Source organism: Lissotriton helveticus, chromosome 1_2 (genome assembly GCF_964261635.1).
Source record: "Lissotriton helveticus chromosome 1_2, aLisHel1.1, whole genome shotgun sequence".
Classification (NCBI taxonomy): domain Eukaryota; kingdom Metazoa; phylum Chordata; class Amphibia; order Caudata; family Salamandridae; genus Lissotriton; species Lissotriton helveticus.
In genome coordinates this window covers 43,185,371-43,329,549 of record NC_136058.1, presented here as the reverse complement: position 1 = coordinate 43,329,549, position 144,179 = coordinate 43,185,371, and positions in this window count along the sequence as shown.

Here is a 144,179-nt window from a genome sequence, read left to right as displayed (position 1 = left end):
TTCTAGCTTTCAATCCTTCTTTCTATCAGTTTATTCTTATGTTGCTCCTAACATTCTTTCTGCCATTCTTTGCAGCTTTTCTTTTTGTATTTCTTACAACTGCTAATTCTTTGTTTCTCGTCATTCCTTCAATCTTACATCTTACATTTCTTCATATTTTTCTACTTTCCTTCTTTCTATCCTTTCCTTTTTATTTTTTCTATGAATTTTCCTTTTCTTCTTTCCATTCTTTATTTTTTCATTTCTATCTTTATACCTTTTCTCTCTATTTCCTGTGTTCATTTTTTACTCTTGTTGCTTCATGCTTCCTTTTCCTTTCTTCATTATTTGCATTTTATGCACTTTCCTTTGTGCTGTGTGACTTGCAGTGACTTGCGAGCCAAAGCTAAATGTTAAGAAGGACCATAAAACAATGTATTCTGCCTCAGTGGTACCCCCGCTTAAGATGGTATAGCGGGAGGCTCACTACTCCTTTGTTATCCAGCATAACCCTAAAGGAAGTTTGTTTCAATACATTGTCTGCATTCCCAGACAAATTTTAGATAGGTGGCTCAGTCTCCATATATAATATGAAGCAGAGCCTAATATTTGCCAGCTTCTATATCTCACCAAAAAGACCCACTATTTATAACTAAATAAAGGATGCCCAAGTTAGTATAATTACCCATGGGTCACTAGGATTTATTTCCAAAATGCTTTTAGGTCAAAATTACTATATTAAAATCAGTCTGTCTGAATAATATGATTTTGAGATTTTTCTTATTCTGAATTTAACAATTTGTTAGAAATGGATTATTTTGCAGAACTTGTTTGGCTAAAGCGGAACAGGATAGAGAAACATAAGGTAAGGGAAGGGGTGAGACTGTGCAGTAAATACATTTGTTATTGCAGTCAACGAACCCACAGTAAAATAGTAAGAAGTACTGTAAACACTTGTTTGGCATAATGGATGAATGAGTGAGTACAAGTGAGCTGAGTTTGGATTCAATATAGTTTGCATCACTGGAGGTTAGGACTAAATTACCAAGGTGGAGCGTACAGGGGATCATGTTGTTTGGGCCTTAACTGGAGGATCATCTCCAGGAGGTGATTTGAATGATAAAGTAGCAGCATCAAGTGAAACTCACATAGGTCTGTTGGGTGGACACCTGGGTGTAAGTTGCAGTAAGGTATTATCCGCTTCTCTGAGGAACGAACTCCATTCCTGCCACATATGAAAGGATCCAACACTGGAGTTCTTCCAAATGGTGAGAACTCATTTGCAAGCCAGAGTCAGCAGTAAGTTTACAACAAATTCATCTGCTTCTTTTTTATTTGTAGATAAAATGTTCCTACCAAAATGTAGGGGAATTCATGAAAGGGGTTGATGCACAAGTGAACTTAAAAATGTTCTCCCAGGATTTTTTCAATATGGGACAATAAAAGAGAACAGTTCCAACAGGTAGGTTCTTGTCTGTGGTTAAGTTTATGTAATTTTTCAGGGGTCCAGTAAAATCAGTGACTACCCATGTATTTAGTTTGGGACAGCATTTGTGATATCTTATTTGTGAAAGGGGATTTCCAAATACATTTCCAAATAAATGTTACATTACTTTTTCATGGTTGTGCATCCCATTTTTGTTCATTCGGGGAGTGAGATCTAGTAGATTTTGGTAGCTTGTATACTCTGGATATTACATGGCTAGCCTTGCACAAGTTTTTGTGCCGAACATGTTCTGTGATACAATTGTAATATGGATTTTATGGTAGACAGATACTGTTTCTTATTTATTTTCTTTACCATGATATCTTTATGTTTGTTCAAACTTTTGCAAAAACCAATAAAAACTATTTGAACATAAAATAAATGGAAAGGCGTGAAGCAGTGGTATTTAACTGAAATAAAGACAGGTCTAATATGTATGTAGTACCATATGACTGGTAGTTCCTTGTTTTATCACTTTTATTCATCCCTACTTGAAGATTGCACAGTGATTCTGCCTCCCCCACTGTTTTTTTCTTTCATCTATCCAAGCTCTCTCTATGTAGAGAGCTTCTTACTACTATCTACCTAATGCTCCCCCACTCACTAAGCATTCTTCTCCCAACTCAAACTGTATATAGGTTCTAAACTCTTACTGTTTCCATTACTTATCTCAATTCATTGTCTGCACATTATGCACATTAATCACATTAACACCACTCACTAGTACTTATCTCTTTCCCAACTAATCTACGTCTGTACAATTCTTCTGCCTTAGTCGCCCATGATTTACTGTCTGCAATGCTTTTCCATCACCCTCGCCTTTCTCTGTAAGAATACGTTTTCTCCAGTACTGTCTGTCTGTCTGTACAGGGCTCATCTCTCATTTTGTCTCTGTATAGAGCTCCTTCCTCCCTCATCCTAATTTTGTTGAATGGTTATTTAATGATTAAGTCATGTCGCAGGGATTCCGTTCTCCTACAGAACTGTGCATAGAGATTTGGAACCTCAGTGAATTAGGGTGACCCAAAACTCACCTCAGTACCCAAAATCCCCTTACCGAGCTAGCTACAGTGTCTCATTGGTCATAACAAACTCCCAATGTTTAGACAAACCAGAACATGAACTTACGATACCTCAGGTCACGTGGAACACATGAGCACTCTTTCGTTATACAATCATTTCAAACCAGAACTTGGAGTAAATGAGGACACGTGCACATTTGAAATGTTTATTTACTAATGCCGTTTTCTCAAACGCAGTATCTTAGATAATACAAGGAAACCTATTATCAGAAGCAAAGTTATCAGCATAGTCACTAGTCCATAAAAAGCAAATGGTGACAGCATGCTAAGATGCTGTAATGAATAAGGGTTAACAACACCTATTTCTCACCCTCCCTAACTAGCATATTATATTAATATCTAAGAAGGTCTCTTTTGGTTTTAGCAGGGCGGGCCCATAACTCAAGATCCTTATATGAAGAGATCACATCAGCTTCCACCAGCTCTCTCTGCATGCGAACCGCATCAAGTGTGTGTCTGTGTTCTAAGCAAAGCAATATAAAACCCGCCTAAAGCCTAAATTTGGCAGAAGCTGCACTTATGTTACGTCTATGAAGGTGCGGAGATCAGACCTCATAACAATTCTGTATCGTGTTATCCTTGAAGCTTCAGCACTCTCTGTACAGACATAGTTTATTAAGCAAAGCTGATATCAGAGCAATAACATATTATTCTCATGTAAATCATAACGAACTTCTAGGTTGAAAGCTAAATCAACAATTAAGTGTCGTGTGCAGAAGCAGCAAAAGGAAAAATGGCGTTTAAACATTTAATAAGCCTATGCTAACTTAACACATTATATAGATAAATAGTAGCTATATGACACCCCCCCCCATGATCCGAGCACGGACAAGATAAGATAAGATAAGATAAGGGCATCTTCATGAAACAGAGTTCAAGAACGATGAGCAATGTTATAATTTTAATAATTGATGGAAAAAAAAATTCCATGAACCAATTCAAAAATAAAAATGTCAATACTGTGTTCATCAGCACTCAAGTCAATAGGTCTGGGAGGTGAAAAAATGCAAAGAAAAAGGTGTCATGATCAGAAACCAAGAAAGTTTTTTTAAGGCAAGACCGAATATGCAAAATATGCAGCAACAGCCTCCAACATGAAATCACCGTCTTCATCTGAAAACAGTTCAGCCATCCAATTCAAAAGTGGGAAAGAACATACGTGCTCTTCTAGTACCGGAGCCTCTATCACCATCAGAGGACAACTCGGTGGGTTTTCAAGAAATCTTGCGCTGCTGCGAGTATGTTCCAACGACCCATTAGTCCATGCATTCACGCCAAGACCATAATCCTATCGCCAGAACAAATCAACTTGTGAGCCACGACGGGACACATCAGCTGATTAAAATCAACGTCAGGGGAAACCGTCTTGCAGAGACACAAATCAATGGCCCAGTCAAAATCACAGCTCAGGCAATGAAATACAGGCTGGACTCAGGTGAAATAGGAAAATCGAAATGATAATCCAAACGCCGTGCTTAAAGTCACAAGCGGCAGTGTGCCATAATATTCAAGCATCCTGTTGCGAAACAGTGCCAGGAGGGGCTGCGCGGCTTCTTGCACATGAAGGGCATCCATATTTAATGAAACAAAAAATCACCAGAACGCCTGCCGCTAGTGCCAGTAAAACCGGGAATCCATCAAACAGACTTGAAAAAATGGAATGAAAGAAAGCAGGAATGACTCCAAATATGTTCTCAAAGGAAGTCACGAGACCGCTGCTAACTATTTTAAAAAAGTGCGCCAGCCCCGTCGTCGAGGATGCGTTAAAGATTGAATGAACCAGTTCACTGAAATGCAACGGTAAATCAGTATTTAAAAGGGCCTGAACGTCTGTACGGGTGTTAGCTATGTGAAGCACGAATGATTCTCGAGCCGAACTCAAGGCCACTTCTTTTTGGGACAATAGAGCTCTTATTCTGCTCATGCCATTGAACTCCGCTTTCAAGGTTGGGATGCACGGCCAGATGGAAACATCCCCGTTCCCATGCGTGGGTGGGTACAGCACATTTTTGCAGAAAACTACACGTTCAGTTACTGTTACCACATAAGCAACACCTTTAATTAACCCGCAACAATCTTCATTATTTTAAAGTAAATAACTTCCGTTCCCCAGTAAGGTAAAAGTCGGGATGATTGCTGGAACTGGAGTCCCTTTTAAAACACAGGCTAAGTTAGGCCGGTCCTGGTTACAAGAACCATGCAATTGTATGTGCCTACACATTAATGAGTGATCTGGTGTTTCTGTACACTCCTCCCCATTCAGATAAACCTCCTGTCCGTCTTTCAAACATCTATAAGTAAAAGGAAGGGCCCAGACTTCATGGAGAAACGCACTACCTAATGGTTCATATCGACCTATGGCAACATATCGCATACAATTCGTAAATTTATACAAAGCAAAAGGTAATGTTATCAAACCGTGGATAAGCCACATTGCAGCGGTGGCCTCTGCCACAGAATAAGGCAAGGACTCTAATCTCTCAATATGTAACATTGAAAAGGAAGCATCTCGCATGGAAAGCAGGCGCTGCTTGTCAGTTAAATTAAAGGGGGCAAAGAGAGAGGAGACATTCATGTAGGTCCATGGCACCTTGCCAGACTTAAGTGTTTGTAGGGTCCACGCAAATTGCATGATAGAACGCAATTGATTCTGACCATGGTACAATACAGACACATCATCCTGCACAATATCCACTACAGAAGATACAATATTATCCAACGTGTAATTGCGGGAAGAAAGCATGTTAATACTATTGTCCACCACAGCAAGCACTTTTTCTAGATTGGCTTGATCTATAGCTCTAAGGCGTGTCGCCGCCTCAATCTGTGATGTCTTCCAGATTTCATTGTAAATAGCATATATCCACCTTTTTGATCTACCACTAGCCGGGCCCTTTGTGAATTCATTTAAATCTACATCATCATTCAGCTTCGCAAGATGTCATTAAACTGCAGACAATTTAGAATGTTTCAGCCAATTTTGACATAATTTGACCACTGAGTAAGTCGTGACAGAATGTTCGATTTCAAAACGTGGATCAGGTCTGACCAGTGTGAAGCCATCAGACAAACCTAGAAAACGGTGCTGGCATGAATCAGCACTTTTGTGCCACATCAGCCAACCTTTTGGATCCAAACTGGAGATGTTAAAGGATGAATTCAGCAACAGGGTCTGTAAGTCCCTAATCGAAAACTGAGTATAATTACTCCAGCCAGAATATTCTTCTAACTCAGGGATGGTTGGAGTATTCAATTTTTTAGAAGTAGCCAATCCAAAGCATGTTGTCTGTGAAATAGAGAAATTCAAAAACAACATTTGATTCGGGATGAGACAAGCACGGTGCAAAGCCTCAGTGCCTTGTACCTGCCAGCTTTTAGAACCCCAAACAGATTTTAGGTCAATAGTTTCCTTCCATAATTCATAGCCACCAACAGCCAGTTGATCAAGAAAGGACTTCGAGTACAATAATTTGGTATCGGTAAGTCTAACCTTGGACATAGGCTTCTGTGTAATTTTGAAATAAAAGGACTCGGGATTAGACTGATTGAAGTCAGTAAAATAAGTGTACTTTTTCAAAAAAGTACTTGAACTGCCTCGTTTAGGAGCGGGGCAATGCTCCCATTGCGTATAATTTACAGTATTCCTTCTGGAAGTCGTTTTATGTAAGAAGTGATTGCCAAAATGTTGAAAGCAAAACAAATCACCATAATTAGCAGATTCTAAGTACAAATCTTCAGCATCAAAGGCAGCATAGTATTTCAAATCAGAAAACAAAGACTCTACGGCCTGAACATCCCAATCATCAGAACGTATGTTTTGTTTCACTACATCCCCCATGTTAACTCTAAGCACATTAGGGACATTAACAACCTCAGTAGGGCCATGAATTCGAAATCTAACGGCATCCCACACTATCCCATCAAGGACAGGCCAAGCAGTGATGTTAACCAAATTCAAGTCTCTTTTCAGTCTGTGTGCAGAATGTGATGAGGAAAGGGGGGGCAAAGTTCCATTGAGATGTCGAATGCATGTTCTTTCCTCGACATAGTGTCCATTTACAATCCGGAAAAAATAAAACACAAACCCAATTGACATAAAAAGGTAAATAGAAAAAAGCACCAGCCAAATATAAGTCCAAAGGGGAATCAAAAAATGTTTTTTAAATAAGCTGGCATAAACTGCAAAACGTGAGGGTTTCTTCGAGGCATTGGAAACAGTGTCAAATGAAAATCTGGATTCTGTGGCCAAACGTGCTTGCAGGTCAGGCATGGATAAGTCAGTGGGGTAAGTGTAGTCTATATCATCATGGTCAGTACCAGGCAAAGTACTTAATAAAGGACTGGCAATTGCAGGCAATTCGATGGCCACTTCAGTTTCAGGATTAGAAGCAGTGGCCAAAACTGAATTTCTCACAATGGAAGGACAGGAGACTGCCGGTGTCATACTAAGAAGAATCGGCCACTCTGTGTATCTTGACATTGTCAATTGAGATAAACCTGTTTTCCTTACGACCAGGAAGCGGTGGTAAAATGACTGTTCTTGTGCCCTTCACTCCAACGACGGGAACCGGAGCTCGATAGGAAGGACCAAATTCTTTCTTGTTATCGATCTTCTCTCGAACCAGTTCTCCAACTTGGGATAGCCAGCTGACTACCGGGATCTGCAACGCAACATCCGATGTGGAGGGCAAATATCCCTTTGCAAGACTGTCTCTGGTCTTTTGTAGATCCTGTAAAACAGTGCAATGTTCATCTACGTCAAAGGTTGTGGCGCGAGCCACGCAGTCTAGACCGTCAAGGTCAGGGACGTACATCTTGATGCCAAAGAGCATTTCGTATGGGGTCCGCCCACCCAGAGACCTTCTAGGGAGATTATTAAGAGCACGCTGCACGCCATTGAGGTGGGCCAGCCAGTTTCTGCCAGTGCCTATAACTCGAGCTGTCGTAGATTGCTTTAAGTCATGGTTCATTCGCTCCACTACACTATTACCCTCAGGTCTGTAGGGAGACGAAAACTTGACTTGGACCCCCATCGAAGTCATGGCATCCTTATACGCCTTAGAGGCGAAAGCCGGACCCTGATCCGAATGGAAAGTACCACAGGCAAAAATCCCTACAAAGACACGCAAATCTCTAATGACAGTCCGTGAATCAGCGCTGCGATGAGGCCATACCCACACAAAGCGTGTGCATGAATCAACTGCTACTAAGATGTACTTATACGCAGTATCAGAGGAAAAAGGACCGCAGTGATCTAAATAAACACAACCTAGTGGTTTATTAGATATGTACAACTGTGTCTGTGGCGGACGCGCAGCAGTCGAAGGTTTAATCTGCTGGCAAATGTCACATTGAAGGACATAATCTCGCGTCTGTTTGTACAGTCCCCGCCACCAGAAACGTTGTTGTAATTGGGCTACAGTGGCCGAGACGCCCGCATGCGCAGACGCCACGCCTTCATGCGCCGCTGTAATCAAGCTAGCCCTGCGATCCGAGTTGGGAATCAAACGTTCTCCAACTTCAGGAATTTTCACAAAAGGAACCTTTTCGGGACTTAAGTGGTATGTGTACTTCGAAGGGAACCCCGTAGGATATTTACCTCCCTTCTCAGTGGCTGCAACTGCCGCCAAGATGTCATCATCAATCTTACTTTTGGACCGTGTAACTGCTGCAATTAAATATGTAGACACCGCTGATTTCGCTGCTTCATCAGCAAGCGAGTTACCGACAGCGTGGACTCCCACACGCTGATGGCCGAGAGTATGAATTACAAAAACGAGTGGCAACGTAGCCTTAAGCTCAGCCACTCGAACCCAGATCATCTTGTGTTTTATTGTGCTACCCTTGGAATCACGAAAATCATTCTGAATCCAAAAGAACAAGTTTTCATTGTAAAACTGTACACAGTAGTAAGAATCACTTACAATAAGAGTAGTCACACTAGGATCAGCACACTCCAACGCTAGTAAGAGAGCACGAAGCTCTGCCAATTGTGCGGTGCAGTCCCCTAGAGTCTGCGTGTGCACTACTCTGGACTTGAACTCATCGTTCACTATGGCACCGACCACAAAGGCGCATGCGGAAACGTAGCCGTGTTTAGAGCCATGCGCAACCTGCGCCGAACCATCAGTGTAAATGATGCAATGGAAGTCCTCCAAAGGTCGCATAGCTAGAGGAGCAGGATGAACAAATTCATACTGCAAGTACTCTTGCGACCGTAATGAGGCGTCAAAAATAAATGTGACATCCGTGGACGTCAAGGAAGCAGCCCATTGAATCCACCGAGGGTGCAAAGCTTTAGAATTTGGTACACTGGCTTTCGTAACTGCCTCCAAATGAGGACAGGGTGTAACAACCAACATGCGTTTTCCCTGTGACAGAGCACGTTCCTTAAGAATCGCCATCTGCACTGCCGTTAAAACTTTCTCCACAGTGGAAAACCGCATTTCAGCCAAAGTGTACAAGTGTGACTTGTAAGCAATAGGTACTGTGTCTCCTTCATTAAAAGTGAGGTACGTGAAACCCACTGTCCCAGGAATAATTCTTATCACCAGGTTGGTGTGGTTATCACGAGTTAGCCGAAATTTAGAAGCAAGCAGATCAGCCTGCAAGGATTGCAGGATGGCTGAATGCTCAGGCAGCCAGCATGATTTGGAAAAAGTTGGTTGTATCAAAGCATACAAAGGCTTGATACGCTGGGCATATTCCGGAATGTATGTCCTCCCGAAATTTAAAAAGCCCAGTAAAGACTGTAATTTTTTCAGTGTTGTAGGAGCGCCCAACTGTGCGCATTTCTCCAAGAAGTGAGGAGCCAAACCTCTACCTTCATTGTTGAGCTCATAGCCCAGGAACAACACTGTGTACTCAGCAATGTGCGATTTTGCAAAGTTAAATTTGTAACCCATTTCTCCAAAGGTACAAATTATGGAGTTCACTCGACACAGATGCTCCCAAATTTCGTCGTCTGTGAGATATATGTCATCCACATACGAGCATGCATCTGGGTCGATCCTCTCCAAAAGAGAGACTATGCGGGCGGTAAATATACCAGGACTATTCTTATAGCCCATTGGGAGACGCCGGAATTGTTTTTGGACCCCAGCACATGTAAAACTGGTCCATTGGGAGCTAAAGCTATCCAATCTGTGGGCAGAAAAACCGTTGGAAATGTCAAGCGTTGTTTTAAAACGCTTACGCACTAGACTATCCACTAGGGCAGAGCCGTGAGTATTCTGTACTGCACAGTTACGGCAATGCGAGTTTAAATGCCGGTAATCCAATACCAAACGATACGATCCGTCAGGCATGGTCACAGTAAAAAGAGGGTTATTCATCGGTGACACACATGTTTCAATAACTCCCTGATATTCCAATTGTTCAAGGATTGCCGCGACGGACGCCTTGGCTTCACGTCGAATGGGATATTGAGGTTGAGGCTGCGGCTGAGACCGCAAAGGAATCTCGTGGCATGGGGACAATTTATCCCAACCACATTGGCGGCGCTAGATCCCTAGCCCACTCTTCTGCAAAATGCTGCGCATGCTCCTTCGAGACAGTGTCCGCGAAACTCGGGAGGATTACCTCCTCCCCTCGCGGCGCTGCGAGCACAAAAGGTGGGGGCCAGTCAGCCTCCGAAAGCAAAATGTCATACGTAGACGAAAGATTTTCCCAAAATACCCCTTTGATGATACGTTGTATGTCACCTTCTATTAACAGGACAATTTCATAAAGTCTATCAGGGGGAGCAACTCTTGTATCGGCTGTTTCTATCACAACGTAAATATCAGTCGCTGTCACCCTCAGTAGTGGACGCAGGGCCTCTCTCACTATGGTAATCTCCGCCGCGCTGTCCAGCAAGGTCAGAGCCCACGTCAGATTCCGAAGCCGCGTTCTCACTATCTGTGGCATATCGATCCGCTGTTAATGCTGCGACTTTCTTTTTGGCAAACTGCGGTCTCTTCGGGGTAGAGCCGTCCTGTTGACCCGAGCCGTCTGTCTTGCGGGGCTGGTCCCGTCCTTGCTGACCACCCCGTCCTCTTCCGCCTCCTCCACCACCGGTCTTCGGAGCCGATGAGTCCTGAAAGGAACGAGGAGAGCGTTGATCAGAAACCTGAAATCGATCAGGTGATTTAATCGTCGCTCGATCGCACAAGTCATAAACACGTTATGTTTGCGCAGGCAACTGAGACGCAGGTTGAGACTCCTGTTTTTGTTGTTGTTGTTGCTTACCCTGTTTCTGTTTTTTGGGCCAATTTTGTTTTTTGACTGGGGCTGAACTTCTGTTTCTGAAGCCTGCCCCTGGGGATGCTTCTTCTCTTTTACAGAAAAAGGCTTTAGACCCTTACTAGTGCGACCCACTGTTTTATAAGCAGCCACAACTATCCTCGCCAACTGACGGGGTTTTTCGGCATCGGGGATCGCCGCCAAAGCATTAGCCACCTGAAAGTTCACTGCATCTCCCTTGACATTAGCAAGAATGAGATCGCAAACTATATCAAAGGAGCCACACAGGCGCATACCCAATTCAACCGCCGTCTCCGGTCCGTGATCGTCCTGAACACGTTTAATGATTGTAGGCAGTACAGCCATAGACGGAGTGCCATAACATCTCGCATAGACAGCCGCAAAAGTTCTGCCCCAGGTCTCACAGTCAGCGAGTTCGGGTGCTAAATCCTTTGGCAAACTAATCGTCAAGATTCTATGTTTATCTGCAGGAGTTGTATTAGGAAATACTGCTTCCAGCTGGTCAAATTCCTCGGCAAGCCAGAAAGGAAAATCATCCTTGTCCTGGGGACGCTTACCAAACACTGCATTAATCATAACCGGACTGAGCTTCAAACTGCCCTGTCCAGCTGGAAGAGCCGGACCCCCCCGGGGGCCCACCCGGGAGATGACGACCTATGTATTGCACTAACGCACGAATCACGGCAATAGGAACTACATGTACTCTACGAACTTCCGCTAAGGTACAATTGCCGTGTTGAGGATGAGGAGTAAATCAAGCCAAAACAGGCCAATTTGCGCCTGGAATGGACAAAGGACCTAACCTCGGAGCGGTTAAAGAGTGGGGTAGGGCACCACCAAACCAAACTCGATGCTGCCAATGATCAATAGGTACTTCCAGTGCCCTGTACGGAGTATATTCATTCGGCACAGGTGAGGGAGTGTAAGTGTGGAACACACCAGAGTTTGCGTCCACAGCCGGAAACGTCACCCACGAATAAAAGAGTTCGTAAGGGTAAGCTGCATCCGCACTCACCACTAAAACCACAGCTAAGCCTTCTAAAGGGACTTGGTAATTCTGCATATGATTGCGCACCGCAATGCGACTATGCTGCGGAATGTCCACAGGCTGGGCCATGACTGCACAGGAAGTTAGAAAAACAAAGGAAACTTTGTAGCACAACTGGGTAGTAATTCAAGGAAACCGTTTTAGAAAGATTCAAGCTTGAAAAGACCTATTTCAAAAATAGGTAGGTTTTTCCGACACCATCGTTTTCCGGAAACGATAGTGAAGGGGTTAAGGTTTGAATGATATACTACTCGAGTGTCATGATATAAGACCACCAACGGTTGGGCGCCATGTCGCAGGGATTCCGGTCTCCTACAGAACTGTGCATAGAGATTTGGAACCTCAGTGAATTAGGGTGACCCAAAACTCACCTCAGTACCCAAAATCCCCTTACCGAGCTAGCTACAGTGTCTCATTGGTCATAACAAACTCCCAATGTTTAGACAAACCAGAACATGAACTTACGATACCTCAGGTCACGTGGAACACATGAGCACTCTTTCGTTATACAATCATTTCAAACCAGAACTTGGAGTAAATGAGGACACATGCACATTTGAAATGCTTATTTACTAATGCCGTTTTCTCAAACGCAGTATCTTAGATAATACAAGGAAACATATTATCAGAAGCAAAGTTATCAGCATAGTTACTAGTCCATAAAAAGCAAATGGTGACAGCATGCTAAGATGCTGTAATGAATAAGGGTTAACAACACCTATTTCTCACCCTCCCTAACTAACATATTATATTAATATCTAAGAAGGTCTCTTTGGGTTTTAGCAGGGCGGGGCCCATACCTCAAGATCCTAGTATGAAGAGATCACATCAGCTTCCACCAGCTCTCTCTGCATGCGAACCGCATCAAGTGTGTGTCTGTGTTCTAAGCAAAGCAATATAAAACCCGCCTAAAGCCTAAATTTGGCAGAAGCTGCACTTATGTTATGTCTATGAAGGTGCGGAGATCAGACCTCATAACAATTCTGTATCGTGTTATCCTTGAAGCTTCAGCACTCTCTGTACAGACATAGTTTATTAAGCAAAGCTGATATCAGAGCAATAACATATTATTCTCATGTAAATCATAACGGACTTCTAGGTTGAAAGCTAAATCAACAATTAAGTGTCGTGTGCAGAAGCAGCAAAAGGAAAAATGGCGTTTAAACATTTAATAAGCCTATGCTAACTTAACACATTATAAAGTTAAACAGTAGCTATATGACAGTCAGAGATGACATTGTGATAGAGGTAGTTTGTTTCTACATGCTACAAGCTGCAGAGATTTCTTAGCAAGCTTGTCCCATGTTTAATGCCAAAGAGACCACAAATCAAATTCAAAATGGTATCTTAAAGGATCAAGCTGGTCTTATTTATATACTCAGACGTGTACTAGTCTGGAATAAAAATGAAGGAGTTGATGTCTATTAAAAGTTGATTGCAGTAAAAACAGTGATAAGCAAGCATATATCTCTGAATGTGCTGTCGGGTTGAAGAATAGTATATTACATTGCTTTGCAAAATAGGTTCTGCCCATTTAGTATGCCTATATGTTTTGCTTTTTTGATCACCCCATTTTGGACATTTTACTGTAGTGAGTCTCACTAAAAGTGCTTTACCCACCGTAATCACATGGTAAATAGACTGCTTGTGTTTAACATCAGTGTCTGCGTTTTAGCATAAGGCTGCTGCAATGCAGCTAGGGTTCGGGGTACGTGGCTAGTTACACATGAACACAAATTTACACATGAGTGAACATGTGTTTTGGCTGCACATGTGAGACTACCATTGCGCGCAGCCTGTTAAATGCACACAAGTAGCCTGGAGCAGGGGGGACTCTGCAAGGTTAGGTGGTGATCTGTGATAGGCCTTAGAATAGTAGTGGGCACTCATATATTAAGTCAGTATGATTTACTGTTTTTTCTGAAGTGACACTTTATTATACACATGAGAGAACTATGCCTTAGTGTGCAGCTTTGCTTCCCTTAGTCCTACAAAGTCCCATGAGGTATGAAACTTGGATGGGAATTGTGGACCCAATTCACATAAGCAGCTCCAAAGACCATACTCTGGCTCAGGTCAGGATCAGAGTCCAAGTCTATTGTCACCCTGCTGGGTCAAATTGATTACACTTCTCCCCCGCAGTGGGAACAAAGGCCTCCACAGACAAATAGAGTATTTAACAGTGCTTCCATCAGCTTCTGAGGAGGAAGGGGAGCAAAATTGTCATCTGTTAATTAGCTGTCACACTGTACCAGGACTGGGGACATCACAGTCCAATGAACAAAGGAGGAAGCCCAGACAACTGGAGCTAACAAAGGAGATGGCTCCTCTTTGGAGCTTTGGTGGGAAAGGCCATGGATGTTATGTCATTGAGGACGGAGTGGAGGCTCCAAAAGGAGATGTGACCTGTGAGTTCTGGACGGTGCCATCTTGGACTGTCCCAGCATGCTGGCTAGGAGGGTTTGGACAAGGGTTGAGAAGTGATGTGACACTCTAGGACGGGGTAGTGGTGGCAGGTTTCTAGAACCTTCAACCCACATTGAAAATCTCTTGCACAAGGGAGAGAGATTACTTTTGTGCTCTTTTGCTGTTGGACTATGGCCACTGGGACTGCAACGCAGCAACAACCGTGGACAACTTGAAGGAGAAACCCTCTGATGCACTATAGGACCAACAACTCTTTCCCAGTTGACCCCAGGACTAATTAGTCTCTCCAAAGGCCAATGAGTCTGGCTCCCATACATTTTGTGAGGGCCAGTTGGGGCAAAGATCTGGACTTCTGCACCCAGAAGGGGAGGGGTGCCAGAGACAAAAACAGGAGGAAAGCTGGTACTCCACCTTGAAGGGCTGCTAAAACGGCTCCTTGAGGCTAGTTCCCTCCACCTGGAGTAAAATGAGCCCAGGACCATCGAAAGTGACCAATCAGAGCCCAATTTATGGAGTGTTAAAGATTTTGACCCATGACCTCCTCAAGGGAAGCTGAGCACATGGCACTCTGCCAAATTCCCTCAAATGATCATTGAGGTGGGTAAGGGCATCGCCAAAGGGGCTTTTTCCATATGTATCCAGGGAAGGGCGTGCATACGGCACCCTCCCCAGGTTCATTCCTACCCCTGGAGGACCCCAGCACTCTAGGGGACTACATGGTAAGCAAAGCTATAGTGCTGCCCCCAAGTAGGAGAAGAAGGGACCAGGGCCCCATCTTCAGGCTCCCAACAACAGATAGAAAGGGAGAGCATCACTACTTTCTCTCAAGCTGTTGTGGGTCTTCCCCCTACATCCCATGCCCATCTCTGGGGGAACAGGGCAGCCACCATGAACAAAACCCCTCACCAGTATCAAGTGGGCATGGATGAACCATGCCCCCAACTGCTGCTCAGGCAACAAGGTGCGCTGGCCTGGCAGGAAGCTGACTGGAGCAACCGGGTTTGGCTACCTGAGTTTTCCCATGCTCGGATGGGACGTACCACACCAGAAGACAAAACAAATATACAAAGGAAAAGAGCATGTAGCGCAAGGCTGTAAGCCGGTAAACAAAGCCGCCCGAGCCACTAATTTAAAATTCACATTCTGGTTGGAGGAACACCCCATTATGCCTGCAGGGCTTCCACAGAAAGTGTTTCCTCACATTGTGGAGGCTCCAGGAGGGCAGGCGCCAGCAACAAGGTTATGTGGGTTACAGGAAGCACAGCAGACCCACCCCACTGAAATTCAAAACTGATGCTATGTTTCTTGGGTCAGAAAAATTATGACCCTTTTGGTTTCACCAGTACTTTCAAGCATTCTCAAGGCTGAAGCTTTTGCGCTGAAGCTGGAAGAACAGCATCCTCTAGGGGCTTGTCTTATGACTGCACTTTATGTGGCCCGAAGGTGTATAAAAAAGACGCAGACACGTAATATTTATTGCCCATACTATTTTTACCCTTTATACTCACTGTGATTTTGATCCATGCCAAATTACTTTATTGACAATGTTTTATTAACATTTACAGGTTAATTTACAAGTTATTAATGATGTTGAAAGAGTGATGGTGATTAACGTGGTTAGTCTGCCTTTTAGCATGGTGCACTGTTGATAAAACCAATAGGCTTGCTTTATATGATACCACTCTATATTGTGCTGTGCAATCTGGAATTGGTACTGTGATTTTGGGGGTCATGAACCTTTAAGGGGTTAAATTTGATTTTGCAATACAATCTAAGTTATTTCTATCTGCTTTATGTATATATTTGTAACTTAATGCATAGTATTTAGTAGTGTGTGAGTGATAAATGTACTTCTCCTTTTCTAAAGAAAAAGCACTGTCTGGACAATCATTCATTAAGTGTAGTTAGTGTGTGCCAGCAAACACTGATTACTAGCCTACATCACCTCCCCTGAGTAGGCCATTGACTGCTCTGCTTCACTACCATAAGAGACACAAGTGCTACAACGGGGTGCATGGTGCCCAGTAAAGGGAAATTGTGGACCTACCACATGCTGCACAACTAATTACCCAATGTACTACATACATCATATCTGTGTCTCTAATAGACTAGCAACACTGAAAGAAAATTCCATCACACATGATACCTGTCCCTCTGAAAGGCTAATATGGCTGTGACTGAGGCAGTCATATGTCAGCTTACTGCTTCTGAAAGGCTGCTATGCCTGCAGCAATGCCAGAATTCAGGCCTGTGTCTTTGATTGGCTGGTAGTAATGACTTGTGTCTGCATTTCTCCTCTAAAACATTGGCTGGGTTTGGGCAGAGTCCATGTAACTGAAAAGTCAGTATGCTTGTGGTAGTGTTAATCAAATGCCATGCTTGCGTATGCCACACTCTCTCTCAATTGTTTCATATATTCAGCCTTTCAGTTTGCCACATTCTACCCTTACAATTAGTGTGTATCTGTTACTCCAGTCAATTTTTTGTGAAGGCAAAAATGTAAATGAAGAATTAGTCTTACGTTTGTTATAACCCAAAAAGTCTCATGTGCACTTGAGGGCAGTGATAAAAACATTCACTCCTCTTAAATGAGAAGTAAGTGCTTTTCATGTAGATGTGTGTGATGTTGCACCACAAATTTTGTTTAACTCTGCTATATTCATGAATTGTAAGTTCCTGAAGAGTTTTAAGAAAGGGAGCAGAAACGTGGACCAGCAAGTAAGCTAGAAAGTATTCATTCTGCACTAGCAGACATCCCAGGACAGAACATCTGTCAGTGGGAAATAGGGAGTAATGGCTGTCAAGAATCGTTTTGCTTTCTCGTTGCTATTCAGAGCCAACCTTGAGTAGCAGTGAGACAACCCCCAGCCAGATATTCTGCAGTACATCAAGCTGTAGAGCATATGGTAGTAGTGTCTTGCGAGTTAAGAAGCACAGATGCTTTTGGCTCCTGATGAATTCATAGAGCTATGACGTAATGGATAGAGTGTATTGCATTGAAGGTTGCTTTAGAATGTTGAGTTTGCAGTTACATGCAGATGAACAAAGACGTATGATACCAAGCTCTATGTGTGTCATAGTAATTTACTGGTCCCTAGTATGGGAGGACGCTACAAATGGTGAAAGATTGTGGATAAGTAACCCAAAGATTGGCAGTGCTTTCTCAGAGAGGTTGCTGTAGTCCAGGCAAACTGCTCATGCGTGCCATTTGTGCCATTGTCGAAGTACAGAATTAACATATTAATACATGGGGAGTCAAAGCACAGTTGCAGCCTCTTTGAAATTGTTGAGAATGAAAGCATTTACAGAGAATCTACACAGTGAGAACCTGTTGATTAGGCCATACATAAAGGTACCGCATATAATTAACACTGGGATTACACGTGCTGCTACATAGAGATCAACCAGGTGTCAAGAAAAGTGCAAAGCAATAGCCATATGCACAAGAACGCTGTTGTTGGAAGAAGACAATCACATACTGTCAATGACTTACCAGAGCCTTGAAAAGGAAGAGCCCTACAACCTCAGCAGCCAGCAAAGAGACCCTAGAAGAAGCACAGGGATTGTGCTTACTGAACAGTCCAATACCTGAAGTGGCCCACCATAGAAGCTGTTGAGTGGTGGCTCAGAACAACACCAAAGGCCGCAGAGAAAGTGAAGGTCTCTGATGGAGACCAAGAGAGATCACCATTCCACAGACAGTCCAGGATGACCTGAAGGCCAGCACATCACAGGGCCTGAGAGAAATTCACCCTCAGTGTCAGTCACTCCCACAAATGTTTACAGTGCTACTGCTTTCTTGAAACCACCATCATCATTTGATACCACCATAAAGCTAAATATTTGCAACCAATTGACTATGTGGATATATACATTTGAAGTTTTAATAGATGCGTTTGAAAAGACTGATAACAAAATGATTATCAAATACTTAAAACATATTGCTGGTGATTGCATAAAGGAAGTCATAAAGAAAATGCCACAAATTGACAAAGAAACTTTGAATCTCAAGTTCAATCCAATGTGAAATGCTTTTCAGTCAAGAGTGACAGAAAGTTGACAAACAGTTGATGAATTTGTAGGAAGACTTGACACACTCATCAAACACTGTAAGTTCAATTAATTTAATGATGAAGAAGCCATGTACTTGTTATTATTGATAGAATATATGCCAACATTTAAAATTATACATTCGCACATAAGAAAGAAATCACATCACTATAATTAAATTCGCCCGTCAAGAACTCTCCATCAACCCTGACTAAGAAGTATGTGCGATCTAGGCTGGAGGTTACTGATTGACAGGTCACAGGTGGGGAGGCATATAGCCGGCAGACAAATGCACAAACAAAAAACTCAGGTCCATCCCCCAGATAAGCACAGCTTTACCATAATGGTCCAAAGACTGGACCTAATAAAGCACACCTTGCTAGAATGGTGCCTGTATTCCCTAAACACCATAAAGTCAGATGCCACATGAAGTTAGGAACACACAGCCATTCATGGCACAGCACACATAGTACATGCAATGATCAAGAGCCCCTCATTCCGGACATCTGGGCACGTTGCCTACTGGCGCACATTGTGTCCACGCAAAGTTATGACCCGCCTGCTTTTGTTATCATGGGACTTATCTATGACTCCTCAGACAAGGCCAGCATGTTTTCACCAAACAATGCTACATATATACCAAGTGGCATATTTATGAAATTGTCACACAGTGCAGCGTAGCCCAGCAAGTCACCTTGCTGCTCTGCATTGCATGGCAGGGAAAGGGCAGGAATGCACCATATTTAAGTAATTCGTTCATTTATAACTTTATTCGGTTAATAAGAGGTAACCATAAAAGTGTACACAAAAGATTTCATTACAAGTAGAATACATCATAAAATTACCTTACAAAAAGGGGAAGCAATCACAAATAGATGACAGTAATTAAAAGTGAGATTCCTCACATACAAATTGATTTCTGCAATCTAAAAACATTTTCATAAAATTCAGAAATAGATACCACAGTCAATACAGTGTCTAATTTCTGCATTGCTAAAAAAGCTGGGCGACAGCGGTTGACTTCCATCTCCTTTAGTATGGGAATAATCAGTCTCTTCCGAGGAACTACATAAAATTTACAGAAGAATAAAATATGAATGTCCGATTGTTCGGATAGATCATCACACGGGCATTTAATTAGATCACGAGACCAGATGTTTGTAACAGGGAAACTTAAGACTCTAAACAGCATATTTAACCTAAACCGTGTTAAAACAAACCTCTCATGTTCACTCAGACAGAGGGTTAGATACGGTTGTAATTTACCCTGGGTCATTATCAATTGGTGTGCTAGTACTGCCTTTTTCTTTATTTCCTGGCTAGCTCTTTTATCTTCCAGATATTTCATGCACTGTTTTTTCAGTGTCTTCCTCAGGATATTACACATTGAGAGAGGATCATCATAGTATTTCTGACAACCCATATTTACAGGAAAATCTTTTATGTAAGCCAGCCATCTTATCCTACTCACATGTTCTAAACTTAAAACATCCATCATGATAGTGTGATTCATCACACATTCGTCGGTAGTCCAAACCCTATGCCAGAGAAGTATTGGCTGGGCCTTAATTATGTCTTCGATGTATGGTTGACTGAGTTCCGTGTGGCAAAAGTAACTTGAGGCACTCTCAGGTAGAGCTAGGATGTATCTCAGAAACATATTTTCCTCAAGTTGGATGGATTTTATGTTAGCATATCCCCAAAAGCCTGAGCCATAAGCAGCAATTGATGTACATGTAGCGTTAAAAAAATGTAAGAGTTCGCCAGTTGGCTTTTTTTTGGGGAGAAATTTTTAAGGGCCATGATTGATTTAGAAAACATAAATCTTCTTGCTTTTATGGCACTTGTCCATGTACCAGCTTCATGGAACAAAATACCCAAATATGAAAAGTTGGGGTGAATTCCAAGGGACTGTCGTTAATAAACATAACGATTTTCCATTTATTAGTACCAGGGCCACGATTTATTGAGAATGTTTTAGTGCAGTTGATTTTCAAATCTAAATTTGTCATAAAAGTATTGAAAGATGTTATCAAACCTTGTAGGGCGAGGGGAGTCCGAGACAGTATGACAGCATCATCTGCATATAAAAGCGCAGGGATCGATCTTTTATTTACCATAGGCATATCCCTGCACTCTTGAAGTAAGATTTTCTCAAGTTCATTTATATAGACTAGGAATAAAAAGGGGGCCAAAATGCACCCCTGACGTACCCCGCGTCCTATGCCAAAGGTTCTTGTGCACTCTCCATTCTTCCCATAACGTACTGATGCAGTGGCACCTGAATATAGTTCCCTTAGGAAACAAATGATATTTTCATCCACCCCCAGGTTTTCTAATATCAACCGTAGTTTACTATGTGAAACGCAATCAAACACTGATGTTAAGTCAACAAATGTAAAGTAGATGCGTTCCCCCCCTAGCCCTGGTATATTTTTGTTGTACTATAAATAAATATAATCCCTGATCTACCGTTCCTATCCCTTTCTGGAACCCATACTGCAGGTCGCTAATTACCGTATTATCTTTCGGCCAGCTTTGAAGTCTACTTAAAATAACTCTCCCAAGGATTTTTATCGATGAGTCCAATAAGGAAATAGGTCGATAGCACGTACAATTTTGTCTATCTCCCTTTTTGAATATTGGCACAATAACAGAGGTAAACCACGAGGTATTTAGGCCCCTCTCTGAGGTAGCATTAAATAGTTGTACTAGTATAGGACCCCACAGCTCGATGTTGTTTTTAAAAAGGTCGGCTGGTATGCCATCTGGGCCCACAGCTTTACCACCCCGAGGTGCTTTAAAACTCATTGTAACTTCTTCCAGAGTAACATCTAGTTTCATATCCTTGGCCCTTGTATCTCCAGGAGTTTGAAATAGCGTTTCAGGTACCCCTTGTGGGATACTATACAATTGGGAAAAATGGTTTACCCATTCGTCCTCTGTGATCGCTATTTCAATACGCGCCTTGGTATTATCAGAAAGGAAAGGTGCATTCACCACTTTCCAGAAAGCAGAGGAATCTCTGCTAAACAAGGCCTCACATAATGACTCCCAATTGTCCCTTTTTATAGCTGCCTTCCTTTTTTTCAGCGCCTCATTATAAGTTTTCCATGACTCTCTCACCAGTAGGAGATCGTAGGGGACAACATGTAGAGCATTCTTAAGTTTCGAATGTGCCTTTGTACATGCTGAGTCAAACCAGCTCTTAGTCATTTCTGTATGATTTTTTTAGTATGACCCATAAACTATCCTTGATGGAGGTTGCAATACAATGGAAATGGTTAATAATACTCTGACTATCTGCATTCTCATCCAGACAGATCAGAAAACTCTTTAAACATTTTGTCATCAAGTTGTGTACAAAATCGTCAGGGACCAGCTTACTCCATTTAAGGGAATAACCATTTTGTCTTCCCATGACTATTTTTTTTTTTTATTTGTATTGGTACTCGACAGAGGACCACAAAAAGGTTTTTACATTTTACATGTTTAAAGAATACAATTGTGTCAATACAAAGATAAAAAAGATTTTAAAAATTTATACAGATTGTAACAAACAAATTCGTTCGGAGGTTGACTACACAGAACTAAAAGTTCTCTCCCCATTGTGATTCTACAGGAGCGGAGTATAGGATCAAGGTATCTTGTACGAGCTAGGGTTACTTTATGGTTAGGACAAGCGAGTAATAAATGCTCTATAGTCTGATCACCCCCTGCGCACAGTGTACATAGTGGAGATCCTCCTGGAAGCCATCTTGAGGTATATGCTAATACTGGTAAAATGCCCATTCGAATCATAGTGATCGCTCTCCTCACGCCATGTGTCAAGGTGAACCCAATGTAAGACCGACTTTGCTTGTATTCAAGTACGTCTACGAACGGCTTATAGGTGGCTAGTTTGTTACAGTGTAAGGAGTCCAATTCATAGCTCAGTTTAGGGGTGAAACATTTTAAGAACAATTTTAGTTGTGCCGGTGACCAAGTAAGCAGCAGTTCTGTATTAATATTTGCCATACGAAATGCTACAGTCAAGTTTTCTGAAAAGATTTGTTTTTTTGTATCCACCCCCAAAAGACTCTTTTTGCAACACTGACCTTAAAGTATTCTCTTTCGCATGTAACAGATTGTAGGCCCACCTAATTACATTGGCAATAGCTATGGCATAAGAACTTGTAATTGATAGTTCTAATCTCAGTGCTTGAACAGGTACAGCATCAGAGACTTTCATGATCCTTCTTAAGATTTTTCCTTCTTTTCGATCCATGAAGACCCATTGCTTTATGGGGATATACTCCGTCGCATAGGATAATACAGGTGGTATTTTTACTCTGTATGTGCTTAACAATGAGGAAAAATGTCTGTTCCCTGTTGCACTATAAAATCTCAGGAGGGCCGAGACATGAATGTCAGTTTTCCTTTGTAAATTTGATACCTGCATTATATTTGTTAAATTTTTTGAAAGGATCCTGCCAAGATAGGGATAATTATCTACCTCTTCTATTTTATCTCCTCCTATCTTCCAGATATATTTGGCGCTTTGTTTTCTCCCCGAAAAGGCTATCACTTTAGTTTTCTTTATGTTAGGTACTAAATAGTTTTCCTTAGAGTATTTATACAGAATATCCAATGATACTTGTAATCCGAAAGGAGTAAGATCTAACAGTACTATGTCATCGGCATAGAGTAATGAATGTATGTTTTGCTTAGCTATTTTAGGAGGTAAACTGGAGCCTAATTGCAGGTGGTGAGGCAGGTCGCTTAAATAGAGGGAGAATAGGAGCGGGGCTAAGAGGCACCCTTGTTTTAGTCCGTTCTCTGTTTGAATTCTTTTTGTAAGTCCTTTTTCTCCCCCCATTTGGACTTGACACCAGGTATTGGTATGTAGGCTTATTATTACTTGTAGCAGTTGTTCGTGGATTCCAAGCCTCCTTAATTTTCTCCATAATGTTGGTCGATCTACCCGATCGAATGCCGTAGAATAGTCAATGAATGCAGCATAAACGACCTGGGTTTTTCGAGTAATATATTTATCAAAGATAACCTGGATAACTGCAATATTATCTGTTACCGAATGTTTAGGTCTGAAGCCTGCTTGAAACATGGGTATCAGACCCAACGAAAAGGCCCATTCTTTCAATCGATCTAGTACCTCTGCTGCAAATACTTTTCCCACAGCATCCATGAGTGCAATTTGTCGATAGTTCCCAGCTTGGATTCTGCTTCCCTTCTTATGGATAGGGATAATAATGCTCCCCTGCCAAGATTTTGGTACCTGACCGGTCTCAAAAATGTAATTGAAAAGAGGGCATAACAACTTACTCCAATCCTTCGGTGCGACTTGTAACGCCTTAATCGGAATCTGATCCGGGCCAGAGGCTCCTGTAGTTCTCGCTTTACGTATGTTAAGTTCAACCGAGATGGCTGTAGTTTTTGATAAAGGACTCTTATCTTTTTCTTCATTCATGACCTTGCTACTTTCATATAGTTTTTTTTGAATTTGCTTTGTAGAGATCTGAAAGATAAGATTCCCAGTCATTCGGAGGGACCGGAATTGATTGTAATTTCTTCTTTGATCCAGTAATTTTTTGCGATTAAAAACCAATATTTGCGTTGGTTATATTTACTTGCCGCTATCTGAATATCTACCCAATTGCGATCTTGTAAAGCTTTTTTTTCCCTTTGATTCTCACGTCTCAGTTGGTTTTTCAATCTATTTATTTCCTTCTTTGTAGTTGGCGAAGAATTCATATATTGGGCGCGTATAAGTTTATTTAACTTTTTCTTTACTTCAGAGTTCTTAGAGGTACGTTTATTTTTTCCTCCTTTCTTCTTATTATTACCTCTTGCACCCGTTGATACCATTTTTAGGATGAGGTTTTTGAAATCCTTAATTATAAATTCAAAGTTTTCTATAGGATTTTCAGAGAATCTTTTTGCTAGAAGCTTAGAATGATCGATCTTTGTCGTGATTTTATCCAGGGTCGAGGAATTCCAGAAGATGCGTCTCTGTTCGCTTTTTATCATTATGGTACTTTCGTAATAAATAATGTGGCTGGGTTGGGAGGATTTAGGTATCCAATCTGTTGTTAAATGCATTAATGCGTGATCACTCTCTTGGCAGAACTGGTTGAGCAAATACGAAACTGTATCCAGCAGATCCATACTGCTTATGATGTAATCTATAATGGATAAAGTCCCATTGCCTCGTCTGGTGTAAGTTGCTGGGATGTCCCCCTCAATAGTGCCATTCAGTATTGATCCATTTAGGTTAGTTATCGCTGATATTAACAATTTGCCTCTTTTGTCGGTTAGTATACCCTCGGGGAATTGTGGAATTATAGTTTCCATACCTTCTTCTAAGAATAGTTTTGCCCACCTATTAATCTCGGAATTGGAAATTTTGCTATTAAAATCGCCCATAATTAAAAAAGATGAGTAAGGATAATTTTCCATTATGTGCATGATCTTTTCCATGATATCTAAGAATATGATATCATGTTTTTTTCCTGGGGGAGCATAAACGTTAAAAAGGAGAATTGCCTGTAGTGGAGCAGTACTATGTTTTTTTGCAAAGATTTGTATGCACTGCAAGTTTTCTGATTTCGTATCTACTATTTCCTGTGCCCACAAATGTTCTTCCCTCAATAAAATGGCCAAACCGCCTTTAGCGTGTCCTCGTTTGGTAGGTATTGCTGGAATTTCATATACATAATAGCCTTTAAGAGTGAAAGATACAATTTCCCATGTTTCTTGTAGAAGCAGAATATCTGGCGGATTTCTCGTGACCATGGACAGTTTATTTTTAGTTCTGCCTGCGATGTTCCAAAATATAATTTTTAATCCCGTGCTAAACAGATTGTTGTTTGGTATTAAATTTTTTGTTGCTATTCAGAGTCTCAGAGACCCAAGCCCAAGACTCTATAGTGTTATTATTTTCAGGTTCCTTAGCAGCGTTGTACCAGACTGCCCTGTGACCTTTATCCACCAGAATTTTTAGATTTTCATGCCCTATAGAATGGGTTCCTGGGTACATGGTTTCTCGATCTTCAGTCATGTCATTATTTCGCTGGTATTTTTTGACATGTGAGTCGGAGATAGCTCGTATTTGGGCATTATACCCGTTCAGAGTTTTATGGACCTTTGATTCCGCTATTTCCACTACGTCATATCCATGTTTATGGAGTATCTCTTTCTCGTTGAGTATTATACCCGGAAGAACTGTTGACCAGAATGTTACCGTTACTAGTTTATTATTCTCTTTTTTGGGGAAGATCACTAGATCGATTTCATTACTGGTCATTGTGTGTAAAGACCTTATGTGACGTAGTAAATTTATAATCCTTCCTCTGTTGAGTGGAGCTGAATCAATAGGAAAAAGTTCCTCAAATTGTAGAGTTTTAGAAGGGGGCCCTTCCCCCTTTTCATTGTAACTATTATTTTCTTCCCTAGAATTTTTATTGCTTTGGTCTGATTGTGTAGAATATCTAATTGGAACGTACTCTTTTACTGTGGGATCCAAATAAGACACCATATCTTCAGGATTTTTACTAATTACACACTTTTCAGCATTTTGGGACTCTGTTATGTCGTCGCATTGTTCTTCTTCAGCTTTATATAAAGTAACAGTTTTTTGAAATTTTTGTTTACCGTTTTTCTTTTTTTGGATCCTTCTTTCCGGTTTTTTCCTCCTTCTTTTCCCTACTACTATGTTATTTTCCTGTTTCTTAGTGATTGTCGCTTCTCCATTTCCTTGGCTTAGTATATTACTGGTATTTATTCTTGTTTCCTGAGTTTCGGATACATTTTCATTTATAAGTTTGTTTGTTGCATTAATTTTTGTGAATATTGAAAAGTGTTTTGCTTTTTGTTGGTGTTTTTCTTTAAATAGTTTTTTCAAAGAGTATGTCACTGAATCGTTGAGGTTATCAAATTTATGTTTTTCTTGTATTTGGGTATCTACAGTTTGAGTACCAAAGTCACGTATTCTTTTCTCTTGAGCTTTATTATGGTCTTTTACAATGTCATGTTGCTCGAGATTGGTTTTAAATAACGTATTGATTTTGTCTGCTACAGAGGAATCTTTTTTCTTTTTTTCTTCTACCAAATGCTTTAAGATGCCTATTTGGACGTCCAAAGTTTGGTCAGAATTTTCAAGAATGTTTCCGAGAAATGAAAGAACTGATTCCAATATCTCTTGCAACGAAAATAGGGCTTTAGACACTGGAGGAACCGTGTCAGCAGTATTATTGTTATTTTTGAGATTGAAGGGATCCATGGAAAGATCAAGTAAGGCGATAGGAGAAGAAGTTTTTGACTGAATGCTGTTATTTGTTCCAGGTTCTGTTTCCCGTATCTCTATACTTTGTTTGTTGATATTTGTATTGTCGAGTAACATTGAACTCCCTCTACTTTTTATAGGTGTTAAAATTTTCAGATTGGTCGTTTCGTGATCTGAAAAAAGAAGATCTTTTGGGGTACTTGATAATTTGTTACTTGAGTCTAATTCCAGATGTCCCTCTTTGGATTGTGGACTAGGTATCGTTGGAGTACTTTCAATTTCCCTAACGATGTCTGATGCATTGAAACATATTTCTTTACTTGATGTTTGTAGATCTTGATTCTCTTTGGGCATAAGTGCAGAGAAGTAGGCACTAATTGCTGGCGTATGGATTATGCGACCTTGTTTTATAGCTTTATCAGAGGATTTTCGTACTGCAATTTCAGTGCCCATTCTTTTCATGTATATAGTGCGAGATCGCAATTTTTTAAAACCCATTTATTTTCCGTTAGGCGTTTAAGAATTGGTTTGTATTTCTCTTGTATCGTCACAGGTATTAGTGAAGGTATTACTGTTTTTAAGGAGTTGTTGGTCTTCACCAGTATACTTACGAGAGACGGATGTGGTCACATGCAACTACCAAAATCTCACTAGATGATGGCCAAGGTGAAAAGGGGGGGCCCGTCCCGTCCTCGTTCGTCCACGGACGGCCACAGACGGCCTGCCCTTTGCCCGGGCTTAGCCCGGCGTCCCGCACGCGTCCCGCTATGCGTCAACTGAATGTATTTATGGGAGGAGCAAGGGGCAGGAAGAGACTCCAGGTGCGCTCTGGTGGTCCTGCGCTGCAGCCTGGGTCTCGCAGTCCCGGCCCCTGTTGTAGAGCAGCCTCACACGCAGTTCCAATGTAGTCTTGGTCCCTTGGGTCGGCAAATAAGCAGGGAAGCAGTTGTAGCACCAATGTCACGGAGGAAAAGTAAAGCTACGAGCGGCACCCGCGAAGCGGGGGCCGCGAGCAGTTAGGGAGGCTGGCAGCCAATCACAGGCCACTCACAAACAAGCAGCCAATCAGTGCGAAGCAGGGGCGGGAAGAGACTCCAGGTGCGCTCTGGTGGTCCTGCGCTGCAGCCTGGGTCTCGCAGTCCCGGCCCCTGTTGTAGAGCAGCCTCACACGCAGTTCCAATGTAGTCTTGGTCCCTTGGGTCGGCAAATAAGCAGGGAAGCAGTTGTAGCACCAATGTCACGGAGGAAAAGTAAAGCTACGAGCGGCACCCGCGAAGCGGGGGCCGCGAGCAGTTAGGGAGGCTGGCAGCCAATCACAGGCCACTCACAAACAAGCAGCCAATCAGTGCGAAGCAGGGGCGGGAAGAGACTCCAGGTGCGCTCTGGTGGTCCTGCGCTGCAGCCTGGGTCTCGCAGTCCCGGCCCCTGTTGTAGAGCAGCCTCACACGCAGTTCCAATGTAGTCTTGGTCCCTTGGGTCGGCAAATAAGCAGGGAAGCAGTTGTAGCACCAATGTCACGGAGGAAAAGTAAAGCTACGAGCGGCTCCCGCGAAGCGGGGGCCGTGAGCAGTTAGGGAGGCTGGCAGCCAATCACAGGCCACTCACAAACAAGCAGCCAATCAGTGCGAAGCAGGGGCGGGAAGAGACTCCAGGTGCGCTCTGGTGGTCCTGCGCTGCAGCCTGGGTCTCGCAGTCCCGGCCCCTGTTGTAGAGCAGCCTCACACGCAGTTCCAATGTAGTCTTGGTCCCTTGGGTCGGCAAATAAGCAGGGAAGCAGTTGTAGCCCCAATGTCACGGAGGAAAAGTAAAGCTACGAGCGGCTCCCGCGAAGCGGGGGCCGCGAGCAGTTAGGGAGGCTGGCAGCCAATCACAGGCCACTCACAAACAAGCAGCCAATCAGTGCGAAGCAGGGGCGGGAAGAGACTCCAGGTGCGCTCTGGTGGTCCTGCGCTGCAGCCTGGGTCTCGCAGTCCCGGCCCCTGTTGTAGAGCAGCCTCACACGCAGTTCCAATGTAGTCTTGGTCCCTTGGGTCGGCAAATAAGCAGGGAAGCAGTTGTAGCACCAATGTCACGGAGGAAAAGTAAAGCTACGAGCGGCTCCCGCGAAGCGGGGGCCGCGAGCAGTTAGGGAGGCTGGCAGCCAATCACAGGCCACTCACAAACAAGCAGCCAATCAGTGCGAAGCAGGGGCGGGAAGAGACTCCAGGTGCGCTCTAGTGGTCCTGCGCTGCAGCCTGGGTCTCGCAGTCCCGGCCCCTGTTGTAGAGCAGCCTCACACGCAGTTCCAATGTAGTCTTGGTCCCTTGGGTCGGCAAATAAGCAGGGAAGCAGTTGTAGCACCAATGTCACGGAGGAAAAGTAAAGCTACGAGCGGCTCCCGCGAAGCGGGGGCCGCGAGCAGTTAGGAAGGCTGGCAGCCAATCACAGGCCACTCACAAACAAGCAGCCAATCAGTGCGAAGCAGGGGCGGGAAGAGACTCCAGGTGCGCTCTGGTGGTCCTGCGCTGCAGCCTGGGTCTCGCAGTCCCGGCCCCTGTTGTAGAGCAGCCTCACACGCAGTTCCAATGTAGTCTTGGTCCCTTGGGTCGGCAAATAAGCAGGGAAGCAGTTGTAGCACCAATGTCACGGAGGAAAAGTAAAGCTACGACTACATCTGGGACAAGTTATCTTAACATCTGCTCCCTTTCCAAATCCCGAAATGGATTTACAATCTCCATAATCAGCGGTAAATGGTCACTGAGTACGACGTTAAGGGTTTTACAAGTTTTAATCTGGCGTCCTTACCTGGCAGAAAATAAAATAAAATCAATTGTCGTGGATGCACCCCTGCCAATGAAAGTCGGCACAAAGGGAGACTCTATTTCACTGATTTCATTAGCATAGCCCAGGTCACAGAAGAACAAAATTTCGTTTAGCAAATCCCCACATACAGTGTGTTCAAAATGTGTTAAAGTAGGATCCTGGTCCAACATAATGCCACAGATTCCTTGACATCCCCTTTTGCAAATTGCACAATTAAAATCCCCCCCCCCCCAAATAACCGTACTTCTTTAAAATTTACATCCATTTCATTTTTCAATTCGAAACCCAATTTTTTTATCGTCACTTCAATATCGACATCGGGAATATTATAATAAAAATTGACAATTATGACACACACCACCTTGTTAATACCTATCTTCACCAGCTGATAATGGCTATTATGAGATAGTAATTGTACTTTCTCATATTTAAGTTGGTTCGATAGGTATATGCACAAACCCCCCTTAGCCCTGCCATGTGGTACTCCCACTGCTGATGTAAACAGAGTTCTATATCCGCAAAGATGTAGGGCCTCTGTTATCCATGTCTCCTGTAATCCTAAGATATCATACTTGTTTATGATGTTATCCCATGTGATATTGTTTATTTTGGTTTTTAGACCTGCCACATTCCATAACATCAAATGGCATACTTCCCCATTATCAGAACGACTAATTGGGTTACCGGAATAATTCCTTGCGTAAGGCACCCCAACCAAATCACCCACTGCGCCTACACCCCTGGGTGCTCCAGTTTCCCCAGCGTTATCAATCACATGTACAGGTATGGTAATAGAGGATTCAACCTCCTGTGGGGGCCCTTCTACCTAAGGGTTCCTCCTCAACATCCTGCAACTTTAATGACCCCTCCCAGGGAACCCTCACTTCCGTTTGTGAGCTATCATCATTTTCACTTTCCCATCTACTTTGTTTTTCGGAGTGGTCAGATAGCTCCATGGCAAGTCAATCAACCGCTTCTAGTCCCGAAAACTTGGCAAAATGGTTGAAGGTTGGAATATTAAAGCCATTACGGCTAAAGTCAACTGGTCTACCTGTATAGGGATTTCCTGTTTGATATCTAACCAGTGGCATGGTTGGGGGTCTGGGATAAAAGTAACTTAGGTCCCGCGTGGATATACTTCCATCGCCTCTTTGGAGATGCCAGCTTTGCAAATAAGGGATTACACGCCTATCCTTAAAGTTAACAATGATCAGATCCCCTGATACATCCTTTGGCCTATGTCCCAGCCACCCCACTCTCCTTACATGGAGAATTTCCCCATCAAAGCTTGGTGGAAGTGGTCTGTTTTTACTCAGCCAAAAGACTACTTCATTTTTTAGCTCTTGACATGCCTCTGTTGTCTCATTGGCTAATTCTGGGACCCCAGAAAGGACACTTACATAAGGAGCCGCCTCTGGGGGCAGATCTATACGGAGTTGAGACCTGGTTAATTTTCCCTGGTTGCTGCATTCCTTTTCTAAGTTGGTCACTTTATTTTCATGTCCTACGTTACCTGCTTCTCTCTGTGACGGAGTACTTCTAACATTTTGTAACGGTTCCAAAGTGTTAGGTAATGATATTAACATAAGACCCAGTTCACTTGGTTTATTACTTTTCTCCGACCCAGTTATTTTAATTGACTTGTTATGGGTGGGAACCAGATTTAGTGAGTGGTCAGCCGATGTCTTAATAAGTATGGTATTTGACTTAATCGCTTCCTCTATAGACCCCAGTTTCTCCCCTATTCTCTTGACTCGTTCAACCAAGGGTAAAATCAGAGATTCACAAGTAATTCAATTTTTCCTAATAGGTCTTGGGTTTGGTTTTGATGGGGCATTGATGAGAGTCGGTCTACCACTGTTTTTTTGGGAGCTAAGCTATTTTCCTTAGGGGAACTTGTATGTATTTTAGCTGTTTTCGCTAATCTTCCCCTATGTCTGGCCCCCACGTTTTCTTTTTGAGGTTGAACCCTGTCCTTGCGGGATGGATCGCAGGCTATCTTTAGTTGTCAACTTTGGGGAGCCTAAGAAACTCTCTACAGATATAATTTCTAGGCAGGGCTCAATACTTAAATCCTCACGTGTAGATTCCCTGCTCAAAGCCCTATAGGAACCCGAACCCAACAATTGGGGGGAAGTACTAGGAATATTAATTGGATCCTTATCAATGCTAGGTGGTGGTGGTGTCATAACTAACTGGATTGATCCCAACGAAGACCGTCTATTACATGCGGATTCTAAGGATAAGCGCTGCTCGGTGAGGGCTATTTCACGTTCTAAAGCTGTTGCAGCCCTGGTTATGAAATGATCTAGGATCCCCCTGAGTGACCCCCCCCACTGGGGTCTTCCTTTGTTTACCCACATTTGTAGCCATCCTGCGTATTTTTGTTTTCAAAAGCTACCTGTCGGCCTATACATATGGCGACTACCTGCTAAAACAATCACCTGTCTACATTGAGCTCAGCCTTTACCGATATTAAAGTCTATGATGTAGTCTTACTTTTCGTGTCCTTAGTTCAGAGCTTAGGTGGGTGGCCCAGCCCGGCCTCGTCCGGCCCCGGACGGCCACAGACCGTCCTGCCCTTGTCCCGGGCTTCTCCCGGCGCGCTCCCGCGCACGTCCCACGGGACGAGGTTCCAAGGGGCCCTTTATGTGCCTCCTGGCGCTTCGCGATGACGTGTGCGGCGTCCTTGCCGCTAGCAGGGCTGCTGGGAGATGGAGTCTTGTGTGTGAAGGGGGCTCGGCAGAGCCAAGCCCGGCCAAGAAGAAGAGCGGAGCAAAGCCCGGCCCACAGGTGCTGCCAGACGGGAGAGGAGCTTGGCGGAGCCAAGCCCGGCCAAACGGGAGAGCGGAGCAAAGCCCGGCCCGCAGGAAGCAAGTGCAGTCCAACAAGTAAGGTTCTCACCAAGGACTCGGCCCAAAGGGTCCCTTTATGCGCCTCCTGGCGCTTCGCGATGACGTGTGCGGCGTCCTTGCCGCTAGCGGGGCTGCTGGGAGATAGAGTCTCATGGGTGAAGGGGGCTCGGCGGAGCCAAGCCCGGCCAAGAGGAAGATCGGAGCAAAGCCCGGCCTGCAGGAAGCAAGTGCAGCCCAACAAGTAAGGTAAATATGGTGCATTCCTGCCTTTTCCCCTGTGCTCGTTTGGCAGCCAAGTGCCAACACAGGCACCTTTGTACCATGGTACAAAGATGCATCTGTTGCATTAAAGCTAGTTTTTGCGCAAGAAAGGGCACCTTCCTGCACAATAACAATGCTCTGAGTCACATTCCTCTGTCTATGTGTGATGCGGAATGCAGTACACATAAAAGAGGAAGTAACAAGGAGAAATAAAATATTTCTCCTTGCTAAATCTCCCCTGAGTAGGCATAACATTTTGGAGCATTCCCAGGTTTACCAGCTCTGGTAAATCTAGAAATGCATCAAAATTGATGGGAGCTGCGTGCACACAAGGCCCATGGAATGCCTTACCAGGGCAGAGTAAGACAACACAGCAATTTGCGCTGACTACTTTACTCCAAATTTATGGAGTCTCTCAGGGGCACGCAAAGTGACCTTGCATGGCTTCATAAATCTCACTTAAGGTTTGCATTGTGCATGTACCACGTTGTGTGGTGCAAACATGATGCAAAACAGGTCATAAATATGCCGTAAATTACATAAATATATACATAGATACTAATTCACCGATGTCAAAAATGGACGCTACACCCATGTTCACTTATCTTAAAGAAGGCCCATTTTAATCAAACTTAATGGCTTTACTGAGTTCAAGCAGTAAGGGGCTGATTTAGAGTTTGGCAGAGAGAGTATACTCCATGACAACGGTGAAAGAGTACCCTCTCCGCCAAACTTAAGGTGCAGCCGCCTGATTAACAGTCTGGCAGACCATAATTATATCAGCAACGGAGCCTACGCCATCACCGCCACTGAGATACCCCTCTGACTGCCCAGTGGAGTAATTGCCATTGGAGTTTTGCCCCTTCTGCTGCCCACCTGAATTAGAATGGGCAGTTAAATGGCCAATTTTTGCTCTCACTTTTTAATGTGAAAAACATGGCAATATAGAACAACAAAAACATTGCAATTATCCCATCACTAGATACAAATTCCGTGGTGTGATGGAATTTTTTTTTTTTTTTTTAAGCAGAATCCCGCATTGGGAATGAGTTTTTTCGAAAAAGTTAAAAGTTTGCCAGGCAGCTGTATGTTTCACAGAGCCATCCATCAAAATTTTACAACACTGACAGGAACCAATGGGACCGCAGTTTCTGCCAATGTTAAGAGGTGTCTGCCAGGTCATTATGGGATATGAAGTCTCTTGGAAGCACACAGTGAGGTGGTTGTAGACGATTGGTTGAGGCATTAGAGGTGGGATATTAACACCTGAGTTTAAACATAGTGGAGAAAGGGTGGGACCACCAGTTTACCTTTGGAACTGTTTGAGACAGGATCCACGTACGAAGTAGCAACGTATGTTAACTAAAGCGGTGCAAAACAGGAATTAAGGTTATGGGTAATCAATCTGGAGAGTAGATAGGTATATCTTAGTACCGTGGGTGAGTCACCATAAGGATAAAAAACGGGAGGTTTGAAAGCTGTGTACAGGGGAGCCTTAAGGTTCATGTATTTAGAGGGAAAGCGCAATCATGGGGTGATTCAAATATCTAACGCGGATTCGTTGTTTTAAAAAATTCACAGTGTTAATCAGTGTTTTTTGTAGCCATAGACTAATTGCTTCGTTCTTTTATCTGTAGCAAACCCCTGAAGAAGGGCTTTTCAGAGCCCGAAATGCATTGGGTAATCCATGAGTTTCATCTGAGAATGTTTTACGATTATGCACGTGCCCAGGAAAAGGCTCGGAGGGGCATACCTGAGGCATATGAAGCTGCCATAACTGTAACCGTCTCATGTGTGTGAATCCAACAATGAAGCAAATAAATGCAGATTAAATACACTTTCGAGTAGATGTCATAAGGTTGTTTGAAATTGGGATAACTGAAGGTTAAGAAACAGTAAAAACTGCAACGCAAAGCTGTGCACCTGGCGTCGGAGTAAAACGCTGCTCCGCATTTTATTCGACAGTATCTCCACGTGAAAAGGGCAGATCACGCTTACCAGGTTGCACGCATACTGGCAATCAATGGAAAATGGTGACGAGTCAAGATTACGAAGTTAAAAACGTGTGCACTGTAATTCCTGCTATGTTTATGCCAGGTCAAGGGACATTTCTAAATTTGGAGAATGAATACTTCGTCAGTGTGGGAGAGTATTTTACTCCATCGCTCTGATGGCATACAGCCCATTCTCTGCACTCTAAGTCAGGGCCCAAGTTTCAATTTTGTATGCATACCTGACACAACATAGGATCTGACATTCCCACAAGCTTTTCGAGGTGATACATTGACAATGTATTAAACAGAAATCTGCATGCCTTCCAATATCATTACATCTGTGTGCTGCATACTAAATAAGTCTGTTAATTTGATCTTGATTATCTCTTTTAACATTTGTCTGTGTTTTGACGCCATCCAACTAGGGGTCTTGCTACTAAGATATAGCGCTGTGTTTGTGTCACAAAAGTGACGCAAATCAACTCTAAATCTTTTTTTACTAATTAACTTTCCGGCGCTAAACTTGTTTGGCGCTGGAAAACACTGGGAAGTAGTACAAAGCAGCGCATAACTTAGTATCAAGGGGACATATTATGGGTGGTGCATGGGCTTTCACATGCAGCCACCCAAGGTTTCTGACTCTAAGTCCTATTTACTTGAAAATAGACAGGCTTTAGCACAAGAAAATAGCATCCATTTCAAAAAGGTGCTATGAATGAGAACATCTTTTATTTCTCCTTTCTTTTCTGAATTTTATTTGTGCTGAACTGTACAGCACACATAGAAAATGGGAAAAGGTTTGTAGTAAGTCTAAGCATGGTATTTTGTACTGGAAGAGTTCCTCTCCAGTACAAAATCTATAATAGACTCACAGAGACACCCTTGCACTATGGTGCAAAGGTGTGCCCATGGCACGTGACAGCATATCTCTGTGCCGGCGCTAGGGAGAGGTGAGGACAGTGCCATATTTCTGTAAATATGCCTCTCTTCTGTACTCTCCTTCTCATGCAGCATTTCCAGCTGCTGCTCTGCGTTGCATGAGAATCTAGCAAATCTGCCCCTAAATGCCTAAAGTACCTCTCCCTTAAATCAACATATGTTCCACATCGACAGAAACAACTACATGCCGTGCAGATAGGGAGTGACGAGGATCGACCGAAACCTACGGGGTCTCAGATCCTCGCAGCAATTGAAGCCTCTGGTGCAACCGTCCAGGCAAAAATAGATGCAGTATCAACGGATGTTGGACTGCTGCAGGCTGACCTCCGCACTGTCGCAGACCGCTTATTGGCCACAGAACAAACTGTCAGTGAGTACCAGAACTCAGTCGCTGTGCTAAAGGCAACACTAACTGACCTCTCGCACGAGAAGGCGGCCTTTGAGCGCCGGGCTGAGGATGCCGAAGTGCGCTCCCGCAGATGTAACCTGCACTACATGGGATTCCCAGAGGCTGTGGAGGGGAAAGAACAGGAAATCTTCCTGGAAAAATGGATCAAGGAGGCACTCCTCACAGCTGAACTGGTATTGATCTTTATTGTAGAGCAGGCACACCAGACGCTTGTGGCTTTCCTCCCACATCCCGAGGATGGAGAGCTGACCTGGGATGGACAAAGATACTAACAGGCAGACGACGATGACCCCCTTTCTCTCACTTCTGTTTATCGTCATCTTAGCTTTTCTGGATTTCTGCTTCCTATTTTTGCTTCTCCTCTCCTACTTTCCTAGCTTATTCTCTTAAATGGAATATTCTATTTTGGATGGTAGTGGATATGACTGTGTGAGTATGCTGTGCTGATAGTTGTAAGTGAGGGTGTGAGTGAAGACGGGGGTTGGGAGGGGCACAGATGACGGACACACTAAGTGTCCAGGAAGAGTGCTATCCCTGGCCCAGCAGTTGACACATATCAGATAACTGCATGCGGCAGGAGTGTTAATGGGATGAGAGTCATGAAGTGCATGAGGAGTGTATTATTAGTTTTGTTATCGAGACTCATTGATATATTAGAGGGTGTTTGTCCATTGACAAAGTTTAAGGGGGGATAGGGATGTGGGGATCATATTGAGATGCACTTTTTTTTATTACAGTGTCTACCCAGGGGTGGGTTGTTTTGAAGGTTCAGATACAGTTCTCCCTGGGAACGATGCTGGCAGTGCACAGGCATACACATATTGGATAGGGCAGGCATAGGCTAGATGAAATGGGACAATACAAAATCATGACATGGTATGTGAGGGGGCTTAATTTGTTTGCAAAACGATATAGAGTACAAACATATCTGTGACAACAGGGTGCTCATGTTGCTATGCTACTGGAGACATCTATTAAATGCTGAGATACAGAAACTTCACAAGAAATGGAGAGGACAGCTCTTTGCATCTACCTACTCTCCCAATGCCAGGTGGGTGGCTTTCTTGGTAGCCCCACAGGTCCCATTTAAATTACGTTACTACGAGGTGGATGTAGAGGGTAGATATGTGATAGTGCATGATGAGCTTGATGGTGTAGAGGTATGTCTGGCGAATGTTTATCCCCTAAACACAGATGAGGGTGAGTTATTTGATGTCGTAGAGGGCCTGATCCTCTCACACTTTGGGATCCCTCTAATTAGGGCTGGATGATTTTAACTGCGTACTGGATGGCTTGTTGAATAGACAACCACCAAAACAACACACCAAACCCCACATTTCAACTTCCAAGTGAGGTGATGAGCAGGTTAAGTTGTGTGGACATTTGGCACAAAATGCATGTGGGTGAACAAGGCTATACTTGTTATAATCCGGCCTGCGAGGTATATAGCAGACCCAACCATGTTCTGCTCTCTCAGGAGGCATGTGGTGCGGTAGTGAAGATTGAGATGCTGGGCCATTTTATGTCGGACCACGCTCTGGTATTGTTGGAGAGACGTAGGCCAAGGGTCCCACTGTGGCATTCGCAGCCAGCCATGCAACATTATTTGATATTTAAAGAAGAGCTCAGAGAGGTCATTGCAGGTTATTTCACCTCTAACTGGTTAACTACCAGGACAAGGAGTGTAGGATGGGACACATTCATGGCAGTCACCAGAGGGGACTGTTTGTCCAGGGGGCACCAGAAAGAGACTGGAGTCGGAACTGGTAGTCGTGGAGAATAGACTGGCTAAGCTTCAACGCGGGGAGCGGGTGTCGGGGCGGAACCATGGCTCACTCCTGCAGGCGCAGCGCCAAGTCGGAGAGGTCTAGGATAAGTTGGACTGCCTAGTCCATCGGGAATATCACCACTTCTTACACAGAGAGGGTTACAGAGTCTGGAAGACTGTTGGTGTGGTTATTAAAGCAGGAATGCCCACCCACACTGATACTGATGTTGTGCCGCCTGACGGAGACATGGCCACCACGCAGGCTAGTGTTAATCAGGTGCTATTTCACCACTTAGCTGAAATATAATTAACAGTACTAGAACAGGGGTATAGGGCAAAAAAATTGACTGCACTTTGTCCAATATTTCGTGGTCTAGTGATTTTTGTGGGTGCCAGAAACCTGAAGCCACATACCCCAAGGCTTCCAAGGGCAATGCCGAAGGCGCTTTTGCAATAAAACACAATGGTTCATCACCCCACACAATATACAATAACAATAGTGATCAAATCAATAGTATGAAGGAATCAGTTCAGTAGGCCTTAAGGTTTTCTTTCTTGCTTTTATTCAAAAATCTACATACAAAGCGTAGCCAACGCGTTTCGTCCGAAGGACTTCTTCAGGGCGAAAAATATTGGAAATATGTCACCAGTTTTTCGTTCCAAATCTTTTTTTTTTTAAGGCAGAACTTCGAATATTTTATGGCAATAATAGCCTTATCCTAAAAGAGACTAGTCAGTTCTTCTCAGTAAGTATTCGTTAAGTGGATAAGTCATCGGAATGGTGCCATTATTCACTTCCCATTCCTGTGATGTCTGTAATCACCTTGAATATTTGTGGCGTGTTCGTTCTCCCTCGGTCACGGCCTCGAGTTGGTGGTAACTTAGCTGAAATGTACAGTGATGCCCCGGAGACAAAGTCGCCTGTAGATAGGGGTACCTTTAAGATGTTCACCTCTCAATCCTCACAGAAGAACAGCGGGAGGAGCTAGAGGCAGCGCCTCACCTGGAGGAACTGCAGGAAGTGCTTCGAGCCATGGCTGGCTTTAAATCACCAGGACCGGATGGAATTCCTGTGAATTCTACCAGACATATGCAGACCTTTTGTTTCCATGCTTACTAGAAACCCTACAGGAGGCCAAACAGGCTGGGTACCTACAGGTCCATGAGGGAGGCCCAGATAAATATGCTCCCTAAGCCTGGCCGGAACATAGAAGACCCGGGGGCATATAGACCTTTGTCCATGCTAGGAGTAGATGCTAAATTACTAGCTAGAGTCCTGGGCATAAGACTGGGCAGAGTTGTGACCTCATTTGTTCATGAGGATCTGTGTGGGTTCATACCTGGGAGGGCAACACACATGAATATACGTCAGTCGTTTCACGTCCTCCTCTCAGTGGCCGATAGCAAAATCCGGTCGGTGGTTGTTGCCCTGGATATTGAAAAAGCTTTTGAAAATCTATGGTGGGAATATCTATGGGTTTTGGAAAGGATTATATTGCATGGGTCAAGCTGCTCTTTAACCAACCGGGAGAGCGAGTGCGAAATGGAAGTCAAGTATCAGAGATTACAAAGATTAAACCTGGCACGCAACAGGGGTGCCCGCTATCACCACTACTTTTTGCTTTGGCAGTGGAACCCCTAGCTGGGAGACTGAGCTGGGAGACATGGCACCATGGGGTATAGCAGTAGATGGCCACACACATGTGGTCTCAATGTATGCGAATGACACGCTCCCATACATTAGACAGCCAGAGGAGGTGATCTCGGTACTCCTGGAGACGTTGGCCTCCTTTGGTGCTGCCTCTGATCTCCATATTAATCATCAGAAATCAATACTGTTCCGTATAGCTGCCCTCGCATGGGGGACACCCAGGACCTTCCTGAGGTTGGATTAATTTGGAAACATGACCACTTTAGATATCTGGGCATTTAGGTAGCCCACCAGCCAGATGCACAATTTGAGATAAATATCTGTAGGGTCCTTGCTGGACTAAAAATGTCAGTACAATTTCCGAACGAGCTTCCCTTGTCTGCCATTATTATTATTATTATTAAGTAATTTTATAGAGCGCACAGCGAGTGGAAGTGTCAAAAATGGTGATGGTGCCTTGCTGCCTGTATGTCCTGCAGAATTCCTTGTAGAGTATCCCGAAGTCCACATTTGATGCACTCAATAGCCTTCTAATTTCACTGGTGTGTGCGGGGGGATGGAGCAGAGTCAAACTAGAAACTCTCAAGCTAGATATGGATGCAGAGGGCCTGTGTTTACCTGATTTTAGGTTATACTACATCACGGGATTGTTACAGTATGCAGCGCAGTGGTGCATAGAAGATCGCACAACGGAAAAAAAGCTACTGGGGGACTGGAATGATGGGTCCCGGTTACAAAAGTTTTAAATGATGGGCTTGAGGGTCCCGAAAATACTGCCCCTAAATAGTACGGCATGTGGCTGAAGCTTGGGAACAGGCAGTCACATTGGTTCTTTGCAAGGCACCTCAGGCTGTAGTGCTCCCACTCCGGTGACTTTTTCTTGAAACCGTTTCTTCCAACAGTAAAATCATATATTCAAGACACGACAGATTTCATAAATAAAATAACAAGGATTCAATTTGATAAGGATAAATTCTGGATGGTGACGATGGACATCACGTCCCTCTACACCAAGATCCCGCAGGTAGAAGGATTATATGTACTGGAGTCCATACTTGATGAAAGAGAAAGACCACACAGGATCCCTACCTCTTTCATTGTAAAACGAGCCGCTTTTGCACTTAAAAAAAACTATTTCAGCTTCGATGGAGAATTTTATATACAAATAAGTGGAGTAGCGATGGGCTGTCCATTTGCCCCCGAATTGGCAATTCTGTTCATGTCCAAATATGAAGAAAACTTTGTGTATCTCAACAATCCATACGGACAATGGATAGAAAATTGGAGTCGATATATCGACGATATTTTCTTCGTGTGGACTGGTACCGAAGATGATCTTTTGAAATTCTTCGATTGGATTAATAACAAAACAGCAACCATCAAATACAGTACCAGCTATTCCAAAAGTAAAATGCCATTTTTGGACGTTGACATTTTTCCGCATGAGGACGGTTTAGCCACGACACTGTACAAAAAGCCAACCGATCGCAACAAAGCCCTACACTATAAAAGCAATCACCCGCGCAGCCTTAAGGACAACTTGCCGTACGGGCAGTATCTTAGGATTCGCCGTAACTGTCATGATAAGGAAGAGTATAAAAAACATGCAGAAAATCCCACAATCAATTTAAGACAATGTGGATATCCAAAAAAGCTTTTAAGAAAATCTATGAAAAGAGCGTGGTGGACTCCCCGTGAATGTTTGCTGGAGAGAAGGGATAAAAAAGAATCAGAAAGGATGGTCTTTGTATCCACCTTTTGTCCGAACTCGAACATGTTGAAGAAAGTGGTAAAAAACAACTGGCACTTATTAAAGAATTTAAATGAAACTTTCTTCAAGGAACCACTCTTTGCCTTTAAGAAAAATTCAAGCATTGCCAACTAACTTGTACGGGCAGCACTACCACAGACAAACCCTACTGATTTAAGAACGATGTTGAGATTACCACCTATCCAGGGACACCACAAATGTAGGTCATGCAATTGCTGCAATACCACTGTTGAAGGAACATTTTTTAAGCATAACAACATAGGATGGAAACATGAAGCATTCACCAACTGTAGATCAAGGTACGTTGTATATAGTATCAGATGCACAATGGGATTGATCTATATCGGAAAAACAAATCAGGAAATCCGGACACGCATTCAACAACATAAATCAAGAATCAACAACAATGTACTGACAGCCCCATTGGTCAACCGCTGGCGTTTACACAATCACAAGGAATCAGATCTGATGTGGAGAGTAATCTCTAAAATAGAGAAAGACATAAGAGGAGGAGATTTGGATCTCAAATTATCCAAACGAGAGGCAATGTTAATTTTGAAATTCAATGCAGCCACTCATGGACTCAATGAACTCACTGAAATTTACACACTCAATTGAGTCATAGCACAAATATGCCATCTTAAATGGAGAAGTACTGTCGGGTACATTACCCATTTTGGCAACTAGGAACTAATGCTACCAACACTATGGGCACTAACTGGATAGTTTCATAGCCCAATCCAAAATGGCCGACACCGTTCACAATCGTATCAAATTATCACGAAGTGAGTGAGTAGATTCATGATTTTGCTGCCCCAAGATCTGTCAAATGGAATCCTATGATATTTTTTGTCAAATAGGACAATTTGCAGCTTTTTAATTTTTAATTTTTAATTTTTTAGAACAAATAAGCATGGGCACTGTGCACACTAAATTGGTGCACTCGACAAGTATAACGGAGGTTCATAAGTGGCATAGACCAATCTTGAACATTTGCAATAATACTGTTAACGGGTAGTGCAGATTTAAGGACAACAGGAGCGAAAATCCACAACTCCCAGGAGCCTTTGCAGTCCCGGAAGTGTGTTGGGAACTGAGACGCTGGATCGGCGCTGCAACTCAGCACAGTGCCCGGAGAATCGATGCCCTCCGACCAAAGCGGGTTTACTCAAGAATGCCGTCCGAATAGGTATGACTCGCTTTTTGAAAACTATTGTGATCGTTAGATGTTCGGCGAATAGCACCTCATGGACAGGGAACTAACGTCCAAACATCTCCCCTATTACAGAATCCACCCGCACCTCGTGTATCCCATTACGGACAGCAGCCACAAACTGACAAGTAAGCGTGAGCTTCAGTTGATATGGTCAGAGTCCACATTGGAAAGATAAACGAAATGACAACGTATTCATTCTCCCATAGGGCTGACTGACACGCGTCCACAGTCCACCTCCGTGATTCTGTTCACAAGTAAGTCATGCGTCCAACCCTACACGAAACTGATTTTTAAACACAGTGTATCTGATATTGATTGGTTCCCTTGTCTCACACAGATTTATGTTAGTTGGATTCTCTGTTGCCCCGTCGGGTTGATTTTCAAACCCCAGTCAGCTCAAAAACTTTTGAGGTAAGAGAAGGAAGCGTGAGTAATGGAAGTTGGAGGAAGGTTACCATCATTATTGTTATTTTCCTAAAGAAAGGTTTTACTCTCTTTTTTACAGCCTCTTGTCCTGATGAGAACTCCCCCATTCTCGTGAGTTCGAAACGCGTAGACAATTTATGCCATACCAATTAAAAGGAGTGATCTAAAAACTTTCTTTCAACAAAACTTTATTGATGGAAATTTATTTTTATGGCTTACTGTGAATATTTCAATTCCGGTGTGTTTTGTATATGTATAAAGAAATACATGGCTGTATATGCATGAGGGTATAATTGTTTTTGAATGTAGGAAATCTCTATGTATTGTTGAAAAACTGTATTTGTAAATATTGTGTAAATTTATATATTGTGTATAGGAGGTCGTGCAATGAATTGGTAAATAATAACCAATGTCTGTTTTTGAGAAGCAAATCTAACAATAAAACAAAAGATTTATTCAGACACGTTTGTGTCAAATGACCATAGTGCACAATTCTTATGTTTTTTTTTTATTTAAAGGAAATAGTGATACAGTATTGGCATCTTTGTTGTTCAACAATAATAATGTCAGCATGACTGCAAACCCAGATAACGAGTGCTACTGCTGTTGATCGCTGCCGGGGAGATGGGGTGTGGGGGGTTAATTTTTTCTGTTTATGTATTAAGATGAACATAAAAAAACTAAAGCACATTGCGGTATACAGAAATCCACTAGGTGAGTGGAGCTGATCGTATGTTGGCATGGGAACAACTATCACAAAAGAATGAAGGACATCATGTAAAATATATGACAAATATTTATGATGTGATATGATGCAATGATACCAATAAAAACAAGAAAAAAAGTATTGTACAGTGTTAATTCCATTTCCTTAATGCCTCTTAAAACTCCACTTAACATTTCATTGCGTGCTGCAGTGTTTAAACAAGACAGACCCACCTCTCGGTTGTTCCATAATATGTGCTACGTATTTCATCCACATTCTACAGAAATAGGCCTTAAAAGATTGAAATTGTTACACAAACAGAGCTGTGTAAAGTATTTAGGTTGGTTTCATTTGTCAAAAGGCAGACTCATGTTTTGCTGCTTTCATCGGAGGAGGAACGAGTGCATTGAACAGAAGATTCTCCTCTATATATTTAGATAATTGTAACCTGCAGGAACTGACATACACATAGAGCACACAACATTTCAATTGTGTTAACGATCAAGTTAGTTGCCTTTGAAATGTGGAAGCTGATAATGGGTACATGTTTTGATATACTACTGCTGCCTCACTGATCCCTTGCAACCGATTATAAGGTCTATTGCGCTTTCCTGTGGAAGTAAGTACATTATGTCTCATTTAGGCATTAGCCCGAACCGAGTCTTTCTGAAAAATATTTAAAAAAATGATAGTTGGTAAATATATATAAAGATGCGATCCTCTTTGCTTTACAAATTTTATTTTCCCGTATTTTATTATTTGAGGTTGGGCAAATGTCTTGTTTTTATATTTGAGATCATAGAAATGTAAACCGCAGCCATCTCCGCCATCTCCCGTGAACTACTAGTATCAAGTCCAGCATCGATAACCCATCCTTCCATCATTCCAATTGATGGTAAATTGAGTTTCGTTAAACATATTCTATTTGCAATGCTTGTTTATGCATGAAAAGATAGTTTCAAGGTTACGTGAAAACTAGGCCTGGAAAAAATGTGTGTAATTTCCTTTGAGAAAATTAAACGAAATGCAAATAAACTTACGCATTATTACATGAAATGCTGATCTGGTATTTTGTGCTATTTATTTAACAGGAAATGCATCTTCATATCTATTTTCGACACACGGGTACATTTTGTGCTAATAAAATAGCACAAAATCATCAGTAGCATGAACAAGGCAGCTTGAAGTCTGCTTGTTCTTGTTGATATCTGCTCCCACAATAGCATGTTTACCAAAACTACAACTCAGAATTACAGAGAGTTTGTATTTGGGTTTGCTTTACTTCTTTAACATGACCTGATACAAGCCATTCTGCAGCACACATATTAAGGGGTAAATGTGTAAAAGTATAGTTTGTGTGCAGGAAGTTTGAAAATAGCCCTCTCTGAAAGGTCACCCCGAACTATTTGCCTTCCTCTTCCTGTTTGTCTGACTTTCTTTTTGTTGGCCTTAGTACTCTGAGCACCTTACCACTGCTGACCAGTGCTAAAGTGCATGTGCCCTAAACATGGTAACATTGGTGTATTCACAATTTACATGTTTGGTTTCCCTCTAGACAGCCACAAACACCAAAAGGGTATATGTGATACAGAACTCATCTGCATTCATCTGAATCTGATAGATCTTCTTGGGACGGAAGAGAGGGGGAAAGGTGACATACCTGAATGGGCAGTGTCCTGTTTCCCACACAAAGGGCTGAATACCCCCTACTGATAGTATGGAGCCAGGACTGGGAAGAAAGGGGGACATGTGCACTTCACGAGCCTGCTTTGAAGTCACCCCACTTCAAAGTTACAACTGGGTATAAGTACTAGGCCTCTGACCCCAATAAGACAGTACACTACTGGACCTGCGAAGAACTCTGTCAGGAGTAAAGACTACTGTGCTCCAAGGCTTGCCACTCTGCTTGACTGCTGCTCTGTAAGAGCTACCTTTCTGATTTGGTGTGCTGCCCTGCTGCAAAGCTGATCTCTGTCCTACAAAGGACAAGGACTGGACCCATCTCACTTGAACCCAGGGTGACTCCAAGGGCTTGCTGGCTTGTCCCCTGTTCTGGAGTCTCAGGGACATCATGATTCCCTTCAACCCTGCAACAGCTCCTGGACTCTGCCATCTGTGAGTCCTGCCCTGCCAAGTGGTGCCAATCCAGTATTGGCCCTTGAAAGTGAGCTTCTGCTATACTGAACTATAAAAACTGATGCAGTGACAACTTTGTTCTGATCGGTGCTGATGCATTGCCTTTTGACTCTGACGCATAAGCTGGTCGACGACATTATTTCGATGGACTACGCGGTTCGATGATGATGGACTGCATAGCTCAATAACAACGCATCATCTGCATGGGAAAGGGGTTTATCGTTAAAGCATTCATCGCCTGCGCGGATTAGAACCGACGCATTGGGTCTTTGTCACTTCCTACATCCCTGGTACCTTTTTAGCAGGACCTGCGGGAGTCCTGTAGCCAACCTGCCTTTCATTGTGGTCAGTATGAACTTTGGATTTAACCCGGTCCAGCATGACCTCGAGTAGCCCCTTTGCGATATTTGCTTCTAAGTACTACATTTTGATTTAATCTTTAAGAATTTATAACTCTGGTTCTACTTTTGAAGTTTTGTCGGTTTGGTCCTGTTTTACTCATGAAAATATAATTCATTTTTCTAACTCTGTAAGTGGTATTTTTGTGGTGTTTCCATTGTGTTACTGTGTGTGTGTTGCACAAATACTTGACAAATTGTCTCTTTAGAAAATCCTGACTTCTCTGTGTTAAGCTAGCAGAAGGTGAACACAGGTTATCTTTTAGTGTGTATGCAGCTAACCCTGAATAGAGTGGTGGTTCCAGCTTGTACAGGATGCATACTCTGACAACCAGAAGCCAAATTTCTAACACACACCTTCTTGCACAAGAGCTATTCTGAGTACAACACAGACACCTTTGCACTGTGGCGCGTGGGTGCCAGAGTTGGTGCATGGCATCGGCAAGTGTGCCAACTCAGGGAGAGAGCAGTACTCTGCCACTTCTAAGTAGCTATGTCACTGTTGTGCTCTCTCCCATTAATGCAAATCAGCACAGTAACTTAAGTTTATGTGCCGCCTAGCATTAACTCATTCCAACATGTCCCTATAGCTCAATTACACAATATGGTGTAATGATGCAATCTTGTGAAATTAACAATTCAAACTTAACTTGAAATGGGGAAATTACACATAATTACTCTGGTTTAAAACGAAAACAAGACTTTCATCAATTGTTAGGAAATGAAAAATAAAAGAATATACATGAAAATAACTAGTAGATCAGTAGTTCCTATCACGTGTGAGCCACCAGTTAGTATGCAGAATTGCAAAGATAATTATACATTCCAAAGAATCAATAGGTGAAATTCATTTGCTAAGGAAATGCATTCTGAAATACTGGTGTATTACTTCAAGGTTTGTCTTTTATTTCTTAGGACTACAAGTAGACACTCTACACTGGGAAATTTAGAATGACTAAAGTGAGAATTTGCCACTAAATAAGTAAGAGTAGCTGATATGAAGGTGGTTGAAATTGCTATTCAAAACGTTTTGTTCGGTATTTTAAAAGTCTAGAGATAGCTGAATATTTGACTTGTATATTTTCCTGCACTCACTTTACTAAATGAACTGAAAAATAATAATAATAAATGAGTTTCTAAAGTGCATGGTTATACTATACAGTATGTCCCTGCGCTTGCAGCAAAAAAAGCCTGCTCTGGACCGATTCCAACAGATATTGACCACCCCTCACTAAGGCCGTGACTTTGGATAGAGCCATGTTTTTAATTTTTTTTCGGAAAATCCCCTCTGATGGTTCCGACCTGATTGACTGTGGAAGGTCATTCCATGCTTTCGCTGCCAGCCATCTGAAAGATCTTCCCCCCAACCATGCTCTTTTAACTATTAGCAGTTCTTCCTTCCCTGTACCCATACACCTCAGAGGTCAAGTCGGTCTATAAGGGATCAGTAGGATGTGGAGGTAGTTAGGGCTCACTCCCTGCAGAATGCGGTGACTAATGCACATTGATTTAAACACGTTCTTGGATGGGGCCCTTCTGGGTAGCCTCAGAACAAGGTGCGCTACCGCATTTTGAATAACTTGCATTCTTTGGACACACCTCTTATTTTCCCCCATGTTAAAACATTCCCGTAGTCCAGACGAAGGGATGGACTATTGTTTTCCTGGCGGCTACCGGGAGTACATCAAGTGTCTTCTGGAGGACTTTCATGATTCCGAAACATTTCCCCACCACCACCCTGGTCTGGTGGTCAAAGGAGAGCTTTGGGTCCAGCAACATCCCCAAGTTCTTAACATGCTCTTTGGGAACAGGTGTGGTGCCCAGTGATTGGGGCCACCACCTTGAGGTCCATATAGTCGGTGTCCTACCCACTATAAGGACCTCCGTCTTGTTCCCATTCAACTTAAGACAGTTACTCGCCATCCAGCCCTCTAGTTCTTGTAAACAGTTGTAAAAATTGGTGGTTTCTTATGGAAGTACAGGGCGATACTCCTAGGCTGCAGGCAGACAGACTAGCACTCGCATGTGCTGCTTGCTGTACACGTGTCCTCACATCCGCGCATGCGCGTTGATGCGGACACTACCAATAGAGGCCCAAACACGCGCGCAGACATCGCGCTACTCTGTCACCACCATGAGAGTGCCGGGTGCGGTGATTTAGACCGGATTGACCATGTTTGGGCTTACTTTTTCCCTTCCGGAAGGCAATTAGCGCTTAATTGGACCCTTAGTTAGGTATAAAAACACGAGTCCTGACCTAGCCCTCATACACAGCAGAGCCACGTCGGGGGCAGCAAGACAGAGGCTCTTCCTGACAATCGTGAGTAGCATAGCGGGTAACAAGCATCAGAACCTCCAAACCTGTAAGTAAGCAATCTGAGTTGTACTTTACCTTACAGGATGCATATTGGCTCGACGGATGTATGACGTTACAACGCCTACCTTTACAACGCCTACCTTTACATCGTAAGTTTTACAACGCATACCATTACAACGCATAATGCTTTTGGGCGCTGGATAGTGAATAGTTTAATTTACTATTCCAACTCCAGTCCCCGTGGATAGTAGGGAAGGTTATTGGATAGTAAATTAACCTATTCCCTATCCTAGAGCGCCCCCCAGAGCAATGCATTGTAATAGTTTGCGTTGTAAAAGTTGCGTTGTAATGGTAGTTCGTTGTAAAAGTTTCGTTGTAAAGGTTGTATACCTGGCTCGACACCCCCCAATGTTAAGAGGCTCATGAGGCACATCTTACTATGACAATAAGTATGCATCTATTTATAACTTAAAGACAACTTCCTCTCATTCCCTGGTCACTTGAACCATATCTATGCAAATAGAGCGTGTTTTATGTTGTGTGTTGTGTATGTCATGTCCTTGTCCCCATTTTTTGCAGGGCGCACCTTCACTATTAGGATGACACATTTTGTCTAGTAGCTGCTGCCCAAACACTTTTTCTTAGGTCACTGAACCTGGAGTAAGACAACCGACTGGCAATGTGAATGGAATATATTGTTTCTTTCCTTGTTTTTTTGTTCCCCTTGGTTCGCTAATTGCAGATACATCCTTGATTGTTGATTTAGGTACATATTAGACTTTATTTATATTGATCACTTTTCTGTAGAATACAGATTTTGGAAAGAAAACGTGAGTAAGGTGGGGATTTGTGCACCCTGTCCTGAAGAAGGAGTTCCACTCCGAAACATGTTGACGCACACATGAGGTGATGTACATTATATTACATAAGAACCTCGCAACACACCATTTTAACAGTACCAGCCCGGGGGGCCATTAAAAAATGTTTAGTACACCCCACGAGCCAGGCCCTTTTTAACCATCACAATAAACACTTTAAACCCAACTACTCACTTACTACCACAAACACCCTCACACACACCTCACATAGTCTAAATAAATAGTGCTCCCGCGCAGACGTAGGTAGTAGCAATCCGCATCCCGTAGAGGGTTGTGAAGACCCCAATGATGAAGCATGACACCAATGGGCCTTTTGGTGTGTGAGGGGTATTTAAAGAACACTACGTGCTCCCCACCATAGTAGGGACCACTCATACCCACCAGAGGATTCCAATTGTTTATGAAACTTTGGCTAGGGAGAACAAATCCACACCTTCTCTCTCTCTTCCTTTTTGTTATGTTCTCCATCACCCTACATCAGCCAGGCTAGCTTAAATCCAGTGGCATAGCAAGCTTGGGACCCACGTCTGGTCATACCTTTCCCATTTAGGGCAACAAATGCAAAAAGAACAGATCATGAACGGAATGCTGAACAAATCAAACATTAACTCCCAGTCACAGATCTGCATTAAATCCATATTTGTGTTGCTCACCATGCAATTCCAGTTTGGAACAAGCCATATGCAAATCAGTTTTGGCCCTGCTCCCCAGGGGAACATACCAGCCCAAAAAGCCAGGCCAGGTTCTCCCTGGACCTAAAACAAGCATCCTGGGACTGGTTGCGGAGCATCAGCTGGGCTAGCTTACACTGGCATGGAGAGCATGGGAACCATGTCTCTGCTTACCCTTTCCACTTAGGGTGACAAATGCAAAAAGAACAGATCATGGACAGAATGCTGAACAAATCAAAAATTCACCCCAGTCATAGATCTGGGTTTCATCCATCATTTTTTCTGTCCCTATGCAATTTCAGTTTAGACCCAGCCATATGCAAATCAGCCTTGACCCTGCTCCTCATGGGAACAGTCCAGCCTGAACTGCCAGGCCAGATCCTCTCTGAACCAGAAATAAGCATTCTGGGGCTATTTTCGGGGTATCACCCCATATCAGTCAAACTAGCTTGAATCCAGTGGTACAGTGAGCATGGGAGCCATGTCTGGGCATAACCTTCCCCCTTTTGATGACAAATGCAAAAAGAACAGATGATGCACGGCATTTTGAACCAATCAAACATTCCCCACCCAACCACAGATATGGGTCAAATCCATAATGTATTTGCTCACCATGCAATTCCAGTTTGGACTCAGCCATATCGTAATTAATCTTTACCCTGCTCCCCATGAGAACAGTTCAGCCCAAACTGAAAGGCCAGGTCCTCCCTGCACCAGAAACTAGCATCCTGTGCCCGGATTCGTGGTAACTCCCCTCATCAGCCGAACTAGCTTCTATCAGGTGGCATAGCGAGCATGTTTGTATTTTAAAAGTTAGAGCTAGCTGAATATATGACTTGTATATTTTTCTGCACTTACTTTACTAAATACCTGGTATACTAATGCCCCGATATTAGGCCTTAACTCTAACTAGGGCATCTATTCTTCATGAAACTGTTTCAGTATTCATAAAATTAACACAATTATGTATGCATGTGTAAAGCTATATTTCCGTGCTACATTTATAAAGAACGCTTCCTATAAAATGACCATCAGTTCAAGTGCACAGCTACAATCACTGCTCACGAGTTTGCCTCTCAAGATGTAAAAATTCTTAAATTAGGGCAAGGCAGTAATGTGTGAGCTAGAAAGCATCATAAAAGCCATCAGCACTGCCACAGTAAAAAAAGAGAAATAGGAAAAAATAAGTTGCCAAGAAAATAAAACAAATGATGTTGTCGTTCCTGATCATAGCTCAGAGTTTTGATGGGCTTCGCAGACGAGAAATAGGTAAAAGGCGAAGGCTGAGGCAAGCAGGGACCCAGTGGAAAATAGCTGTAACCCAAAGGGGAGTCTTTGTCAAGTTTAATGTTCATTGCAGGGAAAGTCGCAGTCCACATCTCATCATTTCCTTAATACAAAGCAGAATTGAGCATTCTTGCAGAGAAAAAAACGCAATTGAGAGAGAATGTTAAAAACCCTCTGTTTTCTGTGAATTAATGGATATTCTTAGTGTTCTGTGCCAACAATTATACTGATATTTCGCAAACCAGATTTTTTCAAATCTTTCCTAATCTTTATAATGTAACCCTGTAACAAAAATCACAACACACACTAATTACAGTTTAAATTCTTAATCAATTCAATTTAACATAAAGAATAAAGTAATTCTATTATTCTGGTAACTCTAGCAAAGAGGTATTCAAGGTGGTTAACTCCTTTCTCAAACCTAGAGAATTAGAGATTGAAGTGCAATCCTCCATCTTTCTGTGTGTAAGTATTTCCGACTTTTTTCATAGCAAAATTCAGGGTGTACAATTCCTTTTCAGCGGCACTAGAGACAGAGAAAACAAATAGGAGTGGAGATTGCATGCCTGAGCCTTCCCTTACGAAATGTCTCCCCATCTCTCAGCAGGAAGCTCTGGCAGAAATCCAGAGATGTAAGTCAGGGGCACCGGATGACCCAAGCCCCCTAAACTAAGGAAAGTGATGGCTCACTCTCTTAACCATGTGCTGTCTCACATATGGAATTCATCCCTTGCATCTGGCATTTTCCGAGACATATGGAAACATGCCACACATCTATCCCTAAAGAAAAAACTGAATGGGGATCCTGGGCAATTGAATAACTATGGGCCGATTTCTCTTTTGCCTGCGCCAGCAAAAATGTTGGAATAACTGGTGCAGCGACAATTGACCAACTTCATTGAAAGTAAGGGAATTTTACATGATAGCCAATCTGGATTTCGGTCTGGGTTTAGTACCTAGAGAGCCCTATTGGAGGTGGCCGAGTCCGTAAGATTGTCGGTAGATTCAGAAGCATCAGCAATGCTGGTGCTCCTGAATCTCTCTTTTCTATTCAACACAGTTGACCACACCTTACTGACTCAGAGACTGTAGGATATGGGCATTGGGACATGGCTCTGGCCTGGCTGAAGTCTTACCTTAATAATCGTTCACAGAAGGTCGCTTTGCAACCCTATCTGTCTGAACCGAAAAATCTTTGGTGTGGAGTCCCTCAGGGGTCAACGTTGAGTCCACTTCTGTTTAATCTCTATTTGGCTGTGCTGTTCTCTCTGGTAACTAACTGGAGGGTGAGGGTGATTGTTTTTCCTTTAAAGAGCAGACTGAGGTCTCCTTCAAGAGTTTCATGGGCTGCCTGAGAGACATTGTGCTGTAGATGAACGGTAATAAACTCAAACTCAATGTTGGAAAAATGGAGGTAATGTTTTTCAGGAAGGAGTTGCCTCCAGCGCCGGATCTCTGGTGGCTGCTGGAAATGGGACCATCCTCATGCCCCTGCAGTTATTATAAAAAATCTAGGCATAAAGTGGGAGGTTGATTTTTCATTCTTAGCTCAAATACTGCAGGTGACAGCCACCTTTTTCAGAAAATTAATAAATGTATGGAAATGTATGCATCTGCTGCCAGAGGATTGCCGCAAAATCATTGTCCACACCATGGTGACACATCTAGGCTGGACTATGCAAATGGCCTCTATTTGGGCCTGCCAAAGTACTTAATTAGACGACTGCAGATGGTACAAAACGCAGCATGTGAGACTGATTAGACATGTAAACTTCCGTCATCTTGTCTCTCCGCATATAAAAGAGCTCCACCGGCTATAGGTGGCAAAAATAATTGAGTTCAAGGCTCTGACTTTGGCATTTCGAGCTATGCATGGTAACTGCCCCAGCTACCTGAATCAAAGGTTATGCTGCTAAAAGCAGACTCGCTCATTGAGTTCTAATTAAAAAAAGCTGCTCGTTACCCCTCGCTTTAGGAAGGCTTGCCTAGGTGGCTGATCTTTCATGGTCGGGGCTGCCAAATTGTGAAACACCTTGCCAAGCAACTTTCACCACATTGATTCAGAGTCTCTTTTTAGGAAAGCGGTTAAGACTTGGTGCTCTAGGTAAGAGTACCGGTTTGGGGTATTTGCTAGGAACTTTTTGTCTGCATACTGCCTACTACTAGGGCGCCGGGACATCACTGTTTGAGGTAGCTGTTTGCGCTTTACAAGTGTCAGTGTTATTATTATTATTATTATTATTATTATTATTATTATTATTATTATTATTATTAAAGTAGATTTAAGTGTAGGGAAGCAGGAGAAACAAAGGTTATCTACATTCTGTGATGAAAGAGGATTAGGTGTATATGGGAGCATATGTAAAGTTAAAAACTGCAGACGCAAACTCTGGGGTGTCCTCGGACGAGCCCCCAGAATTATTACTGATGGTGCGCAGGTTTACCTACTTAATTCATCAAAAATCACTTGGGCCCATGAACATTCTCACATTTGTACCGTTAATCCTGCTTCTACTTACTGCCTATCAGGATTTTATTTTCACAGGACTTATACCCGAACACCATGACTTACCAACTTTTGTCACCTATGCTATAAGTCCTAGGGATCGAAAAGGGAGTTAGCATAATAGGTAGCAATTTAAATAATTTACCTTTCCTGTAATAATCACAGACTCAGGAGAAGTTTTAAACACTTTATCTATGCACATTTTTGATGAGTCAGGGGCCACAACTGAGTGACCAGAAATGTTACAAGTAAGAATATAGTTAATAAGACATAGAGTTTGCAAGAAGTTATAGTAACACCTTTAGACATTGGTACCTGGGAAGGGCGAGAAACGGAAATAGCACAAGGACTTATCACATAGATGATATTAACCTAGAATGGTCTGAAGACCAACGCTGGCCACGGGCTGGGACAAAGAAAAAGGCTACCGACTAATCAGGTGCCAATGGGACAGGACAGGTGCAGATCAGGACAGGTAGCCTCCACTAGTGCAACGCCAGCGTCACCCCCCTCTCTACAGCAATTTGGTGCCCCGACTGGGTAATCAATACTTCTCCCTTGGGGGAGGAGCCAAGCTCGTGACCGTGACGGCCGCGTTGTAGCTCGGCTCCGTCAACCTTCCTGCCTGAACTATCTATCCTGCACCTTATCCTGCCCCGAGAAGTCTTATTTGATGGAATATGGACTTATGACGTTTTGCTGGCACTCACCGTCTGCTCCGGATGATCCTAAGTGCCGCGGATCCTGAGCTGCGCCCTTGTTCGCTTCGTGGCCTCCGGGGTGGGCAGGCCTGGGACTCGTCTGCGGCGCCCGGGCGGGGCGGAGCGCCGGGGCCGACCCCTTGGTGGAGGAGCGGGGTCGGCCGGAGCGGCCACTGTGCGGCTGGACCGGTGGCGACTGACCGGGCCTGGTCTGGCTGTCTGGGGACCTGGTGGTGGAGCGCTGCCTTCCACGGACGGGGTTGACCGCATGGGCGACTCGTCTCCCCTTTGTTCTCCTGTCCGGCCATCTTGAAACCCTCCGCCCGGTCTCGGCGGGCGGCGCCCGTGGGTCAGTGGCGCCGGCTGCCTCAATATTTTGGTGGCCCGCCTTTCTGCCCTGAGGGTTCCATTGCTTGTCGCCGGCTTGTTCCCATCGAGCTCCGTTGGTGGCCGGATTGGGGTCGGAGATTCCCGCGGCCGCGCCGGGCTGCAAAGATGACGGCCCGCACCCTGCATCTACGCCTAGTTGGGGACGGCGACATTGGCTCGCCGCACGGCACGTTTGCTGAATACCGTAAAGGTGAGCCTACAGTTGGCGACGTCTTCGCCGCCTTGTGTTCCTGGCGTGCTTCCATGACTGTGCCTGTCGCTGGGCTGGCTGGTAGCCTTTGTTCCGGGCTCGTTGGGCCGTCCCCTGCGTGTATGGCTTCGCCGCTTCAGGGTGCTGCGGTGCCTTTCCTGGACATTGAAAATCCTAAGGCCACTGCTTGTTTGGACGTACAGATGCCTGCTGCCTTGTATCGTCAGGAGTTCTTCCCTGTGGTGGATGCATTGGAAGGCCTCCAGCCGAGATCCGTCCGGATCTGTCTCGCCGGGTCTCCCGGTGATTTTTCGCCTCGGCCTGCCGAGCGGAGATCCTGTAACTTTTTCACCGGGGCAATTTTTTCCACTTGGTCTGCGGAGCTGCGTTTGAGTCGCCTGCTGCTGTTGCCGTCCTTTTTTGCTCATCCGGTCCGAAGCCGTTATAACTTGTGTAGTAGCTCGACGTTTGGAATCCCTGCTTTTCATCTCTGGCCCCTCATGTTCTGGTTCTTTGTGCACTCTGTGCCTATGGCACTGGACAGACGAGGACAGGGTTGAGATGAACTTGTACCGCCGGACTATTACTTTGTGGCGTGGCCAGATGACCGCCCTGCGGCTATACATGTATGATTGATTCCTCTTCATATTCCTGGTGCCTGTTTATCTTTGAAATGACTTCATCTTCTAGTGGGCTCTGAATGTGCTCGGACGGGAGAGTTGGGAGCTGATAGTTTTGATTATGTGTCTCCTCTCCCGATAGTTTTTTCCTTCCTTTCCCTTTCCTCTCTTTTTGCCTACATGGTTCCTTCCTTACTTTTTGACTCTTCTATATTTCGGGTTTCTGGTTAGGGCGACAGGCACGCTGCTGGGGGGGTAGGCCGTAGCCTTCTGCAGGGGTGCAGGGTGGGGTGGGTGGGGGAGGGGTCTGTATTTTTGTTTTTCTTTTGTTCTTGGTTCTATGGCTCTTGTGTATTCTTTTTTCTGGACGCTGCGTCTGCATGTAGGCCTCATGGGGTGTTTTTTGCCAGCGTGGGCCTACGGCCTCCCTGTTACCGATGTTCATTGCGCATCCATTACTCCTGTTTCCTTTGGTTCCATGGGCTGCCCCTTTTTCGTATGCTTTACTTGCCATGGGGCTCATGCTGTGGGGCCGCGTCCTCCTTTCCCTGTTTTTTCAACCCTTTTTCCTGATTTTCTTTCCCCTTTTTCCCCTTCCTTCTCTCTTTCCCTGGGTCGATGTAGCGGATGGCTTCGTATTGCAATCCTGACTTCCTTTTCTGTGTTGATGCGTATTTTTGTAGTAACGGGTGGGCGTTGGGCAGTGGATGGTATTGTTTGCTGATGTGGGACTCACGTTTTGCCTTTGCTATAATGTAGCTGTCCTTTTTTTTTAAATTCGCTGTGTTTGTTTCACTGCCTGTTGACGACCCGCCACGGACTTTTGGACCTTAATAACTGCAATGTTCCTGCTACTCACCCTATTATATTATAAAATTAACCTTCACTTTTCCTATTCACTGTGGTTTCCTTGTGGCTTTCTGCCTCGCTTTGTTGCATCTGTAATATCGGAGACCTGCTGGAGTTTCTTTCCTGGCTTATGTGCTACTACAGTGTGGTGGCCGGCCCGATGGGTTGTAGGCCCGTATTTGTCAGCTATATCTGCACAATAAAGGTTTTCAAAAAAAAAATTAAATAAATAAATAAATACTTCTCCCTTAGCACACCCCGATTTTTCTGACAGAGTGCTCTGCCAGCACCTCTGCTCTTGATTCTCCTTCAGCATACGTTGGGTCAGTGACAGGTCTGTGACAAGGCGGACAAATCATCTATCTAAGCCTACCTAAGTCATACCATTTTCTAGGCAATGTACCACCCCTAAATGTTGCAAATTCTATGTGTTCCCTTCATTTGATTGGTCAGAAAGACGAGGAGAGGTCAGCACACCATACTAAGATGAGAAACATTTTCAATTCAATATAGTTGATCAATGTTCCCGCCCATAATTTCTTTTCCCATGTCTTTATTCCGCCCACCAATATTATTTCATTTTCATATACAAAGTGTGATAAAGGTGCAAGTTTTCTTCCTTTCCCAGGTTATGGGTTGTGGTTCCCAGGTGCGTTGCTGGAAAGACAGTCACTGGCATCAGTTCAATGCCACTGCTTGAGGTCTCTCAGAGTTCTTAGCACATGCGCAGAGCGGATTCAATATGGCTGTCCATGTCACCCTCAGGCCCAAATATGAGCTATTAATAAAGTCAAAGAGAGACACATTAGAATAGAAAAACAAATGAATGCACTGAATACCACTTATTTCTACTCTAACCCCATTACTATAATTTAACTATAGCATTAATATGTAAGCAGAACGAACAAAGTTTAGTTATAGCAGTAGCAGATGTGGCAGACGCATGAGCAGAAAAGTTCCCGCGTTTTCGGCGGCCATTTTAGGACACTCAGGTTACTGAAAAAGCACATAAGCAAGCTTCCCCATCTTACTAGAAATATCCTGTAATGCAAATATTAGTAAACATAACATTTTGATTAATGAATTACATGTTATTTCGAGAGGGCTGAGTACAAGGAAGTTTTTTTATGTATGAAACCTTGCTCCATCAGCATGTCTGCGCTTTTGACTGAGTTTTTGTTTACTTTTGTTTGTTTTGGATGGTCTGCCTCTGACACTTTTCCATCCTCCAAATGGACAGAGGTTTGTTTCAATAAAAAAAGTAGAGTAAAATCTCTTCCAAGGTGGGGAAGGGAAATGGAAGACAGAAAACTTCATGGACGTGTAGAGGAGGGGATTAGATAAACAAGCATTTGCAGTGCAATCGGTCTCGCGTTTGCAAGAGTATAAGCTATTGGCATTGTAAATGACAATGCCTTTTTTATGTTTTAAAAACCAAACATGTAAATAAAAGGCAATGTAATTTACAATAGGAGCAAAACAAATATGAACACTTTACTTGGTGATGTGCAAATGACACATATTTGTAGAAAATGGATTTACAAACATTGTTTGTAAACTATATAGTTTTATCACTAAAACAGCATGTCAATGTGAAATGTTGTCCCTATTTCAATGTAAAATCTACTAATTGCAAATGACAGTCAGTGTGCTACCACGTCCTGTTATGTATGTATTAAACATGACTTTTAGAAAAATCCCCCTGATGGCAATGCTGTTAATGAACTAAGAGACAAGTCAGGAGTCATGCGTATCCTATATGTGGCTAGATCTGTATTATATGTGGAGTAAAAGTTTAGTCTATTAAATCAGACAAAAGAGTTTTTGTACAGCAGACATGTTGAACTCACATATTTGAAGGTACTCAATGCACAAGACAAGTGACGTGAGCCAGGGTTACAAGGTGTAGGAGTCACATGCCCATATCTCACTGTGCGATATTAGAGAGATTACAATTTATGAACTGCAGGTAACAAAAGGATCTCGGTGTTAAAAGAAGTAACTCAGTTACCTATCTACATAAAATAAATATCTGTCATCTGCATGTTACATGATGTGCTTAGCAGAAGACACATTAACATCTACACTACTTTGATTAAAATGTTGGACTTCACAAAACACAGATCTCTCCCACAAATACATTACCCTCCAGAGTTATCTCACATTTAACATAACATAACATAACATGTGTATTTGTAAAGCGAACGTTCACCCAGAGGTATCTTGGTGCTGAATAACAGATGTTTCTTGTTACCCAACTCAATGGTACTCATTTTATCGACCTCAGATTGATGAAAGGCTGAGTGGACCTGACGGGATTTGAACCTGTGACCATGACCATGAGGTCGAACATAGGCAGTCCACTGAGCCACCAGACCCGGCATTACTACAATTCCCTTTTGCGACAACCCCAATGCAAAATTGAATTTGTTAAGCCTCAAGATGCGCTTAAATGTACTCATAATTTACATGATAAACATATGTGTGTAGGTCTTGATATCTGCTGTCACTTATTGTTATGTCACTTCCTGTGATATCAAGTCCATTGTCAAACGCCGTGACATCATGCGCTTTGATGGCACATCTCATGCTTTCACTTCCATACTACCTAACATGGTTAGTCACCTTACTTCTTTTTTTAGGACCTGTGGACTGCCCTCACATATTGTGTGCAAAGAAGGGCAATGGTAGAGAGTCGGACACAACAGTGAATTACATCATGGTGCACATTTAAGATTGAAGCAATCGGTGACATAATTTGTTAATAGTCTGCCTTAATTCGATTTGAAATTATTTTTCAAATGTATTTGTATACCTTTCTATAATTTTATGTGGCACTTTTTTTTCCTGTTGACAATGTAAATAAGTAATCACATGTTGTTTATATCTACAAAGGTAAAAGTGTACTGGTAAACATTGTCAAACCATACACGATATCTGCATTGTGGGAAAACTGTGTTAATATATTGAATCTACATGTCCCAGAATTCATGGGCATGCTGTATAACAGGAAATGACATAACACAGTTGCAAAAAGTAATACCCCTTACCGTGACCAAGGCCGTAAGGCTGAAACGCGTCAGTGTGCAGACTGGGCTCTGTTTAATTAAACCTTAAAAACGTAAAGTTCCCGAGTGTGGCCTTTCTTTGTAAAAAATTGATGCTTCCTGGCTTTTGGTTGAGCTGAACTTTCGCACCCGCTGCTGTGTTGCTCTGGTGAATGCAGCCACATTGTTGAAAGATGTTTATATGTGTACATTAAGTGATTTCCAATATGTGCAGTTAAATAAGGTGTTCCTTGATCCCTTAGGTGGATTTAAAAATGATGCACTCAACTGCCCTAGTCCTGATGAGGCTCGATAAGTAATGTGACTCAAACGCATCGACAGACAATTTAAAGATACCAAACCAAATTAAAACAATAGGCAATATATCAGGAGTACTAAAAAAAAAGAGGTTGGAATTTTATGGTGATCTATTATTTAAGGGAATGCTCAATGTAAAATATTTTGAGGAGCAAACTGATTGATAATAAGGGCTAAGAGAGCAAGAAGAAAATATATACACTGTGTTTTGTATGTTTAAGTGTAAATATGTATATACATATGTCTATGTGATGTATCTGTTTATATATATTTGAAAAAAGAAAAAAGATGATTTTATTCATGGAACGTATGGAATAAATACAGCAAAATATGTTTTAATCAGGAACACTTGTGTACATATTGTTTTGCCTTTGACTATGGATGGTTGAAATGTATAGAAGTTTCTAGGGATTTATGTCCGCAGGAAGAGATAATTCAGGTATCACTTCTTACTGTTTAGCGTGATTATCTATCCCGAGGAAATTATTATTCTGTTGATTGTATGTCTTTACCCAGATGCCAAAGGGTTACTTGGGTTACCCCCCTGTTTTAAATAGATAAAATACATAATGTTGATAACAGTACATGGTATAAAAATCAGATGAGCCACAAAACATTTAATTTTTTGAAAACGCTGCAGACAGTTCTATGTAGTATTTTTAAAAGTTCAGTTGGGCCAAATACATCACACGGAACGGTATCCCACAATATTCGCTCAGGAACCAGAATTGTTGTAATGTTCACATAGGACAGGTCTCTTTGTTCACAATGAGAGGATGTATGAGGTTTCAACACAAAGTTCACTTTTAATACTACAGAGCATTCTGGGAGAGAGTGTCAATTCGTGATAAAGGAAAAGACATTCACTAAACCTATCCAGAAAAGTACGAACAGTATTTCTGTTAATATCTGGAGCTATAGCCATGATGTGACAAGGTATGTCATGTCAGACAAATGTAAAAATCATGAAGTTGTTTTTTGCGAGAAACTGGAGCTGGCGGTGACTCAGGTTCCCTTGGAGCCAGAGAAAATGTGTTGAAATCAATAAAGTAGCCAGATGCAGTTTGATCTATCTATGGTAGCTCAGCAGGTTTTGTTGAATTGGCAGTTGTCTCCTGTAGAGGCATAATGATGTAGATGTCTGTGGTAGGCTGAATTGATATCTGTGTTTCATTTGAGTTTTGATGTTCAATTTCAATAGGAACAAGTTCCATTTCATTGTTGGTAACTCCATTACTTCGAACTGTAGACTCTTCAAATGTTATAAGTCTTTCTGTCTGAACTTCCTGTACGGTAGAGAGAGAAGAGCAGCGGCTACCCAGGATCCCATGTGGCCTACTATTTAGGATCAGCCACATGGTGTGGTTTGATCAGATCAATGGAGAGAAATCTCTTCCTTTCTTACCGGCAAGAGGGGGGAGAATACTGTTCTTGTTCCTTCGGCTGCCAAGACAGGTACAGCCTCCTGTATGATGGCCCAAATTCTTTCTTGCCAGCTCTCTTTTATCTGACCAGATCCCTGACTTTTGGGATCCAGGCAGGCCTTGCCGCTACTGTTTTCACTTCCCCAGTTGTGGTGTTTTTTAAGTGCACGTTGCTTTGTAGTGCCTGGAATTCATTGAGATCCTGTAAATCAGCCAAACATTTATCGATATCAAAAGAATTTTTTTCACCCCTGTGCTTTTTTTTTTTTTTTAAAGTCCTCATCAAGCGATAAGATTTCTTAGAGTATGGAGAGGTCGGAGGCCCCTTTATCTCGTTTGGATCCGTTCCAAAATGACCACCTTCTATCTCTCTAGGGAAGCTGTTTGCCTTGTCCTCTGGGGCACCCATTTTTCCATATCTAGGTACACGATTTGTGGAAGTGGGGGAGAGCTAGTCATTATGACTACTCTATTCAAGACTCCGCTTGAAATCGATGTTACTTTTTCCTTAATCATTGGACCCCTTAGAAGTTGCCAAATTGTATTTTTCCCAAATAATCCAGAACCTATTTTTCTTACTTTGCCTTCCCTTTTTATCCAGATTATGTACCCTAAGTACTGAGTTAAGCCAATCGGGGTATCTTGGTGGAGATTGTTTTATCCAATTAATACAAATTTCCCTCCTAGCTAAGAGAATCAATAAAAAGAGGATTCTTTCTTTGTCCTTCGACGCGGTAATGGCATGCAAGTTATTTCTGACCCCAAAAATAATCAAATCAATGCTTACCTCCACTGGTTGTTCTAGTACTTCTGAAAGTGTCTTACCGATCTGGCTCCAGTATTACTCTAGCATCGCACAATCTTGGAACATGTGTAGGTCGTCTGCTCTTTCTTTTCCACATTTGGGGCATTTCTTTACTGTATTGTTTTTGAATTTTGACAGTTTTTTTGGTGTCCAGTATGCTCTGTGGATTGAGAATAAGTGATATTTTTTCAGAGGAGCAGATTTTGCCACTTGTCCTGCGATGTTGTTTGAGGATTCCCAGAGTTTTGTAATATCAAGCTCTGGCATAGATTTGCACCAGATGTCATCGGGGGATTTGTATTCTTCCTCACCAGATCTTATCAATGCCCAGTACCAGTAAGCTATTTCTTTTTTAAAAGGTTCTATGTCCAGAAGTTTTTGTTAGATGGTTTCATCCCCGTGCATATTTTCTTTTACTCCTTTGATCCAGCTATTTAGGTGGTAATACTTAAATCTTGATGAGGTTCCCTTGGTTTCTGTGTCCAGTATCTCCCATTCTATGATCTTACTATCTCTTATCAAGTTACCCCAGTAGTTTATGTTAGCTTCCTTTAAGGGGTTTATTAGGGTGTCTTTTAAGCAATCTATAGTGCCAGGGGAGTCCCAGATTGGAGATAATTTACTATAATAGAGTATTGTCAGGGTGGTTCTAACATCGTACCATGTTCTTGCTGCTGATCTTATCATCTTCAGTTTAATTTTCTTGAAAAATTTTGGGTGTCCGAATTTGTATAAATAATTGTCTTCCCCAGGACCGATTAGGGCCTTCCAGTGCATGGGCCATTTTTCGCAAATGCCCAACAGGGTCCTTATATTTTTTAACTGGAAAGCTTTACAATATTCCAAAACGTCTGGACTGGCAATGCCTCCTTGCATCTTGCTTCTTCTCAGCTTTTTCCAGCTGATCCTTATTCCTTTTGAGGCCCAAATGTAGCAGGATAAATCTCCTTGCAGTTTTTTGATCTCTATTTTATTAAAATCCAGTGGGAGAGAGTTGAAGAGGTTTGTGCATTTTGGAACTATCGTCATTTTAATTAGGTTTGACTTCCCTAGGAAGGAAAGATGTAGGCCAACCCAAGCCTTAAGGAGAGTTCTTATATCCTTGTATATTCTTTTAACGTTTAAGGCGGCTATCCCTTCAATATCTTTGATGTATTCTATCCCTAGGTACTTTATTTTATTCTTCACGAGGGGGTTCCCCGACATGTTGTTGCATTCCATTATTTTAGATTTTGTTTGATTTACTTGGTATCCTGAAACTGCCCCGAACTTACTTATAATGTTTTCTATTCTTGGCAGTGAGCTTGTTAAGTTGCCCGTGAATATCATTAAATCATCTGCAAATAATGCAACTTTCTCCTCCCATCCCTTATGTGTGAAAGGTACTATCCCTCTTCTCCCCTTTGTAGGCATGCAAGAGGCTCTATATAGAAATTGAACAATAGGGGGGACAGGGGACATCCCTGTCTAGATCCTCTTTCTATCTGAACCTTGTCAGTGAGACCCTTGTTTACCAAAATTCTTGCAATTGGTCTTTTATAGATGTTTTTTACCGCGTTCTCAAACTTATCCCCTAGGTCAAACTTAGCCAGAATGGCATTCAGGAAGGGCCAACTGACCCTATCGAAGGCTTTGGCAGCATCGAATGTTATAACTGCCAAAGGTGTTTGATGATGAGTCGCGATGTCTATAGTGGCAATCAATTCATGTGATAGTTCTGTAATTTGCCTGCCCTTGATGAAGCCCTTTTGGTTTGGATGGATCAGGGACCCTGCCACAGCCCCTAATCTTTTTGCCAACATTTTTGTGTAGATCTTATAGTCACAATTTAAGAGTGAGATGGGCCTATAGGACTCACATTTAGTTGGATCCTTTCCTGTCTTCAGCAAGATACTAACTATTGCTTCATTCCAGGATCTGGGGAGATTGTTATTGTTGAGAAAGATTTCATTAAAAAGTTCGGTAAGGGGGGTCAAAACAGCTGTTTGAAGAGCCAAAAAAACTTCATTTGGTGGAGAATCTGGGCCTGCCGCCTTCCCCCCTTTTTAGAGCTTTTATTGCCTCAGAGACCTCTCAGTAATTTCTTTATTGAGATCTAACTTGTGGTCTAGGGATGCCTTTGGGATTTCAATCCCTTCTAGTAGGCTCTGTATTTCGTCACTGGAGCAAGTAGATTCTTCCGTGTATAGATTTGTGAAGAATTCTGCAAATTCTTTCCTTATTTTATGGTTTTCTGAGAGTAAACCCTGCTGGCTCACTTTTTGTATTTTGTTAATCCTATTCCTGGTTCGCTCAGTTCTTGAGCATAACTGTGTTTAGTCCCCCCCCTGGAGAAGCTTCCCTCTTCTTTTCTCCTCTGGGCATACACTGCCCATTTTTGAGCTCCCTGCCATTGAGTACAAAATTGTGCACTTTCCTTTCCCACCTTTAAACATTTGCCGAGACCGGTCGCCATATATTAATATTGTTTAGATGCTAAGTTGTAGATTATTAGTTATTGATTAGGAGTGAGAGTGGGCACGAGAGTGGTCTTCCTGCTGGGTCTTGATTTGGTCTATGAGGTTTTCCACCTCTTTTGAGTCCCTTATATTGAACATTTTGTTGTTCCACATGATCCTTAATGAGGCCGGAAAACGCATTTGGACATTTGCACCTAAAGCTTTTAGTTGTGGCATGTGTTGACCCAGTTCCCACTGTCTGTCTTGAGTGGTTCTTGAGATGTCCGATCTAATCCTACAAGACCATCCATCTTTAGAGAATGAAACCGCCTTTAGGCCCTCACTTAGAATCCGTTCCTTTACAGAATAGGTCATAAAGTTAATCAGTATTTTCCGGGGGTTTTTCCTTTGTTTGCCTTTTCTAAAGAGATCACGATGTATCCTTTGGATACCTTCGGCAAGATTGGTGGATTTGGTCCAGGGAATTAGTTCTTCTAGAAGCTGGACTGTGAAACTCTTTATATCTTCCCCTTCTAAGCCTTCGAGAATGTTTACTATTTTTAAGTTATTTCGTCTGGCTTGGTTTTCCATAGACTCTAGCCTCTCGCTGATCTCCAGTCCTCTAGTTTTACGTTTATTTATCTCTTTATGATTTGCTTCCGTTTTCCTGTTCAGGGTTTTTATTTCTCCTTCTTCGTGTGTAACTCTATCAATAAGAGTATTTAATTTTTGGTCGAGTGTTTCACATGTTTCTTGAATCTTTGTCTGTTTTTTTTCAGAAATTGCGAATTTGTCTCTTAGCTCTCTCATCATTGCCCTCATCTCTCCTAGGATCTTTTCCGCCTGAGGCTCATTAGAGCAATCCACACTAGTGCTAGCCGGGGTGCTGTTGTTGATACTGTTGATACAAATTTTGGTGTGGGCTGTTTCTAGGCCATGGTCTTTTCTGGGTGGAGATGCTTGGTCTTGTTCTTGTGTGTTTCTGGTATCATTCATCTGCTCTACAGGCTACTACCTCCTTCTAGTTCTTGTTTTTCTACATTGACCAGTGCTTGATATTTGTTGCTTGTTGGTACCCCAAAGCCTCCTATTTCAGACTTCTCTGCCATCGTTATGGCTTCACATGTGTTTGGTTCCGTTTGGAGTTCTCTGATCCTCACTTTACTCGTACTTTTTTCTTATACCTTGAAGAAGGATCTGAGTGATGGTGTGAATTTTTGGGTACTACACAGCCCAAGCTTTGCTAAACTGAGCAGGGTTGCACTTGAAAGAGGAGCTGTGCACTTTTTATTTCTTCTTTTAGTTTCTTTGGGGGTAAGGTGTATCTTGCCTCTGTTTTTGTCCCTTTCCTTATCCTTTTTTTTTTACACTAACACTGGCCTGGCTAGGGTCTATAGATTCTTTAGGATTTTTAGAATCCTTAGGGTCTTTAGTTACTTTTATACTTTCCAGCTCTATGATGGATTTTGTATCCAAATGTCTGTTCTTCGAGCTTCTCAAGCTATACCCACCTCCAACATATCTCTCTTCTGCCAAGCTTTTCCTTCCTACAAGGGGGGCCTTAGATCTTTCCAGTTTTTCTCACATGCGAGAGGTCTGTCTGATATTAGTAATGGTGTTTGTCGTGGGCATGCTACGGTCAAACCCTTCATCTGCTGACAACTGTTGCACTTAAGTACAAATGCTTTCATCTGTTTTGTTAGAGCCGGCCACCAATAGTGTTGTTTCAGCAATGAACAGTCGCAGTAACCTCTGCGTGTGCAGGTCCTAGACCCTCATGTGCAGCTAGAATTAAACCTAACCTGTGATCCACGTTTGTTATTACTCTATCCCTCACACCCCGAATTTGAGCATACAGTATATTTTTTGCATCTAACTTGTGGGAGTACTTGAGTGGAAAGCCTTTTAGTATGGCTGAGCTGTTTGTGCGTGAAACGATGACGGCTATCATTATCTGTCCATTTATTCTCTTACTAGAACAAGTAATTGCAGCTATGGCAGCAGTTTATACTGCCCCTTTTGTGGCTTTATCAGCCAATGAATTCCCTTCAATGTGAACGCAATCATGTTGATGACTCAGCGTGAGTATCACATGAACTTTCGGCAAGTCTTTTTTCAACTCTGCCACTTGTTCCCAAAGCATTTTGTGCTTTTTGTGCAACCTATTGAGTCTTTAAACCCATTCTGAACCCAATAGTGAAAATATTAATTGTACGACTGGAAACAGTAAAACGAATCGAACACTATAAGTGTGGGGAATTCCTGATCCGTCGGTATCAGTGACAGTGATAGGGCTTTTAATTCTGCCAGCTATGCCGCACAATCTCCTAGAGATTGCTTCACCGTACTGCTAGGATGGAACTTGCCATCCTACATACGGCCTTTTACAATCACACAAGCTGTGCTGTATTGCTTTTTACTACTTATGACAGACTGAGCAGAACCGTCAGTGTAAAACACGTTTTCATACTGATCTAGAAGCATAATTTAATTCGGGAGAGAATATTCTTGTTTGTATTGCAGGGATGCCTGTATTTTTAGAGTAAAATCAAATTTGTAATCTAAATCTTTTGCAGTGAGAGAATCAGCTCATTGTATACATATTTAATGTAAAGCTTTAGCATTTGGAATGCTAGCCTTCGTAACAGCCTCTAAGGCCGATACTGGAGTTACAACAATTATTCATTTCCCCTGAGGCAGTGCTCTTTCTCTCACTATAACAGTCTGTACTGCTGTCAGAATTTGTTCTGTAGAATCATAACACATTTCAGCATTTGTGTACAAGTGTGATTTGTATGCTAGGGGTACCGTTTCGCTTTCATTGAAGATTAGGTAAGTGTACCCTGATTGACCCGTTATTACACTGATCACCAGATTTGTGGTATTTCTACATGTGTGTAGGTCTGTTGAAGCTATAATGTCAGCTTGAAAGGAATGTAGGATATCTGTGTGTTCTTGTGTCCAATGTCTAATTGAAAAATCAGATCTGATTAAGTCGTAGAAAGGTTTTACTTTTTCTGGGCAATCCAAAATGTATGTTCTGCCAAAATTAAGGAATCCCAATATGGATTGTAAGTTTTTCAGAGGTTTTCAGAGATTGGAGCAGCATGCACTTTTCTAAAAAGTTAGCTGCTAGGCTTTTTCCTTCACTTGATAACTAATATCCCAAAAATAGGACATTGAGGTAGGCTATTTTTGATTTTTTAAAGTTGAATTTGTAGCTCTCAGATGCGAACCCCAAAATGATGTTGCTTACCTTGGTCAAATGATCCTTTAAATAATAATCTGTCAGATTAATATCATCTACATAGGACAATGCCTCCTCATCCAAATTATGAAGTAACTCTGTTACCCTTGCTGAGAACAACCCCTGGGGAGTCTACAGAATTGACGCTGGGAACCGATCGCTGAGAATGCTGTCAAATATCTGCTTTCCAGTGCTAAATTTTGGCAGACAAATCCATTTGAGATATCTAGTGTTGTCTTGTATTTTTTCCGTACAATATTATTCATCAATGCGGCACTGTGTGCATTCTTTACTGCAAATGTCTTTCTACATGTTTTCAGATGTCTACAGTCTAAAACAAGACAATATGAATTAGTAGGTTTCATTATGGAAAACAAAGGGTTATTCATTGAAGAGGTGCAAGTTTCTAATACATCTTGGTAGTCAAGTTGATCTAAAATCTCCCTGACCTGTTTTTTCGCTTTTTGTTTAATAAGGTATTGTTCAGGGATTAAGTGACTCAGCATGCTACCCTACATGGATGCGATATAATGGTAGAGCAAGTGCTACCACCCACTCTTGCGCTTATGTATGTTTTAAGTAAATTGGAACGAGGTTGTAAAAAGCCGGTAAAATTATTGTTTCTCCCTTAGGAAACTCCATAACAATCTCAGACAGCCAGTCTTTTTCAGCCAAAAGGATGTCACAGACATAAGTCAGGTTCTCCCAAAAGAGACCTTTCTTTATTCTGGGTTTGTCCCCTTCCATTTGGAGTATTATTTTATATAATGGGTGTGGGACACTTACCCTACTAGCAGGTGTCTCCACCATGATATGTTCATTCAACGCCTCTGTCATCAGAAATTCCATCAGGTTCTGGTGAGATATTGTTACCTCCGCTGCACATTTTATAGCATCGTTGGAGCCCATTCCCTCGGCAGAAGTTGAGTCCTGAGAATTCTGGTCATTTCTAACTTCAAGACCTGCTACTTTCTTCTTTTTAAATTGAGGTTTTGATTTTGGTTTAGCATCTTTTTCTATGCTATTTTCCGAAATACGCCATGTGCATCTGGACTCCTTTCTTCTTGTCTGTGTTCTGACTGTCCTTCCCTATCTGAGTTTTTTGATGAACCCTGAAAGGAACGAGATGAACGTGTATCAGTATCCTGATACTTGTCAGGTTTTTTAATGTTATCACAACTCCTAAGGTTGTATTTCCTTTCGGAGGGCTCCTGTCGAGGAGACCCACCCCTGGATTGTGGTGTATTCTCTTCATTCTTTTGCTTTTTAATGTCCCATTTTTTCTTAGAAAAATCAGGTACTTGCTTGTCGTTGTCCTTTTCAGAACCACCCATGAGTTGAGGTTTTCTTGACTAGCTTCCAAATTATCTCTATGTAATTCGGCATCTGTGTCTTCGAGAATTTTAGGCAACTCACACTCTTGTTGTAATATTGCCCCTGCTGCTGCTTCCCCTTTTATGTTTGTTAAAATAATACTTGATATCTGGGCAAAATGTTGTAACAATGTCATCCCTAAGTTCAGAGCAGGTTCTGCACCATACTCATTCGATATTTGTCTCAATACAACTGGTATTACTGCTATTGAAGGAATACCATTTTTTCTGGTATACATGGGAGCGAAAACTGTACCCCAGGAGGTACAATCCTCTATCTGTGGAGCTGTCCCCATTGGCAAGCAGATTGTTAGCATTCTGTGTTTTTCTTGAGGGCTTCTGTGTGGAAACACTGCTTCTAATTGTGTAATTTTCTGAGCTATCCAGAATGTCATTTGCTCACGCTTAGTGGGCATTTCACCCATAACTGCATTTAGCATTTGTGGAGTTATTTTAGTTGCAGACCCCTGAATTTGTCCTGCTTGTGTAGCCCTTGTTGGCTGAAGTGTGAGTGTTCTCATAATGAACTGTGTCAGGTTTCTGTGGAGTTTTATTATATCTTTGTGTAGCAGACGTAAGTCTGCTACCAGCATTGTGTCAATGTTTGGATGCAGTGTGTAAGTCGCTAGGACTGTCTAAGTCGCTCCGTCTCTGTCGAGCTTAACGAGTCTTATTTTATCTTTTGTGTGTGAGAGGGCACCTTTAAACCAATTTATGTGCTCCTGGCAGGAGAGTGGAACTTCAATGTGCTCATAAGGACAGTATTCCTCTGGTGTTTCATCTTCACTTGTGTTTGGTTCCGTTTGGAGTTCTCTGATCCTCACTTTACTCGTACTTTTTTCTTATACCTTGAAGAAGGATCTGTGTGATGGTGTGAATTTTTGGGTACTAAACAGCCCAAGCTTTGCTAAACTGAGCAGGGTTGCACTTGAAAGAGGAGCTGTGCACTTTTTATTTCTTCTTTTAGTTTCTTTGGGTGTAAGGTGTATCTTGCCTCTGTTTTTGTCCCTTTCCTTGTCCTTGTTTTTGACACTAACACTGGCCTGGCTAGGGTCTATAGATTCTTTAGGATTTTTAGAATCCTATGGGTCTTTAGTTACTTTTATACTTTCCAGCTCTATGATGGATTTTGTATCCAAATGTCTGTTCTTCGAGCTTCTCAAGCTATACCCACCTCCAATGTATCTCTCTTCTGCCAAGCTTTTCCTTCCTACAAGGGGGGCCTTAGATCTTTCCAGTTTTTCTCACATGCGAGAGGTCTGTCTGATATTAGTAATGGTGTTTGTCGTGGGCATGCTACGGTCAAACCCTTCATCTGCTAACAACTGTTGCACTTAAGTACAAATGCTTTCATCTGTTTTGTTAGAGCCGGCCACCAATAGTGTTGTTTCAGCAATGAACAGTCGCAGTAACCTCTGCGTGTGCAGGTCCTAGACCCTCGTGTGCAGCTAGAATTAAACCTAACCTGTGATCCACGTTTGTTATTACTCTATCCCTCACACCTGGAATTTGAGCATACAGTATATTTTTTGCATCTAACTTGTGGGAGTACTTGAGTGGAAAGCCTTTTAGTACGGCTGAGCTGTTTGTGCGTGAAACGATGACGGCTATCATTATCTGTCCATTTATTCTCTTACTAGAACAAGTAATTGCAGCTATGGCAGCAGTTTATACTGCCCCTTTTGTGGCTTTATCAGCCAATGAATTCCCTTCAATGTGAACGCAATCATGTTGATGACTCAGCGTGAGTATCACATGAACTTTCGGCAAGTCTTTTTTCAACTCTGCCACTTGTTCCCAAAGCATTTTGTGCTTTTTGTGCAACCTATTGAGTCTTTAAACCCATTCTGAACCCAATAGTGAAAATATTAATTGTACGACTGGAAACAGTAAAACGAATCGAACACTATAAGTGTGGGGAATTCCTGATCCGTTGGTATCAGTGACAGTGATAGGGCTTTTAATTCTGCCAGCTATGCCGCACAATCTCCTAGAGATTGCTTCACCGTACTGCTAGGATGGAACTTGCCATCCTACATACGGCCTTTTACAATCACACAAGCTGTGCTGTATTGCTTTTTACTACTTATGACAGACTGAGCAGAACCGTCAGTGTAAAACACGTATTCATACTGATCTAGAAGCATAATTTAATTCGGGAGAGAATATTCTTGTTTGTATTGCAGGGATGCCTGTATTTTTTGTGCAAAATCAAATTTGTAATCTAAATCTTTTGCAGTGAGAGAATCAGCTCATTGTATACATATTTGATGTAAAGCTTTAGCATTTGGAATGCTAGCCTTCGTAACAGCCTCTAAGGCCGATACTGGAGTTACAACAATTATTCATTTCCCCTGAGGCAGTGCTCTTTCTCTCACTACAACAGTCTGTACTGCTGTCAGAATTTGTTCTGTAGAATCAAAACACATTTCAGCATTTGTGTACAAGTGTGATTTGTATGCTAGGGGTACCGTTTCGCTTTCATTGAAGATTAGGTAAGTGTACCCTGATTGACCCGTTATTACACTGATCACCAGATTTGTGGTATTTCTACATGTGTGTAGGTCTGTTGAAGCTATAATGTCAGCTTGAAAGGAATGTAGGATATCTGTGTGTTCTTGTGTCCAATGTCTAATTGAAAAATCAGATCTGATTAAGTCGTAGAAAGGTTTTACTTTTTCTGGGTAATCCAAAATGTATGTTCTGCCAAAATTAAGGAATCCCAATATGGATTGTAAGTTTTTCAGAGGTTTTCAGAGATTGGAGCAGCATGCCTTTTCTAAAAAGTTAGCTGCTAGGCTTTTTCCTTCACTTGATAACTAATATCCCAAACATAGGACATTGAGGTAGGCTATTTTTGATTTTTTAAAGTTGAATTTGTAGCTCTCAGATGCGAACCCCAAAATGATGTTGCTTACCTTGGTCAAATGATCCTTTAAATAATAATCTGTCAGATAAATATCATCTACATAGGACAATGCCTCCTCATCCAAATTATGAAGTAACTCTGTTACCCTTGCTGAGAACAACCCCTAGGGAGTCTACAGAATTGACGCTGGGAAATGATCGCTGAGAATGCTGTCAAATATCTGCAGTCCAGTGCTAAATTTTGGCAGACAAATCCATTTGAGATATCTAGTGTTGTCTTGTATTTTTTGCGCACAATATTATTCATCAATGCGGCACTGTGTGCATTCTTTACTGCAAATGTCTTTCTACATGTTTTCAGATGTCTACAGTCTAAAACAAGACAATATGAATTAGTAGGTTTCATTATGGAAAACAAAGGGTTATTCATTGAAGAGGTGCAAGTTTCTAATACATCTTGGTAGTCAAGTTGATCTAAAATCTCCCTGACCTGTTTTTTCGCTTTTTGTTTAATAAGGTATTGTTCAGGGATTAAGTGACTCAGCATGCTACCCTACATGGATGCGATATAATGGTAGAGCAAGTGCTACCACCCACTCTTGCGCTTATGTATGTTTTAAGTAAATTGGAACGAGGTTGTAAAAAGCCGGTAAAATTATTGTTTCTCCCTTAGGAAACTCCATAACAATCTCAGACAGCCAGTCTTTTTCAGCCAAAAGGATGTCACAGACATAAGTCAGGTTCTCCCAAAAGAGACCTTTCTTTATTCTGGGTTTGTCCCCTTCCATTTGGAGTATTAGTTTATATAATGGGTGTGGGACACTTACCCTACTAGCAGGTGTCTCCACCATGATATGTTCATTCAACGCCTCTGTCATCAGAAATTCCATCAGGTTCTGGTGAGATATTGTTACCTCCGCTGCACATTTTATAGCATCGTTGGAGCCCATTCCCTCGGCAGAAGTTGAGTCCTGAGAATTCTGGTCATTTCTAACTTCAAGACCTGCTACTTTCTTCTTTTTAAATTGAGGTTTTGATTTTGGTTTATCATCTTTTTCTATGCTATTTTCCGAAATACGCCATGTGCATCTGGACTCCTTTCTTCTTGTCTGTGTTCTGACTGTCCTTCCCTATCTGAGTTTTTTGATGAACCCTGAAAGGAACGAGATGAACGTGTATCAGTATCCTGATACTTGTCAGGTTTTTTAATGTTATCACAACTCCTAAGGTTGTATTTCCTTTCGGAGGGCTCCTGTCGAGGAGACCCACCCCTGGATTGTGGTGTATTCTCTTCATTCTTTTGCTTTTTAATGTCCCATTTTTTCTTAGAAAAATCAGGTACTTGCTTGGTGTTGTCCTTTTCAGAACCACCCATGAGTTGAGGTTTTCTTGACTAGCTTCCAAATTATCTCTATGTAATTCGGCATCTGTGTCTTCGAGAATTTTAGGCAACTCACACTCTTGTTGTAATATTGCCCCTGCTGCTGCTTCCCCTTTTATGTTTGTAAAAATAATACTTGATATCTGGGCAAAATGTTGTAACAATGTCATCCCTAAGTTTAGAGCAGGTTCTGCACCATACTCATTCGATATTTGTCTCAATACAACTGGTATTACTGCTATTGAAGGAATACCATGTGTTCTGGTATACATGGGAGCGAAAACTGTACCCCAGGAGGTACAATCCTCTATCTGTGGAGCTATCCCCATTGGCAAGCAGATTGTTAGCATTCTGTGTTTTTCTTGAGGGCTTCTGTGTGGAAACACTGCTTCTAATTGTGTAATTTTCTGAGCTATCCAGAATGGCATTTGCTCACGCTTAGTGGGCATTTCACCCATAACTGCATTTAGCATTTGTGGAGTTATTTTAGTTGCAGACCCCTGAATTTGTCCTGCTTGTGTAGCCCTTGTTGGCTGAAGTGTGAGTGTTCTCATAATGAACTGTGTCAGGTTTCTGTGAAGTTTTATTATATCTTTGTGTAGCAGACGTAAGTCTGCTACCAGCATTGTGTCAATGTTTGGATGCAGTGTGTAAGTCGCTAGGACTGTCTAAATCGCTCCGTCTCTGTCGAGCTGACCGAGTCTTATTTTATCTTTTGTGTGTGAGAGGGCACCTTTAAACCAATTTATGTGCTCTTGGCAGGAGAGCGGAACTTCAATGTGCTCATAAGGACAGTATTCCTCTGGTGTTTCATCTTCAGTGTAGGAATGAAATGTATTTGGGTGTGCATCTGCTCGTGGGAATTTAACCCATGAATAGAATACCTCAGTTCTATATGATTTGTGTACCTCAATCATGAATGTTACTGTCCCATCTCTAGCTGTGACTCCATAGTCCGCTGGTTTTAAAGTAAGGGCAGTTCTGTAATTTTCTGAAATGCTTATTTTTCCTTCTCATTCTCCTTCCTCCCGTGCACTCGCACATAGTGTTGGCGCAGCAAGGTCTTCGTCAGCCATTGCTGAAAAAGTTTCAAGGAAACTGAGATAAGGTTTAATGCACAATAGGAACTATATGTCCTTCAAGCTTGAAAAAACCTACAGCAAATACATAAGCTATGCCTACTCAGCTGCCGCATATTTTTTCCCTTCCCCCTCTAGATATCTCTGGGTACATGTGAGTAGGGGTCTCTGAGAAAAGCATGACTGAACTACTCAGAGTTGACCCTTAAATAAGTACCAAATCAACGTTGGTAGCGTCATCTCGTGTATTTCCTGTAAACCTATATTGGATCTGCGCGTTTAGACAACATACACTGTGGGATAGATGTCCATTCTGATTCAAAACACCTCCACTGGGAATGTTCAGCTGTATACCAGCTAGCTCACAGTGCCACTGTAAACTCCTCTTACCAAGAAGAGAATAGTTCTTGGCAACTAACGAACATGACAACTCTGTCCCATCAGGGATCGTGGAAACAGTACAGTACTTCTGGGTCAGTTTCTCATGCTCACTTTGCCTCATAGAAATACACAAAGTAAACGGTGGGGTGTTTCCAATAAGTATTTATTGAACCAGCGTCATTCTAGAGTAAAATAGGTGTGCTGAATCAACCATAAGACACAAACAGATATAAACGATATTAAGCACCAACAAAGTAAATGGGTGGTAGATGTCTACCATTGTGCTAAAACAATGAATATATGCAAGCATATAAATACATGGCAATAATAATGCGTACTCCTACGATGCAACCCTAACTAGACATACCTAAGTGTACGTAGCAAGTATCTAGGTGCAGTGCCAAGAATCCCCTTAGGCTGAAGCCAATCCCATTACCTGAAGTGAGAGACTGTGAGACCCCATCTTGGTCTTGAAATGGACACCCCGCGAGGGATGTCAGACCACTGCAAGCTGGAGTGTCTGTGTGCAGGAACCTCAGTGTGTCAGCATAGAAGTCTTTCCCCTCTGCCTGCCCTGGCACAGATATGGTGTACATATACCTAAAAGGTACCCTCAGAGGACTCTACCTTGTGTGTCATGTTGGCCGAGGATGATGGAAGGGATAACCCTTATACATAGTTATTATGCAGAAGATGGTAATCCTGCTGTGATTCTGAGAATCTTCATGCATAATTAATGACGCTAGTTTTCGGGGTAAACCACACAACTTTTATGCAGCGCTAAACTTGGTAAAAGGTCAATACCAAAACCCGGTATGTAGTCTAATGGTGTGGTAAATGTAGGTGAAGGGTTAGGGGACTACTCAAAGCCTATATTTGGGGGACCGAATGAAACAGAACAATGGGCGTTGCTTGAAAAGGATTGTTTGAGCTGGTCTTTTCCTTAAATCATGGAGTCTTGAAAAGAAGCAGCTCCCAGGTTTAGGAGCTGATGATGCTGGGAAAGGCAGATGCGATATATCATCTGACCCTGCTGCACAACACCAAATATTTGAGTAAATAATTTTTGATTCCTCTCAAGTGATGCAGAGAGACACAGTTGCTGTCATAAGCTGTGAAAACTGTTTTAGATCCACTCATAAAGAATACCATGTGTCTGATAGGAGGAGGAACTTATTTTATTTGAGTATTACACCAGAGTTTCATCAAGAGACTCCAAAATCAATACCATATTGGCAAGTGGGGCGAAAATCAATGTATTTTGAGCCAAAGACAACTAGGAAAAGCTTTGTTAAATCAGAGTACTGTTGAAAGAAATGTTTTAATTAATAGAGGCATGGCATAGAGGCTTCAATGTAGGTAGTGAAGATGGAACCCTGGAGGGGAATCTGAAAGCCACCCCTTAGGTAAAGTATATTTACATCCTCACTATACTCTGAATCTTTTGTTCAAATAAGTTCAGCTAGGACATGCAGAAGAAAGATTAAGGATTTGCCTCTGATAAAGACTAAGTGAGTGTTGTCTATGAATTTTTGTGCTATGGCCTGGTCTGAACCACAATTTAAATTCTCCCAGTAACTGGACCGCTTGGGTGCATTTTTCTAGTTAAGTGGTTATGTATTTCTCTGGAATCTTATTAAATAATAGTAGATTACTGATTGTTCTATAACTCACCAGGATTTTAGGGTCAGCATTATGTTTCTTCAACAGATGATCAGTGTTAAAGGAACTAACTTGTAACCTGGAGAGACCAGATCATTGAGCAAAACAGGTTGTGATCAATCAATGTTTCTAATGGTCATTTGGACTTTGGGGTCCTCCTTCAGTTGGGTAGGATTTTAAGAGCCTGGCAAAGCGGATAAAGAGCAGATCACACCAATCAACAGAGTATGCATTGTAAATCGAGCATTCACTTTATTGGTGATCACCAGACCACATATGGAACCTTTGGAGATAGTAAACAAGATGAACAATTGCATTGGTTCCTTCTTCAAGAAACACACATTCAGGTGGTGAGTGTAGGAAATGATCATCGTTTGTGTGGTATACACCAAGAATTTAGCTCTATCTGTTTTTGCTGGCTGTAGATCTCTGTGTACTTTACCCCCGGCTAACAAGTAGTAAAGTGACTGAGCTCTCCTTTTTAAAATGGTTGAATTTATATACTCATATATTGCATATTTAACTTACTTATAGGCCCCTAGTATATGGTGCAAGGAATACCCAGAGTCTGTAAGTTAAATACAACAAGTGGATAGTAGCACATATTGTGCCATCCACTACAGCGACAGTGTAAACATAGCTCCAGGCCTTCCATTCTATCCTGGCTGTAGCAGTATGTCAACTGCAGTTACACCTGTCTAAAGAAATAATTTTCACAGGTGAAACACTTCTTCTTAAATATTAATGTCACCTCTGTGTAGGTCATATATACTATAAGGCAGGGTGCATGGTATTTAAAGGTAGGACACGTGGAAAGTTATGTTACGCATGTCCTTACAGTGACTAGCACCTAAAAGTGATTTTCACTGTAGCAAGGCTGGAGCAACCTAAAAATATCATTTGTGGGCTCTTTGTAATATTTGTTAGAAGCTTCTTAGCATTTAGAATAGTTTGTTCCCTGCAAGTGTGCATCTCTGTTTTTAACCAGATTATTTGTGTATACATTTGTTAGGTCATTGAGCAACGTGTGTGCTTATTTTAAGTTTTTTTATTGCTTGTGTTTCTCCTTCAATGTATATGTTTTTTATGGTCAGATAAAATTAAACGTGGGTTGCTACACACTTTTTATGTACGTCATAAGACCTTTGAACGAATCTATGTGGTCTTATATTTTTAATATTTTTTAATATATGATATAAATAAAATAATTGACCTTCCTTTTTTGACATCGGTCTTTTTGAGTTCCCATTGGTGCTGTACTAAAGTGGGCGTGAGTGGTGAATGATTGTTAGAGGTGATCGGTGTACTGTATGCCTACAAAGAGAACACAAAGGGATCTTTTGTTTTAAATATTTGTTAGAAGCCCATTTCGCCAGTGAAGTCAGATTTTGAATACATATTGAGGAAAAGGTACTTCAACAAAGTCTCTTTTTCCCTGCCTAAAGCCTCTGTAGGATAATTTGCTGAAGCCCTGAATGAAGAGTGAAAACTACTCCAAGAGTAGCCTAAAGCTGGGTGTGGGGAGGGTTTTCTTTTTTTCTAGCAGATTGATCATTTGGAAAATGTCCAGGAACTTAGTTAACTTCAAAGGGGCCTCCTCTGTCACAGGCAGTTGTCAGATAACAGTTGGACATGCCCTCTCTTCTGTTTCTCCAGCTGGGCAGGCACCAATCCCAGTGGGGAGGGAGCTGTCCCAGAACTGGTTTGAATTGGCCACAGAAGAGAGGTTGCTCATTTCGAAGGGCATACCTCTGAGGTGAGCTCACAGGTTCTGCACCAGAGGAGAAAGTTTCCAGAATCTAGGATTTAGGCAGATAGGCACATTGTAGGATTGTCTGTATTAGGGAACCAGGGAAAAAGGGAAATGTTGCAAAAGGTGGTAGATAACCTCTGGTAACCTTTTACCCCATTAGTTAGATTAGAGCTACCCCCACCCACAGGTTGGTACCATGAAAAAAATGTGGCAACCTCAGTTCACCCCCACAGAACACTACCAGAAGATCAGAATAGTACTGAACCTGCTGTCTGAGTCCTGAGAAAATGCCTGAAGTACTATGCCTGATCTCTCTTGTACGCAGGATAAAAAAGTGAACAACAAGGCTTATACCACTGACCTCAAGTTCAAGTTACAGTAAGACAACAAACTGCAAGAGGTATTTCCTTATGATTTCCAGCTAACCATTTCCAACTGGACCTCACCTGAATCCTGCTGTTGACCTTTGTAGGAGTGGGTCATCACCCCCATGTCCTGTTTCCGAGGTCCTGGAGCCCTTGCATGTGTCTGGCTTGACTGCATGTACCACTCCTAAACACCTGGGAAATGTATTGGCTCCAAAGATCTCTGAAGGGCTGGGACAGACCTGCCTAGTTGGTTCAATCTTTTCTGGGGTTGCTTAGTACCAGTGCAGGTACCCCCTCAATGTAGGCCCCACACCCTCAAACTCAATAATTGACTCTCATTACTGGATTCATCAGTGAAAGTTATGTGTAGAATTTTACTGATGAGGCTTGAGGAATGGGCCGAGGAGAATTCTCTCCTATCCCCCGTACAGTTCAGTTCTAGGAAGGGTTTAGGGATGATTGAGCAATCCGTAAACCTAGATGTGCTGATAGGGAAATATACTCGGGCCAAAATAAGGACCCTATAGCTTTATTTTGCGGATCTAAGTAGTGCATTCGACTTAGTCAATCATTCCTTATTATGATTAACGTTGATTTCTCTTGGAGCTCATGCTGCTATCTTTAATTTCCTTGCATGTCTCTACTTGAAGTTATCAAGTAAAGTGTACTATGGACCACAGGGAGAATGCTGACCCACTTTTAAAGTGAAATTGGGTATTTGGAAATGATGTTTTCTGGCCCGGTGTCATTGTCCATTTTTAATAATAGGTTTGACTCTTTCCTACAGGACATACAAGCTGGTGCCCCCAGAGTCGCGGAGCATCCCATACCAGTGTTAATATACGCTTAAGACTTGGTGTTGATATCCAGGACCCCGGTTGGCCTCCAAAAATGTATGAATGCCTTTGCTGAGTTCATGGCTGAGGAGAGTATGAAGAATAATAAATCTAAAATGGTCACAATTATCTGCGGACATCAACCAAAAAATTGCAGACCCTTTTTTATCGACAATATGCCCATTGTTGGGGTAAATTCTTTTAATTATTTGGGTGTCCTTTTTATGAGCAATGGTTGTTGGTCCCAATAGGTTATCAATGCTAAAATGAAAATGGGTAGAAACATGAATGGAATTTTTAAGTTCTCATCCAAGTTGTGGAGCCAGCCAATCCAAGAAATGTTAAAGATATATAGGGCCAGAGGGGTGGCGACCGATACTTATGGGGCCGGCCCTTTTGGGCATATTCCCCTAGTAAGCCGTTACAACTTGAGAAAAACTGTTTCATCAAATGTTTACTCTGTCTCCCCTCCTCTGCTTCCAATTTTGTTGCTCACCAAGTGCTTGGACTACAATATATAGAAGACTTACTCTTGATCAAAATGTTATCCTTTGGTTTTCTATTTGATCCAAAGTGGAGACCAATTTTATTAAATTAATCATTATAGTCTGTCTAAAATTGGATAACACTTTTCGCATTCCATGGCTGTTGTATATTCATTCGTCGATTAGTACCCTTTTTAAATTGCTAGTGCTCAATGACCCTTTAATGGTGATGAAACTCCCCAAGAGTCTGATTAAAGCTACCTTTTTTAAGCACAGGGCACATCTGAGGATAGATTCTGAAAGGATGAAATCTACAGTCTGCATGTACAAGTCTCTTTCCTTCGAGGAGGGTTATCAATATTATTTGTCTTGCTATAGGCAGTACTATCTGAGGTCCATTTTTGTCGCCAGGGTATAAGGAAGCATGATGTGGCCTTGACGTTTTTGCTACTTTTAAATAATCCTTTAGCATGTTTTAAGGTTGCTACTTTTATCTTGAAGGCAATTAATCTAAGGAAGATTATTAAGTTCTAGATTTTACTAGCTGCCTATGTATCAAAAATGTATTATGTTGGATTGTGGATTGTATGTATTATTTGAAACTATGCATGTTATCTCTTTTTATGCCATATATTGATGTTTTATATATTTATGCACGTTTATGGTTGTAAACCAGCCAAATAAAGATGAATTGATGATTATGACTCTCACACGTTTGGCTGCAGTGTGGGCATAAGAACACAAGCAGTCTACTCCCATTTATTTAAAGCCTCTGGCCATGCCTAGCCAGAGGATGTGACATTTTAGAGAAGGACCGTTAACCTGCTACATCCCTTCCCAACTCGGTTTTGAAGAAGTTAATTTGACGCACCATGCAAAGTCTTTGTGCCACTGGCTGGGTCGGGGTTTGGGCTGGAGGCTGTATCATGGGTGTTTGATTGTGACTAAGTGGTTCATGGACGTGAGACCTAGATTGAGTGGCATCAGCCAGAGTCCCCTAAGCACCCAATGGGCACTGGCCAAAAGGACTCCCTGCCACCTCGTTGTTTTCTGCACACTTTGGACAATCAGCTTCTTCTCCATCAGATAGACTTGGGTGTTGGGGTGAGATGTGAACCTTCTTGAATCAAGATATAAAATTATGTCCACCGTTTCTTGTCCTTTCCTTGTGGTCACCATAGTTCCATCGCTTCTTATGTCTGTTCAGATCCCTGGTTCATACAGCATCCTGAATTTTCACTCAGGCTTGCAATCCTTGATGATGGTTTTGTCCCTGGGTAGGAGAAAGCGTGTCTTGGCTCCTCGGCTGTTTCTAGTGAGGGTATTGAATCTTTCTCATCATGCTTGAGAATTGTGAGATGGAGGCACCCACCCTGGGCACGTGGAAATGGAATCACGCTGAGGCATATTGAACATCAGAGTCCAAGGGGTTTGCTGAGTCGTACAGTGAGGCATTCCTCGCTACTCCTGTAGGAAGGACTGGAGGTGGCTCTCTGTATTGGCTTTACTGTCAATGGCAATGCGGGCTGGCTTGTTCAGAATGCACATAAATCTTTTAATCTTTCCATTGACTTGTGGCCACTGTGGAGTATTGTGGTGCTGACATATCCCGTGGCGTTTGAGGAAGTCTCAAAATTCCGTGCCCAGAAAGGATGGGCCATTGTCGCTCCTAATTTTGGTGGGTAAGCCTAAGATGGCGAATGTTTTCTCCAGGATGGGGTCACGTGAGTGAACACTATTGAATCAACCACCTCGACAATGGGATATTTGAAATAGGAGTCCATCAGGACTAGGGTGGATCTCCCTTCTGGGAAATTCTCAAATCCAGACTCAGTTTGAACCACGGTACTGGGCATGGCTCTTCGGTTTGTATCGGTGCTCGTCTTTCAGGTGCGCTGATCAGCTGGCACGCGGTACACTTGCAGACAACATCCTCAACCACGTCTTCGAGTCCAGGGAACCACACATTTTCTCTTATCCGTGATCTCATCCTCATGGTGCCTTGGTGTCTTTCAAGCGCCAATAGGTTCACATGGTGTTTTAGAGTGACCAGAATGAGGTTGCGAGACCCTTATAAAAGTATTATCTTCCTGGGTCATGCTGAACTCATCTCCCACCCTCCAAATTCTCATCAAGCTCTCTTTGTTTCCCCAGGCCAGTCATCAGTGGTGTGAGGGAAATCCCACAAATGTCCTGTTTTAGACGTCAGTCCACACTCAGTGAATGATGGGATCTGTTTTGGCTGCCTCTTTGATGTCTTCAAGGCTCAGAGCTCGGGGACATGCAGCACTCACGATCATGTTGACATTGTCCACCATCGCGTCGGTACCGTGGTGTCACCGTGAGTGCTTGGGTGTATCAGGTGATGAGAGATAGAATCAGCAGGGTTTTTGGATCCTGGATGGTCGACCACCTCCATTTTGTAATCCTGGAGCTGAATGGCTCACCTTTCAATCCTCAGATGGATAAGGAGCTGACCCCCCTGAACAGTGAAATGAGAGGCTGGTTGTCTGTGACAACTTTGAATTGCTGGCCGCTCAAATACAAGTGAAAGTGTCCGAATGCCCACTGGATCGCCAGGGCCTCCCGCTCGATTTGAGCATAGCGTGCTTCAGCGGGAGTCTGTATTTTGCTGGGTAACGCCAACACTGCCCATCGACTTGGTTCCTGCTCTTGAGCGAGTGCTGCTCCCAGACCTACCGGACTGTAGTAGGGCGTGTGCTTGTTCGTGTCAATGTAAACCAGTGTAGCATTGTTGAGGAGGGCAACTTTGATCCTTCCGAATGCCTCTTCCTCTTGGCCGCCCCAGACCCACTTGCCAATTGTCTTGGTGAGGGCTCTTAAAGGCTCTGCCAGGGTGGCATAAGCAGAAATTAATCTCCCACAATATGTGGCCATTCCTGGGAAGCATCGCATTTCCGACACGGTGGTTGGTGCTGGTGCTTGCTTAATTGCCTGCAACTTGCGAGGATTAATTTGGATTCCATCCTGATGAAATATGTATCCAAAGAATTCAATAGTCGACTAAAAGAACAAGCATTTCCCCTTATGCTGTGTGAGTCCATGCTCCCATAGGTGCCTCAGGACTCCAAAGTGTTTGTGCTGTTCTGCAGCTGTGGCAGAATGTAAGAGAATGTTGTCACTGACATTCAGGATGCCTGGTAGTCCAGATAAGGTCTCTCATATTGAATTTTGGAATACTTCGGCAGCCAATGATATGCCGAAATGTAGACATTTTTGGCATCACAGACCCATATGCGTGCTGGAAGTGGTATTGTGCTTACTTTCCTTGGCTAATAGTAGTTGATGGTAGCCGGTATTAAAGTCCAACTTTGAGAATGACTGGAAGCCTTTGACATTGGCTATTATGTCATCCATGGTGGGTGTTATTTTGTGCTCCCGCCTGATGACGGGATTAAGGAGTCACATGTGGATGCACAGATGCATTTTTCAAGGCTGTTTCACTTTCTTCGCTATTCCCATTGGGGTGACCCAGGGTCTCGGCCTGACACCTTTGCTATCACTCCTTGCTCCTCAAGCTTTTCAAATTCTTACTCCACTAGTGATTCAGAGATGACACAGGATGCAGCGGTAAAAAAGTACCACTGGTACGATGTCTGGGTCAATGTGTAGTTTCACCGGACAGTACTTGAGGCACCATAGCTCTTTAAATAGTTCAGGAAATTGATCTAGAAGGTGATCAACTTGATGCAACCTCAAGCACAAAAGACACAGGGCCAAGATCTTCTCCCATGTGGCTGCTGATCAAGGTGTCTGCTTCTTTATGAATGATATGAAATGTTGTTGTGACTTCTTGATCATTGGACTGCACTGATATGGACATGTGCCCTTGAAGGGGTAACTGCCTTTGACTTCCTTATGCAAAGACCTTGGTATGTGATGGGACCAGCTGGGTTTTTGGTCGAAGACGGTTGTACTATTGAACTCCCTGGTTGTACTTTTGAACTTAACTGAGGCCCCAATGTCAATGATGGCTTTTACTACAGAACCAGCAATCTGACAATGCACGCGGGTTGTGGCCTCTGGTGGTGTTTTAATTCTCTTGTGAAAAAAATGGGGAGGAGGTCTCGCATAGTCTTGGTGTGGCTTTCGTCAGTGGCCTACTTTCCTTGGAGTTCTTGTTTTCAGTCTACTTTGGCAAGCTGACGCGAAGCAATTGTTGATCCTGCAGTTAGCGCATGTGCGACCTTGAGCTAGGCACCCGCTTACTGGGTGTTCTTCTTGGCCACAGTACCCACATCTCGGCTTTGTGAGTGGAAACCTGCGCCCCTTGGCGGTGAAACCCTTGCTCTTTGTCCGGACAGCATCGTCTCATTCAGTTTTGATGGTTGTGGCCTTCTCTGACATTTGCGTGATGGCTAAATCCATTTCTGTGGCTCGGCCATGGACGAATAGTGCGATCTTGCCAGGATTAAGATATCGTCTAGAATGATGTTCGGTTGCCTCAGGATCCAACTGCACAGCATCATGTTGCAAAAACGTTGGCTTATTTGGGCCCGAATTTCTTTAAGTTGGTCATTTTGCTGTGTAGGTCCTTGCCAAATCTCTCAGCCTGGCATAGAACACGTCGATAGACTCCTTCCAGCTGGGGGGGTGGGGCTTGGCATAATTTAATCCTTTTAAAGTCCTTGTTGAATTGCAGATCAAACTGAGTGTTGAGTGCCCTCATGGCTGAATCGCAGTGTGTGGCTGGGCCGGTGTCCGGTGAGTGTTCAAACAGCTTGTAGATTTCTTCTCCAGCATAGTCTTCTGAAGGCAGATGACTTGAGGTTTAAGTGTGTTGCAACAATCTTGTGTAAAGTGTTAAAGTAGACTCTTTGAAATCAGTACATATATTTGGCTACACAAAAGCTGGAAATATGGTGATCCAAGGAGATGTTGTCATGGGGTTATTACCCCTGATTTCTTGCTATGAGTTTGTTTCCATAGATGTTAGCTGAGGGCTTATAGATAGAGCCTTGAACTCACAGTGTTGGTTGCACATTTTGGGTGAACCCAGAAGGATTTTCTAATTCCAACACATTGTTGCCTGTATCTGAATGGTTTGATAAAGGATGGGTAGATTTAGAGTTGATGGTAATAATGATGAGTATAAAGGCCCAGATGCAGTTGGAAGGGAGGAGGGCAGGGTTTGGGGAATTTGAAGAAACTTCTCTAGGGCACAGCTCTGTAGCCATTTCTATGCTAATTTGTGGCTTTATTAATTAAAACAGAATTATCTCATTAAAAATAGCGTTGCCCTGGAGTGATATCAGTAACAAAACTGATAGTATGATTAAATGATTCAACAGGGTTTTGAAACAAACTTCAGGGCTATGATATAAAACTGGAGATTGCCTTTTAGAGACTGCATGAGTGCATCATGTAGAAGAAATATTTTAATGACTGGTAAATATAATCTGAATTCTGTATCTCATGCATAGTAGCTCATCTCAAAGGGCAGCCGAATAATGAATTGTATGTATCCCAAAATATTTGGGTTTGAATACTGAGATATTAATTCAGCACACATCTTCTACACAAGGAAACACTCATTTCTTCACGACAATCACATAACTCTACCAATTTAGGAGATTAGAATTTTAATCAATATGTACATAAGGGTATTGTTAGAACTGGCTATTTCTGGTAGGCTAAGGCTGACGCCAAAGCCAGGCAGAAACCACCATTCTAGTCAGGGCAAGGGAGTCCCAAGCCAAGATAACCCCTGCCTACCCCCTTGGTAGCTTGGCACGAGCAGACAGGCTTATCCCGGAGGCAATGTGTAAAGCATATGCGCCAGCACACAACAGCAACAACATCCTAGGCACACCACAAAATGAACTCCACACAAGGTTATATAAAAATAACTTCTTTATTGTCAAAACACATCAGATAGAAGTCACACATGTACATTGTGCCAACTGGCACGGGCAATATTCACAAGGGATTATTTACAAGACAGGGCCACATGGGCCACTGTTAGAATCAGCACTTAGTAGAAATAGAATATAGGATATAAAATCACTGTAGCACAAATTAGCAAGTATAGCACACAACCAGTAACTACTGGTAACAGGTAAGTACCACCTACGCAACCCTAACCACCTTAGCGGAATGTCACGCAGGGAACCAGGACCTCACTAGGTCCACCTGTACTGGAAAGAACAACCACCTAAGAATAAAATACATTTAGGGGTATCAGCAAGAACACATTACACATGATGCATCACAACATTCAGAGGTGTAGGGAAAAGGTAAACACATGATGCATAAAAACACATTCAGCGGTGTAATAACAAGGCACATGATGCATCAAAAACACATTCAGAGGTGCAGGGAAGGAAAAACACATGATGCATAAACCAACACATTCAGAGGTGTAAAATCAAGGAAGACACATGATGCATAAAAACATTCAGAGGTGCCAGAACATAACTCAATAGCGCAAAAACACATGATGCCCAAAAACATTCAGAGGTGTAAGATTAAGGTGCGTAATCATATTAAATGCATTACATTTCCTAGCACCACATCACATTGCTCAAAACTCACATAAGCCACCACTTGTGACAGTCCCTAGGCCAACTGGCCTTGTTGGGGCTAGGACGCCCTGTGTCCAAAATTCAGGGGCCTAAACGGTGCATCTGCCCACTAATTGTTGGGCAGCTGGGACATCAATAAAACTATGGCATGGGCTCTCATTAGCCCTCGAACAGAACTGCGCCAAAAGGTAGGAGCCACACAGGCTCTTGAACCAATATGCCCCCATGAGCCTCTCTGGCTCTTAAAACAATGGCACCTCGAGCCTCGCTGGGCTCGTAAATCAAATATGGGCGGGAGCCTCTCGGGGCTCAAACACAAGCCCGGAACGTTGGAGTCCCTCAGGGGGGACTCGGGAACGACTGTGAGCCTCTCAGGCTCTAATTACACAAACTGGCCCCAGCAGCCTCTCTGAAGAGCCTTGCGGGCTCTATGCAAACACTTGCCGTCTTGGGGAGCCTCGGGGCTCGTAGACCAATTTTGCCCCGTCGTTGGAGTCCCCCACTGGGGACTCTGCATACACCAAGGCCCGTGGAGCAAAGATCGCGCTACTGGGGGTGGCGAACACCGGCAATGTGTCCCGGTGCCCCCCCCTCTCCTTACAGCAACACCCCCGACTCACCGGCTCTGCTGCGGGGAGGCTCCATTGTCGCGCCGTCTCTCTGCGGCGTCCCCCCCTGCTGCCGGCACTCCTCCGCACTCGGGCCGCGGGCCGGGGCTCTGCCCGCACACAGGGCTCTTCACTCGAGCCCCGGCCATGCTACCTTTGGCTCCTCTTCTTCTCTCGGGGCTCCCTCTCGGTCACGGGAGCCCCACAGCAGCCGCCGCAATCTTCTTCTCCGGTCTCACTCTGGGCACAGGAGACCAGCAAAACAGGCAATGGCTTCCCCCAGGCAGGGGGAAGCGGAAAACACATCCTCCCAGCCCCGCCCACAACCAGGCGGCGGGCCGGACATCTTCTTTCGGTGTTTCCTCCGGGCTGCGGCGGTGATTTTCTCGGGTTAACGAGGGGTGGGCTCCCTCGCTAACTAAATAATAAAACCAAGTGGCAAATGCCGGGTGGGCACCGGCTGTGGGCATAAAAGCGCTCCCTCAGCGCTAATGGGGAATAAAGCACTTTGAAGCGCTAGAAGGGCAATGAATCAGCGCTCCCAAGCACGAATGGCAGGATACAGTGCTCCTCAGCGCTAGGACAAAGAACAAGCGCTCCCAGGCGCTTAGGGAAGTCCACAGTCCTTCAGGGGTCCAGGACCTCAATAGTCCAGGACATAAGGTGGAGCACAGCAGCTCCCAGAAAAGGAAAGTCCATCAGGTATCCAGGGGCTGGGCAGGGCTCAGGGAGGCAAGCCTTCCCCTGAGCCCAAGCAGCAGCACGCCCCTGGCAGGATTCAAGTCAGAAACAAGAACATTTTGGAAGGGGACACAGCCCCTTTTTATACAGAGAAATCCTTTGTCTAGCAGTGTGCAGGCAGTGTGAGAACCAGCTAGAAATGGTTATAGGGAATTCCTTTCACTGGCCAGGCTAGGGACATCAGACGCACCCCAGGGGGTGGAGCCAGCATTGTGTCGGGAAAACCCAGCCTCACTCAGGACCCTCAAACCAGACAGTCAATCCACAAGCAGGCCCAGGCTCACTCCTCCCCTCACATCAGCATGCTAAACACTCTATTCACCACCGGGGCAGACCCTCCCAGACTCTTGGAGCCAGGCTCACCAGCCAGCCTCAGCCAATCTTATTTTATTTAACAATCTTTATTTCGGCCATATGGCCATCAAAGATATACAATAAAACATATACAACCATTATAAAATCATCCACAATCGATGCAAATTTATACACTGTAAAATTGTTCATTTCTGTAATTTAAAACTACTAAAAACCACATTTGAGTTTAAGGACTTAAAATTGCGTGGGAACCTGCGACTTCAGGATACGAGTGCGGGTGTACAAGACATTGGTGAGAAATGTTGCTAGTGCAAAAACTATTGGACTTGAAACATCGGTTTTTAAAATTCTGTACATCGGGAGATACTCCCTACAACCAAGGTTTCTAATGAGTGGAAGGAGCCAATATTTCCTAGCTGCCTTGTAGGTTGTGCAAAACAGGACCACATGTAGATCGCTTTCCTCGGCACAGGAGCATGCCGGACACTGCTTGGAAGAGGGCGGGGTTGACCAGGAGCTGGTAAAGGATCGCAGAGGCAATGTGCCATATCTCCATTGGAGAAACAGCTTCCTGGCCAACACGGGGGATATAGCGTCCAAGACCCTCTCCAGCCTATATGAATCCTTGCTTAGCGCAAATACGGATGTTAATGACCCCTCCCCCTGGGAATCCAAGGCAATGACTAGTTTCTGCTCATGATAGACATTAACCAAAGCTCTCCGTGAGATGTTCAGTGAGGCGCTAGCAGGGTCAGACCAGAGGTCGGGGAACCCCAGTTTCGTACAGGATTTTTGAATATATTTAATCCAGGGGATCTGTAACGCTTTAGGATGGGTTAGGAGCTCTCTCAGTTCCGCCCTGTAGGCAGAGAGTTCTTCACTACTCCATAGCCTTCGCCAGAAGACTATGGGTCTGAGACCTAGTTCGTCAGCTATTGGTCTCAGTCCCAGATCCAGCCTCAGGGGAAGAAGTGGGGTGCTGGGCGGAAGTGCAACTATCTGTCTGATAAAGTTGTTCTCAGTTGAGGACAGACTGCGGGAAGATGTATAGCCCCATAGTTCCGCCCCGTACATGGTAGCACCCCTAGCCTGTGACTTGTAGATCTGGATGAGCGGCCCCAATGGGCGGTATGTGGAGCTTTTCATCATCCGAGTGATACCCCCGGTAGTCTGTACTAGTTTGAGGTTAGCCCTAGTCTGATGTGGTCCCCAAGACATACTTTCGTTCAGGGTTACACCTAGATATTCGAAGGTGGAAACTCTCTCTAGCCGTGATGCTCCCAGGTGTGGGTTCGGGCGCAGTTTTTGGCTAGGATTCAGGACCATGAACTTAGTTTTTGCAGCATTAATTTCTAGGCCCCTATCTGTGCAAAAGGCCACAAATGAGTCGAGAATCCTCTAAATCCCCATAGGGGTTTTAGACAGCAGCAGGGTGTCGTCTGCAAACATGATTGCAGGCACCCTGCTGCCGTTGAGTTTTGGGGCGTCGGTATATTCAGTGCCGTTCAGATGGGCGATTACCCCGTTGACGAAGAGGCAGAACAGGGTCGGTGCCAGCACACAGCCCTGTCTAACCCCCCTGTCAACGGGGAATCTATCCGTCAGTTCCCCAGACCTCCCGCACCTCACTCGGGCATAGTTATTGTGATGCAATCTCTGTAGGATTAACAGGATGTCCGGGGGTACGCCCATCTCTGCCAGGACACTCCAAAGTTTCCCTCTGGGCACTAGGTCGAAGGCGGCCCTCAGATCCACGAATATTGTGTATAGCTGCCGCCTTCTAATATCGCTGCCCTCCAATAGATGATGTTCAATCGGAAGACCTGGTCCACTGTGGAAACTCCCTTTCTAAAGCCCGCCTGATAGGGACTAAGGGCCCCTATTTCTTCTGCCCAGTCCTGAAGCCGGTTCAGCAGAACCCTAGCAAACAGCTTCTTTGACACATCAATTAAGCTGATTGGTCTGTAATTGGCTGGGAGCAGAGTTGAGCCCTTTTTGAATATGGGGACCACCTCTGCCCCCAGCCAGGTACTCGGGATTTCCATGCCACTCAAAACTCCGTTAAACAGAACGGCAAGGTAGGGGGCCCAAACATCGGGCTCCTGCTTGAACAGATCCCCGGGCAAGCCATCCAATCCTGGCGCCTTACCCGAAGTCAGTCCTGCTATTGCTGCGCTAACCTCCCCCACTGTTATTGGATCTCCTTCGTAATCAGCCCGGCCGATGCCGGTATCATTCCTAATTTCTCCCAGCTCAGAGCTATAAAGAGATTGAAAGTGTGCCTGCCACACCCCTGCTGCGATGTTAGGCTCAATGGCTGAGTGGAGGCTCCCCGACCCCCCGTTCACTACTCTCCAAAACATTCGGTGGTCTCTTTTTGCGAGGGAATTAGTGAGCTCCTCCCATTGATTCTCCTCCCATTCAGTTTTAGCATGGGCAATTAGTTTTTTATATGCCTGTCTGCTTTCTCTTAGCTTCTCGCCCCCTAAGCCCTCCTTGATGTTTCTAAGAAGTTCTCCCTTTGCCTTTCTGCAGGCTGTATTATACCATGAGGATTTATGTGGCTGCCCCCTCCTCTGATTCTGTACATTGCTGAAGAGGATGTGGGCAGCTCCCTTTATGAGGTCCTCGTGAGCCTGGTATAATCTGCCAAGTGAATCTTTATTGCCCGCCTCAGTGGCTAGATCTCCCACAGTCTCCAAAATAGGGATTAACCCTGCATATAGCCTCGGGAGTTTCTCCTGGCTTGAGGCGAGTTTTTCCCACCTGATTCTTCTCCTGTTGTTGGCCAGTAGAATTTCAGGTTTATTCTCCTCCACAGTTGATATAGCAATTTGGAGGCCGGGGTGAATAAGATCAAGTACCAGAGCATTGTGATCACTGTCCAGCCTTTCAGTAACCCTAAAATCCTGAATAGATGGCCAGTTCACCATCTGTACCAGGACATAGTCCAGGCGGGATTCTCTTCCCGCTCTATTGTAGGTGGTTCTGCTAGGTAAGTCGGAGTTAGTGCGCCCATTACAGGCCCTAATTCCAAATCTTAAGGTGAGAGCTGTGATCTGCAATGCTACTGGAGTCCATGCCTTCGGGGGAGGGGTTTCTACTGGAGGTACCGACCACCTGGCCTCATCTTCCATCGGAAAACCCTCTAGGAGGCCAGGCAGCGGCTCAAAATGAGAGTTTAGATCCCCTCCCACTACATAGGGTAGGTCTCTTGGTATTTCGGCTAAATAAACTGAGAGTTCCTCAATGGTGGGCGACTCCCTAGCAACTCCCACTGGCCTGGAATAGATATTGATCAGGGCGAGTTTCGTTTGATTTGGCCATGACAGTAAAACCACAAGGATATCATCAGATGGCACCGGTAAGCGTGAGGCCTCACAACCTAGGTGGGATGCTACCCACGTTGTTAGTCCACCTGAAGGGCGGCCTTTACCCTCCCACCTGGCCGGGATGGAAAATGGCTGATAGCCCTGGTGCCTGTATTCCTCCCTTGCCCAGGTCTCCTGGAACATGCAAACGTCCCCGGTCTCAATATAAGTTACCCAGTCTGGAGTAGTCAGCTTGCTAGCTAATCCAGCCACATTCCACCAGATTAGTCTCACTTCAGAAGAACCACGACCCACCACCACCCGCAACAGGTTCCTCACAGGAGCTGGAGCAAGATCACCGCCGAGCAGCTCACCACCTCCCTCAGCCAGAACCCGCCCGCCAGCACAACGGACCCCAACGAAGCAGCCCGCAACCTCACACAGTGGCTAACCGCCTGCGCCGACGACCTCGCTCCACTCAAGAACCCTCCCAGCAGACCAAGAAGCAAGAAAGCCTCCTGGTTAACCGACTAACTCAAGGACTCCAAGAAGAACTGCCGCACCCTTGAGAAAGCCTGGCTCCTCGACCAGACCACAGACAACATGACCGCCCTCAAACAAGCCACCCGCAAGCACCACCAGCTTACCCGCACCACCAAGAAGAAATCACTGAGGAACGACTGGACAACAACGCCCACGACAGCAAGGAACTCTTCAGCATCGTCAAGGAGCTCTCCAACCCCAGCACGGGCAACAACGACATCACTCCTTCTCAAGACCTCTGCGACTCTCTCGCCTCTTTCTTCCACCGCAAGATCGCCGACATCCACAACAGCTTCGGCGCACCATCCACGCACCCCACCGTCGAACCAATGCCCCCGCCACCACCCTCCGCACCTGGACCACGGTGACCACCGAAGACACAGCCCGCACGATGAACACCATCCACTCCGGATCTCCAACCGACTCCTGCCCCCACCACATCTTCAACAAGGCAGACTCCATCATCGCACTCCAACTCCGAGACGTCATCAACACCTCCTTCAACACCGCCACCTTCCTGGAGAGCTGGAAGCATGCCGAGCTCAACGCGCTACTGAAGAAACCAACAGCAGACCCCACTGACCTCAAGAACTTTCGCCCCATCTCGCTCCTCCCTTTTCCTGCCAAAGTCATCGAGAAGACCGTCAACAGACAGCTTGCAGCCTTCCTCGAGACAAACGGATCCCTCAACCCCTCGCAGTCTGGTTTCCGAGCCAACCACAGCACCGAGACCGCCCTCATCGCAGCCACCGACGACATCAGAACCCTGCTCGACAAGGGGGAAACAATGGCCCTCATCCTCCTGGACCTTTCTGCAGCGTTCGACAACGTCTGCCACCGCACTCTAGTCCAGCGCCTCAACAACATCGGGATCCAAGAGAAGGCACTGGAGTGGATCATCTCGTTCCTCGACGGAAGAACGCAGAGAGTCCGCCTCCCACCATTCCGATCCGAGGCCACCGAAGTCATCTGCGTCGTACCACAAGGATCATCACTCAGCCCCACCCTCTTCAACCATCGCACGCCAGCACAACCTCAACATCATCTCATACACCGATGACACCCAACTGATCCTCTCCCTCACCAGAGACCCCGCCACCGCCAGAACGAGCCTGCACGAAGGGATGAAAGACGTCGCCAAGTGGATGAAGAACAGCCGCCTGAAACTGAACTCAGACCAGACGGAAGTCCTCATCCTGGGACCATCACCCTCCACCTGGGACGACTCCTGGTGGCCCCCTGCCCTGGGCACCGCACCCAAGCCAACCGACCACGCACGCAACCTGGGCTCAATCCTGGACTCCTCCCTCTCGATGACCAGACAAGTCAACGCCGTCTCCTCATCGTGCTTCAACACCCTGCGTATGCTCTGTAAGATCTTCCCGTGGATCCCGACCGAAACCAGGAAGACGGTCACCCAGGCACTCGTCATAAGCCGACTGGACTACGGGAACACCCTCTATGCAGGAACCACAGCCAAACTACAGAAAAGACTCCAGCGCATACAGAACGCCTCCGCCCGACTCATCCTGGACATCCCCCGACGCAGCCACATCTCCGGCCACCTGAGGGACCTGCACTGGCTCCCCATCAGCAAAAGGATCACGTTCAGGCTCCTGACCCACGCACACAAGTCTCTCCACGACCTGGGCCCCAAGTACCTCAACGACCGCCTGACCTTCTACACGCCCACCCGCCAGCTACGTTCTACAAGCCTCGCCCTCGCCGCCGTACCACGCATCCGAAGAGCCACCGCCGGAGGAAGATCCTTCTCCCACCTGGCAGCCAAGACATGGAACTCCCTCCCCATCCACCTCCGGCTGACACAGGACCATCTCGCCTTCAGGAAAAAACTCAAGACCTGGCTGTTCGAGCAGTAGCGAACCCCTCCCCAAGCACCTTGAGACCCTTCCGGGTGAGTAGCGCGCTATACAAATTGTATGATTGATTGATTGATTGATCACACGCCAGACTAGGAGAAGCGTGGCTCAGTGGTTAGAGGCGGCAGACCTGGAAGCTGAGATTGACCGTGGACCAGGGTTCGATTCCCTGCCTCGGCGGGTCTCGGGCTCAAAAATTCCACGGACTTGACAATTCTTGCTCTGGTGCCTACTCAACTCACGGGGTCACACTCGGTGACTCTGGGCAATAGCTTGCTTAATCTCCACTACGGCCCCTCGCGGCGGGATGCCTGGCTTTCACCTTGTGGACACCCTGCCGGGGTTTCTCACAGGGGAATACCAGGACGGGTTCCCTAAGCAAGCGCCGGGACGCTCACGGGCAGCTGTGCGCTTTACAAATCCAACACATTTACATTTACATTTACACAAATTACACAAATATGCCAACTTCTAAAAGTGGCACTTCTACACTAGACACAATCATGCCGCATATACCATTGCACAGCATTCAATCTCACGAGTTTGCACATATCAAACTCGACCCTGCACTCCCCACACATCAGGAACTACCATGGTCACACATATTACCCATGCATTCCTATGGGAGGGCAGGTCACTCACCACACATACACAGAGAGCTCACGCACTTTATACTGTACCACAGTGAAAAAGTGCGCAGAGGCCTAAAATCACCAACACCAGGCTCCAGAAACAGGCTAGGAAAAAGCTAAAAGTTTCGGGGTGAACCTGCCAAAAAGGGCCAGGTCCAACAGGTATGTGTATTTCAAAATGTAGAAATATTTTATGATTTTACTCTGTATTATTATTGGTGATGCTGCATAGTGATGGCTTGTACTCAAAACAGGACACTTACAGTGCTATTTAGACCCTGGCCACAAGCAATCAAAGATTATAGCCCCCATTCCACTGGTGGACGTTCACCAGCCATATGAGGATATCCCTGGCTGGAGTTGAATTATACAAAGTGTCCCGTGGGTGCAATGGGTGTTTGTGCCTGCTTTGTGTGCCCCTGGGACACTTTGGCATTGCAAAAGGACTCCAGACGCTTTTGCAGCCCATTTTGTAATACAGATAACACTGGTGCACATATAGAGCCTGCGCTATCATCAGATGGTGCTTCCTATTGTGCATGGGAATGTGGCCCCATGCAAATGAGGGAATCTTTTTCACTCTGGGCCCGTGCCATATAAAGATGCGGGTGCAGAAGCAAAGAAGCTGTCAAGAGGCGCACTGACAGTCCTCCGATATCCACTTACAGGTGGGTGAAGCCACTCATTGCACCCGGTTACGAGGGGATCTCTCACCCCTCTTCAAGGTGCAGGCAGGTTGCCGCATGTACAGTGAAACACAGAAGCCACCCATATCGAGGGAAAAATTCCATTACCAATTGCTTGGCAGTCATCTGGGCTCCATAGTCTGGAACGGGGTATGCTTCAGTCCATCGAGTTAAGGTACAGACTACTACGAGGACATACTTATGTCCCCGATATCTCTCCATCTGTATGTAGTCCATATGGAGGACTTCGAAGGGGTGATCTGGAGGATGGAACCCTTCATGTTCAACTGGTACACTTTTCCCTAGATTGAACTGACAGCAAATAATACAGGTTCGTACTTTTTGTTTGGCTGCTGCACGCAGATGCTTGTAGTGCCATGTCAAATTCAGACTGTCTAACATTCCTTTCTCTCCTAGATGTGCGGGACCATGGGCAGTTTCTATCATTACGGGAACCATTAGGTCAGGGAGAAACCATTTGGACTTGTCCTTTGTTACCCACCCTTGATCTGTGTGGGAACCTCCCTCCTCCTCCCATTTTCTCTTTTCGGTCTCTGTGGCTTGGTTTTGGATGTCTACTACATCTTTGGTGGGATCGATAACTGGACAGATAGTTCTAATGGTGGTTTCGGTGTTTAGGGTTTTTGTCTGAGCAGCACGTTTAGCTGTGGCGTCTGCCAGAGCATTACCTCTAGTGATAGAGTCTATGACCTTGGTGTGTGCTTTACATTTCAGTATGGCTACTTCTGTGGGTCTGTGTATTGATTTTAGCAGCTGGAGGATAAGATCTCCATGTTGGATCTTGGTTCCATGAGAGGTTAGAAAACCTCTCTCTCTCCAAAGGATGCCGAAGTTGTGGACTACCCCGAATGCGTACTGCGAATCGGTGTAGATGTTGACTCGCTTTCCTTTGGACCATTCACATGCTTGGGTAAGAGCTATTAGTTCTGCTGCTTGTGCTGAATGAATGGATATTCTGGCTGCTAAAAGGACTGTGTTTTCTGTAGTGACAGCATAGGCTGCTGAAAGTTCGCCTGATTGGAGGCGCATACAGGATCCGTCTACAAACAGTGTGTGTTCTGGTGTACTTAGAGGAACATCTGTAAGGTCAGACCGAGGTTTTGTGACTAGTTCGACTACCTCTAAGCAGTCATGAATCTGATTGTCAACTGGAACAGTAGGCAGTAGCGTAGCTGGGTTGAGGATATTGCATCTTTTGATGATGATGTGGGGTTGGAACAGAGTGACTTCATATCCTGTGAGGCAAGCTATGGTCAAGTGTTGTGTCTGTGTCCTGTTCAAGAGTAGTTCCACTGCATGTGGAACTTGTACTTCAAGAGTGTGTCCTAGTACTATGGAATCACTTTGTCGTATTGCTAGAGCTGTAGCTGCGACAGATTTCAAATAGGCAGGCAAACCTTGTGCAACAGGGTCAAGAGTGCTAGAAAAATAAGCACAGGGACGATGTTTGTTGGCTTGTGTTTGTGTGAGTACTGACAAGGCTGTACCTTCCCGTTCTGTGACAAAGAGGACAAAAGGTTTGGCATAATCAGGTGTAGCTATAACAGGTGCAGAGCATAATGCTTGTTTGAGAGTGTCAAAAGCAAAAGTATGATCAGGTGTCCATGGCAATGGGGAAGAGGTTGTGGTCGTTAGCTGTATTAGGGGTTTGGCCAAGTATGCAAACTGAGGAATCCATCTACAGTAGGACGTGAGGCCAATAAAAGCACAGACTTCTTTCTGTGTCTTGGGGACAGGAATATTAAAAATGAGTTGAATTCTTTCAGGTGTGAGTGCCCTAACCTCCTTTGACAGTAGATGTCCTAGGTAGGCCACCTGCTGTAAACATAATTGTAATTTCGAGGGTGGCACCTTGTGGCCATGTTGTGCAAGGAACATTAGGACAATTCGTGATGCTTGCTCACATTCTGGTTCGGAGCGTGCGGTGATCAGTAAGTCATCGACATATTGTAACAATGTCGTATTGGAGGGCAGAACAATGTCATCTAACTGTCTTTTGAGTGCCTGACTGTAGATACTGGGACTTTCTGTATATCCTTGGGGAGCTCTTGTGAAACAGAAGCTGCGACCTTGTAGGGAGAATCTGAATAGGTACTGACTGTCTGGGTGAATGGGTATACTGAAAAATGCGTTTTTGAGGTCAATTACTGTAAAGTGTGTTGCCTCAGGATCTATAGCTGTTAACAGAGTACTAATGTCTGAGACCACGGGGTATTGTGGTACTACACATTTATTGAGTTCACGTAAGTCAACCACGAGTCTGTAGACAGGTGGCGCACCATCATCAGTTTTCTTTCGGACTGGCAGAACTGGCGAGTTACATATGTTGGAAGGTACTTCTCAGACTACTCCTTTTGTTATTAAATCATCAATAATCTGAATAAGGGCTTGTTCTGCATCTGGAGGTAATTTGTATTGACGGACACGAGGTAGGACAACGCCTTCCTTCAGTGTCACTAGGTGTGGTGTAATATCCATGAATCCTACATCAGTTGGATCAGTAGCCCATAGTGTAACAGAAATGTCTCTTAGTCTGGCATCTAGTTCTCGTGTGGTAAAATGACCTTTAAAATCTCGGAGGAATAGTCGGACTCCTTCCGGGGAGCAACATATTATAGCACCTAGTTCTTTTAGTGTCTGGATGCCAAGGAGATTTTCGGGACAGGACTTTGTAAGTACCAAATCGGTGGAAGTTGTGAGAGGACCACCTTGAAGTGATATTGGTTCAGAAACTTTGTTGATGACAGGTGTACCTGAAAAACCCAAGGAAATACTATTTGAGCCAGAGAGGGGTACCTTGGGAACTTCATTGTGCTACACTGTCGTCCTACTAGCCCCGGTGTCGATCAGAAATTTTGCTTCTTGACCTAGGAGTTTAGCATGTACATAGGGACCCTCTTGGTCAACCGGGACCGGGATCAGTGGACGACTATCGTGTTCCTCCCAGCTGTCTCATGAAATTGTGGGGAATTCAGCATAGGATGACACTGGGTACTGATAGAGTTGTGTGGTACTGAAAATTTTGGACCTATATTATAAACATCGTCATATCATGACGATTTTGATATCAGCAGACGGAAAATGGCCAGTGTACTATGCACAAGCATTTTCGTCATATTCGAGTGACGATTTCACCCTGAAAACGTAGTTTTCGTTCTGAACCCTTGGGTTCCATTTTGTGAATAGCAGCCATTTTGTGATTGCCCTCACATAGGCCGGTGACTAAGGCCAAAACATGATTCTGAAGGACACGTACACCTTTGCTGACTTCTCTGCGACCTGGGCAAGCTGACTCCACTGCCCAAGGCCGAACCTGTTTGGGCAGTTCCTCTCCCAGTGGCCGGGTGAGATAGTATCAAGGCACAACATGCCATAAACCTTTCATCGCACACAAACCCTTCCTAATCTTACACACACCTGCCTCTGTTTCTTTCTTTATGACTTGCTTTACGAGGAGGAGGTGCCCGTTTTTATTGGGGTTTCGTCGATATCTGATGAAAATACTAGGCCTTGCCGGGTAATTGATTGTGGGCTGAACAAACTGAAATGTGGGATTGTCATCATGACTCTGCTTTTCCTTTGTAGTGAAAATATGTGAATGGTCAACTGTAAACTAAAGAATGTTTGCCTGAAGCATAATATTTTGTATAAAAAGAGAAGGCTGGCTTTGTAAGATTGAGCAGTCTCCTGAGAATATACACCGTGTTGTACTTCTAGGAAGCCTGTTACTTGGTTGCAGCCAATAAACTCGATCTTTGACTTCACCTAGAAGACTCTGAGTTTCTGTAGTCTGAAACAGGAAGGACCCGAAGTCATAGGGTGTGTCCCTGGCACCGCTGGGTTACCGGTTCAGTACCGGTTCTGAAAAACCCAGTACTTCAGTTGGCGCCCAACGTGGGGCGATATCAGCGGTACCGGTCCAAGCCAGAGGTTCGTGAGGAGCTTCATGTGAAAATTCTGGAGGAAGGCCGCCACCACATCGACCCCTGCATGTCGACGTGGTCCGAAAGTCTTTGCTGCGGGGTTCCCCGCTTCCCGACGGCTACGAAGGACTGCTGCCCTGACTATCGCCCTGTTTTGGACCCTTGATGATTGGTAGAGCGAAACGATAGACGAGTCTTCTGGTGACGTCATCGATACCTCAGTTAAGTATAAGTGGAGCGTCTCCCAGTCCTTAGTTTAGTTCTTAGTTTGGGTATCTCCTTGGGATCTTTGATTTGGAACTTGCAAGTACCAAAGCCGAGGGACTCGTGTATTCATGAGACTATCGTATTTCGATAATCCTTTGAAGTTTGAAGCTAGACTAGAGAGCGAAGATGCCTGGTCTTAGCAGACTTGGAAACTTGTTTTGTCTTGGTTGTAATAGGGATTCCCGATTGGAGGACTCGTGTCCGGTTCCTCCGATTGGAACTCCAACCTATGAGCTCTACGTGAAACACGGCGTGGGCCCCATCACGTATAATGAAGTATGGATCAAATACACCAGAAAGGATGGTGTTTTAAAATGGCCCCAATATGGTAGTTTTGACACAGAGATATTAGATAATCTCGAGGTTAGACTTTTTAAGAAGAAAGCCCGGCCGGCGATGTTTGACTCTTTCCGCCTATGGCGAAAGGAAGCCAAACAGAAAGAAATTAAATTAGCTAAAAAGAATAATAGAGAAAAGGGTATTTCGATAATGCAAGCTGCTATGCAATATAAAGATGATGAGGAAGAACAAGCGAGTGAACAGTTGCACAGGCAACGTAAAATGGCGATCGATAAATGTTATCCAGTCTTGCCGCCTCTTCAGCAAGATGCAGCAAAAGAACTTGAAAAAGATCCCCTAATGTCGCATTTATTGAGTTCGCCACCCCCCTATGTGCAGAGTGCTACTGCACCTCCGCAACCTTTAGTTGTGCAACCTCCGGTTGTTGTGCCCCAGGTTCTTCCACAACCGCCAGCTCCTCTTCAGTTGGCACCTACTGCTACGGCTCAGCCTCCTCAAGGGCCGCTGACTTTGCTACCTGCTCCCCCTGTACTTCTTACGACTTTGCCTACTGCATCGACTGCCTCTTCTGATATTCCTACTGTTACTGCGTCTGCATCTACATCTACCTTGCCTCACTCTGCTTTTACTCCTGTTCTTTCGTCAACTTCTCCTTCTGTTCGGCAGAGAATGACTAACACTGTTACTAGTCTTCTGTATCCTCTTTTTGGGGCAGCAAGCCTGACCCCTGTTTCAACAAGCAAACAGTTGCGTAGTCAACTGCCCGACTCTAGAGAGCGGGAAACATTGAATTATTTGGCACACAGATGGGTTACAGACATATGAGCTAGATTCTGTTATGGATGTCTTCCATCAATGGGAAGAGCCGAAACAGAGATACTTTTTTGAGAAAATGTGTACTTTTCTTTGTGAGGATTTAGAGGAAAATGATTTGGAGCCCAATCCGCCTGAGTTATGTCATCTACGGTTCGAGTTTGCAAAAGGCACAATTGTGGGTTCAGATGTTAAGAAAGCAGTTGCGACATTATTGTCGTTTAGGAGTGAGGGTGTTTCCAGGTCATTATTTGAGCATGATTCCTCCGTTAAAAGGAAAGCGAGACAATACCCCATGAGAGAGGTTCCCCCAGTATGGAAGGAAGCAGCAGCGGCTGGTCTGAATAATGTTCCCCCAGCTGTTCCAGCACACTTTCAGCGTGTTTGGGTACATGTTCCTTGGAAGCGAGCTGAAGTTTTGGCCCTTAAGCAGACTTTGCCTGACCCCCGTAAAAATCCTGCAGGGTATTACAAGGAATTGTCACAGACTGCAGGCTTTTGTATTATGAATTTAGCGGATATAGCCATGTTGTTTGGAAATGTTGTTCCACAGCGTTTATGGGGAAAGATTCGTCATGTTGATCATGATCAGGAGTTAGGTGATACATGGGTTAATATTGCTGCTGCCGATGGCAGACAAGTTGGTGGTGCTAAACCCGAACCTTTAGTGGCAGACCTCCCTGGTAGGATAATTACTTACATGAAGACTTTGATGCCTGCGATGCGAGTGAATTGGGACAAATTGTCTGCGTGTAAGCAGAAGAAAAATGAGACCGTGTCTGATTTCTTCACCAGGTTCGAAGAAACGTTTATCGACCACAGTGGTCAAGATATGAGTACAGAAGGTGGTCAACGGTTATTCGTTGACAAATTCGTGCATAATTTGCTTCCTGAGTTGTGTAAGAAGGTAAAAGATTCAGAAAGTTCGTGGGCTGTTTCCTCTTCAGCACAGATATTGGCTACTGCCCAGTATTACGAAAATCGAGATAAAGATGAGAAAGATAGAGCAGACAAGAAAACGAAAGAGTTAAAAACAAAGGTCCTCTTACAGCAGGCGTACCCACCTCGTGGTGGTCAGAGTAACTATCAGCAGCCTCAGCAGTTTCAGAGAAACACGCAAAGGACCGAATATCCTCAACAACGCTTTCCTGTAGGCCCTAATCAGTGTGCATATTGTAAAGAGGAGGGCCATTTTAAAAGTAGTTGCCCTGCTCTGCTACAGCGTATGAATGGTGTTTCTAGCGCAAGAGGTCGAGGTACTCCACAACGGGCGATCTTTTCCGCCACAGAACTCGATGAATAGGTTTGATCAGCAGAATAACGCGTCTGGTAGGACGCCTCAGTACTATACTGATGACTACTATGCAGAAGATGAGAATATGGAAGGTAATGATTGCTAGGACAGCCATAGACAAAGAGAGGGAGTTGTTTCAGTTCCAGTAGATCAGAGTGGACGCTACGTTGAGGTGATTACATCAGGTGTGTCAGAGCCTTTTCTGTTGGATACTGGTGCTACAAAGAGTTCTATTATGTACTCTAAACTCCCTGGCGCACCTTTGTCTGGCAAAATGAATGTTTCAGTAGGTTTTTCTGGCGCCCCAGTTAGGAACCCGATTTCTAGCCCTATGTCCCTTTCTGTTGGATCTTGTGTATTAGAAGCACCCCTTATTCTGACGACAGGTTGTGGTGAAAACTTGTTAGGATTGGATCTTTTAAAAAGATTGTATGCGACTTTGTACTGTTCTCCTTCGGGAGTACAACTTACACTAAGTAAGAAAGTGGTCTCCCCAATGTATGTGTCAAAGGATAAACTTCCGACAGAATTGTCGTTTCTCCCTGATATTCTTTGGGCTACTGGTCCTAATGATGTGGGTCTTTTGGAAATACCGTCATATGTTATGACATTAAAATCAAATGTTAAAATGCCACGTATTCCCCTATACAAGATCTCTAGTGATGGTGAAAAAGCGTTGCTAGTGATCATTTATGATTTGATTGAAAAAGATGTAATTGAAGAGACAAGAGGCAACGTTTGCAATAGTCCTGTTCTGCCTGTTCTGAAGCGTACTGATCCTTCTCAGCCACCCGTTTACAGATTTGTGATTGATCTTAGAGAAGTGAACAAAATCGTTGTGCCACAATATCCAGTAGTCCCTGATATCACTACTCTATTGACTATGATTCCAGCTTCCGCGACTTGGTTCTCGGTGATTGACTTGAAGAATGCGTTCTTCAGCATCCCGATTGCCGAGGAGAGTAGGGATATTTTCGGCTTCAGTTTAGGAGGTCGAAGCTTCCGCTTCAAATGCGCTCCCAGGGCTACTGCGAAAGTCCATCAATATATAGTCAAGCTTTGAAAACACAGCTTGATACGATTGTTTTACCTGATGACGCTACACTTATTCAGTACGTTGATGATTTGCTTGTTGCTGCAGATACTGAGAAGATCTGTAAAGAAGTCACGTTGTCGTTGTTGCGTCATTTGCCTGATTTACATCACAAAGTGTCTCTTTCCAAATTGCAATATTGTCGACAAGAAGTGACCTACTTAGGTCATCTCTTATCGAAGGAGGGAAGGAAACTGACCCCAGGAAGAATTCAGTTAATAGCGAAATTGAGTGTGCCTAGGACACAGAGAGAAGCGTGTGCTTTCTTGGGCATTACATCATATTGCAGACAATGGATACCAAATTTTTCTTTGTTGGCCAAACCTTTGGTGGCATTAACTTGTAAAGATACACCGAATCCCCTCCCATGGTCTGAAGAGTGTCAGAAAAGTTTTTGTGAATTGCGTGATGCATTATGTTCGGCTCCTGTGTTGGGTACCCCCGACTACAATAAGCCCTTTACATTGTATGTCCATGAGAAAGAAGGTTGTGCATTGTCAGTGTTGACACAGTTGTTTGGGAACAGGCAGCGTCCATGCGCGTATTTTTCGTCAACTTTGGACCCGGTAGCTAAAGCATTGCCAAGTTGCTTAAGAGCCACAGCGGCAGCAGCTGTTTCTATTCGGCAGTCTGCTGGTTTAGTGATGAATAATACATTGGTTGTGATGGTTCCACATGCAGTGGACACGTTGTTAAACAGAACCAAGACACAGCACTTAACTAGTGCTCGGTTGTCAGGTTACGAGTTGACACTGTTAGCGAGACATGTGCACATAAAAAGATGCAACACGCTTAACCCAGCTACGTTGTTGCCGATTGTAGCAGAATTAGATGCTTCTGAACAGCATGACTGTTTTCTCAGAACAGAAGAAGAAACGAAAGGGAGAATAGATCTTAGTGACACTCCTCTTGTGAAGTGTGATGGTACCTTATGGGTGGATGGTTCATGCTTCAAGCTTCCGAATGGTGATACGACTACAGCATATGCTGTCACGACTTTGCATACGATTGTTGAAGCTGCACGTGTCCCACATAATTCAGCTCAAGCAGCAGAGTTGATTGCACTTACAAGAGCGTGTGTGTTATCAAAAGGAATGAAAGTGACCATATATACTGACAGCCAGTATGCATTCGGTGTGGCTCACAGTTTTGGACGATTGTGGAAGGAACGTGGGTTCCTGACTTCGCATGGAGCTAAGATACAGCATGGTCAGTTGGTGAATGAGCTCCTTGAATCACTTACCTTGCCGTTGCAAGTTGCGATTGTAAAATGCAGTGCACACAAGAAGGTGACTGATGATGTTGGTCGTGGAAATGCATTTGCTGATGAAGTCGCAAAAGAAACAGCGAGGGATGTGATGAGCCGAATGTATGTTGCAGGCCCTGCGAGATGGGTTGGTGACATTGGAATGTGTGAAGACACGATAGAGAGTGTGAAGTCTATTCAAGCTGAAGCTACAGAGAAAGAGTGGAATGTGTGGAGAGAGAGTATGGGTAAAATGGATGCGAATGGTTGTTGGGTTGAATTGTCAGAACATCAGCAATGGTTGTTACCCGATGCGTATGTGCTTGCAGTGGTTACAATGGCCCATGAAATGGCTCACATCAGTGTGAAAGGGATTTGTAAGTTGTTGGCTCCGGTATGGCAAAATGCTGGAATTCCCAAGTGTGCAGAGAATGTGGTCAAGAATTGTATGGTGTGTCTGAAATACAATCCTGGTAGGGGAACCCCAACTCCAGCTGGTCATTTTGTGCCTCCAACGTATCCGTTCGAGGTTTTGCAGCTAGATTTCATCCACGTGGAAAGGTGCAACAATCTAAAATACGTACTCGTTGTTGTTTGTGCCTTTTCGAGATGGTTTGAAGCATACCCCCTGAAGGACAACACTGCCTTATCCACAGCTAAAGCCCTTGTCAAAGAATTCTTCCCTAGATTTGGAATGCCGAGAATGGTCTGGAGTGACAATGGGAGTGAATTTGTGGGTCAAGTGATGAAGAAAGTATGTGAAGGGCTAGGCATCCAACAGAAATTCCACACTGCAAATCACCCCCAATCAGCTGGACTAGTAGAGTGCTACAATGGCACGTTAAAACTGAAATTGGCCAAAATCCAAGCGAGCTCTGGTCTTAAATGGCCTGACGCTCTGCCCTTAGCACTCCTATCAACAAGAATGACTGTGCATTCGCGATGCACTTAGTCCCTATGAAATCGTGTTCGGCTGTCCGGCCAACATATGGGGAGTGCCAAGGCCAACAAAATTCAGTGAGATCGAACACCCTGCACTGCTTGACTATTTGTACGAATTGACAGCTAAATTGCGTGTTTTACACCAACAGGTTCACGATACTCTGCCTCAGGTCTCTGAAGCTCCAGGACATCCTATCAATCCTGGATCCTGGGTTTTGGTGAAGAATTTCCAGCGGACAAAGAATGATCAGCCCCGTTGGACCGGCCCCCACCTAGTCCTGCTGTCAACGAGATCCGCCGTGCGAGTGGAAGGCAAAAAGAACTGGATCCACGGCGTGCACTGCAAGAGGGTCCCTTTACCTCTGCTGTACGACCGGTGGGTCCAGGAGGGTGTTGCTGACTCTGAGACTGAGACTGTGCCTCGTTTTCTGCCTTTCAGTGATGCACGCATAAAAGGAACAATTTCTGAACAGGAAAGTGACAATCTTTTGCAGGAAGCTGTGCCACCGTCAAACCGATTGGACACTACAGAGCCTGAACTCCTGTTCCAGGACCAGATAGTACCTGGAAAAAGACGCTATAACCTGAGGCCGAGAGCTATGAACTAATACATTTTTCTTTCCTTTGCTAAATTTTGAAAGTGCAGCTCTCTCATCTGAGAAACATTTTATTTTTGTTTTTCGAACCACCATCCGGGTTCAGCTGTAGGGTCGCGGTTGCCCAAGTCTTTGGTGTGCAGCCGAAGACGTTAGGTCGACGGTTCTGGTTGGTCTAAGGGAGTTGTCCTGGACTGACAGAAGCATCCCTTAGCATAGAACACCCTACCATCGCGAGCAGCATTTTAGAGAGGATGGAGTTTTTCGAGATGGAGAGACCTGCCAAACAAATGAACTTTAAGACTACAATTTGCAGAATGATGACCAAGAAACGTTTTTTGATACTATGCATTTTCATGTTGTTCAGTGTAATGATGTTTTTTATAGGATATGTTTTATTCTCTTTTTGAGTGACATTTGCACCCACTTCATCGCCCATACCTCCTCCTACTACTATTTCCTCACATTCTTTTCAACCTCTTCCTGAACATGAATCCGCTAGGAGATTAGAGTTTATTAATAACTCCTTCTTTCAGCTTTTGCACCAACACCAACTAGTAATGAACACGACTAACTGTTGGGTGTGTGGTCTTATGCCTCACACAACGGATAAAGGTATCCCTTATCTGGTTCTGCCTTTCAGCCATAATGGTTCTGTGTGGGCATACAGAACAATGTTCATCTACGCACATGAGACCTACCCCCTACGTTCTGTAGAAGACAATCCTAAGAATAGTGCTCTAGTCAAGGGTATAGTAGATATGATTAAAGAAGATATATCCTATGAGACTATCCCGAGAGATGAGACACTAGTTTATATAGGATGGAACGTGACCGGATATGGAGTTACTCTGAGTGAGAAACAGCAAGCTAAGAGATCTTCCCCGATTTTGGATTGTACCCCATCAGGGTCACCTATGTCTGCAAGGTAATGGCAAGAATCCCAGAGCTCAGTTAGGGAAGAGTATCTGCACTGAAAAATATGTTTTTGCGTCCCAGACTACCCCTTCGTTCTTAGCAGCTAAGGGTACCTATTTCATCTGCCATGATAGAGCCTATACATGGTTGCCCCCTGACTTTTCGGGCACATGCTTTGTCTGCGGCGGCAGATTACCATAAGACAAGGATAGTTAGAGGTGTCTTCAGTGAAGAAGACACTGCAGGACAAGAATTTGGACACTTCATGCAGGGTTTTTCTGCCGTTCTGGGGACCCATGGTTAACAGCAGGAACATAAGACAATTGACAAGGGTGGTTGAATCCACCGTGGTTGAAACTGCCGGTGCCCTTAGTAACTTGACTGCTGAGCTCCAGTCGGATCGTCTTATGACCCTTCAGAACAGGGTCGCGTTAGACGTCATACTTGCAGACCGAGGTGGGGTATGTAAGGTGATCCAATCGAGTTGCTGTGTTTTCATTCCAGATAACGCTCCAACAGTGTACTAGGCCATCTCCAAACTGCATAAGATTTCCAAATCCATTCATGTAGACAAAGGAGATTGGTCGTTGATGGAATGGTTCTGGGAACTGATATCCGCCTGGGGATGGAAAATTCTGATGGTCATTGTGATAATCTTAGCCATTCTTTTCCTGTTCTGTCTGTGTGTACAGTGTGCTCCTGCACTATGTGGCCTCTGTGCTACATCATGTGTAAGGAAACCTGTATCGAGGGACGAGCTAAGTAATAGGATGATGCTACAGCAACATCTCAATGATTTTAGGAATACAGACCTGGACTCAGATTAGCATGAGTATAGGTTATTGCCTATGAAAGGGCAAAAGGAGGGTCTGTGGTACTGAAAATTGTGGACCTATATTATAAACATCGTCATATCATGACGATTTTGATATCAGCAGACCGAAATTGGCCAGTATACTATGCACAAGCATTTTCGTCATATTCGAGTGACGATTTCACCCTGAAAATGTAGTTTTCATTCTGAACCCTTGGGTTCCATTTTGTGAATAGCAGCCATTTTGTGATTGCCCTCACATAGGCCGGTGACTAAGGCCAAAACATGATTCTGAAGGACACGTACACCTTTGCTGACTTCTCTGAGACCTGGGCAAGCTGACTCCGCTGCCCAAGGCCGAACCTGTTTGGGCAGTTCCTCTCCCAGTGGCCGGGCGAGATAGTATCAAGGCACAACATGCCATAAACCTTTCATCGCACACAAACCCTTCCTAATCTTACACACACCTGCCTCTGTTTCTTTCTTTATGACTTGCTTTACGAGGAGGAGGTGCCCGTTTTTATTGGGGTTTCGTCGATATCTGATGAAAATACTGGGCCTTGCCGGGTAATTGATTGTGGGCTGAACAAACTGAAATGTGGGTTTGTCATCATGACTCTGCTTTTCCTTTGTAGTGAAAATATGTGAATGGTCAACTGTAAACTAAAGAATGTTTGCCTGAAGCATAATATTTTGTATAAAAAGAGAAGGCTGGCTTTGTAAGATTGAGCAGTCTCCTGAGAATATACACCGTGTTGTACTTCTAGGACACCTGTTACTTGGTTGCAGCCAATAAACTCGATCTTTGACTTCACCTAGAAGACTCTGAGTTTCTGTAGTCTGAAACAGGAAGGACCCGAAGTCATAGGGTGTGTCCCTGGCACCGCTGGGTTACCGGTTCAGTACCGGTTCTGAAAAACCCAGTACTTCAGTTGGGTGGCAGGTTTAGCATCAGTTGGAGGAGCTGATGTGGGAACAGAAGGTCGAGGGGGATAGTTACGAGGTTGTGTCTTCCCAGTGGCAATATTATGTTGTAATACTGGACAGTCACGCACAAAATGACCTGGCTTTTTACAATAATTACAAGTAACTTTTTCCTGTGACAATTGGGGTTGTTTAGGGGTCTGTTGGATCGTATTAGTTTGTGCTACCAATACCTTCATTTTTGTATCCTTTGTCCTTTTCTTTTCTTGTTCTTGTTCGTCCCTAATTCTATTTTGGTGATATTGGAGCATCTGAAGCGCTTGTGAAGGGGAGCTTGCTTGCCAAGTACTCTCTACCTTCAGTACTCTATTTCTGATCGTGGGCAAGGCATTTTCTACGAATTTGGAGACAAATAATCGACTATAGGCGTCTCCACCTGAGGAGAGGCCGCTGTTGATGAGAAAACATTTCTCTAACCTTGTATAATAGTCCACTATATCCTCATCTGGTTTCTGTTTGCATGCAGAGATAGCATCCCAATCTTCTTTCTTAGTGGTCAGTAATTGGGATAGTATTTTAGGGAGAAGGCGAGGGAGTTCCTGAACTAGAGGTCCCAAGCCTTGTCCAGGATCACGAGTAGTGTCTTCTTTCTCTAAATCTGCCCATGCCACCTTTTTCTATTCAACCTCCCAATCCTTTCCCTTTAGCTTGTCTTACGTTCTTTGGGGTAGCAGGACATTGAGGAGAATATTGAGATCCTTATAAGTAAAGGAACCCATTTGAAGAATATCCTTGAGTTCCCTATGGAAACCCGAAGGGTCTTTTTCATGGGAAGGGACCATTTTCTTCATCTCTAGTATTTCTAATTTTGTCAAGGGAGTGAAAACAAACGTCTGTTGCAACTTTCCTGCGGAATCTACAACGGGGTGTACTTCTCGGAGCGGGAACTGTCCTTGGTCATAGTGATGGGGATTTGTATCATAACTGTCTGTAAAGTATTGAATATATCGCTGTCGTAGTTCAAGGAAGATATTAAGGAATTCTTGTCCCCTGGCCACCCACCTCCCTTCTAAACAGTCTTGTAAGAGAAGATATAACTTTTTGGGTGGGCAACCAGTATCTTCGTACATTGTAATGAGGTGTTGAACCATATAGATGCTAGCTAGCCTTTGAGATGCATAGGGATCGATAAAAACATTTCAGCAACTATATCGGGGCCATATATAGAGTATTGAGATACCCAATGGGTACTTGATCTAGCGAGTTCTTTTTCTTGTGTGGTGAGTGGAGGCTCGTCGTCCATCCAATTATCTAGAGCTTCTTGTGTTCATTGGAACAACCTATCTGTAGGGGCTGACAATTTCTTAGTTTTATTCCTGGGTTGCTCACTACCTAGGGAGCGAGGGGTACGAGAACGTACTGCTCCTTGGAAGGCAGTTCCTTCTTCCCTGTCCCCATCTATACCCTCATTCTCGGTCTCCTGGGTAGGGGCATTTTTCCGATGTGAATCAGAAACCTTGCTCGTGAAGAGTGGAATAAAAAGATCTATTTCTTTTATTTTATTGTAATTTCCTGCGACCACTGCTTGATCTAGTTGTAGTAAATCATCAGGAACTCTTTTTCCTGCGCTAGCTATCATTCTGATAAAACAAGTGATCATGAACCGTGAGAGGCATTTTCTATGTGTGAGGGGTCTATTTTTAATAGCTTCCTGTAGGGCTTCTAAATGTTCTCCTTTTCGAAGAGCCTCGTAAATTTTATTTAGGCAATTTGTGACATTCGGTACCTCCCGTATACTTTCTAAAGCCTCTCGTAGGCGGAGGGAGATATCTGCTTGTGACCCTTCCCCTGGGGTTGGGTCATATTCACATTCTAACATAGGTAGAACACCACCCGAAGTGTCAGGGATGGGTTCTGTCTGAGTAACTACTCGTCTGGCTGTTATCTGATTAGTATAAGCAGGAGGAGGTTCCATTAAATAGGTAGTAATAAACGTGGAGGTGCCGTAGGGGTACTAGAGTCTGAGCTAACCTCGGACCCTATTTTTGGTTGAGAGGACAGGATACATACCCGTTATGGAGGCCGAGACCTCCCTTTTCTTTTGTTCAAAACAAATATCATCATTCTGATCCTGTATCTTTTTCATCTTACTTTCTTCTGACATTCTCTGCGCTTTCTCAACTTTCCCTTGCTCTTTCTGTTCCTTTCGATGTGCTTCTTTTCGCCATAGTTCTACACTTTCTAACATCGAGGATCTTGCTTTCTTTTTCCAACATTTTCTCTCAATCGCCATGATACAATTCAAATCCCATGTGCCACTCTTTTGCCATCTGATCACAATGTCTAAATCTTTAGTGTAACCTTCCCAAAGATCCAAATACAAGATGGCACCAATTCCATACTTCGTATACTTGAAGTAACCAGGAGTATCCTTCGGGGGGACTGGTACAGATTGTTCCAGTAACAGTACCCAGTTTACATAGTTTAGAAAACAAAGGCATTGTATTAGATACAAATAAAATTTACACTTGAAAAAAACTTGATATACTCTGAGTATCAGAGTACAAACATGCCGTTTTCTAGAAACCTAGAACCCGTCTTGACCGTGCTCTGAGAGATCAGAACCCGTCTTGACCGTGCTCTGAAAATCAGAACCCGTCTTGATACACCCCCAGTAGTACTCACCGAGGTGCAGGGAACTTGAAGACCTTGAAGATCTGGACACTTGATTACGCAGCGCTCGTGGACAGGGACTGGTCGGGTTTCAGATGACCTCGGACTCGGCAATCTTCACAGGTTTCGGGCTCTGGGTCGAGACTTCCGCTGTCGTCCTCACCGCCTCGTATGGATGCTCAGATCTTGGTACAGCCTCTCTCGGACATGAAGGAGTTCATGCAGGAACACCCTGCAGTGTGCACATAGAAGTCTATCGATGTCTTGAAGAGACCGGTTTAGGTCCGCATCACCGGCGTGTGGGGAGAAAGGGAACGCCCTGTTCGGGCGCCAATTTGCTGTGGTAAATATTTTAGTAATTTACCTTAATCGGAATTTCTATATCAATAAGGTCAAGTATGAAGAGTAGAGTCCGTGATGGTTTGAATTCAGGGTCTTTATTCAGTAACTCGAGTTAAGGGAGAGCTCCGTCACCTGAGGAGGATCGGAAGAATCTCTAACTTTATTATCGGAACACATTGTATTTATACACAGAATAGAGGAAGGAGCTTCCCTTTAATGCAGGCACGTGTCATATTTTGCAATAAAACAGAAGTCATGACTAGGAAAAGAGGCTGCGTCATGAAAAGAGGAAACATGGCAGAGGAGATGAGGCTGCGTCATGATTAGAATGAGGAAGCACAAGAGAAGCAGAAATGTGGAGAAGTAACACTAGGCTGGTTCCTTAGATAAGGGAGAGATGGTCGTGACAGGATGTCTGTTTGTCGTGTTTCAGCATTTGGGGGTTCTTCTTCTCGGAATTGGTTGTCGTGGTTTAGCAGAACGGGCCTATTTCTCGGAATCCGCCTCATTATAGGGAAATGGTTACAAATGGGGGGTCTTGTCATCGGCATCGGCTAGGCCACAGGAATGTATGGTTTGAGTGAGGAAGCTGGTTCTCGGAATCGCCTTGACCCTAGGGATGTACCTGTGAATTTTAGGGGAAGGAGAGCGCGTGTGTAACTTTGTGTGCGCATGATCAGTTTTTGCTCGTGTGCTTGTTTTCTGGCATGATGGGTTCGGGGACGTGACTGAAAGGGTGTATGAAGGGACATAAACTACGAATAATAATCATTTTCCACAGTCCAGAGGCACTCTGCAGAGTTGGGGTTGTGGGCAATTTTAGGTCTGCAAGGTAATGAAGCGGGGTGGGGATTTTTTATTGTTAGTGCTGAGCAGATGTTTTTAGGGTGGGAAGAAGTGTGGAAGGTGATTGAAATAAGGATACAACTTAGACTATTCTTTTTTGTCCTTTCAATTTAATGACAAACAACAACTGTCTTACAAGTGACTGTCCATAATAGATCGTCACACACACACAGCTTCCGCTTCCTTCCTGGTTATTTGGAGCCACCGTGGCAGCCGGAGTGCAGATACATAACTAAGTAATAGACAGTTATGATGACTACATTGACCACTTCAGATATTAGAATGATGTCATGGAGTGACAACGGCCTGGGTGACAAGATTAAGCATGGAGATGTACTCCAATATATAAAAAGGCACTCTCCCAATGTAGTCTTGCTACAGGAGACACACCTCATGGGTAATAACTGCAAGGCTTTAAATCGCTATGGCTACACAATGTTAGTTCACGCAGGTTTCACCTCCGGTTTCAGGGGGACAGAGATTCTGGTTAAGAAGCGATTACCACCTGCAAATTCCCAGACTTAATCTGATACTCTGGGTAGATAAGCAGACCTAATCTGATACTTTGGGTAGATAAGCAGCCCTGCCTAGGACATGGGAGTGCGCGACAATCAATATCCTTTCAGTGTATGCTCCATCGGCCATGTAGGGTGTCACCCTCCTGGATCTAGGTGCCCTCTTGTTGGGATTACTGGATTGCAAGCTCTGAATGGGTGGAGACTTCAATATGGCACTCTGTGACAACATGGACCGACTCCCCCCGAGATAAACTTTGCCCTCTGGCTCCTCACTAATAGAATTTATCACAGCCCTCGGGTTTGGCAGATGTGCAGAGGACACTTAATTCCACTTTATAACAGTATACATTTGACTCGGAGGCCCATGGCAGCTTTTCCTGCCTGGCCTATATCCTCACATTGGCCTACCGTGTCCCCAGCTTTCGTGATGTACGACATTTAGCATGGGGCATCTCGGATCACTCTTCATTGTGGGCAATCTATAGCCTTAATAAATTGAACGGTTGAAAAAAGTAATAACATGTGAGGCACTTTACCTTATGGTTGGACACAAAAAAGAGAAATGGGTCACAGTGGAGAGGGTCGAGTGCAACATCCTTGACCTTGAGACAGAATTGGTGTCTGATGGGAGTGGAGACACGACAGAAGCTGGGTCTCAAACAAAAGGAATATAGGGACATGCCATTGGAGGTGGCCAAAGCCAGGTATCACGCACTGCAATATCAAATATATGTGGTTGATGTTAAAACTGGGAAACGATTAGCATTGTTAGATAGAAGTGACTGGGTGGCGCGATGGGTTACTGACATCAGCACAGAAGCGGGAGAATGTGAGTGCAATTCCCAGGAGATCATCAATGTATTTGCCACTTATTATTCCCATCTGTATTATCCTGTCATTACAGCTACCACAGAAGACTCATGTGACCTCTTGGATAATTTAGCTCTTCCAGCTCTTTCTGCTGAAGACACAGCACTTATGGAGAGCGACCCTACTGAGAATGAGGTGGTCAAGTTGACACAGAGCTTGTGATCAGACAAGTAATGGGGACCAAATGATTTACCAACAGAGTTATTCAAACTCACTACAGATACTATAGCCCCCTATCTACCAAAGATGTATAGAGAATTCCGATGGCAGGGCGTTCTTCCCAGAGCCCAACTATTAGACTCAATAGTAGTTTCACATAATGAGGGTAAACCGCCAGTGATCTGCACCTCCTACCGACCAATATCACTAATCAATGCAGAAATCAAAATACTGGCAAAACTCCAGGCATCCCAACTCATTCAAATAATCACCAAGTAGGTACATGGTGATTAAATCAGGCTTCATGCAGACTGCAGCACAGCCCTTAATCTATGAAGGCTCCATGGGGTAGAGCAAATACAATCCGAGAAGATGCAGTGGTCCTCTTATAGGACGCTTGCATGGCCTTTGACAGGGTTGAATGGCCATACCTTTTTGCTGTGTTGGAACACATGGGCTTCGGCCCCACGTTTTGTCCTCGTTGAGGCTTCTTTACTCAAAACCCCTAGCTCAGATTGTAGTTAATGGAAGGACATCCAGGGTGTTTCCCCTCAGATTTGGAAACAGAGAGGGCTGCCCGCTTTCCCCACTCCTCTTCACCTTGATCCTTGAACCATTAGTGGCTTGGGTCCATGCAGACCCATTGATCCGATGCCTTTGATGGACTGAAGAATGGGAGGTTAGAAAATCTCTCTATGCTGATGAAATTTTATTGTATATCGCAGAGCCACAATTCTCCCTTTTGAGAATATTAAACATATTCACCAGCTTTAGAAAGTAGTCTGGGTAGACCATTAATTGGTCTAAAACTACCATATATATTTTATTCAGTAATAAACAACATCTCACAGAGGCTTGCAAGGCACCAATGGTGACGGACAACTTCCGATAAATGGACATCTATGTTACTACTGATCCATTCCTCTTTGGTGCCAGTAATCTCCAACCTCCTTTGACGTGACTTAAAGCTGATGTCCAACACTGGAGGTGTTACGTGTTACAGAACATGTTATCCCATGTACCCTCTGACTATTTTAAGGCTATTAAGGGCGAGATCAGGAAACCTGGGATGTCAGGCTGCCACGGATTTAGAAAAGTACAAATGTGCGGCTCTGCTTACAGTCTTTAATCAATGGGTCCATTGTCCAGTAGATGAACCAGCTTTTCGTGTGAACTGATATGTTTTACACCCAGTGGGGAGAGGGGATACTTGCAGGCCATCTGCACCGACATGCAACACCAGACCCTTGGTGTCCAGTTGTACTTACAATCCAATTGTGCCACATGACACTTACTGGCTGGGGAGGTAAATTCACCCAGGCCATGCCATTATGGTATTCTGAAAAATTGGGCATCATAGGGAGACATCACAGCTTTGATAAATGGGATCTCATAGGACTCTCACAGGTTTAGACCAGAGGAGGACTAATTCCATTTTTTAACCTACAAAGGGAATATGAACTGGTACCCAAGGAGATCTTCAGGTACCTACAGGTGCACTATGCACTACAAGCAACAATTCCCTGTGGGGAAGACCTTCCTGAATGGTCGCAACTCGAAGATTAATGGATGAATATATGAACTGCAAAGCAATATCACTAACTTATCAAAAACTAATCAATAACCTGCCAGATCTATTTATTCACTTATGAGAATGTTTGGATACTGACTTGGGGGGTCTGTTTGATGATGAGTGGCTGAAGGCACTAGCCTCTCTAAAAGAGGTTGCAATTAGAGCATGGTTCAGACCAGTTCAATTGAAATTATTCCATACAATGTATTTCTCCTGTACTACACTGTTCAAAATAGAAAGACTGTCTTTGGCAGTGAGGGTACCTTCTTCCATGTAATTTGAGACTGTGCGATGAACCAGACTTTGTGGGAGTCAGCGGTGACATGTCTGAATGCTCTATGTGGTAGCGATCAGCAGGTCCATGCTAAATGGTGCCCTCTTAATATGTGGGAGGCCACTGAGTTGGGTCGCATGGAGCAAATTTGGATGATACTGGGTATGATCAACAGTGGGGGTTGATTAGAACACTGCTTCTGGAAGACTGGAAAAGAGGCATGGATTGGTGTATGATAGCTGAGAAGGTGGTTTATGAAAGTAGGGGTTGCGTGGAAATGGGGGAAGGTCTGGGGCAAATAGAATATTTGCAGGGGAAACCCCTGCTGCACTCCCCGTAGTGCTAAATGTGGATGTCACCATTTTTGAAGAAGGTATATTTGCCACATAAGACCTGGGAAGGACTGGGGAAGAGTGAGATAAAAAATCATGAGTGATGACACTATATAATGTTTACCCTATATTTAATGGTGGAGCTACTGTGGTGTATTTGTTTATTTCTTGCTTGTTGTAAACATAGTAAAAAGATGTTTATATAATCTCAGCGACATGTGCTGTCATGCAGTGAAAGGCGCTATGCAAAGGTTGACCGGTCACCCTACTGTTCCTTATAACTGTATTTGGATATTAAACTAGAGCGAATTGTACCCTTTGCCCATGCCGTGGTATTGTGTTAAAAAATGACAAAATTATGAAGTAATACTACCACAAAATGTGCCACATTAAGTTGCATAATGTAACTTTTCTTGATGCGTAATTTAGTCCTGCCAGATAAATTGGTATTTTCATGCTTCATAATCCCAATGACCCTAGTAACAAATTAAAATAACTTCTTGAGAGGTTCTAATGCAGTGTAAGAGATGGTGTACCTTTTCAATGCACCTGTTTGGATTAAAATAAATCAATGTTCCTACAGAACTCCTCCCCTTAGTTTATTTGATTATACAAGGGACACCATGCCTACATCTAACTATGTTAAACAGGGCTTTCAAGTTGTAAGTCTACATATGTGTGCCATTTCATTCTTTGCAACAGCAAATGTGTGACTTTTTCAGGCCTCACGTGTAACACTCTGATTGATACCTTAAGGAAAACGTTATCTTTGGCCCAAGCAGATAATTTTTAAGGACACGTAGCAGGAATTTTTCCTGAGGCATGTTCAAGGGCAGTTTGTGGGAAGCCTACCCTAACGGTGTGAGGAAATATACCTAGCAATACAAATTGACTACAATCGGACCTCTCACAATATCATAACTTTCCTTTTAGCAATAATTCCCTTACGGGCACCTGTCACTATAATCACCTACCCAGTAAAATCATGTGCTTGGACCTCGTACAAGCCAACCCGTAGACACTGCCTTGGTATGACTGATTGGCTTCTTATACATGAGGGAAGGATTCTATTTTGCAAACCTAAGAAAACTAAAATTGTAAATGCTGCTGTACATTCCTGTTATGGAAACTACCAGTATGAAAACACAATCTTACTTTATGGAAACAATGAAGGAATAGGCTTCCATGCTCCCTATGCATACAAGAAATCATTCATTAGACCTTATACAGTAACCTCACATTTTTCCATTTTAGGTGTGAGTGGTTGATACATTCCAATGTGGTACTTGTAGTCCTATCCATAATGGGGAAAGGAAAATACCAAGTACCAGTTTCTTTTTTAAAAATACATCTGACAAGAGGGAGTTTGACATCTCTGCTTTAGAATCCGGCAATTTAATGTGGTTATTGAAATGTTAAATTCACTGAATCTTTATATGTAAAACAGAGGCAATCTGCTTTGTTAACTCTACTTTGGTCTAAAATAATATATGAAGCACTTGTAAATATTTCAGTAAAACTGGTCACTTTCATTTTTCAGTGCTGTGATTTTATTGGTATATATTTGTAAATTATCTTTAAATTATACCTATTGCATATTGCTTCCTAAGTTTGACCTGCCATGTTATTTGAAGAATGCCCAAGGGAAACAAGAACTCTGGGTTCCATGCAGGTCCTTTAATGGAAACATTGAGAAATCACGTGCAATGACTATCATTTAATGTCCTGGCACTTAAGATTGTCCCTTTATCAGTGCATACTTTGAACAGGTAATGTAAGAAGAAACCACAATAGTGACCTGGTGTAAAGTTGGACGGCAACCTGCACCACAATAGGGAGCACAGGCTAGGGTGTCATGGGAAGGGCAACAGATGTCGTGGAGCAACTGATTATGCCCACCGGACACCCAGGAGGGCCACAACACCCACCGCTACCACACTCAGGACCCTCCACCCCCGGGCCACCCCCAGACAAAGACATGCCACAACAGCTACACCTAAACATGTACCAAATAATCTGCCTGATGTTGCACAATCACAACTGGTGACATGCATGTGTCGGCACAGAAATTACCATCACACTTTCACTATCGAAGTAACCAATTAAACTTTATTGAAACAACACAGAAATCAAATTTAGACACATGGTGGCTCCCCTAGACACAATCCGTAGGTCATAGCCTGCAAGACAAACAACATGATGAGAAGGAGTGTCCTGCGCACATCAAAGGACACAGAGAGAGCGAAGGAGAGAGAGAGAAGAAGAGAGGGGGAGAGAGAGAGAGAAGAAGAGAGAGAGAGAAGAAGAGAGAGAGAGAGAGAGAGAAGAGAGTGGGAGAGAGAGAGAGAAGAAGAGAGGGGGAGAGAGAAGAAGAGAGAAGGGAGAGAGAAGAAAAGAGGGGGAGAGAGAGAGAGCTGACCCTGTGCACCCAGGCCACACTGCTCACCTGCTGCCACTGGTGCGTCTCCAACCACTTGCCAGTCCATATAGCAGCACACCAGGTCTCACATCTGTGACAGAGCCGTCATCTGAAACAGAGGGTGGAGATATGACTGGCACAGTATACACATGACAACATTTCCCTCCTGGCATGCACACCCAGGCAGAGGCATCCCAGCCCCTACCGCCACCCATTGGAGTATGCCCGCCCATGCACACCCAGGCAGAGGCATACCAGCCCCTCCCGCCGCCCATAGGAGCATGCCCGCCCAGGCTCACCCGTGTCACACTGCTCACACACCGGCGTGTAGAATGCAGATCCCACCACGTGCCGCTGCAAGCCACAATGCTGGGGCCCATAGACATACTCCCTCCGCACCATGCATTCACCCTGCGCTTACCACCAGGTAACACGTCTGGTGCTGGGACTAGATGACACCATGCCATGGTATGAACCAGGGCACCCAGCAACATTTCAGCCTGCACAGCCGCGCAGCCCAATGGGTGCCACTAACTCTGTGACCCCGGAAGCAAGGCCACATTGCGGTAGACCACGCAGGATGCTGGTGCAGCCTACACTGCGGTCCAGTAAGCCACACAAATCCTGGGCAGTCCGGACTGCCAGGACGGGCCATCATCGCAGTCTGAACACCCGCTCAGCAGCTCAAGGTGACACTGACTCAGTGCACACGAAGTCACCATTCCGTGGTGAGGTGCCAGTGCCAGCCGCAATGCAGTGTCTGCCACATACACTGACCAAACCCTAGTCAGTGTCCTGTGGTGGGGTGCCTGTGCAGGCCGCAACACAGCGACTGCCACAAACCCTGTGCAAACCCAGTCAGTGCCTCTGGCCCGCCATCCAGTCACAACCAGCAGAGGGTTATGTGTGTTGCGATCTGTGGATCTGTCCTGAATGTCAAGACAGATTCAACCAAAGAATCCACGGGAGCGAAGATGTAGTCCCTCCACTCCAAAGGGTATAGTAACCTCAATCACTGACACAAACTGACGACACACTAATACCCCCGACGAGTGGAGAGATAAGGAAGGACCACCTAGACGTCTTAATGAAGAGGTTAGTTGAGGAAGGGCAATCCTGCAGAAGGGCGAGACAAAATATAAGAAAGGTGATTACCAAGAGATGAATATTAGGTAACATAAAAAGGTAATTCACCTTGTATGCCAACCCAGGCTTACCAGCATCTGGCGACGAAGAACTTCAACACAGACTTCTAGATAATGTGGTTTTCTTCCACTGAAAAGTCATTGTCCATGTAGCCGGTTGCTTAACAAAGCATTAAAACAATATGAGTAATGCTGAATGTCTCTCCAAAAGAAATCAATATCACAAAGGACTTCGTGAAATCAGGTATGACGAATTTAATCCTCAGGGGAATAAATGCTCTAAGCAATTCCTTTATGTTGAGCAAAAACTTAATTGGACTCTCTAAACAAAAAAAGAAATTGAATGCATGCATATATATAAAGAAAAAGAGTTACCAAGTCTTGGTAATGTTTCCGTTTTATTCCGCACTCATAAGCCAGTCAATAGTCATAAAAATGTTTAGAAAAAGGAAAGAACATTCCAGGAACTGACAAAAGATGCCTCTCGCGCCTATGCTAAAAAGAAAGAACAACACACACCTCGCGTCCGAATCAAAAGAACGCGGAGACAGGAAACGCCGTTGCGTTCCTAAAACAACCGAGCAAAGTTGAATGCAAGTCGTGAGGCAGAACGCGGGCAGAGAGTCTCGGAAACCAGACGCCAACAAAAAAGGGCTGCTCACTCCACAAAAAAAATAAGGGGAACGCGGGCAGGAGATAGTCACGCTGAGAAGCCGAGGACTGTCACGATGAGAAACCGAGGACTGTCCAAGAAGGAAAATACCTTGAAGCAGGAATGGCAGAGAATTCTCCAGTTCTAACTAAAGCCAACAGGTAAAGGGGCGTGGTCCAATACAGGCAAAGGAAGCCAAGCATCGGATGGCCTGAGTTGACCGTCTATATGCTAAAACCAGGTCAGCTGATGGCCACTGTAGCAGTCTGGGTAAGCATACAAGCTGTGAGCCCTCACAAGGCATTCTGGGAATTGTAGTCTATTGCTTTAACAGAAAAGGAAAGGGTACAAGAGGCCTGACGTCTGACAATGTGACGTTGTCGGACCCTTATATTTGCGAGGTCACATGGTCTGTAATGCCTGTGCCGGGTGGGTGTGGTGTGTGTGCAGACCTGCCCTCAGGGAGTGGCTGTGACATGCTGACAACTAGACCAATGACCTGCAACGGGTAGCAACGAGGCCCCCTGGGAGTGTGAGCGGAGTGGCCTGGCCTGCCGTTTGACAAAAAAGGGCATGGCTAGCAAAAAAATGACCCGTGACACAATTTGCCATGTTGCACTCTCTGACTGCCATCCCAAAAGATGTGCAGCATTGATGCAAGGGAAATCACTGTCCCCACATTCATGCACACATACATAAATGAATGATGGAAGACATGACACAGCAGTGCGTCACTGGATGTTTATTGCACATCCAGAGCTTTTCAGCAGCTGGAGCAGTATAGAGCACTGCCGAATGTACCACACTATCTGGGCCCGTGGATGGCCAGCCAGAGTCCATCCGTGGAAGACAAGTACTGCAGAAGAAGAGGGATGCAGTTCGTAGTCTGGTCGCCGTGTCATTGGTCATCAAACAGGATGTGGCGGGCCATGTCGCTGTCCAAGGTTAGTGCATCTGAGTGAATCGGGAGTCAGTGGAAGGTCATGAGGCCACGTGCGGGACCAACCAGGAACAGGCCAGGTGGCGGAAATGAATGCTACTGAGCCCTTCTGATCATAAGTCCACCCACATCCTTGTTCTCGGATATATGCCCTGCCCCACCTGGGGGTGTTGCTGTACCGACTGTGACACAGGGAGGCACTGACACCTCAGCTGCCGGAGGTGGTCTGTCTGCCACACTGTGTGGCACTGACACCTCAGGTGCCGGAGGTGGTCTGTCTGCTGCACTGTGTGGCACTGACACCTCAGGTGCCGGAGGTGGTCTGTCTGCCGCACTGTGTGACACTGACACTGTGTGACACGGACAGTACCGAAGTGGTTAGGCCTGCCGCACAGGGAGGCATAGCCACACCAGGGGGCAGAGGTGGGAATGTTGTGGGGGCAGCAGAATTCAACATCGCCATGCCTTGTGGCGGCAATGGCATGATGAGGATCTGAAGGGAATGGTAGATACCAGCTACATTCCGCTGAAGTTCAGTGGTGGCAGCCATCCTTTCCACCTCCATCCGCACCATGTCCTCCATGAGCCTCTGCATCTGTGGCAGCTCATGGCTGGTATCGCTGGACCCACTCTGAGTAGACAGGTGTTCTTCTCTCCACGTCAGGACTACAGCCATGTCAGTCAGGTCTCATGGGAGACCATGTAGCGGGGATACACACCCAAGGATGGCATCAAGTTTGGTTGCCATGTTTCCAAAGCCCAACCGTACCTGCTCTGCGGTATCCCTCTGGCACTACAGCACACCCAGTTGTGCCATGTGTTGTTCCTGGAGGTCTTGGGGGGTGCCAGGGCTGTGGGTGCCTTCTGCTGGGTGCTTTGGGTAGTTGGTGGGGTCTCCTCGGTGCAGCTGGCCTGCCCTGACCTGTAGTTTAGTTCTTATATTCCCAATAGGCTCTGCGCATTGGAATAATATATCCTGTAGTTTAGACGCAGGACTGAGGTCGATTAGGTCTCTACCGAGTATATTAAACTTAATTGTGAGTGCCAGCTAGCTCAGAGGTCACTAGAAACTTTCTCGAATTCACAAGAAGGGATTAGTTTCTAACAACCGCATAAACATGACAACTTTGTGTCCCAAGAATAAGAAATCAATCTCTAGAGTCGCGGAAACAATGGATAGCTATTGTTCTCAGTCAATCGTGCATGCTTCGTTTCACCAGAGGTGCTGAGAAAATAGAGAGACAGGCGTTTTCAATAAAAAGTATTTATTGAACAGTCTTCTTTCTCGAGCATAAGAAATGTACCGCTACAATTGTAATACTGGTTATAAAGTACAAGGCATGTAATACGATAAGTATTATAAAGTAGTACTGTAAAAGCATGATATGGTTTCTAACCCATAAAATACATAAAATACATACAGTGATAACATAATGACTAAAAGTACTCAACTGGTGCTTCTAAAATACGCCTACCCCGCTGTACCTAACCTAAGTCTAGTACAAGGAAAGAAGTATGTGAGGTGTAGCTTAAGTTTAGTATTCTTCGCCAAGAATCTATTCCAAGTATTCTCTGAAGGGTCTAATCAGCTCCGTACCTTGGTTTTAGAATGAAGGAGGTCTTGTATCTCTCTCTCAGGACTCGATTTCCCAGCAACCCGCGAGGGTAGCCTGGAAACACTGGAGCTGGATTTCTCGGCAGGAGAAAAGACAGAGTCTCTCAGTGCGTCAGCTGGAGGGTCGGCTTCCTTTGGCACTTGCTGCTGCAGGGCGTCGGGCAAGTAGATAGTCGAACTGCTCCAAACCACTGTGTGTTTGTCTGGGCAAATGTAAACATATTTATACCTTGAAGGTGCCGAGTTTGACGTATGATTGGACATAATAACATCATCAAAGACTCAGTTCTTTGAAAACTCCATGATTTCCTAGATAAATTAGTATTCAGGCAAGGGGAAGTCGCTAGCTGCTGAAGGCGGGTTTTTCTAAGAAATCGTTGTTGATTCTCGGAACTTAGTGGAAGTAGCCATGCCGTATTTGGGCTGCATAGGCTCAGTCTAAATATGGTAATGATTTCTATGCCTATATAAGGATCGGGTAATTTATACCTGTATATGGGCATGAATCGGGAAAATTAGACTAGGGCCCTAGATTCCTACACAACAGACCCTGGAGGTGAGTTTTGAATGAAGTCCATGATGTCTTGGATGGCTTGAGTGTCGATGCTGGTGTTGTCCTCCTCGTCATCAGTGAAGAGTGGTTGGGACTGCTCTGCAGGAGGTGTTGATGGTGCCCCTGCAATGTGAAGGGGAGATGGTGTATTACGATGTGTTCACATGTATGTAGCCGCATGGTACATGTTGACATTCACACAGCATGTCATTTTGATTGCGACAGTCTGTAGATCTGTGTGAGGACCCAGAATCACTGTGAGTGTGCACTGTGCTCTGCTTGATTGTGCATGTGTGCCATTGTGCCTATTTCCACCCGTCCCCCAGTACCTGGTGGTCACTCACCCTGTTGTGGTAGTGTTGTGTCCTGTCGAGCAGTGTCCGATCCCCGGACTCAGGCCACAGTCTCCACACTGATGACTGTTGACACCAGCTTCTCCATGCCATCCAGCTCGAGCTGTGGCGCTACACCCCCACCGCCAGTCTGCATTGCTGCCTTCCAGTTGGCGAAGAGTTTCTCCTTGGTTTGCTGCTTGATGTCATTCCATCGCCTCTTGACCTCGACCATTGTCCTCTTGTGCTCCCCGACGGCATTCACCTCGTTCACTATGTCCGGCCATATTCTGTTTTTAGTGCCCAATGACACGTTGGAGGTGGCAAACAGTTGTTTATGGTTTTCCATCACCTCCATGACTATGATTCTCTGAATTCCTGCAGAATGAACTTCGTCTTCCTCTTCTTCTTGTCCTTGCCCTTCCCTGTCCCCCTTGGTCCCGGGTTGGTTGTCCGGGGTGATTGTGGGGTTGCACTCATCCTCTGCGCCTGCTCCGGTTGCCTCCATGGTGCTTGGGTGTTGGTCAGTTTGTGTTTTCTCTAATTTTATGGTGATTTTTCCCACCTAGCAAAACCAAAGGAAATGATGGACGGAGCATTGACAATACAAGCACTCACCCCCGTCAACTGATCTGGGTTTAATTCATCATCATTCTTTTGCCCACTCTGCCACCCCAGTTCAGACAAGGCCATATGCAAATCAGTCTGACCTGCCAAACCATGCCTTCCCTGGACCGGAAACAAGCTTCCCAGGACCCGTTTCTGGCATTGCAGCCGTCTTCAGCCGGGCTAGCTTGAATCCAGTGGCAAAGTGAGCAAGGAACTCACGTCTGAGCATACCCTGCCAACTTATGGCGAACAAAGTAAAACCAAAGGAAATGGTGGACGGAGCGTTGACAATACAAGCACTCACCCCCAGTCAACTGATCTGGGTTTAAACCATTACCATTCTTTAGCCCACTCTGCCACCCCAGTTCAGACAAGGCCATATGCAAATCAGTCTGACCCTGTGCCTTGGTGAGGAAAATAACGATGGATTAAACCCAGATTTGTGACTGGGGGTGAATGTTTTGCCATTGTGCAACATTCCGTCCATCATCTTGTGTGTTTTGCTGTTCACCCTATGTGGGAAGGGTATGCCCAGACGTGGGTCCCGTGATCACTAAGCCACTGGAGTTAAGCTATCCTGGCTGAAGACGGCTGATAGCCAGAAACCGGTCCTAGGATGCTTGATTCCGGTCCAGGGAAGACATGGCTTGGCAGTTCGGGCTGGACTGTTCCCATGAGGCACAGGGTCAAGACTGATTTGCATATGGCCATGTCTGAACTGGGGTGGCTTGGTGAGCAAAATAAAGATGGATCAAACCCAGATCTGTGACTAGGGGTGAATGTTTTGCCATTGTGCAACATTCCGTCCATCATCTTGTGTGTTTTGCTGTTCATCCTATGTGGGAAGGGTATGCTCAAACATGGGTCCCGTGCTCACTAAGCCACTGAAGTCAAGCTATCCTGGCTGAAGACGGCTGATAGCCAGAATCCGGTCCTAGGATGCTTGATTTCGGTCCAGGGAAGACATGGCTTGGCAGTTCGGGCTGGACAGTTCCCATGAGGCACAGGGTCAAGACTGATTTGCATATGGCCATGTCTGAACTGGCGTGGCTTGGTGAGCAAAATAACGATGGATTAAACACAGATCTGTGACTGGGGGTGAATGTTTTGCCATTGTGCAACATTCCGTCCATCATCTTGTGTGTTTTGCTGTTCACCCTATGTGGGAAGGGTATGCCCCGACGTGGGTCCCGTGCTCACTAAGCCACTGAAGTAAAGCTATCCTGGCTGAAGATGGCTGATAGCCAGAAACCGGTCCTAGGATGCTTGATTCCGGTCCAGGGAAGACATGGCTTGGCAGTTCGGGCTGGACTGTTCCCATGAGGCACAGGGTCAAGACTGATTTGCATATGGCCATTTCTGAACCGGGGCGGCTTGGTGAGCAAAATAACGATGTATTATACCCAGATCTGTGACTGGGGGTGAATGTTTTGCCATTGTGCAACATTCCGTCCATCATCTTGTGTGTTTTGCTGATTTTTCCCACCTGCCAGGTGTGTGTTGCAGGCCTGGTGCTGCTTATCGCTGGTTTCCTCATCGCTTGGGCCCACTGCATGTTTTTTAGTGTTGTGATTTGTGTTTTTATCTCCATCAAGGTGGTTGTATTACGGACATTGGCTGTGGTTTCGGCAGACTATTGCATGCTTCTGCTGTGTTGTGAATTCGGCGTTGACACTGGGATATTATCCCGCAATGGGCTGCGATGTTGAAAGTTGCGTTATGCTACTCTTTTGGTAGTTATCACACCTTCTTGTGAATATACCCCTATGTCTCATGGGCCCCCACCCACTCCTGAAAGGTGCCTGGCAGGCGCGAACTGAAAATAAACAAGTAAGCTATTTTTTTTCTTTTCAGTGCTGGGCGAGCACGGTATCAGCTCAGAGCAGGCTGGACATTGCAGCTGCTTTAGAGAAACACGCTGCACAGGCATGCTGAGGGGGCCCTCTTCACGAAGAGAATAGTAGGGGACCCCCTCACCACAAAGACTGCTGGGGTGTCCATTACGCCCTTGATCAAATTGCTTCTACACTGGCCTTTTAGTAATTGAATTGCGGTGTTTTAAGAGGAGAAGTGCCTCCGGTAATTAGACTGTAATGAACTCAAGTTTATGGGGTTTGTTCTGTTTTTTTTAATACATGTTCTCAGATTATACTTCTCGTGCGACTTTTGATTTGCTGCTGCTAGGTAGGAGAGTAAATAGAATTTTACTATGGATGGATTTTTTTATTGGCTTGTATTGTGTTGATCTTATGGCTGAATAATGCAGACTAAAGTGTTATTGTTCGGTTGACAGATTGAGAAAACTATACTATTCATTTAAATATTCATTATTTGACTGATAAGGAGATTGTCGGTCTGACCTCAGAGACATATCGTAGATCGAAAGAGGAGAAGTGGCTGCAACCTTGAAGTAAAAGTGTTATCACATGAAGAGTTACAAAAACATAAGGTAAAGACACCTTCGCACAGCAGAATCCAAGTGTTCAATAATTAATTTTAAGCAAATATCTTTACATGTGAAACATTAGCAAAACATAATTAATTGCACATGAATTATGCATTCTGCATTCTGTTAAAAAAAATGCACCAAGAAAGTCGAGAAACTGATCTGAAAAACTGTCATAAACCAAGCAGTTGACTGCGGGTTTTTTGAGGTACGCTGAATGACAAGGGACTGTGATAATCAGACTGTCCAACTGAACCGGTTTGGAGTTTCACATGCGGTCAACACATACTCATTTTAATGTTATTATACCTTTTATAAACTGCGCTGCATTTCTAATGACAAGTCACTTTCACGCCTTCATTTCCCATTTTCTCCTGTATGCCATAGAGTACAGGAACTCCATTCTGCTCCCCTATTCCATAGGCTACAGGGCTGCACCCTCCCTCCAGTCCCAGATACATATAGGGGCATATTAGCAAGAACCTCGTTAAAATTATCGCCGTTTTAGCGGCAGGAAGCTGGCACTTAAACAGCGATAATGGGATTGCTAATATGCGTTATAGAATTCCAATAGAGGCCCAGGTTAGATGTGCAGGACATCTAACCTGGGCTTCTATTGGAATTCTATAACGCATATTAGCAAGCCCATTATCGCTGTTTTATCTGCAGTTTCCTGCCGCTGAAACGGTGATAATTTTAACAAGGTTCTTGCTAATATGCCCCAGAGTTCCTTCTTTCAAATCAGTTCTCTTGTACTAAAGGTTGTGGGATTTTGCTGGATTCCCCTCTGCTTTATGATGTCAGGGGTTACAGGGACTCTGGAAAGTATTTGCACTTCTAGACTTTCTCACATCCCCTAGTTATGTTGGTTCTACACTGCTTCCACTGTCACTGTCCTCTCAGGGTCCAGTCAACAGCATCCCCAGCCTTGTGTCTGGTTGGACATTGATGAATTTGGTAGATCTCCAGACTATTGTGGTCCAATTTCTCCCTCCAATAAGATCCATAGGCTTAGGCTGCAAATCTCTGGCTCTGCCTTGCCCTCTCACAAACTTTCTCTTTGGACATGAAGTGGGCGATTTTTAATGCAACTAAAGCATCCTGTTGTTTACAGTCAGTACGGTTTCGACTGAAATGGGAATAAAATGTGCACAGACATTTTACAGATAAAACTATGTTACAGTGATAACATGGTGAAATTGGAGTTCAGTGACCATTTGTCATATGTGCATCACCAAGTAAAGTGTCTTGATTTTTTGATCCCAATAAAATCTTTGTTTCCATCAAACTTCAGAATTACAAAAAAACGAATTGCTTCATTTTTGCTTTCATAACTGCTGGATGCATACCGTTTATTTACAGGTATTTACATTTTGTTGTGTATTGCAAAAGAATAACATCCTGCAGTCTTTCCTTTCACACTACTTGTCTCCAGCAAAATTATCCCATAATTAAATTTTATAAACTCTTCTCACTTAGCAGTGAGGGGAAGAAAAGCAAACACCAATATCCAAGTTAAAAGAATAAGCAGCAATTTGTTTGAAGACATAGTCAGATATTTGACCTCTCTCTTTAAAGCACTGCAAATGGCACAAGATAAACACAGAATTTAAAGGCATCAATATTTATTGTTTGGACTGTCCAGACCCTCCAAAAATCGACATGCAACTCAGAGTATAGGAAAAGCTGTTGTAGAGAAGGTCCTGGAGCGCTGCAGCCACTGACACTTGTGGGAGTTCCTGTTCACTTCTTTCAGCTGTGGAAGCCCTCTAGTGTCAAGCTGGGCCATTGATTCTGTCTGCAGGTCACCTTGCAGTATCCCTGGATACCGAGCGCCTGCCAGGGAGTGGCAGTTTGGGCTGGGCTGCTCCTACTGAAGCAGAATCAAGATTGATATGCATATGGCAGGGTCTAAACTAAGGTGGCAGTGTGGGTGAAAAATGATTAACTGGAGTGTGGCCCTTAGCGATCGCCAGTGACTGAGATTAATTCAAACATTGTATCCACCACCTTGCTTTTGTTGCAGCTGACACTGAGGGCAGCAAGATGAATGACTGTTATCGGAGGTGACCACTAAGTGATACCCAAATCAGCTGTGATCTAAAGTGCTTCATTCTTTTCTTTTCACCCACGCTGCAGTCCCTGAAGAGGGATTCTCTTTGCCTTGAAATGTTGCCAGAGCTCTTTTTTTTTCTCCTTGCAACATATGGGAACAATATTTTGTTTTCCATGGTAACACATTTAAGCAAAATGTGGCTTTGCTGGTGGATTTCAAAGAAAATAGCACTGTAGCATTCTACTTTAATGATACAACTTATTGGCACCATTAAGGTAATGCCAAAAAGAACCCATTTTGGGTAAGAATTCCATAATTTTTTTTTAACCGTTAAAAGTGATAAATATAAAATCTCGCATCCACAGTAATCTTCAACCAAATGTATCCGCTTAGGGCAGCAGAAAAATAAGAATATTCATCAGAGGGCTTTAGTGTCCAAGATAGTTGACAGTATCTGGAGATACATGGGTGAATTTGGGGACACTGATGATGCACACAGTTCCTCTGCGGTGATGTAACTGGATTTGTGGAAGAGTTACATGCATGTTCTGTATTACTACTTGCACCATTTGAGAATATTGGGAAATAGAAAAATAAAGCCATTCAAATAAGTGCTAGAGAATCCCAGCTCTGCAAACTCATAGCTAGACGAAATGGGCTACACCAGCCATAAAAGGACCACTCCAGCATTAAAGGCCCAAGCCAAAGGCGAGGGCCTTTAACAAGGAAGCGGAACTTTAATGCCGGTATAGCTCCAGGGTTAGGAATAACGCAAAAGGTTAAATTCCCAGTTAAACCCCGCCACACGCCATCCACACACTTACCGCCACCAACCGGAATCGTTAGGGGACAAGGAGAGGCGAAAGGAAAGGGCCGTGGATGCTACTTACCGAACCGCCGAGAACCATACATCTGTCCAGCCGAGAGGTGGGATCATCGAGGAGCGAGAGACACTGGATGGCATTGTCGGACTGACGAGGAGCTACGGGAAAGAGGATCGACGTCTCTCTTGCCAGAGCACCATTGAGCACCGCAGAGAGTCAGCGGTGCCTGGGAGAGCAGAAGAGCAGGAGAGCTGACGGAGAGGTCCTGAAATGCATTCAGATATCGGAGCACCCCGGCAGAGTGCGTCCGCTGAGAACGGAGGTGAGGAGCTGTTGCTTGTACCCGCGGCGAGGTCGGGAAGCTGTGTGCGTCTAAAGACCGCTATACGAGTGGCAGAGAACGTCGGTAACTCCACCTGGAAATAGACTTGCTTCACAACCGAAATCACGCCCCCCCAGCGAGCACGCTGCTTTCGTCACTCTGTAAAAAGCAGTCCGTAGGCTGAATAATAAGGGCGACCTCTACTCTTCTACTCTATACTTAAAATCATTATCAGGAGCATTAAACTAGGGGAATAGAAGTGCACGAACCGGCCTGCCTGAACCCAAAATGGTGGCCGCGAAAGACACTTAGTGCTGAAAATGTGGACCATTTAACAATAAGACCCAGAACGAAGAAAACATCCTGAAAATACTCATCAACACAGTCTGAGATCATGGGAATGCCAGGGATGCCAGGGGAATTTGAGATCACAAACCGGCTTCCCTGACCCCAAAATGGCGAACACAAAAGACACTTACTGTTGAAAAACGTGGGCCTTTTAACAATAGGACCCTCTAACATTGAGGAATACATCAGAACGAGGAAAACATCCTGAAAGCACTTTCAACTTAAAGCGGGCCATCGTACGATAGGACTCGACCAAGAGGAAAACATCACGGGGAAACACCCAAAATGGCAAAAAGAAATAAAGCAAATGAAAGAGGACTAGCAGAAGAGTGAAAAGGGAAAAAGAAGCTATACAGCACGACAGAAACAAACTAGGGCAAGGGAAAGAGGGCAATTAAGATAATAGAAAGAGAGAAAAGACACCTCAAGTCTCAGGAAAACTGCTATTCCGGCGGACATCTTGAAAGTAAATTAAAAAATAAAAACCTGAAGAAAGTTAAGAAACATAAGAACCTATAACATAGTTATTTATGTTGGAGAGAGTACTTAATCCCCTATAACTAGAAACACTAGAAACAACAAGAAGAGGACACCCCAAATATTCTAAATACTATTCACAAGATTCATTTGTAATCCTCAAATTTGGAGGACAACTACCTAGAATGAGTAAGCAGGAACGCTTATATCATAAAATACCCAGCCAAGCTCTCCAAGAATGCAGCCAAAAAATTCAAACACAACCCGGGCACCCTGATCTCTGACACTGCATTCTGCGCGGAAAATGGCATCATCACAAAAGATATGATATTCTTCACAAGAAGAACAGCGAAATGGCGAAATGCCGTTATAAAGATGTTTAAAATAAAATCCACAACTAACATCCCCATATTTATTTGTTAACCCTTGTTTAAAAATGTTTTTCAAATTTTTCATGAAATATTTTGATGGGTGAAACACCATTTAGTCGATTATGACCCTTAGAAAATGTGTAATTTTGTTTAAAATACTGTACGTAAGCCTAACTTTATTTTAAATTTATCATGTTTACTGATTTATAAATGGTGAGGATCTTTGTTTCTAAAATTAAACTATTGGCAAATAACATCCCACATGGTACCAAGTTCATGACTATAGCATCACAGAGAATCAGAGCGGACCTTTGCATATCTATCTTCAAGAACGGAATAGTGATGATCCAAGCTTCCAACAACGAATTGGAAAAATTCGACAAGATATTCTTAACATTAAAAAGAATTGTAGAAAACTCAAGTCCAATACAATACCAGAGACCGCTAGCAGACAACCCAGTCTCATCTGACATCACCATCACAACTGGCAGACCAACTAGAGACCACCTGGAACCAGAACAACTCTCGAAGACACCAACCCACTACAACAACGGGGTCCTACAGAAGACAACCCAGTCCCATTTGATTATACCAACACAATTAACACACCAACCAGAGTCCTACTGGAACCTGATCAATCTTCGCAAATAGGAGACACAATTCAATCACAGCTCCAGAGACCGCCAGAAGACAACCCAGTCTCTTACGTCTCAACCACCTCACTCAGCACACCGATTAGAGACCTCCGGGAACCAGAACAATCCACGCAACCTGAAGACACAAGCAGAATAGAAGTCTTGTTGATATGGAATGACTCAGAGAGATAACGAAATGCCCTCAGCAACAGAGAGCCTCCTACGAGAGAAAAAGCAACCTTAGACAGCATACTTGCAGAATCAGACCACTCACCGCTACAAAAAGGCACTAGCAAAACAGGAGGCCCATCATTTGAGAATATTAATCAGAGAAAAGAAATGTCTACACATCACGCGTATAATGTTACAGATAATCTCCAGTGGGAAGAAATGAGGCCTCACATTAGTGATGAAACATCTTATAGGAGCAAATTACAAAATGAAAACCTAGGAATAGCTAACTCGGAAAGAGCCGCCCTTTCTATACCCCTAAATACGTCTACACTAAGTTCCCCTAGAATGTTAGGCTCCTTAAACAAGACCTTAGGAAGAAGAGAAGTGTGGCTCAATGGTTAGAGCGGCAGACCCTGAAGCAGAGGTCTAGCCCGGGACCAGGGTTCAATTCCCTGCCTCGGCGGGTCTTGGGCTCAAAAATTCCACAAACCTGATAATTCTCGCCTCGGTGCCTATTCCAATCATGGAGTCCCACTCTGCAACTCTGGGCAATAGCTTGCTTTACCTCCACAACGGCCCCCACAACGCTAAGGATGCCTGGCCTCCACCTTGGGGGTGCCCAGGAGTGGACACCTCACAGAGAAAGCCAGGATGGGTTCCACAGCAGTATTCGTACAAGCGCCTTGAGACCCTTGAGGGTGAGTAGTGTGCTATACAAGTATCAATTTACATTTACATTTAACACAAAACAAAGATAGAGCCTCAAACAAGGCATTCAATGGTAAAAGAGACAACCGACATAAGGTCAAACAGAACAAGATCCAGATGAAAAGCTCAGAACGTAAACTAAGGAACAGAAGTCGTGAAACTCGAAATAATCAGATGATCAATCCCAGTACGTCACCCAGGATCATGAGAAAGATCACAGAGCTCCAAACACAAATGAACAACGTGTCACAGGATTTACTAAGCACCCTCATAGGAATAGAAAGACTACGGGATATCACGGGAAATACTAACACAGAAGTTGAGCACATCCGAAAACTATTATATACATCTCAATGCAAGAGCAAGAAGGTCATGCCAATTTCAGAAAGACAGAATAGACCAAATAGGATTAATAATCCACATTTGTAAAGCGCACAATCACCCGCAAGGGTCTCTAGGCGCTGGGGGCCGTTGGGAAGATTAAGCAAGCTATTGCCCAGAGTCACATGGTGCTGGGCTAATCTGCGCCGGCACGGGGATTGAACCGCGATCCGCAGAATCTGGAATCAGTCGCCCTAGCCGCAGCGCCACACCTCTTCCGATTCAGAACTTTTTAACCGAAGAAGAGACCCTAGCCCTAATCCGGGATTATGAGCCTACTGACCACATTAGAGGGGAGGAAATCAAAAGAGTTCCGATAGATGCCAATAGAATGCCAAAGCTGAATGGAAGGAAACCCAAACTCAACAACCTGCAACAAGTCCAATTGATCACCGAATCGCAAAATATGAAACCAAGTAGAACAGAAAAGTCCTTCAAATGCCTACTGCTCAACTGTCGATCTGCAGCTAAACATGCATCTGACATAGCCGACATAATTATTAACCAGGAAATAGACATAACAATCCTCATGGAAACATGGCTATCTGAATGGTCGTCCCCAGTCATGGACCTCCTGGTGCCCCCCCACTACAACATTGTGAGACTTGACAGGCAAAAGAAGATAGGGGGTTGGTATAGCCTGCATACACAGATCGGACTTAGAAATTAGCCAAATTCAATCCGACCCTCTAGAGGCATGCGAATACCTAGGTCTCAATATAAGATCAGCTAACAAACCAAATTGCATCCTTCATGCCCTATACCACCCACCGGGAAACAACAATGTGTCCTTCATTGATCAGCTAATGGAGATAATCACGGCTAACACTAATACTGATGCTAATAACATATTTTTAGGTGATTTTAATCCCCACTGGAACGACAACAACGACAAACAGGTCAACACTCTGAGAGACTTCTTAACCAAACTAAACCTATCCCAAGCATCTCTACAACCAACACACTCGAAGGGAGCAACATTGGACTGGATAATCTCTAAAAAGGAAAATATCTTAATCCTCGCAATAGAGCCTTGCGACTGGTCAGACCACCATGCCATAACCTTCCTGATACCTACATGTATGAAGATACAGACCATTCAACCAATCAAGATCAAAAGATGGATGCGTGATACCAGAGACTCGAACATGGAACTACTAATTGAAAGATGCAAGAAAGACTTAAACCTGCCTCTCAACATGCAAAATGTAGATGAGTTCACTAACCACTACACTACGTCAATAACGAAAATTGTCAACTCTACCATGCCGCTAAAACTGAAAAGAGTAAGTGAGAAGGATAAAAACCCATGGTTCAATGGATCTTTGAATGAAGACAGGCAAAAATTGAGATGTACGGAAAGAAAATGGAGGCAACACCCATCATCCCCTGCGCTGAGTTCCCTCAGAAGAATCAGAAATGAATACAACAAAAAGATCCTCAACGCAAAAAAGGAGTTTATTAGAATAGAATGACACAACGCCAAAAACAGACCACGGAAACTATTTGAGATCATAAAACAACAATCAAACAAGCAAGCCAAATCTGCCCAAGAAGTCATTAAAACGCAACTAAGCTGCAAATAATTTTCCAACTTTTTCATCTACAAAGCCAACAAGCTGGAAAAGGAACTCAAGATGGCAGCAGACAACCCTGACTACCACACACAATCATGTTACAACACTACTTCAAAAGATGCGAATAATAAGATAAAAAAACAAGGCACACTGGGACACCTTCAAATTATTGAACCAGTACGACATTGCTAAAACGCTAGCGGACATCAAACCAAACAATCACAATAATGACCCACTACCGTCAAAATGCCTAAAAGAAATCAGCCATATCGTAATCCCTATTTGGACAGAAATCGTAAACGCCTCTCTTACCCAGGGGATCCTTCCAGAATGCCTTAAAACAGGTCAAGTAGTACGATCATCAAAAAACCTACAGTGGACCCAACAGATCCAAACAACTATCGCCCAGTGGCCAACATCCCACTTCTGGCCAAAGCGATAGAGAAATGTGTACAGAATCAGTTAAGCCAACATATCGACAATTTCTCATTATTAGATAACTGCCAATCAGGATTTAGAACAGGTCACAGTACAGAAACTGCACTCCTGCACATTGTCGATGATGCACTCCAAGCACTAGATCAAAACCGATCTTGTCTACTAATCCCCCTCGACTTATCATCTGAATTTGATACAGTCAACCATGAAAAATTATTGAACAGACTCCAGGACAGGATGGGAATATCTGGTAATGTACTGAGATGGTTCGAGTCCTTCCTACAAAATAGAAGTCAGAGATTCCTGGTCAACCAATCTCTCTCACCGTCATGTTCAAACTTAATCAGAGTTGCTCAAGGATCAACACTATCTCCATCACTGTTTAATTTGTACATCGAACCCCTCACAGAAATTCTGCGAAATTCCAAAATATCTTACCACATGTACGCGGATGACACGCAGATCTACATCAAGATCGAGGACATGGAAGACATCATCTTAATGAACGAGACCCTCAAAATGACACTAAAATGGCTAACTACCAATCATATGAAGCTAAACGCACATAAAACAGAATTCTTATTTATCTCTCCACAAAAGAACCAATCAGAAATGAAGGAATGGTTGAAAATGATCACTGCGTTAAATTGCACCCCCACGCTAGTTGATTCGGCGAAATCACTTGGAATCACACTGGATGAGAACCTAGACATGAAAGCGAACATCAAAGCAATGGCAAAAAAACGCCTGTTTTCCTCTGAACTACTTAAGAAACATGAAATCATTTTTATGAGACGGATCTAAAATTAGCAGTACAATCACTGGTAATCTCGAGGATTGAATATGGATGTACAACGTTAGCAGGCATACCAAAAATTTCCACAGCACCACTAAAAGCAGCAGCAAGACTGGTCACAGGAACGAGGAAATTTGACCATATATCCCCGCACCTGAAAGCATTAAATTGGCTTCCCTATGAAGCTAGAATTCAGCTAAAAATGGCATGTATTACCCACAAAGCGATTCATTACAATACTCCAAGATACCTAGCCCAGAAAATTGAAATATCGGGAAGAAACAGCCCGGCCGGGAAGGCCAAGGAACTGATGCTGAGACCACCCATCTTCAAGAAGAAGAAAACCTATGATAGAGCTTTTTCAGGAGCGACCCCCGGAATTTGGAAATCTCTCCCTCCGACCATTAGAAAAATTCTGAACAACGCAACATTTAAGAGAGAAGCTAAGATCTTTTTCATGAGAAAGTTCCTTCCATAGACAAACAGGTCATCATCTAAGCCTGACATAGAGAGGACTACTCTACAACCATACGGGAAGTAACTAGGAAATCGCCAACTCTCTGTTGATACGAGCGGTCAACGCGATACTAAATCTGGGTCTGAAAAACACTAAGGTCTATGACAAAATCATTAAAACATTCATATACAGGAGAATATAATTAATTACCTATCCTACCTCAGAACTTTGTATATTCGCTGTTGATCTTGTATTGTACTTTACCTATTTAACATCTTTTTTATCTTCCTTTGATCTAGCATGAGAGGAAGCACACCTATCGAACTTCTCTACTGTAATTTCATATATTATTGACATGTTAAGCGCTCCGATACCCAAGGGTCTTGTTCGCGCTATAGAAAACTTTAAATAAATAAATATAAATAAATAAGGCTATTAGAACATTCCGCCGCTAGTGGGCTGAATGTTCTAACAGATAAAACAGCCTCGGGCTCCGTGAGGCCTTTGATCATAGCAACTGCTGTGAATGACAACATTAGAATATTGGAGCTCAAAAGTTTCTACCGGCCATTAGAAGCCTGGAGCACTCATTCTTTTCAAAGGAGCTCACAACATTCCAATGTTCTAATGTATGCATTAGGTCATATATGCAAGCCTGCATCACCATGCAGCAACATGCATTTCATAGAAAAGAAAAGCATAGTGTATTGTCAATGTTGTGGTAAATAACACAAGGGGGCATATTACCAAGCAATAGCGATAATTATCGCTATTGCTTGGTTAGAGACAAAATTTTACCGCTGAGCTGCGGCGATTTTTATCGCAGATAAACCTTGGTATTACCAAGGTTTATCGCAAATGCGATAAAAAACGCCCGCAATGCATGAATATCGCTGAAAAGTCAGCGATATTCATGCATTACCGAGCTAATGCTCTTAGCCATGTTATCCACCTCCCATTGGATAACATGGCTAAGAACTGCTCAGGGCAGGTGTTAGCTTTTGGAGATATTCGCGCTTAGCGCGCATATCTCCAAAAGTTGGTAATAGGAGATAGCGATGTTAGCGACTGTTTCCAGTCGCTAACATCTTGGCACGCCCACTTTGCATGTCATTAGTGATAAATATCACTGACATGCAAAGCGGGGCCCAAGATGGTCGCTATCTCCTACTAGCTGTCGCTAACTGGTGTTAGCGACAGCTAGGTAATAGGGAGATAATTTTATCTCCGCTTTCTTGGCTTTTAAAGCCAAAAAAGCGGAGATAAACCCCCTTGATAATATGCCCCAAGATTTTTTTACCAAAATTCAAGTAGCCCTAGGCGTGTAGCCAACATGTGCATCATGTTTGCTCCACCACACCATGTCTTACATTTTTTTAATTCTCACCATTAAATATGATTAATCTCAAGTAGGTGTAAAAATAAATGTATAATGGTGTCGGGATAATTAGCTTCATCTGTCTAGAGCTTTTAAGAAGATCGTCAGTGATCTGCAACCCTTCCTTACCCCAAGACGCACATCACACATCATCTTCTTTTAGAAGATCTGCAAATCTCACTCTATCCAGGGAGCGCCCACTGTTGCACTTGCTCTCGTTATAAATAAGGGTCTCCAGTTTCAGTGCTGATGTATTCTGTGCTCGTGTGTCCCATTCCTACAATAGTGGTTCAGTGGCAATGTTTTTCTACATGGCTATCTAACATAAGTCAAAGAAAGGCTGTGGAACTCTCCAATGTCAGGTTTTATTAATACCCTGACTCTGATGCCTTGTATATCACGTCCCGTACAAATGTATTCACGTACAAATGTATTTCCTGTTGCTATGTCAGGGTATTATGACAAGTAAAGGCCATCCATATTCTCTAAGAGATGTACCCTAAAAGCAAAGACAAAAATGAAACCTGACCAGTTCTTCGGCAGTATCCAAAGGTCAATGTGAACCTCATTTACAATGCCAATTAGTATCGGCTTTAAAAGGCTGAGCTACTGGGTTGCCAGTGCTCTTTGTTGCCTGCCTGAAAATGCATTCACTTTACAATGGGTTTTCTGGTAAAGAAACCCATTCTAAAATTGCTGCAAATTGTGTGTATGTCTCATGATGCCAGTGCACACATCATAGTGAGTGTGGCAGCCATATTCATTTTATCTATCTAACATAGCAGATGGCCATGTTTGACTTGTAAATTTTACTTTGGAAATAAAATTGTGTGCAAGTGCAAAAAAATGAAGCGAGTGACCCAGCAGTTTGCAGTTTTTTGACCTTTGGAAAAAAATATATTTAAAATTGTAAAAATGAAAGTGAGACACAGCTGGGCCAGGAGCATCAGGTAGTGAGGTGGATTACAAATAGAACTCTAGGGAGTAAAGGGCACAGAAAAAGGGAATGAATAAAAGTCCAGACAGAAGTACTCTGCAGCTGTGGTACCCTCATAAAACAAATACATAAATACTAATGAATTGGAAAACATGACAAGAGGTAAAGGGCAAGAAAAGACATACACCCTTCTGAGTACTAAACGCAAAATTGAATAGTCTCACCAAATCAATAGTGGAAGGGTATAACCCATCTAATCAGAATGCTGTAGAATGGATTGGTTCTCAGGAAGGAGTAAACCCAAGAATAGGGAGGAACCAAAACCAGATGCCTCTCATAGACACCAAAACCATCCAATCATGAGGCTGACCCCGAGTCCACTCAATGGATGCACATAATATGTAGATTTGAAGAGCGTACTAATCACCTGTGAAGGTATCCAGTTGCTTGACCGAGTGTGTGGGCGTTTGCTCCCGGTGGAGTTATTAAAAGAGCCAGGTTGTCAGTCTCTTGCAGAACTCAAGAAGTGAGGAAGAGGCCCTGATGTTTTGAGGAAGGTCATTCCATCTTTTGGGTGCGATGTAGGAGAACTAGCAACCTCCTGCTCTGGTTTTGAGTATGCGGGGGAGTTTGTGAGTGAGAGGGAAGCAGATCATAGATGTCTGGCACATGATAAATAAAATTGCAGCTGAACTAGGTGTCCGATTCACAGAACTAACTTAAGAAAAAATCCTAAACTTACTCATTTCGGTATTCACAGAAGTTAGGAGTCCTAACTTTAGGACTCCTAAATGCCTTCTGTGAATTCCGAAAGTCTTAAAGTTAGGATTTTTCTTAGTTTAGGAGCAGTAAAGTTAGGACTCCTAACTTTAGGACTCCTAAATGCCTTCTGTGAATACCGAAAGTCTTAAAGTTAGGATTTTTCTCAGTTTAGGAGTCCTAAAGCTAACTGCTCCTAAACTGAGAAAAATCCAAACCTTAAGACTTTCGGTATTCACAGAAGGCATTTAGGAGTCCTAAAGTTAGGACTCCTAACTTCTGTAAATACCGAAATGAGTATCCCCAGATGCATCAATAACCCATTTTGCTATTCCTTAATAGCGAAAAATAACGATTCGCTTTTAAGGAATAGCAAAATGCAATGCATGAAGAAATCACAAAAAAAAAGTGATTTCTTAAAATTCCTTAATTGCGACTCGCAAATTGAGACTCGCAATTAAGGAACACCTCCCTATTCATTGCTATGGGCCTAAAGGACCACAGGATTGAATGGGAAGACATTCTCAATTTGCGATTCGCAATTAGCGAATCGCAAGTTGAGAATGCGATTTCAAGGGTGCAGGGGTGTCCAAAGGACACCCTGGTGCACCACCTGAAATTGATCGGTGCACATATGTTGCGCACACACATGCCCTTAGGGCATGAGTGTGCGCAACATGAAACTTTGAAAAATGCACTTTAGTGCATTTTTCAACGTTTTTGCAAATTACCATGAAGTTCAACTTCATGGTAATTTGCCATCCCTATTAGAGAAATCGCTATTTTTTAAACTTTAATGCATTGCATTTAAGGAATCTCAATTTGAGATTCCTTAATTGCAAGTAATCGCAATTTTGCGATTTCTTAATTTGTGATTTTTGCATTTGGGATAATGCATCCCAAATGCAAAAATACCGGTCGCAAAGGGGCAGATTCTGAGAATCTGCCCCTTTGCGAGCGGATTTTACCTTGATGCATCTATGCCAAAGTGCCTTCTGTGAATACCAAAATGGTAATAAGTTTAGGATTTTGTCTTGAGTTAGTTTTTGAATCTGGCCATAGTCTTTCACTATGAGGGGCCAGTTTTGTGTAGGGTAGTTGGGCATCCTCTAATGAGAAAGACAGCATTGTTTACATAAATTGAATTAACAATGTTAATTGCTTTACGAATATCAATTTATTTCTAAGAGGTGAGGTTGACTGCATTAATGCTCGTAACCATACCGACAATACAAACCTTTCCATGTTGTGCATATGGTAGGCATTGCATTGAGCACCGACCCAACTTGTCTGTGGTCAGTTAAATGAATCTGCTGAGCTCGTTAAAAGGAACTCGTATGCAGGCTTTCTCCTATTTACATGTTCACGACTTCGTCGTTAAACCTCAGTAAAAAAATGGACTCGAATAAATCAGCCAGTTGTGGAGCCTGGAAGTAATACACGCTTAACAATAATTGTTAGCCCCCAGAATATTAATATTAATATGAACATTCGAAATCCAATTATCACTTGATCATTTCCGAGAACAAATGCATCCCACACATAGCATTTTACCAACAGCGAGTTATTTACCAAACTGAATAACTCTCTCCTTGCATTGCAATGCATCGAGCACCGCTGTCTCTACAGGGCAGTGAACACCGAATGAGTATTTGCACAGGTGACTGAGAGAAGCGACTACAAATTATGCAGTTCTGTAGCTTCATAATTAGGGGGTGCCAGATTTAACAGAGTGCGGTATGAAGCATAGACACACCACACCGGCACACCGTGATGTGCACCCAACAGTGCAAAATCTATTAACTTGAACATGTGTGGAAGTGTCGAGCACTTCAGAAGAAAGAATTACACGCACTCCATTACCTCTCACCGCTGCTCTGTGTTATTCATACAGGAGATCTTAGCCAATCATCCGGAGCGGAAAAATTATTTGTCACGGTGCTGCGAGATATCTCCTCCTAAGAAAAGAAAACCCTTCAACCGCATTTGAGAAAGACGCAGTATCAGAGGTGAGGCACTGAAGTTTCTTCAAAAGACATTGGGTTAATACAAAAAGTAATAAGCTCTCATGGAGAAAATAAATATTTCACTTATGTGTAGAAGCGATGCTATACAGCCGCATTTCTTGAAGAAAAATATTTAATGAGGTTGACCATGGAACAAGATATTGAAAGTGCCTTTGTGAGACAGAAGCAGCATGCCAATACCACTTCCGCCAATTATTTGCTAATGTTTATTTTCCAAACGTACATTTACTTCCCACGAATACGTCACATTAAGCTGCAAAATAACCTCTGTTTTCATTGATTATTTCACAATCTTAGGTATAAATGAATTATTAAATTATTAGATGTGATTTTGTACATAATGTATCCAAACCAGTCAGAGTAATCAGAGGAAAGGTATTATGTGCCATTTTAATCTACTTTGCTTGATACTCTGTCCTGGATTGTTATATGTTATAGCTGTCAGAAATGTACAATGTTTGCAGAAGTCTACCAATTTTTTCAGCTTTTCAACGTGTGCATATCATTACAAACATCTAATTTTCAATTCAAAATGTAATGTAAATTCCATTTATTTGCTGATTAGAGAAAAATTGAAGCCTGCTTCTACATATAAACGTTTTTATTCTTGATGGAAAGTCCATGTTCCCTATTCTACATCTAAACGTTGTTATTCTTGATGAAAAGTCCATGTTCTCTATACCACAGACCACACGCAATGAATCAAATGCAATGCAATCAGTCTCGCCTTTGGGACCTTATATGTATTTAGCTATGCAGCACATTGGCCTGGGTGCTGAAACATCTACTGTTCTTTAACATGGATGGAAAGTAAGCACCAAACTGCATGACACGCCTGGTATGGGAACATATGGAGAGAAATATTGCCTTACAGCTGGAAATGGTATAGTCCAAAGCTCTGTTTTTAATATAAAATCACGGCCTTCAATGGTCATATCACTGAAAATACAAGATTTGAAAAAAATATTATTGTCTACGGGTGATCGTGGAAGAAAATTTCTATGGAGTGGATTCTAGAGAAGGCTAAAGTGAGTCTGGTATTTTACTGACCTCTGCCGTTCGTTTTCTAACAAGAAAGTTAAATAGAGGCAGTTGCCAGAAATATCAAAAAAAGGAAAGTCCTTCAGTAGAAAGAAATTCTGGTATTTTACTGACCTCTGCTGGTTGTTTTTCGTCACAACAGATAAATAGAGGCAGCTGAACAGCAAAAAAGTCCCAAAGCGGAAGCAGTCAAGTCCTAGGGCTGATCTCCAGAGCCTACAAAGTACATACACATATAGGTATACACTAAAGTATATACAAGACGTCTTGAATGCTCGACCTAAAAATTATTTTCGTTATGTATAAGAAAGAATATATGTCATGATTTAGAAACAGGTAATAAACAAATTATTTTCATTAAGATGTATACCTGATGTGTTCGGTGACACAAACAATTCTGAAACAATACAAAATGTAATAATTGTTTATAGGACCTAGTTTCCATACAACACACGTTTTTTGTTTTGCTAACAACTTTGGGGCCATTTGGTGAATCTTCACAAAATTTTCAAAACTCGTTTTCTACTCAATTCAGCTGCTGTCTGAAACGTTTTGAGGTGATCCGCCAAGTGGGGAATGAGAAAAAATATCACACTGACCAATCCTATCACAACACTTCTGGTTTTCATTTTGCCAGTTGGGAGAGGAAAGTCATCTTTCTCTCGATCTTCTTTTGCCCCGTTTTTCTATCTTTATAAAGGTCTCCCTACCCCTTGTGTTTGACATCATCCTTTCTGGAGTTTCCTGCTTTTGTTTCCTGGCACTTAGTTCTGATTGATCTCTGTCTGATTCTTCAGCCGCAGCGGTACATATTCTAGGTTTTCTTTTGCCATTTTTCTCTTTATCACTTTCAGGGACAACTTTGTAAACCACATAGACTGACTTCTGTAGTGGGTCACATTTATCTATGTACTCTTCGTAGAAGGGTAACTGGAGGACAGTTGTGTCCAGTATTGAACAGATTATAATTCCAATGTGTTAGACCTGTCTGACATTTTGTGTAGTCCCTCCAAATTATTATTTATTTTGTCCCCTTTTTGCCCCTCATACCTTTATTAATTTTTGTGTCCACTAACTTTTTCAAGGTGTTGGTCAAGGGGATAGGCGCTCTTTCACCCTCATAGTTTTTCACCTCAGGCCTAGAGGCCTTTTCTGACAAGAATATAGTTGGAGTCACAAAATGGTGGCTACCAACTGTCCCATCTGACAAACCTAGAATCTGTCCCATAGGATAGAGTAGGGCATTCCAGAACCTTCTGGTCCCTTCCGGACCTCTGAGGGTAAGCCTATAAAAGGCGGAATGCTGGGCAACCATTTTGTCTTGTTAGTGAGGAGCAGCTGGAGTATAGGCGAAGGGTCTGGTAGAGGGTAGAATCTTCACTGGGAAGCTTGCCTTTTAAGGGTTGCCCCTTTTATGATTCCCCCCTTTTTCCCTCTTTAAGTCTGACCCAGTTAGCCCCCTCCTGCTGACCCTGGACAGGGGGACTCCAGCCTAGGAGGGTGTGAGGTGTATAACCAAACCTTCACCCACTCTTGTCCAGTAGAGGGGAATTGAGAAATTGGCAGGAGCTAGAGGACTGGTGCTTTGGAGCGTGGAACTTCAACCTTGATTAGCTCCTCCTCGGTGTAACACCAGGACCCCATTGTCAGTGAGCGCAGACAGTGTCACCTCCTCTCACCTGTGGACCCTAAGGCGGAAGATCCGGCGCTGCCATGAAGTCCATGTGAAGCGGAAGTGTAGCGCTAGTTGTTTTGGGCGGCGCACTTCTGCACGGACTCTCGGCGGTGATCACTGTGTGGTGCTGACCGAATTTGGGCGACGCGCCTCTGCGCAGACTCTTGGCGGGGACCACTGTTCTGACAGGAGGGGCCTAGGACCGAGCAGGCCCAGAGGTGAGCCACTACCCGCGCTGACAAGGGGAGTAGCCGCCGGTCGGAGACGCATCTCCCTCGCGCGTGC